Below are 107,230 nucleotides of genomic sequence, written 5' to 3'. Positions count from 1 at the left end.
GAGGAGAGCAAGAGGATGGGACTTCAAAACCTGAAGCTGCAACTGGACAATTAACCCCAATATGTAAATGGACCAAAACTTATAAAAGTGTGAAAACGTGTGACCAGTGGTCCATCTTGGGTCCATCTTGGGTGTAGCCCTGGCCAGGCACTTGTACTGCCCAAGGTGTATCCTAAAGGCCTTTTAATAAATATCCACTTTAACTTTGTCTACCCTCTGTTCTAGGTCAGCCTCTCTAGGCATCACCTCTGGGTATTTTCTTTAGCTTGTTTCTTGTATGGCTACTCACATTCAAGAGCTAGCATCCAATATCTTTGTTTTCTACAAAGAAAATACCTCATTGCTTGTATTTTCCCCCTCTGATTGCTAGTTAATGAAATGGTTCCAGCTGTAACATCACTGCAATGAGCTACAAAGAATCACTTGTCTAGACTGCCTGGGCCAGGCTCATTTCAGCTACAGCTCACAGATGGGACAGTTATCCAGGGACTGGAAGAATGCAGTCAAGAATAGTGCAAAAATGGTTAAAAGCTGATGCCCATCAATCTTTAGTGCTTTTCTATTGTATCCGTATTGTACTCTAGCCTTGTAGCTCCAACGCATGAGCCTATGGAGCTGTTTGGTCACTTTCTGGCATCTTGTTCCTTTGGAAATGTGACTTCAAATTACGAGGTACTTGTGCCAAATGAAGAAATAGTGCAGTACCAGCCTGTGCAGGAGGTGCTGCTAAACAAGGAGTATCTGAGGGATCTGTGGTGTATTTCCTTTCCATCTCACCAGTGTCTCTTCCCTGTGATTTGAAGAAAGGGCCTTTCCTGGACTATTCATGTCACCTATCATCTGCCATGTAACTCAAAGTCTCCAAAGACCCAGTTCAAGAATGCAAACCAGTTTAGCAGCACATCCCTGATAAAGTCAAACCAACAAATGGTAAATGCAGGCTGTAGCTTTATTTGTCTTTCATATTGTGAGAGATTACTCCTTTACTTTTGGAAATGATAATCCAGATATCCTCCATTGTGGCATAATAAACATCTGGGGTTTGTGCTTAAGAGGTGGGCCCAGAGTTCCTGTGGCTGTGGGTATTAAAAGCTCCAACTGTTAAATTGCAAATCTTATTGAATATTTTGGTGGTCCGCTCAGCTTTCTCCTTGGCTACCCTTTCCCACTGAAGCACCTACCACTGAAGCTCTTTTGGTGCTTCGGAGGTAACAATCAGCTTCCTTGTTGCTCGTACTCCTCCAAGTAACATTTTGCAATAATATTAATTATACAGCATGCTTAGATTTCTCATACCATTATTAGCAAATACGTGTTTACTCTAGCTTTCCTTGTTTGAACTGAATCTCTGAACTATATCCCATGTGGTATTTTCGAAACATACTTGGATCTATTCTGTGCAAAGGTGAAGTTCAATATCCTTTTTCATCACTAGGGACAAACTGTTCTACAGGTTTAGGTCTGAGTTTCCAGAGGACAGCAGAACCCATGATCCCCAAGAAGAATTGGACCTGAGCTTTGACAGTAAAGCACTTTATGAAAAGGAGGAAGTATACAAAAAACAATTCCCTTGTTTAAGCAAGAGAAGCAAAATTTATAATTTACTAGGGAGTGCTAAATAGGGAGAAGTAAACTCTGCTGGAAAAATCCAAGTGGAGATCTGTGATGGTAATACAAAAGAGGTCCAAAGGCTGAAGCTCTAAGGAAACCCTGTTGATTTGTCATGTAGAAGGGCTCTTAGGCAGGAGTTTATAAATGTTAAAGCCAGAATGGTTAATGACTTAAAAAAAATGAGAGTTATAAGGAAGAAATGTAAATTCTAGTGAAGTGGAAAGAAAAGGAAGACTAAAAGCATGAAGTGCTTGCCCCCGTGCCCAGTGTGTGTCACTTGGTCTTTAAAGGCACAAAGGGATGATGGCTCCTATTCCTCCTGCACAGGGAGAAATGCTGTGATCAGGAGTGAGGAAGATGACAGCTGCTTGCTGGATGTTAGAACAGCTTTATTTTTTGTAATGGGCTCTACAAGGGGTAAAGGCTTAGCTGGAGAATTAAAGTGACACACCTGTCTCTAGGAGGGTGAACTGAGGGGATGAGAAACTCACAGACAACCTGAGAGCACCTAGTAAGAAGTAATTGGAGGTAGCCCTGTGTTTCCTCTGTCTCTGCCTACAACTGCAATCTCCTTTTTCATCTCTCCTTTCGAAACTGGTGGTGATGATCTAACCAGCACCTGACTAGCCAGACTTTGGTACTATGGGTAGCTGGATCACGTGATGGGGGAGTGGCTGTCACCCTGGCAAATCCCTTCAGAGGATTACCCCAAAATATCTGTAATTTTCCTTTCAGCCTTAAACCACCCACTTCCATCCAATCAACAATGAACAAACTTGAAAGGCCCAGTGTGTTGAGCTGTTGTGCAGAGAGAACAAGAGCTAAAATCTATACTACCAAGAAAACCTGAGGAATTATCCCTTTGGTGCTTGCTGAGGATTACTCTGTCTTCTGACTTCCCTGTGTATTTGCGTAGACTGAATTTATATTGCAGTGCAGGAAGGTCCTTCCCTCCCTCTCCAATCAAAGCAATAGAGCCAAAACAGGCAGCATTGGGTGTTTAAAAAAGATTCACCACACAGTCTCAATTATTTCTCTGAATTCTGCTGTGGCTGATTGCAGTCATCCTCAGGAACAGAAAATACCCTTCTGTAAGCTTGCAATAATAAAGGCTTTCTAGCTTAGGCTAGCTACTGAAAATGCCCTGCACCTTTCTGACCTCTGGTGTAGCCATTTAATAGCTCTTGCAGATTGATTTGGGGACAATAGTGGTCTTTAGACTGGTTTTGGTTTTGTGCTTGGCTTTGCACTGATATGAATACTAGATATACTAAAATTGAGGGTTTGGGGGTTTTAATGTAGATGTGGGGATGCAACTATTTGAGATCTCCAGCATTTCCCTTGAGGTTGATTTTTCCTCTGATAATTTGTTTTGCCAAAACCAGTGCTTTCCTTTCTTGACTTGAATCATCTTGGTTTCATCAAAACTGGTTTTATATAGTGTGTCTCTGAGGCTGAGGAGTAGCTGTGTTGAAAGGCTATTTTTTTTTCTTAGAATAAGAACCTATTTCTGCACCCCTGTCTAGTCTGCTTGAACTAGTTCTGCCCCACACGGATGAAGCAGTTTAGTTGTAGCTACAAAGAACTTGACAAAGAGTGTAAGATCTGCCCAAGAAGCAAGATAAATTGCTTGTGTTCATCTCTGGGCCACCAGTAGGATCAGAAGCAGACAATTAATGTATGTGTGGGCCATGCTCCAGTGCAGATGTGTCTGTCACACACTGGGAAACTGGTACTGACCTCACAATGGGTGTAGCAGAAAACTGCCCAAATCTGGACAACACTGGCCTTTACAAAAATGGTTTGCAAGTACAGCTAACTTCTTACTGCTGTGTGAATGCCAGCTTTGCTCCATTTTTTGTCATGACCAGGACTGATGCTGGATTTCCCTGCTGAAAGAAGGGAAATCCAAATACTGGTCTTTCATGGAGGTGGAGGGACATGAGTTAGTGTGGGAGCTGGCTGTGGAATGAGTGCAGTGGGATGATGTGTACATGCACATGTAAAACAGGAGCTCTACTGCAGCACGAACTACAGCTCGGGGTGCAATGCTATCTTTGGCTGCACGGAATTACATGGCTCAGCAAAGCCTCTGCATTTGTCTGTGTGGCCAGCAAGCATGCTGCAGTTTGTTTGTGTGCATGGAACCATTTCAAAGCCTGCGGGATCATGTTGCTGCTGGAGCAATTTGTCTTCCCTGCTGCATGCACAGCAGCACCTGCAGCCCCTCAGGAGTGTGCTGGGGCTTTGCTCCCCTCCTTTCTTGCTGCTTGGCTAGTTTCCCCTTTCTTTTCTCCCTTCTTTTCCTTACTCTGACAGAGTAGCCTTGTGGGGAAGGCAAAGCAGGGTGTTTCTGAAGCACTGCAATGCAAATAAACCAGCTCCAACTGAACCTTGACTGGGAAAATCTGTGCTGCACGGTGTGGCCATCACAGTATGTGTGAGCTGCAAGGAAAGACTGCCAGACAGGTGAAGAGCCTGAAGGACCTGAAGCACCTCAGTTCTTTGACAGTGACAGTGCTTGTGAGAAACAGATTAAAACTAATTTGTGAATCAGCTCTAAAATTATAATTTTATTCATGCTTGATGGGTGTGAGTACTGTATAAAGTCAACATCAGATACCAGAGTATGTTGTATCTCTCTTCAAAGCCTTGCACAAGTGGTGCTTGTAATGCAGGTGAATGGTGATGTCCACATTTTCCCAGGGGGAAAACAGAAGAGCAGTGCAATGTGCAATGGGACACAGGGGTGATGATCCAGCATGTAACTCCAGAGCTGCTGCCCATCAGACCTGTACTCTGGACCGTTTTTATTAGCTGAAACAAGCAAGTACAAATGCAAAGGTGGCAAGATGTGAGCTTCTAACTGAGAAGCAGAACCACCAAGCAGTTAATTGGGAGGAGGCTAGCTCCAACTTGTACAGCTGTTCTGTCCCAACAGCTTGCCTGATGGTGTAACACATTAAAAACAACAATAATCCTGCTGTCCGGTAACGTGTACAGGCTAGTTACTAGAATCTTAACTGCAGCTGGATGCAGAAATGCAGGAATGAGTATCCCAGGTAAAGCCAACCCAAATCTATAGTGACAAGTCTTTTCAAGGATTGGCCATTAGGATGACAGAGTCTAAGTTACATGGGCTTCCACTGCTTCCCAGACTTCCATTTGCTGCCCATAAGCCAACAAGTTTTATTCCTCATTTTTCCCTATGGCAACATCCATCTACCAAAGTTTCAAATGCTGTTTTATGTATGAAACTTGCTGGGGTGCTAGGCAACACCTCTTTTCTCACATGGAAGAGCGATCTCTTTAATGGAATTAAAGAGAAGACATAATTTCCTGCTTCCATGCCTATAAGTGAGAGAATTTTTAATTGGGTAAGAAATATTAGAGTGCCTTTTGAAAATGCTTTTCTAACATAGGCTAACAACCTCGACTCTATGCCTTGATTTCCATGCTTTGGGGAAAAGAGATGGGAATAGCAATAGAATATTCTGATGCCAAAACAGTGACTGGGCACAAGCAGCAAGGTTACAGGAAAATGGAAACTGCCCAGGCTTTGGGCTCTTCTGACAAGTAATGCCTATGGCATGATGGTCTGAAAATCCATCCTACATTCAGGATTGTCCCTGTGATTCCTATGTCTTCTGTGTATTGCAAGTATTTCCTTACACAGTTTCTAAAAGAAGGGAAGACAAGGCAGAGGTATTCAACAGCCATCCAGAACCAGAGCACTTGGTGCTTAAAGTAATCCTGAAGAATCTTGTGGATCCATGCATGTCATCAAAATTTGTGCAGGATTACCCAACAGAGCTCTTGATTCATAGGACTTGGACTAATGAACACCAGGAAAATAATAGATTGTATTGGGTAATCTGTGTGTTTGGACACCCAATCCCTCAAGCCAAGTCATTCTTGTAGGCCTGGAATATCTTAGAATGAAAAATTCTGCCATTGCTACAGGTCTTCATTAAACCACAGAGCAAAGTCCTCTGCATTCCACCCACTGTGTACTACTGAGAAGAAAACACTGTGAGTAAAAATCTGACTTTAGTCATTAAATTCCTGCCAAACAAAAGTAGATACTTTTTTTCCTTATGGCTGCAGAAACTGGACCTTGGATGAATTTCCTGTCAGCAGTGAGTCTGATCAAGCACTGTGCAGCTGACAGCCAGACTGGCACTGCCTCACCACACACAGAAACTGGGCTCCAAAGGATCTCATGTGCAAGGAGGGCTGAAAGGCATATTAATTTTTAATTAAATGTTTGACTTTCAGGTTTAGAAGGTCTCCTCAAGATGTGTGTCAGTAATATGTACAATGCTATGAATGAGTAGGTAGGTTCTTCCTCACTGAGAATATACATATGTGTGTGTGTGTGTGTACATGTGTGTATATGTATATGAATGTTTGTAAAGCAAGCTGGCCCAGTAACAGCTCTGCAGCTATGAATGCAAACCTCCTGCCTTGCTCTGGTTGCATTCAGTGCTGCAGCAGTTTCACAGTGGTAGCTCTGGAAGCTTGCTCAAGAGGAGTAGTCCCAGACACTGGTGCACAGAGTTTCAATCAGAAAGAAAAATCCTAAAAATAATGTCATAAGCTAGTGCTGACATGTGTGGAAAGAGCTTAGCAGAGTTATGTAAAGGACTGACTGGTGTGGTGTAGATTTCTATGTAGGGAAGGCTGGCTTAGTTGGGGTTTTTTTGGTGAGGAATATCTGAGAAAGAGACAAGAAATGGAGAAGGGCATGAAGAGAGAGATGGAGAGTGTTAATGGTTTGTCCTCTGGAAACTAGAAAATTTATGTTCCCCATGGAAACAATTGCACCTGTTTCACCACATGTTTTTTTTTCAGCTATTTGGCCCTCCTCAGATCATATGAGTATTTTTGAAGTTTGGCAGAAGGTACACAGAGTCAGACTTCGAAGCTACTCTCTTGTTTCTGGATGCTTTCCTACAACTGCGAAGTTGTAGGAAAAGAAGCAACTCTAGGATATCATACCATTTCTTCTCATAGGCAACTGTATCTGTTTTCTTGTTAGTAAGCACTGTATGTCACTCTTTCCACAGCCCAGGACTGCATTTACTGGAACCCAGGTGTGTGTGCTAAACAACACCACTGCTTCTGTATAAGATGTACCAGCTATACACAAAGCTCCAGTAAATGAGTCACATTTAATAAATTCTCCCCCTTTTGGAAATGCATTTATATATATGTGTTCTCTTATCCACGGTGAAGAAGTGTTTGGAATATATTATTAAGGGTAACATTTATATTTGATTAAGGGATGTCTGTTCATTGGGATAAATCCTTTAAGTCAGGGTGGTTCTGAAATGTTAAAGCAGCATTAAATAAATAAATAAATAAACAAACCAACAACTAAAATTTCTTTAAAATATACAAATAAATAAAGCAAGCACATGCCACTCTCCCTGGGTAAAAATCTACAATTAAGTGAATTGCCCTTTTAACTAATCAAAAATTCTTTAGACATATTTCTGCTGTGGCAACTGGCCCAGCATTAGGCTGATTGATGGGGCTTGTGAAATGGCCTTTAGGACTTTCTAATCTGGTCAAAAATCTTCCCAACTCCTAATAGTCTAGCTGGCCCAGGGTTGGAGTGGGGGCTGTCTTCCTAGATCCCGCATTTAAAAATCCTGCAGTCTTCCTTTTGGCAATGTAAGCATATAAAAGTCTTTGGTACTTTTCCAGCCACTCACTTAAATAAGACCATGTACTGAGCACTAAGTGTGAAAGAAATATACATGCCTTTAAAAGTCAACAAGAAAAGTATTTTTGTTTGTTTAATTTAAAAGCTGGCATTGTGCCTCATGCTCTTTACAGCTGCTAATAGCTGACAGCTTCAACCTCTGCCAGGCCCTGAAGGGGGCTGGAGATGCTGGGTGCACAAGAGGACAGGAGTTACACCTTTCCATTTGGCTGACTTTGTCTGATTTGGCAGAAGAAAACTCTTTGACGTTCCTGGTTTTAGGAAGCCTGCAAACTAAGCTGGGTTTGCTGAGCCGTTGCCTGATGTCTAGGAGTTGCTAAACTGTCATAGCATTTTGACAACAAAATGGCTAAAATAGCACAAGTGTTGCTCCTGTTATTTCTAAAACACCTCAGGACTACCCTAAAATTTATTTTCTTCTATTTTCCTGAAAAATCTGGTACTAAAGGCTAGGTTTGTCGTTAACATTCATCCCACATTCACTTCATTAATACACACATTTGTTAAATTCATGTTCTGCTAAGATGCCTGCTTCGCTTAAAAAATAAAATAAAATTGGAAATCTTTGAGGAGGAGAATTTCTGAGGGTCTTTAGCTAAGGTGAACCCAAACCCTTGCAAATTAATTAAGAGCCTTTTTAAAGACAGGTGTATTGATGGGGTTCCCAATAAATCTGCATATATACACTTGTCCTGCATACTGCAGACATCAGAAGTATCCCTTAGAATGGCTTTAAAGGAAAATAGAAGGAAATTTGTGATAATGTTGATCAAAAAATGAAATTTCAGCATTTTGAAAATGCCAGAATATTGGTTTCATTTTGTGTTTTCACATCCTTTTTGGGTTCTTTTTTATCCTACGCTCATGAAACCAATAGAAAGTAATGAAGCATATAACTGGATCTACGTCACCAGTTGCAAAAGGTTTCTGATAATAACATGTGCCTATCCCTAGCCGTTAGAATTTCTCAATTAGAAGAACCAGAAAAGTTGGTGAGAGAGATTATGGTTAAATAATTTGTAGATTATTTTTTTTATTCCTCCACTCCCAGTTACACATTGGAAGGATCCCATTAAACAGAGAAGAAGAAATTTATCACCCAGAAATAACTCTTATTGTCTGTCTTAACATTACTACTAGTATTCTCTCTCCATACTAAACCAGAAGTGTTTTACAGAGTCATATTTTTTTACAGTGATATCGAACTTGCTGTTTGCTCAAATTAAGAAACATCAATGGTATATGCAATAAAAATTGATTTTCAAGAGTGCTATGTGCAACACAGCTCATTTGAGGAATATTGCTTGGCTTATCCTCTATGGGCAGAATCTGCAGACTGTCTGACAGCATTTTAAATTGAAGTAGTGATTTTAGTAATGACATGAATAAAACATCCCCTCGCCATGAAGCTGGAGCCAACTAAGCCTTGAGATCTGGCCACAGCTGATTTCAATCCCTAGAAAGAATTTGGGTCAGAGAGAGACACTAAGAAATGTGGTTGCCAACCTGAGTATCACCTTGAAAAGTGGTCACTGTTTGATCAAATATTTATTTTCTTTTTATCAGCAAAGGAGGCTTGTGTAAAGTGCATCAGTAACAATGAACTTTTCTTGATACATTGTATTTTTATTACAAAAATTTTGTCATGCATCTGATACATCCATCCTAGGAAGGTAGTCTAGTATATAGATTTTTATTCAGGTGTATGTAGCTCTTCATTGTTTTTTCTGTACTTTGTCTTTTAATGTCTTGAGAAACTGCAGCCATTTCCTGGGAATGGGTCTGTGCTACCAACACACCATGCTCTCTCATGAGGACATTATTTATTTAGGTACTTCTCTAGGATCAAGCAAAAAACTCACTGACATCCAAAGTTTATTTTTTACCTTGCGTCCATGTCATGACTGTTCCAAAAGCCAGGCTCAGCACACGTGGGCCACTGGACTCTGCACAAGAGACAGATCTCAGCATACCAAGGTGATCTCATGCATGTTCACACCAGGTTCAATATATCTACTACGTGATCTTTTTCTCACTTGCCTTAGGCCTCCTTTCAGACTATAAAGGCATGGATCATAATCCCATTCCTGAAAGCACATCTTCCTTCCCATCACACCTTTCCTATAACCTGCCTTATCTGCATCATTTGCAAACCTGTTTGCAGAATATTGTCTGTTTTTGTGCTTGTCTAGTGCCAGATAAAAGTACTGTTTGTGGGCTCTCAGATGACAGCGTAGTAAAGATAGAAGCAATAATCTTGTGGTTTAAAGAGGCATCTTGTCTGAATGTACTGTCATGGAATAAAAGCTGTTAAAAGATCATTTCTTGCATTGAACTCAACCTTGTGATTTGAGAGCTTTTTAAGGGCTGAAAGACAGTTGTGTTTTTCACTGATATTTTGTATTTTTTAAGCAGAACTAAAAAAAATGGACAGTTGTACTATGCAACTTGCTTGACTACCTGATGGTCATGTGCCATTACCATTTTGCAAACCCCTTTGACTGCTGAAAGTCTTGCTCTCTGCCTCCAGTTTTGCATTTTCATCACAACCAGGAGTTACCAACAGGACAACTGTGCCAAAAAGGTGTAACCAGGGCAATTAATGCTCACTACTCTGTTTCAGGCAAGTTCTGCTGGGTTAGATCAAACAGCTGCCAAAGGCAGGCTTGACTAACCAGCATGCTTTGTCTCAGGCAGATCAGGAAAACAGCAACGCAATTCCAGTTCATTCCAGGGACAGCCCTGGTTTCTGGAAATGCCCATTCCAGATGCTTGGCATCTTTAGCCTGCAGAACCAGGTCTGGAAGAGGATGTTTACCAGCTGTCTGTAAAATAATGACTGTTTTCTGAGGCTTCAGTCACATGGTCATTGTAGAAATGGCTTTGTGGCACTTGAAGACATCCATCCCCAGCCATAAGCTGAAAATTACCTTCTTCCTGGTACAGCTGAGATGTCAGAATAAATCATCTGGGCACTCATCATGGGTTTTAGTGCAAAGACAGCAGGTTAGTAACTGCTGGTAGGAGTGATGTGTGTTCACCCACCTGACTTTTCTGCTGGAATTTAAACACTGATTTTTTTAGATAGCCTTATATACTCAGGGCTGACTGTACAGCTGCTGCAGAGTGATGACAAACACCTGGATGTTGGTCACATCTTAAACTGGCACAGCTGCTTGGCCACTAAATACCTGATGTGAGACTGAACATTACTCACTTTGCAGCACAAGGTTTGCTGTGGCAGTGTGAAAGACCTGGAAAGGATACCAACTGCACCTGTGTAGAGCCTTCTCCCATGCAGAAGTAACTTTTGGAACAATGTGTACATTTTAGAACAAGAAAACTCCCATGTGGAAAACCTAGACTTTTACCTAGGTTTAGAGAATGTGAAAAGGCCACAAATGTACAGGCATTTTAAGTATGCCAGGCAAGCAATTCTCTGTCACTTAGCAAACAGGAAACGTCAGAATAGTTGAGGCGTGAAAGTCAGTAACAGCCACAAATAAAGTAATCTCTGGTGAGTGTAACCATGAAAAATGTGAAATGTGTTTTCCCTTCAAGCTTCAAAGTAACTTCCTCCAGTCCCATAGAAACTGAATTGGTACAAAGACACTAGATCTCATAAGAAGGAAGATTGTTCAGCTATCTCAGATATTCTTCATCAGCCCTGTCTGTGCCACACACAGCAGTGGGTAAATGCTCCCAAAAGTCTACATTTCACACCTGCATCTGCAGATGATTCTAAGAGCTGCTGCTGCTGCTGTTGCTACTAAAGTGAATAAATCCAGAGGTTCTGGAAGAATGTGGCATTAGTGGCTACTCCTGACAGAACTCACCCCATTTGGACTCTGACTTGGTATTTAGCAGGTTACTAAGCTTCATTTGACAGGTTGAATAATGAGGGATCTGTCACATGTGTAGGTAAATAGTTGTAAGGAATAATTATCTTTGGTGTTGCATTGTTTTTGATCTTGCTTCAGTTTCCAACCAATTTGTTGGGCTCTCTTTTCCTAGCAGATTTAAATGCCAGTACTCTCAGAAACCACCTTCCCAGGTGGGGGCTTTATACACCAAGAAAAAGTTACCTCTAACTTTTTGGTAGGTGTTTGTGTAGTATGATGGTACAGGTGCAGCTTTTTAAATTTTGCTTGGGTTAGTGCACAATATTTTCTTCTGTGGTTTGTAACAGAAAACAGGGGAATTTTTTTCCTAAAAGGTTGCCTTGAGTGTTTTGGAGCATCTGGCTCTTTGAGACTATTTTCTGACACAATATATTCACATCCGTTTACCTCTTAAGAGCAAATTGTTGTGATGTGATAGGGAAAATATCTGAACCTGAACCTGAACCATTTGTCTGACTGCACCACTGCAGCTTTCATCTTGGTTGGAACTCTGCAGCATGGTTTTTTTTCCTAATGTGAGCCGTGCACAAGCGATTTGCTCCAGCTAAAACTCCTGACATACTACTGTTTAAACTCTGCACTTGAGAATGAAGCAGTGGTTTCACAGCTCAAAAATGGGGCTGTAAGCCAGGAGCCTGCCTGTTCCCGATGGGACACCCTCTCCTGCAGCAGCGGTGGCAGCAGTGAGGAGGACACAGACACCCACCCACGGTGCTGCTGCAGTCGCTGTTTGACAGGGACCCGAGCAGGGCGTGAAAGCAGCCGATGGCACAGTCCTCACAGCGATTGCTGCCATCAGAGAAGCTGCAGTGCTGGGGATTTACAGGCCATTGGTTTGCTCGTGTCTTTTGCAGTCACTCTGTGCAAGATCACCGTCAAAGACCTGCATCAGAGATGCGAGTTTGCACTGGAACTGACGCTTGACTTAGCCTGTTAAGGACTTCAGTATTATTCCAACGATCGTGAAGTGGGTCAAGTCCTGAAAGGGAAGCCAGTGGTGTTTGGACAGCATTAATTTTTGTTATGTGCATTGTCTGGTTAGACCTGTTTTTGAAATGTGCCACTACACGATGTGCTCATTACAGCAACCTCATCATCTCCTCCTGCCCGTCCTCGGCACTCTGCTGTAAACAGTCCAGTGCGAGTCGGCCGGCACTGCAGGTGGGTCTTGTGCAACCAGCGCTGCTGGAGCCTGCTCCGGGCGGGCTGATGGCAGGCACAGGGCTCTGAGGGACAGCCTGCCTTCAGCTGTGCCCACCAGCAAGGGTTGTAAGTCACGTCAGGAACTGAGAAAATAGGGTTGAGGCAGTACCTCAACATCTCTTTTTCTTCCTCCTTGCAAAAATATTTGAAAGTAATTTAGTCTGGTTTAATTTTGAAACTGTTGAGCTATTTAGGCTGTCATATTTTAGCATTTACTCTGTTTGTGGTGGCATTTAAATGCAACAAAAATTAAATTTAAACACATCCCAGCCAAATGTTCCAAGCAGCATGTTTCCATGAGTGACCAAGCAAATAACTTTATGCTGCTTGTTTTCCTTCTTGTCTTGCCACTCCACAGCCTTTCACTGCACCTCAGACCTCTCAGCCACCCCTATTGCCCCTACTCTGCCAAAAAAGACCCCAAACAAAACAAAAAATAAAATCCAACTGTGCTCCTTGTTAAAGCAAACAAAATACTTGGTATGTTATTCCACAGAAGGAAGAAATAAGAAAAACAAAACAAAACAAAACAAAAAAACAAATGAGCAAACAAAACCCCACAACTCCTGACTTACAGATCTACCTGAAATGCAAGTAGCTTTATTACTGTGAATTATACCTCTGCCTAAACTCCTCAGAAGTAGTGATTGAGGAAGATAAAAACAAGCTTTTTCTTCATCCAGAACATACAGTAAAGGAAAAAAAAAGTGTCAAAATGGATAGAAATAATGTGAAATGTTATGCCTTGAAATTGTTCTGTTTCTTCAAAGAGAACTGTAATAGTGTCCTGGTAAATCATATTTCTGAATGTTGATCCTGTTTCTACAGGAAGCTATTGTCCCTGTACCCACTGAAATCTAGAAAACCTGTGCACAGATCAGTCAGCTGGTTGTGATTCGCAGGGAAGGAATTAAGGCACTACAAGTATACATTTATATGGTTGTCTTGAGCTTTTTTTTTTTTTTGTTCTTTCTGTGATTTAGAGTAGGATTCTGCTTTTTGGCAGAATTCTCAATATGATCAATTAAAAGCCAGTTTGTGGTTCATTCGTCAGATGCTTGAACTGTCTTATATTTGGTTCCTGTGTCATGTATCAATTATGCAAATCTGAAAGCAATCATCACATGCAAAGTGATGCAGGCACTTACAGAAAAAAGCAGAAAAAACAAAAAAAAAGAATGAGGAGGAGGGGGAGGCCTTCCTCCTGAATCTGGGCTTTGCAGGGAGGGATCTCACTGTTTTTCCCACCACATAAGGATTTCTTTTCTACCTTACAGTGAATTCAAGCCCTGAGAAGCTTGTCCCTGAGTTTGCAGCCAGGCATTTGGGTGCTCTTCAGACCAGGATGTGGTCATTCTGCATCCTTCCGTGATAAAAATACTTTTTTTTTTTCTTTATGCTTTTATATTTCAGTCCCTCACCCCTGTGTAAGGAAGATGTGAAAATACACATGTATGATTCCTTGGAAAGGATGGTTACTTAAAAAAAACAAATCACAGTTCCTGAGTTTGGTGAAGCACAATTAAGCCTTATCAACCAGAAAGTCACCATTTGAAATTAAAAAAAAAAAAATTTGCACAGGTATGTAGTGAATATTTTTCTGGAAGTTAACACAAGCTATGTTCTGCCTAAAGGCCTAAAAAAAAAATTTAAAGTTACATCAATTCCAATGTAATGTGGTCTTTACATTCTTCTAAAATTTCTGGTGCCTTTCACATGATTAAGATTATATGTTAAGATGTAAATCAGATTATAAGCCCAGTATTTAAATAATTAAATATTTGCTGTGACCTTCAAGACACACAGGTCAATGCAAAGGGCAAATCCTTCTGGTGCTGACAGCACGGTGGTGACGTGTTATTCAGGTGGAGATATTCTGTGTGGACTGGTAGGCACCTAAGCAATGTCCCCTGTCATTTAGTGATATCATCAGTATCTAAAATCAGAGGACTGGTAGGACTTCAGGAAAAAATAAAACCCAAACAGTAAATGACTTCTTAGGATAATGCTGAGCTCTCCTCTGCACTAGAGCGACTTATTCTGGGGGTGTTTGTAGCTCTGCATGTTGTTGTGGTTGCTATAAGCTGGGTTTAAGGCTGCTCAGTGCTCAGATGTGAACTTCCCAACAGGGTTGACCCTCCTGTGCACAAGAACCACTCCCTCGTGGCCAGACCACAGAAGGACATGAGATGTTTGGGACACAGCTGGGGTGACCCAGGTAAGCCACAGGGTGCATCACACTTCCTCTGCTAATCTGTCTTCCTCCACCTGCCTGTCTTCCTTCTGGCTTTGACCCACCTGGAATTAACATTATAAGCACTTAACAAACATCTCAGTTAGTTCTCTGTGTAAGCTCCAAGGGTAACTTTTAGTGAAACCTCATTTTGTACATTATGTATGGAAATAGAAAATTTGCACTAAGAAATGGTAATTGTCTCCACCTTGGACAGTCACAGACCAGACCTCAGACATGAAAGGAGGAGCTACAAGGGAATCTGTGTTAGCAGATATGACACACTGGGTCATAAATCTGCACCAAAAGAAGGCTCAGGCTCCAAATTCAGTTTTTAGTGATAAAATTAGAACTATCATTATACTTGTGCTAGCATGTGGTAACTATAAACTCATGTGTAAAAGAAAGCTATTTGACATGAGAATTGAGATTACGTGGTGGGAGCATAATTCTGTTTTTTGTTGAGTGTAATGTGCCAGCCTGAACAGTGCCTGAGGGTGAGTCAGCACTCTTCTACTTTTAGATAAAAAATGTGCATTAAGAGCAACTTAGATTGAGAAGGCAAAGAGGCTGGTTGTCCAGCTGTAAGCATAAGGCCAGTGTCAGGAAGCACAGAAGAAATCGTTAGCCATTTGCAGTAATTGGGACAGTAAAAGTTGTTTTTTTCTTCTTTCTCGAAAGAAGAAACGCCAGTTCCTCAAAAATGCTTTGTGGGGAAAGTTTTGGCTTTGAAAAGTGCACTAAATTTGTTGAAAAGTGTTCTTGCAACGTTTTCAAAATTAAAAAAAAAAATCTGTGTTTTAGTATAAATTTACTTTTACTTTAGCTCTGCAAACTGTTTTTACAAGAGTCAAACATTTTCAAATGATTTTATTCTAACTGATATGGAATGGGAAAAAACCCATATTAACATAAGAGGTTGTCCTCACTTGGCAAAGGAGGACTTAGGAGGAGAAATGACATTGAAATTATATTGAAACAATGTGTAAGCCATATTCTTCATATTAACAACTGGTAATCTTTCCCTTCTCATCTCATCTTTGTTTGATCTGCATCTTGACTTTACTGTAATTTTGAAAAGGACTGGTTCCTATTGCATAGTCATGTTGCAATCATTGTTTATTGTGTTACTCTTATATAACACCTACTCTAGGCGTATATACTTAATTCTGATTAAGAGATTAAAAAAATATGTCGTACACGAACATGCATAGTCCCAAAAGGAAGTGTGTGTAACCAAGTCCAAAAGACAAAACTGGTGAAATCACTGTTACAGAAGGTAAACTAGCTCAGAGAAAGACTGCTGCTTCTGTGAACATGTGCAGTCTACAGGCACCTGTAGGAAAACACTAACGATGGAGGTACGTGGAGCGGGATGTAAAATGTGCATCACACAATGCCCTGGTGTTGGGAGTCCAGTTCAAGAGTCACCTGAAAGAAATTCTCTTCCTGGCTACGCCACCTCCTTCCTTTGGGGGATCTTGAGCAAGACATGTTTTGGTGCACATTTCAACTTCAAAACCCACTCACTTTTCAGTCAGGCCCCTAGCATCTGGGACCTAGATTCCTCCTGGCTGACCAGCCTAACTTCCAGAGGTGCTCCTCTGTTAACTTCCAGAATCTGACATTTTCTAACCATTCTACAGCAACTGCCCTTTGCTGAACGACCTATATTTAACTCCAGGCACATGTAAGCATTGCCTCAGGTGGCACCCTCATTTCCCAAACATGCACTGACTGCAACGCAGACACAGAGCATCGGTGAATACACCTGCCTTGCATCACGGCACTGTGCAGACACAGAGCATCGGTGAATTCACCTGGCACCGTGCAGACACAGAGTATCGGTGAATAACCCGGCACTGTGCAGACACAGAGCATCGGTGAATACACCTGCCTTGCATCATGGCACTGTGCAGACACACACGAGTATCGGTGAATACACCCGGCCCTGTGCAGACACAGAGCATCGCTCAATGAACCCGCCTTGCACCACGGCATTCTGCGGCGGGACCCGCCTGCCGCTGACACCATTCCCAGGGCCAGCACTGGCATCGGGGAGATTTCCAAGGGCAAGGGGCAGTAAAAGGAACGCAGTGCAGGTTGACACCAGGTACCAGGCACGGGCAGGTGCTTCCCGGCCGGGGCCGTGTCCCGTGTGTCCGCGGGGCTGCAGCAGCTGCGAGGCCCACTGGCGTATCCCTGGAGTGGCACCAAGACCTGCACTTTAAACCTAACGAAACAACTGCCACAAGCCCGATAAGTGAGATATGGAGCAACTGGTGGAGTCGCCGTTCCTGGAGGTGTTTAAAAGTCGTTTGGGTCTGGCGCTGGGTGATGCGCTTCAGTGTCTTAGGAGTTACAGGGGCAGCGGGGAGCGGACGGTTGGACTGCATGATCTTAAAGCTCTCTTCCAAGCCCGATGACGCCGCGATTCCCTGAGATGACGCCGCGATTCCCCGATCCTCAGGCACCGGCGGGGCTGGGAACCCCGCAGGACACCCGCGGCCCCGCCGCCCCTCACGGGACGCGCCGCCTGCCCGCCTTGGCCCCGCCCCCCCGCGCGGCGCTGCTTTCCGCCAATCAGCGGAGCCCTCCCCGGCCGCGCGCCTTCCCCGCCCTCCGCTCCCCGCCCACCGCGGCCGTGCCGGCCCGCCGGAGACCGGACTTCTCGCGAGAGCGGCGGAAAGCTCGCGAGAGCGGCGAGGCCCCCCTCCACCCCCGCCCCCGGCCCTCCCGCCGCCCCCGCCCCACCGCGGCCGGATCCGAGTGTGCCGGGCGGTGGGAGGGGAGGGAAGGAAGGGAAGCGGAGCAGGGGAAGGAAGAGAAGGGAAGGAAGGAAAGGGGGGGGGCGCCCGGCCCTGCGCAGTGAGCGATGTTTGTCCGCCATCGCGGCGGAGGCTGAAGGAAGCGCCGCCAGCGGAGCGAGGGGCCCGCGCCGCCGCCTCTCCCGCCCGGCCCGGCCCGGTCGGCCCGGCCCCCGCGCTCTCCGCGCCCCCCGGGGGCCGCGCTCGCAGCGAAGGTCGCCAGCGGCCTCCCCCGGCCCCGTGCCCGGGCCCGCCGCCCCGCCGCGCGTCGCCCGGCTCTGTCGCCCCGCGCCGGAGGCGCCGCCGGGCCCGAAGATGTCGAACCTGAGCAAGGGGACGGGCAGCCGGAAGGACACCAAGATGCGGATCCGCGCCTTCCCCGTGAGTACCGGGCCCGGCCCAGCGGCCTCCGCAGGCCCCGGCGCGCTGCGGGCCGCGGGCAGGGGCGGCCGCGGGAGCGAGCGGGGCGGGGGGAGCTGTCAGCCGGCCCCGGGCACCCCCAGGGCCCGGCCGGGCGGGGGGAGCTGCGGAAGGCGCTCCTCTCCTCAGGGAAGCGGTGCCTCACGGCGAGTGGGAGGCGGAGGAACTGGTCCCCGCGATTATCGCCTCCCTCATCAAACAAATCAATTATGAAAATCCACGTAGGGCAGTGGGGAGGGGGGCAGTGGGGGCTGGTGTCTTTGTTTTCAAGGAAAAGGCCTCAGAGAGGGAGCCGAAGGTTATGCGCCTTCACTAACAAATGTAGTTAGCCCCGGAAGGTGTGTGGGGGGGGGGAATATTTATTTATGTCTTCTGCGGAGTTTCCTCTTGCTGAATTTCTCTCTCCGCTCCGTAGAAGAGGCTCGAAGTCGTACGATTCTAATATTTCGGTGGCACAGTGCCAGCTGTTCCGAAGGTGTTACTACAAACATGTAGGCATAGGTAACTTGCTGCAGGTTCGGCGGAGTCGTGAGCGTGCCTTCACTTGGAGTTCCGGAGGGGAAGGAGCCGGATTATTAATTTGAAGTGCCATAACGCTGCTGTGTTGTGACAGTCGGCTCAATTAAAGCTTACAGCGGAATAACAACTACAGCACGAGTAATGGCGTTGGGGTACGAGAGGATAGGAAAGGTTCAGCCTGCCGGAGGATGAGCAGGAGGCGTGTGTGTGTTCTGCGGGGTGTATGTTAAAAAGAAGATACTTAGTTCAATCTCTGGCTTTTAAGGCTTAGCCTTGGCTTTTAACGTTTAGCGTGAACTTTTCAATGCTCTGTCTGATCCCAGTAGGCAGCGGTGTAGAACTAATGTGCTGTGCCTTCAGAGAGGAACTGGACATACCTGTTTATCTCATTTCACTGGCAGGGCATATATCAATATATTTGCTTCATCCAAACTCTTGCTGATGGAATTAGAAGATTCCTTATAGTCTCAGCAACCAACTTCACAGCAGTCTGAGTTACATTGTTTTACTCTTTTCTCTGCTTTTAATCACCGATAGTTGCATTCAGTGGTAAAAGTAAAAAGCGAAAAGTGGGCTGTGAGATTAGGTATTTTAGCTGATGGTAGGTTTTTCATCTCCATATTTCATTTATTTCTTTAAAAAGCCTTGTCAGTTTTGGATTATAGAAATAAAGGAGAAGACTTGCTGCCATATGACCGCAGTTTTAGTAAAAAAGTAGTAGGAAAACCTGCACAAAAATAAACCATGACAAAAGCAATGTGTATGTTTTTAATCAACTGCACCAAAGATAGCAGTCTTAATTTGATAAACAGATTCATGTATTCCAGCTGTGAATGAGTAGCTATGGGTCAGACAACAAAGGCAGACTTAACAATGGGATAAACTTAAGTTTGTATTTTTCACCTCTTCCATATGTGAAATTTGTTTTGCAGGGGTGAGAAATGCTTTAATGGAGCCCTGTTCTTACATAAAGTTAAACGTTGTCAAGTTTGTTTTTTTTTAACTGTTTTTACTAGCATTGTCTTTCTTTTCAGTTGCTTAAAGAATATCTAGGTTAAAATGTGAAAAACAAAGTGTCTTCTCGCTAAAATAACTCAATAAGTCACAAGGCTGTTTGGGGACATCTGTTGATAGCAACTTTCCAGGTGTCCCCTCTGATATATTTTTTTACTTAAGACAGTCTGTTGACAATTCTGTTGATAAACTGTTTATAGAAAAGAAATTTGTATTTTGTTGAGAGATTTGGTGGGGTTTTCCTTTCTTAACTGCAAAAGCCAGCAACTGTAGTTGATGTAAAAATCTTAACACACATTTTGTATAGATGTAAGTGGTTGTGAAGCTTGGTCCAGGAAATGACTTGGTGCCAGTGACTGCAGTGGGATTATTTGTGTCAATGAGGTGCATTTTTGTGCGGGGTAGAGTCTGTGTTTAGAAAATGTAGTACTCATGCAGCAGCTATGGATCCTCACTCATCTGTCCCAAATGTGGTGGTTCTGCTCTTTGGCTCTCAGTATAAGAGTGCTTCCAGAGGTGGTTTTCTAGGCTGCTTCAATTTGTCTTCTTATTGATCATCCTTCCTCAGGAGGTCTTCCTGGTTTAGATTAGTGGCTTCTTGCATGGAGGTTGCTATTTACTATTGCATTAGGCTAGAAATAGCCAAATTGGAATGGTGCTGTTCCTGGAGCATAGCAATTTTAGCATAACTTCCTCTGTGTGGGTTCTGTTTTTTTAATATTTTACATTTTTATGACATATTTCATACTTCTGTTATTATGATTGATAATAGCTAAAGGAAAGGAGAAATAGTAATTTGCCAAACATTACCTAAGTTTACATTTTCTACCTTAGGAAAAATTTAGTCGAAGTGGACCAAAACATTGGGAAAGCACCAGTCTTCTACCTGGAGATCTTAATACTGAGGAATTAATTTTGTTCTAAATTTGTTTTTTGTTATTCTTGTAATTGGTGCCAGATTATCTATCAGTCCAAGTATCCATTAAGATTTGCTAGCCTTGGTGTGTGCTGTGATGTGCTTTTTCTTACCTCAAGGGCAATGGAGTACACTGTTCACTGAACTGGGTTGTACAGTAATCAAAAGTAACTGAGAAAAACAGTTTTCTGTAGGTTTACTCTTCCAGTTTTTCTTTTCCTCATTTATAAACTGTCTTAGTAAAAAGAACTTCGTGTTCGCTTGTTCATAATGACTTAAAGACAGTGATAATCTTTGCATCACAAGTAAAGCCCAGATGAGGATCCATTCTCTGAGACTTCAGGCTTGAGCATATTTCAAACCTGGGAAGAATAACAGAAATAAATTTCTAAGAAAGGTTGTTGTATGTTCAGGAAAGCAAACTCATGAGGTTAATCTTGTGCAGTTATCCTCATGTACCACCACAGAAGACTTCCAGTGTGCTACTTTCAGTATCCACTTCTGGTGCTTTTAACACCTCTATGAAATGTAGCTGTTCCATATTTATATAAGGTCTATCCAAAAGGCATTCAGGGTGATGTTAAAGCCAGAGATGGAACAGTGCAAGAAGGCTTTTGAGAGACAGGTTCCTTTTTCTTAAGCAGTCTTCAAACTCTGTTGTTTCAAATACATACACACTGTAACCAATATGAATATGGGAGATAAAAATAGCAGAATTTCAGAAATGTCATTTAATTGTCTGGGATGTATGTTTACTGCAGTTAGTAAGTTGGGGATTTTGAATTACTTGGAAGAGTGCTGTGGTCTGCTGGATACATGTGCATTGTTTGAAAATGTAGGTTTGATACAACTACAAAACATGAATTTCTTGCGCCTGTTTTGAAGAAGCATTGGGGGTTGTTTTCTTCCAGGTTTTCAGGTTTAAAGGTGCTCTCAGGGTCTCAGATTGGCTCTCACTCCTTAACTCTCAGTGAGCCCATCACTGCTGGCTACAGGAATACTTACAAGCTCTCAAACAAATTTACAGCAAATCCGATTTTGAGATGATTTAGTTGATCTGTGGACTATGGTGCCAAAATTGGTAGATTTGGCCTAAAAAATTTTGGAGAGATGTGATTTCTGTAAGGGAGATCTAGAATGTATAAACTGCTTTTCCTGCAATATATTTGAGCTGTTTTGCTGTGACTGTTTGGCTAGTGGAAAACTGTAGCCTTAAATGTGTTTTGATGGAAAAGTTGTACATAGTAAAAAAAAAAAATGCACATTTCTTACAGAAATAATCAGAATGTAGGGATTCAGAAAGCATTTGGGGAATTAATTTTCAAAATTTAATCAAGCAACATTAAGCTGTGTTGAATGAACTTTTTTGTAAGAGCTCATTCTTCTCTCAGTGCAGGTGTCACCATAAAATTGCTTGAACAGATCTTTCTGAAAACCAGCATGACCCAGTGGATGTTATTTAGTTTGATCATTAGGGTTGGAGGGTTTTTTAAATGCTTTCAATAAATTTCCTGTCCTGCAGAATGTCTTTCTCTAGAGCAGTGCTACAAAGTTGTGTTTTGCCAGTTCTCAGAAATGTTTTGGTGGATCAGTGCTACATAGTTAAATTTTGAAATCTGTGCAGCTTTTAGAGATTCTACACATGCACTTCCAATAGAACAAGTCTTTAAAAAAACATGTGTGAGCTTCACTGACTAGTTTTATTTGAAATACTTGTGCCCAAGAAAATTCTCATTTTGTTCAATGTTGTGCAGACAGACAGCCTTTCATTTCCTTCAGCTGATGTTACTTCTTGACTGATGTTATTTCTTCCTCGAAGTTACGTAAACTTAGAAGTAAATAACTGCAGCTCTTCCATGAGAAAGGATTAAGATTCATATTTTCATTGCCAGCTCTCCCTTCTCCTCGATCTAACAGCCACTTGTTCTAGGCTTTGTGTAGGCAGAAGGCTTTTTCTTTTTTTTCCAGGGAGCACCAACTGCTTCTGTGGTTTGTTTTGAGTCTTGGGGAATTGATGATGCAAGTAGAGATGAGGTTTGTTAAATTTATGCTTCAACCTATAATGTGTAGATCTATCAATTCCAGAAGCTGGTGTTGATTTGGTCCATCTTGAGCATCTTAAAGCAGATAGCCCCTAGAAAAAAAACCACTGAGGTGTGGTTGAATTTTGAAGCATTCAGGTTATGTAAGAGGTACGTGAGGATCTGCTTTGGCTTTCAACCCTCAGAGCCTGTGTGAGGGAGAGCCTGGAGAGGCAGGGAAGGTGGGAAAGGAGTGGAATTGGGGGGGGGGGGGGATTTACTGCAGGCTTTTTCAGCTCTGAATAAAATCATGTGAACATACCAAGTGCTGCAAGATCACCTGGTTAACTCCATGTTTTACATGCTTAGCTTGTCACTCTTGATTACTTTATATTCTCAAACATATTTATGAGAGCTAGATTATCTTAGCTAACCCATGCAGTGTTCATGGTCTTAAGTTCACATTCACAACTGAAATTTTGGTACACTTAAAGGCTAAGAATAAAACAGACCAAAACACTAAAACATTGATTTTTATTCAAAGAAAGATTATTTTTTTGTGCAAATTAAGAAAAACAAGGAAATACTTGCATTTACTGGACAGCTGATCTTATGAAGTCCTTCCAGTTTTCACGTTTGTTTTTTTTTCTTTAATAAAATGCTGTGAGCAAACTGAATGTCCTAATAATACATTTAGAATTTTTAAGAAGTGGGAGCAGTAATTGCAGGGCAGTCTGAGTAGTTAGTTGTAGGTGGGTTTTTATTAGGTTGGGGTTTTTTTCTGTAACACACTGCATATTATCTTCTAGTTTTTGCCTCACCTAATCTGGGTAGGGTTCTTCAGTTCTGTAGATGTTCAGGTTTCAGTTACCAGTTTTCTTGGTTTTCTTTGTTAACTGGGTCTTAAGTTCTGGGCAATCATCATTTCTGTTGACACCAAGTTTTGAGCCAGTGCCTCGGCGTGGCTCAGGAAGGAGCAGTGCCATTTATGAATCTTGCTGTGTTTGAAATTTGCCTGATTTTGCAGAGGACTACAAGGCTAAAGTGACCCGTTAGGATTTTTATACTGCCTAATTCAATCTGAGCTTTTTCAAGTGGCTTTATTAGGTTTCTCCATCCCTTCACTTGAGTTGTGTAGTAATGCATTATTAAACGGGAATTACTATTTTTCCCTGGTAGTCGTAGGTAAAAGGACTTTATGAGAGTAGTTATAAGATCGATGAATTTTTGATATTCTACGTGAATAATTGTAGTAGTAGTATTTAACATAAAATTAGGCTTTTTTCTGTAAAAAATAGTAAAATTTCTCAAAATTTTCCATTTAATCTGTTCTGGACATGTACACACAGCATAAGTGACCCCATTTTTCAGAATTCCAAGCAGATATTCTGTAGTCTTAGGCTTTGATCTGTAGGGCAGGTAGCCTGAGTGCAGGTGCTTTTAAATTTTCCTCACCACCACTGATATGCAGTGCCAGTGTCTCTGTATGTGGTGAAAACATTGTATGATAGACTGGGACAGATTTTCCTTAAGATAGTTTGATTGAGTCCATTCATAAAACAGAGTGATTGTGTTACAGTCTAAAATAGGTTCTTGACCTTGTACATATGCTCACTGGATCTTATCTTTGATTTCTAGTAGCTGTACAAGTGGAAAAGCAGCTCTTGAGGAGTCGGGTCATGCTTTTCATTCTGAGTCAGGTTATGTGGAAACACAGGAAGGCAACATTGTACAAAACTCCAGCATGGCCAAGCATGCTTCTAATCACATGATTGCTTTATTTTTCTGAAGATCAGTTAAGGCCTGTAGAATTTGTAAATGCCTGATGTTTCTTTTCTGAAGGTGCAAGTACTGGTGTCTCAGCATCAGTAAATACTGTTAGATGGCTTAACTAAAGAACTTCCATATTGACTTCAGCATTTTAGGAATGGCAAAAAGTGCACTTAATACCTGGGTGCTGCAAGGAGGACGAAACCATAGTAAACATTTATGTGTGGATGATGTTTGCAGTGGAGTGGCCTCAACTCTTTAATTAGCTGTGTGTAAAATCAGTGTTTGAGGGCTGAAACTGTCTTGCTTGTAGTTTAAATAAGGTATAATGCTATGCAAAATGTGAGCAGATAACTTACTTTATTGGTTTATAGTTATGAATGAGGTACATTTGTGGAAAAGCCAATTTTTGTTTAATGCTACTGAGAATAAACAAACCAAGGCAATAACTTAAATTATACATGTGAATGATATAAAATTGGACAAGCTAATATAATAAATTCATAATGTTAATTTCTTAGACTGCATGTGGTCTGAGCATAGGCCATGCATGTCTTTTTCTTACATTTTGTATGTGAAGAATCTTCATTGAAATAAACATTTCACTTCTGCACTAGTTTTGTTTTTAAAGTGTTGATAGCATCTGAGTGGACCTGGTTTTTTACATTACATACATGGATTTAATTTTCTGTATAGCTGTGAATTCTTTTCTATTGCAATCATTTCAGTGTTAGTCTTGAGTCTTGCAGGTGCTGCTGATCTGTGCATCTGATGATGGTGTTTGCACTGTGTGGGACAGAAATTCCCCGGAGAGGTTATTGTCAGGACAGAGCAGTATTGATTATCTGTAAATTTGTAAGAGATTGATTAATTGTATTTTCCTTCTCCTACCTGAAGGAAGCTGAGGGAGGAAAAAAGAATCATCCTGTGTTGGCCTCTGTTTACCATGAAATTTTATCTTTCTATTCCTGTGCAAGCTCTTGAATTGTTCTGCTGTTGTTATTATTATGGAGGAGTTCTCATCGAGCCCCCAAACCTCTCAAGCCCCACCATCTCCCTTTCTGCCTTCATCCCCCTCATCATTCATTGTGTTCCTTGTTTTGAAATGACTATAGGAAATGTGTCTGCAATCTCTATAAGCTGGTGTGTATTTCACAGATTTCCTCTTTAGGTAGTGTTGATTTTTGGACAATTGTAAAATACTGAGCTACTTGTAGGTTAATTGAAAAAAAGCCAGAAACAATTCCTATGGGATTTGCCTTCAGTGTTGGGCAGGCGAGGAATGGGCTATTTGTGGTTCAGGGAAGCTTTCTGAATTCAGGTCATCAAAGCTGGAAAGTTAATGAACTAATAGATTTTTTTCACTTGGAGTGATGATACCCCTGAGGAAACTCGGTGCCTTCCACAGAAGGTGTGGATGTGCAGAACAGCACTGCTCTTTCTTTTGACACTTCACTGGGATTGAGGCATGCAGCATCTCTGTGATTTTCTAAGGTGATTGCAATGTTAATATTATAGAAGTCACCAATACAAAAGATTTGCCAAAAAAACCTAATTCATTTAATCTATTATTAAATTTAGACTTTTATTTCTACTTTGTAGTGTTGGTTGGGTGATGGTCTTAAAACTAAATCGACATATAATCACATTCTGATTCAAAATTTTTGTCTGTTCTGACTCGGTTAAAATACTAACAGTATACTGTTAGAAATACTAACTGGTTTTATTAGTTTAGAGTTAGGAATGATCTGAGCAGTCTGGGGTGTAGTGATGTTGCTTCTGCTGACAGTGACCTGTTGTCAGGTCCAGGCACTCAGGATCACCTGCAATGCTGAGCTCCCACTGTTGTAAAAGGAAATGAGGAGAGTCAGGGGTCTCAATCCCATTGAAGTTGGAGATTTCCAGCTATCTTCAGTCTTTGTTAGTAAATCTTGTTAGGTTAAACGTAAGCAAACAACTTCCCTTTCTGCTTTCAAGTCTTTAGTAAATTGGAAGTAACTGCAGTGGAAGAGGAATGAGCCATCTCCTTGCCCTGCAGTGTAAGAGCCTGCACATGGCCCCCGATCCCAAGTAAGCAGCTTGGAGGAAGTTTGCAGGCCAGTGTAATTTGTGTAGTTTGCTCACAGTCACACAGTCCTCAGGTTTTGAAAAGCTTGTCCTTGGCTCTTTAAAGCTTTTATTGCAGTGGAGTGCTAAATGACTTGAATGAAATTTTTAGGATTTGGCCCTGTTTGTAGATGGAACAAGGCATGCCTAGTAATTTATAAAGTTTTGTGCCACTGTTTGCAGTGTCTTGTCATTTCACCTGTGCCAAGAGCCTGGGCTGTACCTTTCCCTCCCCACACCTTACAGACCTCCAGGATGCTGCTGATCTGTGAGAAGGATGATTCACTCCCAGAAATCCAGTTTTCCTTTGTTCCATATTTTGCTGTTCTAATTAGGTTGAAATATTTTCTTTTAACACCAACTTTGTTTAGCATAGAAACAAAGCTATTGTATTTCTTTTGGGAACATATTTCCTCCTGTTAGACAAGCCTTTTTAATTTTTTTTCCCATTGCTTTAATTTGAGGAAAGTTATTTTAGAATTACTACTTCTGAAGTGAGTTGAGGACTCTGAACTTCTCATTAGTCTTTAGAATACTGATAATAATTTTTATTCTTTTGGGTAGGGCAGAGGAAGCAGATATATGTTTGTCATCAAATCCTTGTATTCCTTCCCATTCGTTCAGAATGGGTTTCTCTTGAGCTAAGCAATCCTGTCACAATATGCTCTTTTTTTTTTTTTTCCCCCACGTGTTATTTACACCGTAAGTGACAGTACATCTAACTAAAATAAGTAAAAAACTTACTTCTGGTCTGAAAATGCTTCTGTTAATTTGCAAAGCTGGAAGTGAAAGATCAGACTTTCTGGATGGTGACTTAGATCTGGACTTCAGCTCTGAGTTTCCAGAGAAGTAGAGAGTATAGACAGCATACAATATGAAGTCTGTGGAGAGTGTACATACAGCAGTGTAGGCAGCTCTTCTTTTCCCTTGTTAGTTTGAAGAGCTCTTGGGGAATCAGTTTCATTGCAGGTGTTTTATAGTCCTCCTCCCTTTTTCAGGTGCTGTAGAAATGTCACTGAATGTTTTTGAAAGAGCCTTGGTTAATAATACAGGCAATGTCACTCTTTTGGCTGTTTAAGCATTTCCATTCTATATCAGTGACAACCATCTTTTGAGCTAGAGCTTCCTAGATTTAGCCTCTTAGCAGTTTAGTTCTTCTAGAAGCTTGAACAAAACCAATCATTTGTTTTATTTTAAATACAACTTTTTAAAGAACAAGTTTCATAATGTAATGTCAGGTGGGCAGAAGCTTGCATCGTGGCAGGGGTGATTTGCTCATTCACAGCTAATGCCTTTTGATGTTTGAAAGGCATTTAGATTTGTCTGCACATGCTGGGGAAAAAAGATGTTATTTAAAAACTTGGATTTCTGTATTTTAATTAAATACAATTCTGGTGTCTTCTTTGGGCAAAGCATGCAACTGTAGAATAAAGTCTTTGGTGTAAATAGTAGCACCTTAGAAAGTTCATGTTGAAAATAAGTTAATTTTGGTGTTTTGCTTTTCCTCAGTATCCAGCTCTGCTGGAGGACAACATTCATTAGTTCTTGCTGAATAAAGCATATTATGTTTATTTCAAGCAGTTTGAGCCTTGTGGGAAGTAAGTAGCAAGGCAGGTGAGTGAGGAAGAGACAGAGTTAAGCTTTGTATAAGTGATCACAGATGCTGGCATTACCAACTTTGATTATTCCCTGTTAATTAACCAACTGATAGAGTTTTTAGAGAGAACCTTGAGGACTGGTCAGTGTGAATCCATATTTATACCAGTAAGTGGATGAAAAATGAGGCTGTTGAGCCAGCATTCATTTTTCATTGGCCCACTCAGAGAGGCAATATTCTTCTTTTGTCTGTATTATAAAGTTCTTTTTCATCTGTATTAATAGAGTGACTGAAGGTGCATTTTGTAAGTTGAACATCATACATTGAAAAGTGAACCCAAAGGTTGATTTTTGGGGAGTATAAGTTTGCCCATTAGTATGGGATAGTGTTGGGAAAGTGAGCAAAGGTCTGCAAGAACAACTTTAAGTTGTCTTAAAGTTGTCTATGTTCACAGAATGACCACTGTGTAACTTGGTGTTTCAGTTTTTGTCTGCCTCTTCAGAGTGTTTCTGGGTTTTGTAGTTTTTTAAAGAAATGAAACAAAAATGTTAGTTTTTTCTTATTATCTTTTGCCTTGTGTTTATCTGGTAAGTGATGGCTGCCCAGAATGACATAGTTTGTAGTCTTAGTTCTGATGAAGCAGGTGTTGGGGAGGAGTTGTTTTTCTCAATTTTCTCCCCTTCAGCATTTTGTGTTCCACAGATTTGAAAGACTAAAGATGAGGAAGGGCATTTGGGAAAAACAAAATAAACTGTATTAAATGAAAGTTGAAATCTAGAGTAAGAGATGTGTGTTGGTAGTTCAAGATCAGTCTCGTTCTTCTGAATTGATTCCTAAAATATGACAGATAAATTAGTATCTGATCCTTAATTTTGTTCAGTTGCCTGAATAAGTCAAAACTGTTGCTGCAGCATTACATGTTCTAATAAAGACTTGTTTTAAACTTTTCATATAGGCTGTTAAATTTTCCTGTTGTGTAGTGAAACTCCTGTCAGGCCCAGCTATAATAGAGGCAAGTGCTATATTTTGAGAGAGGAAACTAATCCGGTTTTCTGGGACTTTGAAAAGGAACTTATTGGAGCATATTGCATTTTGCTGTAAAGCTCAAAATCAACCAGCCAACTCATGGTTTTGGTGTGTCACAGTCAACCTGTTGAGGTAACACAGTTGAGGAACTTTGTGGTGGTTTTGATTGTTCAGAGATCAGTTGTTTTTATTTGTGGGAGAGTGTGTACAGCCTGTGCATCCTCCTCCATATATACTCATTGTTACATAGTGAGGAAGACTTAAGAACTCAGAAAAGTGTGGGTATTGAGCTCTGCATTTGACATTAATAGGAGTACATTTTATCTGCTCTATAGTTGAAAAAAAAGTAGTTCCATATTTTATTATGCCATTTTTCAGAGATATTCTTGGAGCAAATGCTAGACGATGTATCTCTGTCATTGTAAATTCTTGCCTTTTAAATTAACAATATTCAAAGGGTTTATAAAAATTCAAATAGTGATTAGGTTCTGAGGCAGGAAATGTGCTGCTCTTGCCCTTTTCTGGATAACCTCAGCCAAACTTCATCCAGAATGAAGGATACAGGCTCAGGATACTGAGTTATTGTGTAACAGACTATTTAATACCGTCTTGATGAATGCTCTGTCTTACATTGGAAGGGAACACTCCTGGTCACAGTCTCCTTTGCCTCAAGGACTGTGCCCCTGCCGTGGCTGTTCTAGGTAACAACAGTCAGACCCTTCTCGTTTTTTCTGCTGGGGGCAGGAAATGGGGAGTGAGAATAGGTGGCAGTTATTAGGTGCAAATGTTACTCCCAGCGCGGCTAACTAACTTTGATAGTTGGTATCCACTCACTTCCTTCAAGGCAGAGAGCATAAACACCTGTACGCTGTAGTTTCAGCTGGTTCTTGTCCCAGTGCTCCGTGGTGTTAGACCCGGGAAGGATGTCAGGGAAAGGAATGAGGCAGGTGCTTTCTTTTTTTGACAACTTTGAGAAGCCTTGTTCTGCAGTAATCACTTCCAGGCTGACGTGTTTCACCTGCTAATGTGTAGGATCATGGTAAACACTCTCCAGCCATGCTGTAAAAAACTGAGTAGTAGTGTTTGTAACAGTTTTGAGAGTAAAAATGTCCTGCAAAGGTGTTGACAGTCTATTAAAACTTCTGAGATTTAACAGGTTTGGTCCGAGATCTTTGTGTGAACTTCCTAGAATTTGTCTAGAAATTTCTTCTGCAGGAAGGATAAGAAGCTGTGTCTGGGCAGTAATCCTGAGAGTACTGGTTGGTGTATCTCCTGTTGCTGCTGGTGGACTTCTGTGGATACTCCTGCTGACACTCTCTAGGATTTCTGTTTACCTCTTCCTCACTTCTTTCTTAACCACCTCTTATAAAGAAGACTAAGTAGCTACTTAAAGCTGGTATAAACTATCAGGATTTCAGCAGGCTCTTAGCAGTTCTGTAATTTTTCTTTACAATTCACAGCATTTCAAGCATGGTTATATAAGAGGAGAGAACTCTGTAGTGTTAAGGGTTAAATGATGACAAGGAAAAAAAAGACAAATACCGAATGAAGGTGCTTTCAGAGGAAACTGCTGTAAAAGTTAAAGTAAATAGAATGGAAATTATACCCCATAACATATATTTCTCTGCAAAGTAACATGAATTTCCAGGAACAGATACGTAGGATGTTTCTGAATCTGGGAATTTTAGTGGTTTTTGACTGTAGTTGGTAGAAGCTAGGGAGCAAACTGCAGGTTCTACTGGTGACCACAAGTATGTTGTTGCTCACCTTTGTTATCATACAATGCATTTCCATTGGGAGAGTGGTACAGGCAGTTTGAAAAGGTCACATTTACACAGGGAGCCCTGTTTTTCTGGCTTCCTGAGCCCACAGCTGTAATGTGTATCACCACATCACCCCGTGGTTACAGTTGGAAGGTACTTGGAGAAGTCGTCTTGCCTCACTTCTCAAGCAGGGTCACCTAGAGCTGGTTGCTCAGGACTGTATCTAGATGGCTTCTGAATGTCGCTCAGGATGGAGACTGCAGCCTCTCTGGGCAGCCTGTGCCAGAACTTGGTCACCCACACAACAAAAATGTTTTCATGATGATCATGAGGAATCTCCTGTGTTTGTGCCCGCTGTATCTGCTCCTGTGGCTGGGCACCACTGCAGAGGCTGCTTCCCTCTTCAGTCCACCCTTCCTTTGGATTTTACATGTACTGGTTTGATCTCTGCAGGGTTTCTATAGGCTGATTCTAGAGGCTGACTCTGTCCTTCCTTTGAGAGATGCTCCAGAGGTTTATTTTTTATTTAATTTTATTTTTATTAGTGGCCCTTCACTAGACTCTCTCCAGTGTGTTTGTGTCTCTTATACTGGAGAGCCCAGAACTAAGCACAGTGCTCTACATGCGGCTTTCCAGTGCTGAGTAAAGCCCTTGGCCTGCTGGCAGCTCTTCCATATGCAGCCTGGAATACCATTAATCTTCCTTGCCTCAAGGGCCCATTGGTTTGTCATCAACTTGATGTCCATCCCCCAAGAGCCTTGGATTCATTTCTGTGCTTTCCAGCCATTTGCCCCAGCAAGCATTAATGCATGGGGTTGTTCCTTCCCCCTGAGGATGGGATGTTGCACTGCCCTTTGAATGACTAGAAAGGGGCTGATGACATTTTGTATGAAGTTCCATGTTAATCAGAAATTAATGAGACTTGAGCTGTTGGCTCATTCTGATTGAATGCTGGTAGGTTACTTTGGAGAGGTGCTGCCTGTAAGTTTCTGGGAGGGAGAGACTGAGAAGTTTCTTCAGGACTGTTGCCAGCTGTACCTGCTTTACAGGTAATAATGGCAATAGATTGCTGACAGTGATTGTCTATTTGACTTGATGATTTTAATTGGGTAGACAAACATTGTTGAAGGCAGGGGCTTAAGAGTATCTGATCCTGCACTGTGAAATAAAGGACCTTTTGAGTCCTTTACAGTCTCTTTTTTGTGAAATGATTGTACTTTCATGTACACTGACATTTTAGTCTAATTTCCTCAAGATGTACTTGTGCTACATCTGAGTTCAGATGTTTGTTCTCGAGTTGCATCTTTGAATCATCAGCATTTGGGCAGCAGCGTGTGGAACTTTTCCAACCAGCGGCTTCTTATAAACAGCTCTCTCTGCTGCCAATGACAGACTTGGTCGCTTTCCCATTCCCCAAGAAAGGTAATGTTCAGATAAGTGCAAGTACATTAACACGTTTCCTCTGCTTGGACACTGCCTTCTCACTGTCTTAGTGCAGCTGGGTGTAGACACTACTGAAATTAACTGGGATTTCACTTCTGAAAGCCTTTCCAAACCTGTGTGGGTTTTTTTTGAAGACCAGCATAAGCAGCAGTCCGGGTTCTGCTTAAATCTGCAAGAATACAAGACACAAGCAAGGCAACTGTGTTCTAGCTGTGGATTTCAGTTCTAAAATATATCCATTAGAAGAAATCTGGGAATGAACACGGGAAAACATTCTGGCTCTGATCCTGTATTTGTGGAAGTGGATCACTTACCGACTTTGTTGCTAGGGATCTAGAGAGTTGCATAAATCTTCATTGTTGGCTCAGACTGGGGGATTAGGACTGCAGTTCTGTTGTCAGAGATGCTTTTGTAGAGAATTCTGAAAAATGCCAGTGTTCTAGTAGCATCAACAACTTACTGGTTATTTGTTGGATTTTAAATCTGCCTACAAGCCTGACTTAAGGAACGGGATGAAAAGAGATGAACCTATGAGTTAAATAATCCAAGAATGGATTTAGTCTTTGCAATTCTCACATACCCTTGAGAATACAGGAAGACTTCTGCTCAAATGCTAAACAACTTTTCAGCAGCAGGGAGGAAATAATACATTTTTGCTCAAACTTTGCGGCAGTGATTTACTGCCAAATAGAATGGAATTATTTAAAGTATTAGGAGTCTTTGCTTTGTTAGAAAACAGTGCTGCAAACAAGTTAGCTATGCTAGATCTTTTTGGAAGACAGTGTTCTTCTAATGTGGTATTCTAGAACTTGAGCAAACCTGTTCCCATAAAACCTCACAGATGTTAATCTGAGTCAGAAGCAGAATAAGAAGGTGCATTGAAAAGCAGAGTTTTTAATGCTTAATCCTAAAAGGTGATAAGATAATTTTATAGTACTTTTTCAAATATTTCTGCATATTTATCTCATGGAGATGTGTACTCCCTGCAATTACCTTCTATGGACCTTTCTTGTGCTTTCAGAGTAGCTCAAGGCGTGTCAATTGTTAAGTGGCAAAAAGCTCTGTGTTCTTGTTTGTATTCAGGGACTTTGGAGCAAATAATGTTGCAATCATTCCTCTTTTTTATAGCATTTGGATTAGAAGTACAAGAATTAAACAGTTTGCTTTTAGCTTTTTGCTGAAGGGATCTGAATTACCAGATGTTTTACCTCTGTATGTAACGTACAGAGATGTTCCCTGTGACCAACCCACAAACAGGAGCACTGTGATACCTCAGCAGACTGGTGCCCAGTGATTTACCTGGTTTATACAGATCATACCTTTGCTTAGAGTACAGTGTGCAATTAAATTGCAGTTGAGATAAAAAGGTTGTGTTGGCTGAGAGTTTTTTAATTAGCAAGGGGAGCCTCTGCTTTGTTTGGAAACAAAACCTCGGGTTTTTGAAAGGAAAGCTGAAAAGCTTTTACTTGGATTGCTGTCTGCAAATCTAAATGGTTGCCTTCATTATCAGTACTTGTAAAATTGCTGGTTCAGGAAGGCTGTAGAAAATAACTTCCCTGAAGGAGCACCAATGTAGCAAATGCAAATTAAAATTACTGACCTTTCAATGCTGTGCATAGCAGAATAAGGAGGAAGTGGGGAAGAGGCTTTTGTCCACAATTACCTGCCTTTCCACCTCCAGAGGCTCTGGAGTTGGATTCAGGGAATTTGCAGTTCTGAAACAAAAAAAACATTAAACTTTTGCTAATTACAGTTTTCATAAATATTTCTTGAAATCTGTACTAGTCTGACAAATACTGTATTTCTTCTAATAAAGTTTGCTAAATTTTGTGGTAATGGAATCAACAAGATGGGGCAGAGCAATTACCTCATATTATCTATATTCCTTCTTTATTTGAAACAATAACGCAATGTTTTATTTTTACAGATGACTATGGATGAGAAATATGTGAACAGCATTTGGGATCTTCTGAAAAACGCAATCCAAGAGATTCAGCGTAAGAACAATAGTGGTCTCAGTTTTGAGGAGCTGTATAGAAATGCTTATACAATGGTGTTGCATAAACATGGTGAAAAACTCTACACTGGACTAAGAGAAGTGGTCACTGAACATCTAATAAACAAGGTTTGTCCATTTGTGAATTAAAATAGAAGTGTCTTATATGAAAGAATTCTGCACAATTATTTCAATGACAGAAAATCTAATTTTATGATGTTAGCTTGTGTTGCAGTTTTGTAGCTTCTCTCAGAAATGATAGTGCAGAGCTAATATCAAGCTCAAATGATTTCATGTTCCAGGTACTGTTTGCTGTAAGTTACTGATGGAAGGCAGACAATAGGAAGCACTTAAAAGTGTTTAACAGGAAACAACTTTTTTTTGAAGGATAACTGTTAAAAGCTGATAATTTTTTTAAAAGGTCAGTGTCATTTTTGGTGGCATTTTGTGACTTTTAGGCCAAATTTTGTGTTGTTTTCCAGTCAGTTTTGTCATCTGTGGAACAAATAAATACCAATGTAAGAAGTTGTTTTCTATAGGCTAATGAACTAATTCACAGCTTAATGAGACAGTTGTGCTGGGATTATGCTCTTTAAAGAGGTGCTCGGCACTGTTAAAAAACAGAAGCTCAGCAATCGCAAACACTCTGCCGTGTCAGCCTTTGCAGAACCATGTAAGCCAGTCAAAATGACATGCAGAAACCTTCTGAAGATGTATCATCTGAGAAAAGGAATCTTCAGGCTTCCTGTTAAACCGTGGAACCACTTCTTTAGTCTTTGAGAGAAGTTTAGAATTGATTAATACATACGTAAGTGGAAAAAGTTAAAACTCACCTTTTAGGAGTTCAGATAATATTTCATGGCAATAGGGTGCTCAGCCTGTGGGAGATGCCTGCCTTACCCCTCATGGTAAAATCCATAGCAGAGAGGTGCATGTCCACTTTCATCCCAGATTTATCTCATATTCTGGCTGTCGGTTCAGATGGAGTATCAGATTTTTGTCCTCTTCTTACAAGATCTGAAAAGGAAAGTCAGAGACCATCTTATGTCTTGGAGGATTACTTCTGGATGAATTACAGAGAAGGGATAGGAAATTTATGGCTAAATAATGCAGGATGCTTGGGGACTTATTTGTGTATTCCAACTGGAGTTACTGCTGTGGCAGAGAAATGTGTTATTTCTTCTCTAAAATCCTAGTTTTCAAAGGTGTGGTCCAGATAAGTATAGTCTAAAACTGCTTTGAATGTGGGGCTTTTTTACTGTTTGCAGCAGAGGAGACATCCTCTCTGAAGTGGCTAAATAATTTGCAGTTCTTTTCTATAATTGTAGCACATCTGTGACTCTCAAAAACTTCTGGTTTCGTTATCTGTGCATTCATAATTTGTACTATTCATATAAAATGTGGCAAATGGCTGAGACTTTTTTTGCCTTGTTCTTGTATATTCCTATGCACTTAATAATCATGACACTAGACTTTTATTATTTCTAGGCTTTAGGTTATCCTGGTTTAATTTGATGGGTGTTTTTTAATCTCTGTTCCTAGGTATTCTGCCACTTATCTTAGTTCCTAGCTATTTTGCATATTAAAAATTATGCATTTGCAGAATTAATTATTCTGAAGTGCTGATTGTGGCAGGCTGACAAAAGAGCAGAAGATTCTGAGTTTGTATTTTCAGTGCAGAGGCTGAGAGGGCTGCACAGGTAGCAGTGCAGAGAAGTGCCTTTCTGCCACTTAATATTCCTGTATCTGGTACTTTAAAAAAAGTCTTCCCTGATGACCAAATATTCTGATCTTTAATATGATTAATCAAATTATATCCATGTGTGTTGGTGACATAAAAATAGATGACCAAAGCTTTTTCAAGTAAAAAGGTTAACTGAGTTTTAGGAGTTAACTGCTGTAACGTTAAGAAAGGCTAAATTATTCTGATGATGCCAGCCTGTAAATAAAATAATCCAAGGAAAAGACTAAAACAATGTGACTTAGGCCAAAAATTTCTGAACAGTAACAAAAACTTACAGAGACTAAAAGCTACTGCTTGTCCCTTTTTTGAATGTTTGCTTAGACACATTATGTTGAGACACATAGATGGAAGTATGGCAAAAAATAGGGCCTTGTTTATCAAGAACAGGATCAGTTCTATAATGACATCTAATATTTGTGCCATTAGTACTTGTTGTAAAATAGATAAAGAAGTTTTGTTTAACCTCACATTTTGTCATAGAAGTTCTAGCAAAATCTTTTATGTTCACTGTCTCTTTCCAAGAGCAGTTCTCTGGAAAATTTTAAGTGGCTAATGAATGATAAATGCACTCATCACAAGTCTTTGTAAAACTTCTATTCAGAGAATCACTGGTGGATGCTAGAATTTAGAAGAGGGGGATTTTGCCAACTGAAATATTGTTCATTAAATTTTGTAACTTTTATAAAAATGGAAATGTTCACAGATGAATAGATTTTACTATACTTAGTTCAGACTGAGAAGCCTACCCCAAATTTGAAATTGCAATAATCATTGAGCCATAACAGTCATTTGCTGCCCATATCTCCAAGTTATCTTTTTAGAAAAAAGCTGCATTCTTGTGGTATTTCAGTCACACTAGTTAATGAAGAATAGATGAAGAGACTAGGTAAAGGGAATGTGTATGTTAAGTTGTTTTTACAAATAGTTTTAAAGCATGGAAAGCACAAGTCTTCATTTTTGGTGCAGCATGGTTAAGTATTTATGATTTATGCTAATTTAATTGCCATGTAGGTTGTGCTTATTCAGCATTTCAGTTAGCAATCAGACACTAATGAGGAAAGTATTTAACTTCTCAACAAGAAAACATAGTACAGTGCACTGTCTTTACAGCTTAATTGTCAATAAAATAATAGGTGCAAATATGATCAATGCAAGGTGCATGCAAGTGAGTTATTATCAAGGATTATTGGTTTTAGACTTCCAGACCCCAATGGTTTGCAGTTCTAAATCACCCTTTTCTGGCTGTGGGATAAAGGCTGTAGTAAGCCAGGTATTCTGCATCACTGAGAGGAGTCAGCTCTCTTGAACTACCTTGTTTTTATTACAGGGTAGGAACATGCTAAAACCTGTCTTAACCTGCACTGAGATGATTACTTAAGTATGGTACATGTAGAGCTATTTTTAAATACTGTTGAATTTTGAAAGTACTGAAACTTTTCATCTTAATTCCAGTATTTAATTCCTGTGCATCTGGTATTTCACTAATATCATAAAATCACTGGGTTGGAAGAGACCTTCAAGATCATTGGGTCCAACCCACCCCTAACACCTCAACTAATCCATGGCACCAAGTGCCACATCCAGTCTTCTTTTAAACACATCCAGGGATGGTGGCTCCAGCACTTCCCTGGGTAGGCCATTCCAGTACTTTTATCACTTTTTCCATAAAAAAATTTCTTCCTAATATTCAACCTGTATTTCCCTTGGTGCCGCTTGAGACTTTGTCCTCTCGTTCTGTCAGTTTGCTACCTGGAGAAAGAGACCAACCCCCACCTGATCACAGCCACCTTTCAGGGAGCTGTAGAGAGTGATAAGGTCACCTCTGAGTCTCCTTTTGTCCGGGCTAAACAACTCCACCTCCCTCAGTCATTCCTCACAGGGTTTGTGTTCCAAGCCCCTGACCAGCCTCATTGCCTACTCTGGACATGCTTAAGTGTCTCAATGTCCTTCCTAAACTGAGGGGCCAGAGCTGGACACAGCACTCAGTGTCCATCCTAAACTGAGGGGCCCAGAACAGGACTCTCAAGGTGTGGCCTCATCAGTGCCAAGTACAGGGGAAGAATGACCTCCCTGCTCCTGCTGGCCACACCATTCCTGATCCAGGCCGGGAGCCATTGGCTGTCGTGACCACCAGGGCACACTGCTGGCTCATGTTCAGCTGCTGTCACCAGAACCCCCAGGTCCCTTTCTGCCTGGGCACTGTCCAGTCACACTGTCCCCAGCCTATAACGTTGCAGGGGTTGTTGTGGCCAAAATGCAGGACTGAGCACTTGAACTTATTAAATGTCATCTTACTGGACTCTGCCCATCCATCCAACTGTTCCAGGTCTCTCTGCAGAGCCCTTCTCCCTTCCAACAGGTCAACACGTGCTCTCAGCTTAGTGTCATCTGCAGATTTACTAATGAAAGACTCAATTCGCTCATCCATGCCATCAATAAAAATATCGAACAGAACAGGCCCAAGCACAGACCCATGAGGAACACCACTCGTTACTGGCTGGATGCAGCACCGTTCACCACCAATTTTCTCCCTTTCTTGCCCATTGACAATCTTGTAGCTTGATGTGGACAGTCTTTCTTCACACTTCCCAAGCCTAGTCTGCTACTACTTCGCACAAATGTTGTGAAGTGTTTTTAAAACACAAAGAGCTTAGTTTACAGCGTTCTAAACAACTTGATGATAAGCAACATCATTTGTGTTACAGTAAAAAAAAAATTGAAGCTAAAAAGTTTGCAGGATAATATTTTTAATGTTCCTTTTATGCATAAATCCGTGGGATCCAATGAGTTGTATCTGAGAGTACTCAGGGAAATTGGCTGATGTAGTTGACAAGTCACTCTCCATGATATTTGAGAAGTCATGGCAATCAGGTGAAGTTCCAGGTGACTGGAAAAGGGGAAACATTGTGCCCATCTTTGAAGTGTAAAAAGGAGGACCCTGGCAACTACAAGCTGTCAGCCTCACCTCTGTGTCTGGGAGGATCATGGAACAGATCCTCCTAGGAGCTATGCTGAGGTACATGGGTGACAGGGACGTGACTTGCCAGCACGTTCACCAAGGGCAAGTCTTGTGTGAAGGAATGAAGACATCAGTGAACAAGGGAAGAGCTGCAGATGTCATTTCTCTGGATGTCTGTAAAGGTTTTGACATAATCCTGGATAACCTTCTGTCTAAATTGGGAAGAGGTGGATTCAATGAGTGGAGTTAAATGGGTAAGAATTTAGTCGTGTGGTCACACCCATTGCTTGTGATCAATGGCTCAGAGTCCCAATGGCCATCAGGGACAAGTGGTGTCCCTCAGGGGTCTGTCCAGCACCTGCTATTTCAGAATAACAGTGTAAGCATGTGAGAGCACCTTTGGTCAGGGGGGCACAGAGCTGCTCATGGTGGCAGTGTTCAGTGCAGAAGGAATGCTGTGGGGTGCTGCTGCAGGTTTAGGCTGAAAGAAGTGTGGCTGCTCTGGGGCGTAGAAAGTTATGTCTGGGATCGTTTGCAATCTTTAAAATTTGTTCTTAGTGTTGCAGAGAAAAGGGAGGGATGAGTAATCTCCGTCAGGGAGTTTGAAATTATTTCCATAACATCAATGAAATAGGAGGAATGACATGAGAAGTTGTGTAGGAGGCAAATTACCTACTGAGCATTAGAGTGTACTGTAAGCCTGACTGACAATGTATGAAGTGTTATCTGCCTTTATATTTTCTTAATGATGTTTTCAGATGATCTTGAGCAAATCTTCTATTATATGGAGGGCAAAAGGATGTGAGGGAATTGCTCGAAAGTACATAACAGTTAAGAATCCCCAGCATTCTTCAGTGTTTGATTTTTCCTTTTAGTAGTAGGATAGCAGCTGCAGGGATGAACAGACATTTCTGGTAGTCAATCCATTAACCTACTTGGGACTCCTAAGATTTTAGAATACTATCTTTTAGACTACTTGGATTTTTTTAAAAGAAACTCTGTAATAAAAGTTCTGAGAGCTTGAGGCCTTGGTTCAGAAAGTGCTGTTCTGTACTGCTGCTCCCCTCAGGATGTTCTGGCTGTCCTTACAGTAGTGGAAATTACATAATTGAACTATTTGTGCTGCTGCATCAGGCCAGGCACTGTAAGATAGAAATAGTAGGCCATAAGTCTTCTTTGTGTACACTTAATTAAGAGATATTTAAAGGTATTGAAAGCTTATGCCAACAAACTACTCTTATTGGGGGGAGGGTTCTGTATTTCCTGAAGACCTGTATCCAGTAGAGAATACAGCTGGGCCTGAAGTTATACACAAAATTTTATCCTTGTAATTATAAGAAGACCTTACATGTATTAGGAAGTTGCTAATCTATTTTCAAGTATGTCTGTATATGGACAGTACTATTTAAGCTGGCTTTCCCTGCAATTTACTTCATGACTGCAAATATTGTCACAGAAATCACCACAAGCTCAGCAAATTGAAAGTAATATTCTGCTGATAAAAATCTTTGAGATTTGAATTTTTCTAAGGCTTTGGCAGAGTAGCAGCTGTGTCACTTCTTTGTTTGAAGAGTGTGAGTTTGCACATTTTTTTACCTCAGATCATTTATTCTACCAAAGTGGTGTGACTTTGCACCTTTGCATGGCTAAGATGTTTTGTGCATTATAGCAGTTTTGCTGTAGTGTTGCTGAATTAATGGCCCACACAAGGAATGTGTTGAACACTTGTTAACTGTAAAGTTGGTGTAAGTGATAATTGGCTTGGCAGTAGTTTGGTTGGCTTTTGTAGCGGCTTTCCAAACCTCTCTGCAGTTTCAAATAAACCTAGAAGAATGTTGTTGGGGGCTTCACAGGGAAACCCTGAAGGTAGCTCCACTGTACAGCACCCACTCCTGAATTTCAAGGCCATTTCCAGAAATCCACGTGGCACACCATATGGAGCAGAGGTGACACTACTGCAGAGCATGCCAGTGTCTGCTTGGAAGCAAGTTGTCACTGCTACCTGGTGGCAAGGATCCACCCCCTTTTGCCTGACTTGGCACTGGCTGGCCCGGCATGGTCAGTGTGATGGATGTGGGATGTGTGCAATTAAAAGGGCACACTGCCTCTCTGTTGTTAAAGTAAAGGGTGTCATAAAATTGATCAATAACTACCCTTGGTTAATTGTGCTTATAATCTAATCATGCTTTGGTAAATTTTATCAGTGTGGATGAGCTACCAAATAATGTTTGTAATGTTTTTACATACTGGCCAAAGTGAAAGCAACCATGTCAAGTTTGTTTATTTTGTTCTGGGAGATTCTGCATATTCTTCACAAGTATGCCTGCTGAAGTTTTTAATGCATATTTATGTTTTGGCTAAAAGCTACCTGGTCTGGCTGACAACAGAGCACACATTTGGGAGGCCAAAGGATAAAGGATGATCGTGATCAGAAAGAATGATGCAGCTAAGCCGTGCTTATAACTGCATATTATGTTTTCCAAAAGCAAGGAGGAGAGGCCTTGCTCAGGAGTGCAGAGTAGGTGTTTGAGGATGTAAGAAAGCTTTGAACAACCTATGCATACCTATATTGCCTAGAGGCAGTAACAAGGTGAATGTTACTGGGATAAGTTGCCCCTCCTTCGTTTTTCCCCTCTCCCTCTTCCTTCCTCCCTCTCCTCCTCCTCCTTCATTCCTCTCCTTTTCTCCTTCCTCCCTCTCCTTGAGACCGCTGTGTTGTGTGATGTGTTGTGCTGTTGTCTCTGGTTTGCTCCTCTGAGTTTGTGAGTGTGTGCAGTAGTGTGGCAGACAGAATTCTGTTACTCTGGTTTGGCCTAATAACTTCATAAGACTGGAATGACAGAATGAAGCCTGTCAGGTGGTTGCATGAGAGGTTGGTGCAGCTTGTGGTTGCTTGGCATGTGTGTTTTGTTTCCCTCTTGGAATCTCTCTACTGAAAATTACACTATCAGCCAGGTATCAGTGCAAATCAATAAATCTGAACATTCTGTTTGGTTACAACAGAGGGTAGAATGTATTTTGCATGTTATGTCAGAAGTCAATTCCCACATTTTATTAACTCTGGAACAGTTTTTTTACATACCCCCAGGTTTCTCTTAGACATTAGTTTCAAGTTTGGACACTGCAGTATATGCCTACTGGAAAAAATCAAAATATGAAACGGGATGAGTTTTTTATTAGTAGGGAGAGTAGTGGCAAAGAGGCATAAAAACTGAAGTTGATGAGACAGATCAACTTGCAGATTGCAAATACACTTGTAAAAAAACAAAGATAACTTCCTTTTTTTTTTCTTTTTTTTTTTTGAAGTCTCGTTGTTGGTATTAATATAAGAGTCTGATCTTTACCAGGCATTTGGTTCCTTTCAGAGCTGTTGTTTGGTGTCTTTATGCTATCTCAGCTTGTCTCTCTAAATGTCATAATGGCAAATTTTCCCCCTGTACTTGTTCCTGTTTGTAGCATTTACTGCTGCTAACCAGTGTTCTGAAATTATTTGTGATAGTAAAATTACCAGCAGTTGAAACACTATTACACAGGAAATGAAAGCTTTGAGGAGTTGTCAAAGACTATTTTTAACATTTGAGATTTCAGGAATTCCTTTGAAGTTTAAAACCCGTGTTTATTTTGTTTCCTTTGTTTTTAGCATAATTTTTCTTACTTATTTTTCCACAGAAGAGAAATATGAGGTAGGGATAGTCAGCACCCAGGAAAAGCAAGAACCTGTTTGCAAAATTCAGGTCCATAGAGGAGCCAGAATTCTTGTGCTGAAGCTAAGTTTAAGATTTAAATGTTTCAGGAGAAACTGAGTTTATGTCAATATATCTTTTTTTTTTTTTTCACTTTAGGTGCGAGATGATGTGTTAAACTCCTTGAATAACAACTTTCTACAAACACTAAACCAAGCGTGGAATGATCATCAAACAGCAATGGTGATGATTAGGGACATTCTGATGTATATGGTGGGTATTCTGCTATTTCACACATTTAACAGTGTAGTAAATTGTCCTCTTACCATGCTTACCAAAGATTGCTCTCTGTCCCTTGCTTTGAATTTTCTGTGTGCATGCAAGACTGCTACAGCTGTTTGACAAATTGTAATTGGATTTATGTTTTAGGTTATCTCATTATCACTTGAAAAATTGATCTAAAAATATTTGAACTTTGCCGTTCTTAAAAAATAAGCTAGTTAAACCCATTCTGGCAGATTTTAGATGTTATTCAGCTAGTAGTGTTTTCTTGCTGTGGAAAGCACTGTGGGTAAAGCCTCCTGAAACTTGCAGCGTAGTTGTTCATGAAACTTCAGGATTTAAAGAGGAGAACTTTGCTTAGGTAGAGTGTGTGTCCTTGAATGTTAAATTTTAGTTGGATTCTTTGCTGTTAATGAAGAACTTGTGTAGAATAAGCAGTGTACATAGAATGTGATTTTTGGTTGCATGCTTGCCATTTCTTACCAAGCCAAGAGTAAAAAAGACTTTTTTTTTTTTTTTTTTTTTTTTTTTTTTTTTAAGAGAGAGGGCCTGCCATTTTTGTGTCTGGATTGTGTTATGCTTTAGGTAATTGTTACATATTAAAATTCCCATAATGTTGGGGATGTTCTAGGATGCAGAAGAGTATTTTTGATTAGCTTCTAGACAAAGGTTTTGACTTCACAAGGAAGTGTTGAGAGGCTTTCTGTGTAAATTTTTTTTTCCCCCTCTGAAGTATCCTAAATATAATTATTGATGCAGTACTTGACGGTGAAGGACAGATAATAATGGACTTTTTTGGTCCAAAAAAGCAGATTACCTGGAATTGTACTCTTATTTGCCAAACAACAGCAGTTAAGATCTTGTCTTGTAGCTGTTAAAGATCTCATGCTTTGACATTGACTGCATTTGTATTAGCTATGAAGTCCTCTTTGGTCAACAAGCTAAAGAATTTGGAGTAATTACAGAATCACAAACAATTCTTTTTAATGGATTTACTGGCCTTCATGTTGGAGGAGTTAGTTTATTTCGGTAGGGAAAATACCACATATCAAAAAATAGAGTGCTGGATAAAATGCCATCAGTGACACTGAATGATTTGTGTGTCTTATCATGCCAAAAGGAAGATGGACAGATTGTTTTGAAGATGTACTGTCTTCGCTGTGAGAGATCCTGGACTCCCTAATCTGTTTGCGAAGGCCAAATACAAATCAATTGCTGCATCTAGGCATACTCAAGAATACTTAATGATTAGATTAATGGACCAAAGGTAGTGGTGAATTTTCAGAAAGGTTAGAAGATGGAATCCAGAGCCTTCTAGGGGAGCAGCTGTTGTGTTTTAGCCAAAAATTATATAGTTATTTCAGCACAGGAGGTGCTGGATGGTCCAAAGTAATGGATAATGCAATCAGCTGCTATTAAAATCAATAAATTTCTGATCTTTCAAACAGTGGCAGAGAAAAATGGCTTATAAGCTTTCTTTGTTTTAGTGGCTGGACCAGTATATTAAAGGTCGAAGCCTCTTCTCTTTGAGGAAGTGTTGCCTGCTTCATTTACCACTCCTGGGGGAACAGGAGAACTGTTTTCTGAGTATTTTTTGTTCTCAGAAGAGCAATGCCTTGACTTTGCTTTGAAGCTTGAGAGTGCTGTTCAAACATCCAGCCAGCCTTCTCTCTTCCAGGAGGATTCCAGGAGAAGGCAATTTGCAGCATTCCTTCAAGTGTAAATTGAGCTTCATTGGCTGTCTTTTAGATTCAGAACATAATAATAAATACCTCTGGGCTAGTAGCCTTCTGTGTACTGTTTGACAGTTCCTAATTATTTCAAGTGGGTGTTCAGTTGAGCCCTGTGCTTGACTAATTGACTCCCACTGATTTTTTTCCTTGTACCACAGAAACAGAAAAAATAGTCCACAATAAAATATATTTATAGTTATTATAGTAAAAATAGAAGAAAATTTTCTTTCAAAATGCTTATAGGAACTTAGGGGCACTGATGTTTGTCTGTTAAACCTCTGTAATGTAATATGGGTTTATAGTTACAATTTTAATTTTTATTAGGTAGAACTATCTAGTGTGAAGATCTAGTACAATGGGCAGGCTCCCTCCTTTGACTTGGAGGGACATGACAAATTGTCAATAATACATGTTTTGATTACAAATTAGAGAATAAGCAATGATTTAAAACAGGACTACTTTGAAAGATTTGCAGTTTCACCTTTGTCACTGGGATGTCCGCTTGAGTCAGACATAATTTTCTTCATTCACAAAAGACTTACGAGTAAAAAAACTTCTAGTCTTGAATATGTGTTGATTCAAAAAGTTTGGAAAAGCTGCCAGTACCACAGAATTATAAAACACCTGTGGAAGATCAGACCTAACTGCTTTTCAAAGAAACCATTTTCAAGAATTTTTTTAACTAAGGAAGGATTTGTACTTACTTTCTGATGTTGACTCTGAATGACATGTATATAATGGCATGTTTATAATGATATGCTTATGTCAGAAATAATCTATACACTCGTATTCAAAGAAAACTGACATTGAAAATACTTTATCTAAAAAAAAGCACCAATCACTGTATAGCCTGAGTCACCAGGCATTGTAAATTAATATGCTTGTGTTCTACCAGGAGAAGTATCTGCAATTATGTTTGTAAGTAAAGCGTGTCCCAATCCTTCTCTTGTTTTGTAGGCCATCTCAATTACACATCAGTTTCAGGAAATGTACCTATTGCCCAACAGGCCACACTGTGACATCAGTGAAAGTAAAATATTTACTACCCTCTTGAGTTCTGGTCTTACTCTCTTGAATTCCTGCTTCAGCCTCATGATTTTACATCTCAAACATCTTAAACTAAATTGTATCTGTTTTAACACCACATTTGTTTTCCAGCTTCCTTTTGCCCATTGGCTGCTGTATGATTTAAGTCAAAACACTTTCAAACCACCTTAATTTCTTTCTTCTATTTAATTTTACCATTTTTAAAATAAAAATCAAATCTTTTTTTAGAAAGGCATGTGTTTTGTACAGTGGAGTTTGTGCTTTGTATTGCTTAATGACTAGACCACTTGCTGTTTGGGGTTATGGCAGGATTTCATTGTTCATGCAGAAATCCTCCACGAGACACTCTCGAGTTTGCCTTACAGTTATGTTTTTAAAAATGTGTATTACCTTCTCTTGTGATTACTCTCTGGTAAAGTCAGTTGCGTTTATTTCTGTTGCCGGTGTAGTATGGGTTTTTGCAACCTTTTGCACTTACTGTGCAAGATTTGCCTTGATTATTTTGAGACATTCCTGACTGAATTTCAAGTTTACGTAGTTCCACTGGATTTTGTAGGATATAGCACGAGCTCTCTTCCTTTTTACATGTTTAGGCTGCAATAATTAGTGCCAGAGTAGATGTAATATATTGTGAATTTTGGCACTGTCTGCAACAACCAGTGAGGCACTGAAGCAGTAAAGTCATGGGCTAAGCAGCATCTTTGCTGAGTCAAGTCAGGTACTAAGACAAGTTGAAGTAGCGAAGTACATTTGGGCATATCTGAAACTCAGCCTCACAGTGGCAGTGCAGGTAAACATACCTACAGTGGGCTTTATTTTGCTGCTCTCTGGAATGGGAGAAATGGAGGTGGAGTTGTTTGGCTTTTCTCCAAGCAATGTGAGTGTGTGTATTCTTAGAACATCAAATGGAAACTGGGTTAAACTGGATTCTGTGGTGTCTTGTCTTTACTACTTGTGCTTGCTAATTTAAAGCAGTTTCAGGTATGTGAGTGCAGCAGTCACACCCCTGGCTGCATTACAGACCTGTGGGTAGTGCCAGTTACACTGTCAGAAATGAACAATTGCTCCTGCAAATACAGCTGTGGATTCAGAGGGCAGAGCATTCCCTTCTCATCTGTGCTGTGCACAAAGCTGGTGTCTTTTTTTAGGCCAGCACTGGCAGGTTGGATACATGAGTTTTGACAAATGACTCTCATTGTCCATGGCTTACACACAAGGTAATAGGGAGAAGTGTTGTTTTTATTTCCAGAGCTAGGATCAAAGACGCTTACTGTATACACTAGGGTGTCTGAAGGCTGCTGCATCATCCAGGTAGTGCATCCATGCAGAGAGGGGTAAAATGTGGCTGCTGGTACCTTACAGCAGGTGACTTCAGTTCAGAATTATTCTGCAGTGTAAGCAGGATTGTAATTCATGAATAATTGCTGTCTGAAACTCCATCCTTGTCTCCTGGAAGTTACTCTTACCTTTAAGCACACACTGCCTCTCCCCGTGGGAAGTGATTTCTGTTCAGTAGTGTGTAGCCTTGTCAGTCAAACCTGTTCCCAAATGGGGCTCTCTGTGATTTTCTCTTTTAGACTGGGGAGAGCTTCCAGCAAATGTGATCTGTTACCAAGGGTGAGCAAATCAGCAGGATCAGAGATGTTAATGTTGCCGCTCTGGTTTGGGTATTGTAGAGAGGTCTGGCTTACTACAGAGGCTGCTGATAAATTGAGAGGAGTTACTCTTTCACAATGGCAGTGTTCAGCCCTGCCACAACAGAAGCTATGCAGATGAGTCATGGCCATGGCTTTAATCCTTTTAGATACCCTGCTGCCTGTGCTTCAGAGGCCTGAATATTTTTTTGAAATAATAATTATATTATTTTCTCTTCAAGTTAAATAGTATTAGACACTACGTTTTAATTTGCTCTTTCATCTCTCTGAAAATGTATTTTAAGCTTGTCTTACTTGAGAATCACATTTACTTGTGTTCTTGATGCAAGTGTGTAAATAAGGAAGTGAAATAAACAACCCCGTTTCTAAAAAAAATCAGAAAAACAAAAGCAATCTATTCCAAAGACCTAGCCCACCACACATCACTGAAGTGACTTTATGAAGAGCAATTAGCAAATGTTGTGCTTTGAGACAGCTGAGCTTGCTTCAGGAGCCACAGAGTAGGCATATCTGACATGTTCCCATCTTGTTTTTTCATTTAAATTAAGGGCTGCCTGTCTGAAGGCAGAGAGTGGGAAATCACACATTAATTGCAGAACCCAGTGTTTTGCTTTCCTCTGGTCAACAAGTGGCAATCTGGCATATAATTAGTATAGGAATAATTTTGCTATGTGAATACAGGTGCTAAATGGTGGGCTGTCTGTTCCTTCTTGTTTTTTGAAATTGCAGAATTTATGTCAACTTGCATATATTTTTTTAAAAAATACATTATATTTTTCCATAGTCTGAAGCATACCATTTGTTCTTTTAATGTTTTCATTTTCCAAGTGTTTGAGGAGCTTTGCTCTTTAATTCTGCATATGATAAAGCACTTGAGCTTCTCCACTGGTTCCATCACTCTCTTATCTTTATACTCAATTTCATAAATTGACCATCATCCTTCAGAGAATTTGATTATTTTTTAGTACTATTGTTTTGTTATAGCTATATACATTCTTAGAAAGCCTCATCCCAGCCAGATTTGTGAGTGGGTACAAAACTCATAGCTTTTTCTAGTGTCATTGTCCTGATGCTTAAATGGTAGCAAAGCAGTGTTTTTAGTAATTGTCCAAACTATGGTATTAGAAGAATGGATTAGGCCCTGACAGAAATTACCAAAAATAATGATTGCTCATCTCAGAAACAGATTGTAAAAACTCACAGTTTTTCTATTCTTAATACTGGTTTAAGTGCTCTGACCCAGTAGTGGCTATTAATCAAATACATGCATTTTCTGTTCGCTAGTGACTTTATTAATAGCCTTCTTTTTTTCAGAGCTGAGTTGGGAGAGAGAAGTAGGAAAGGAGTGACAAATTTTTGGAGAATTTCTTTGGGTCACAGTTAGAGACTCAGGGTCTGCTTAGCACCCTCAGTCAATTCTGTATGATGGATTTTGGGCTATGCAATCTTTAAATGCTGATCCTGAGGATCAGCATTGGTTTTCAAAGGTAGGTTGATAAAAAATGGGTAGTTGAGGAGCTTGATCCTTCCCACAGACAGAGATTATATAGAGAGATAGAATCTAAGTATATGTGGAAATGTAAAAAATAATGTTTCTTCTCTCCCTCTTCTTTTTTTTTTTGGGGGGGGGGAGGGTGGTGTATGGGTGAGATTATGATGAAATATCACAAGGTTTTGAAATATTGCTTAAGTTGAACAAAAATGATTTTGGGGAGGGTGGAGGGAGGGATGTCTACAGAAGTGTTATGTACAATTTTGCAGAACTAATCCATAAAGATTTTGGTTGTAACTCTTCTTGTTTTGGCTCTATACTTGCTGCTCTTTATCTAATGATATTATTTCAGGAAATTTCACTGAATATTTAATATTTTTTGGCTAATAAAAGGAGTGGTAGGAAGATGCATGAAGGGGAGGGGGAAGTTAAATCATTTTTCTTAAAGATCAGAAAAAGATAGAAGGGCTTGAGTAGGTAAGTAAAACCTCTTGCAAATAGTGCTGTGGATTTAGTCAGTAGTTAGAGACTCCTCTGCTCCCAGACTAAGAAGTGGGAAGGCTGGAGATCTGTTCTGGCATGCTTTAGTCATAAATGTTGTGCTTATGCTCCTAAGCCAAATTGAAGTTTTGGGAAATGGGACTGATTTTCAATTTTGAAGGGTATACATAATTTCTTTCTATTAAGAGAAAAGATACATTTGGTCGTATTTCCACTGTAGGAAAGTAATCCATCTCTTGTATGTTCGAATAGCATCGATGCAGTGAATTCACAGTTTTATTGCTGTTTATGCCCTTGTAGGACCGAGTGTATGTGCAACAGAACAACGTGGAGAATGTCTACAACTTGGGCCTGATCATTTTTCGAGATCAAGTTGTACGTTACGGCTGCATCAGGGATCACCTGAGGCTGACTCTGCTGGACATGATTGCAAGAGAGAGAAAAGGAGAAGTTGTAGACAGGTAAGGTGTTTGTAAGTGAAGCCTTTTGTTGTAAATAACAGCTGTCAGTTTTTAAAGAGTGACTCAAGAACATACACAAATAATTCATTATTTAAGACCACATTTGTGATCACAACTAAAATTTCTTCATGTTCCGGAGTAACATATTTCTTTGTGTATTATATTTTAGCATAATGGTAAACAGGGAAGCTTGTTAATGTATGTTTTAATATTTATCTTGTGTTTTTTTATTAAAACTTACATCAAATGTCTCAATTATCATGCTGTGCCAGAGCATTTGATTACAAAGCAGAGTTTTGGCAATTTTCTGCCTCTTCCTAACTTGTATTTCCTCTGTACTCAGAGGTTGTTTAATTTTCTTGTACCTTTTCATTGTTTATTTATGATGTTTCCTCTTTTAATTCCAATTCCTTTTCCTCATGTTCTGATAAATTTGTTTCTCAGCAGTTCAGTTGTATCTCTCTGAGTTTTAAATCTCTTTCTCAGCGTCTTTGGTCAGTTTAATAGAACCACCCACTGCAGATACTGCAGCTGAAGGAACTGCAGATTTGCAAGTTTTCTTGTGCTTCTCCAGTTTCAGAACAGCTGTTGCATGTAGGGATATGTAAACTCCTTGCTACTCTGCCTGCATTTCTGTTACTAAGATTGCCCAACGTGCAATTCAGGAAATGAAAAAGACTCCCCAGCTACAGCTGTGTATTGTCCCCTACTGCCAGAAAGTGGAATATTTTTCTAGATGCAGTTTTTCTTTTTATTAACTTGCTGATGTATTTGAATTTTGGTGGTGTTTATTTTATGTTCATTTGGGGGTTTTTTTCGGTTTTTTTTAGATTTTTGTGTGGTTGGTTTTTTTTTCAAACAGCCAGCCATCCAAAAACCTCAGACTTTACATAGCAACTTCCACATGTGCAGTTGTTTTGAAGTTGCAGCTGCTCAGTTCTAACCTATGTGTGCAGTTTTCTTTGAAGCAGTGTTTTGGGTTAATTTCTTATATATTAGTGTATGTTCTTCATAATTTTATGACTTAGCAGAACTTGAGATGTGTGTCCTTGTCATTGCATTTAAAATACTTAATAACTATTGTCAGCTCTTTAGTTTTGAACAAAAGCCAACAACCTTGCTCGTGTAATATACTTGAAAATGTCACGTTCCAAACAGATTAGAATGGACTTTCCATTACTGCATTTTATTAAAGTTAATATTGTGTTATGAGTTGTTATTCTGCTGTGTACTCTGTCTTACAAACATGTAGATTTCTCAAGTTGTTAACAACTTACTTTTTGGCAGAGGCGCAATAAGAAATGCTTGCCAGATGTTAATGATTCTAGGTCTTGAAGGAAGGTCAGTCTATGAAGAAGACTTCGAGGCTCCATTTTTGGACATGTCTGCAGAATTTTTTCAGGTATAGCAATATTCTAGTACCATATTTGGAATGTTTTTATAACTCTCTGGAACTGTCAGATTTGGCGGCACTTTACATACTTTTTGTTTTTTTGATGAGTATGTCCATCTCCATTAAATGAAATTAAAAAAGCTTTGTGGGAAAAAGTAACACAGATTTACAGAATTAGCATAATTTGAATATAGTTTTGAGCTATGGGCCCCAATGACTTGTACAGTAATCATCATGCTAATCTTGTGCCTGCTTTAGGTTATTTCATGTAGCTTAGTCTACATCTTCTTTTCCCCCTCAAGTCTTTTTGAAATGCCAGAGGCATGAAAGGTTCAAACTGTTTCTGGCTTGGAAACCTGTCAGACTGTCTTTGGGAAACTTTGTTTCCTTCATAGTTTCCACATTTGTGAGTTATTTTTTGTAATAAAGTAAACCAAGTCAAGGAAGTAAGCATATCCAAGTGGCTGTCCAGTTGTTGATCAGCCATCAAATGATACATCCCAAATATTTTTGAGGGGTTTTTTTCGTGAGATACTTGGAGGAGGAAAGCCGTTTAAATACTTGTTGAGTGTAATCATGATCATCTATTGCTGGAAATTGATAGAAGTTTTAAAATCATGTTAGCAATTGTCTAGATAAGGTAATTTGAGTCTTCCATTTCTTATGCAGGATCAACTATCATATGCTCTGGTCTCCAAAGTTCCTTGAAAAGCAGAAGCATATGTTGCACAGCCATTTGACTGTCACTGTGTTCTGTTTTTCATTGGTGCTTATATAAAATTAAGAAAAATAATTACTTTCATTTCAGTTCTGTTATTTAGCTCTGCCTGACAAATAAGACATCTTTTCTCCAAAGACTCTGCTGACCAGTATAGATAAAAACCATTTGACATTAAATAAGGTGCTCAGCATTGTCACTAATGAGAATAAGGAGAACTACCATAAACTGGCATTTAGAAGGAATTTTTGATCCTTCCCTTTCCCCATCTTTGTTTTCTTTGAGCCTGTGGGTAAAACTCTAGTTGGTAGCTGGAAACTAAGTTGGCTTGGGTTGCTTTAGTATGAAAAATACCTTGTTTGTATTGCATGTACACCCTTATGTAAAACATTTAGCATAATAGAACCTTTATTTTGTGTTAAGTGTGTATATTATTCTTGGATGTGTTGGACAAGCTATGTTTGATTTGAACTTGCTTATAAATGCTGATCTGACATGTTTTCTTTTTACCCTTTACAAAAAAGTCTAATGTATTAATTTGTGTTGATCACAGATGGAAAGTCAGAAATTTTTAGCTGAAAACAGTGCTTCTGTATATATAAAGAAAGTAGAAGCTAGAATTAATGAAGAAATAGAGCGGGTGATGCATTGTCTGGATAAATCGACGGAAGAACCAATTGTGAAAGTTGTTGAGAGGGAGCTTATTTCTAAGCACATGAAAACCATAGTGGAAATGGAGAACTCTGGGCTAGTTCATATGCTGAAAAATGGGAAGACAGAAGGTAAGAGTGCATCATTGGTGAGACACGAGTGCTTCTGATACTGCTTATTGTTTTTAAACATGGGATAAATCAAGCTTTACATTTGTGTTCCTGTGTGATTGTGAAAACACTTAGTGACTGTTTCACAAACATTTGAGAATATTCAGTGACTGTTAGATGGCTCTTAAAACAGAACCCATACACTTAACTTGTTTCTGTTTAGCACCAGATACAGATCTTTTTTTTGAAACCAAATATCTCATAAGAAAAGTACAAATCTATTGTAGTGGTTTTTGTTACCAGTTGACCATGAGCCATTTTATTACTTCCATTACTCTAATATGTATTTGTGAAAATACATCACATGTTTTTGGCCCACAGGCAGTTATTTAAAAAGTACTTGTGTAAAAGACTTAAACACAAGCATTGCAGGACCAGTTCTTGGGGAGGGAGCGTTGTTGCAGAAAGGAGTTGGCCATTTCTAAAGGATAAGAAGCAGCTTATTGAAGTGGTTGAAACAGAAGGACTTGACTTGATTTGCTTTTCCCTAATAGAGGTTAATGTGGGACCAGAGTGACTGAATGAAAGTTATTATGGAAATAGAACCTAAGTTTCTAAAGCAGCAAAACAAAGAGAGGGATTGTAGTATCTATATTTTGAAATCAGTGCTCACTCTAAAGCCATGAGAATGAGGAACAGCCTTGCTGCTTAGATTAATGGCCTTTGTTCATTAAAGCAGCTTCACAATTACTAGGTGATAAAGCACATTTCCTAGTTGTAAAAAGGGATTACTGTGTTGAAAAAGAAAGTGATGATACTATACTTAATACTTTCTTCTTTAATATCCAGTTTAGATAACCTTCAGGCTGAGGGTGCAAGGATATTGAAGGGTATTCATAAAATACAGAAATTTGTTTAACTTTTATAGGCCTTGGTTTGATTCAGTTAACTAGTAGAGTGGAAATGCTGCTTTGTGAAGATGAGATTTTTCATAAAGGTATAAGGATGGGTTGTTCTTTTGGACAGCAATGTTTAGCCTAAGCCACTTCTCATTATTTTAGGTGGTTGAAACATAGTAGTGTAAAAGTGTATGACTGGCTTTAAGACAAATATAAATTAAATTCTAAATTTTTTACCAATTTTTTGCTTTTAATACGGAAACAAGCATCTCATTAGTGCTGTCCTGTTTGGTTTAACTTACTTACAAGGAAAAAAAACCACAAAAGCGCAAAAATGTTTGATACAGTGCTTGATTTTGGGAATGATAATCTTGGAAGCTACCTTCTTAAATACCCCTGGAAAGCATAATCTTGCTGAAGGTCTCATAGGTTCACTGTCCTCATCTTTTACTGGCCTGGAGGTAGCAATGACAGGTTTTCTGCTACAGACAACCTTGAAGACAACCTACAGCTCAGGGAAAGAGGAGATCAGAAGAATCTGGTGCCTGAGGTGTTACAGGATGCTTTCTGTGGCTCAAGTGGCTGAACTTCAGCTGTCAGCTGCAGTTCTGAGGTGAATGAGTTACAGAAGTGTAACACACACAGGTGTCCTGCATAATCTCTCATTCTTGTTTGCAGACCTTGCTTGCATGTACAAGTTGTTCAGCCGTGTGCCAAATGGTCTGAAGACAATGTGTGAGTGCATGAGCTCGTACCTGAGAGAGCAAGGCAAAGCACTGGTTTCTGAAGAGGGAGAAGGAAAGAATCCAGTTGACTACATTCAGGTAGTTAAACACTTGAACTTCCTTTTCTTTCCCACTTTAGCAGTTCACCACATTCACAGTTTGTAAGGTATACCTTAGTATTGATTCAAAAGGGGTTGTTATTCATAAGCTTAATTTATAATTGTTTTTAATGTACATCCTCTGAATCTTCAGACATGTTTAGAACTCTTACTTAAGCTGGTTGGAAAGTACATACTGAGTTTTTGTGCTTTTAGTAGTTGATTTTAATAAACAACTTATTCAGCCTAATTATCTAACTGCTGGGAACTTCTTGGATTTCCCTAAATGCTGTGTCTCCAGAGTGAGTTGTACGTCTGCTGACAAATAGCTTTGTAGTGTCCACTTTGTTTAATTTTATGTAACATTAGCTATCAGTGTTTACTGAGGCAAAAATCACATGGCAGTATTTCATGACAAGCTTAGCTGTGACTGAGAGGTGAATGTGTTTATCAGTCATAACAAATTACTCATTCCATTCTCTGTCTCCCCAAGAAGCAGAACAGTTCTGCATGTTAAAAGATATTTGTTCTTTCTTGTTCTCTCTCTCACTAAGTGATCTCAAAATATCACAAAATATTATCAAGATCACAAAATATGCTTCAGAACTATTTGTCATCTTTTCCATTGTCTCTGAGAAGATGGTTTGAAATTTGCATATAAAAAACTTTAAAGTTCATTGAAGCTTAAAGCTGTGTTTCTATAGCTGGCAGATATTTTATATTTAATGTGAAAGTGTGTATTCATTAAACATTGAGATTTTTTAAAAATGTGTGGTTCAAGTCCTTGTGTCTGTTCTTCATGAGAAACATTTAATGTATGTCTGTCAATCTCTGCTGTTTTGTTTGAAAACAATAACTGTGCTAGAACTGGTTACTATTTGAAGAAGCCATTTGAGTACAAAAACATTTTTGATTGGATTATCAATTTCCTGGCAATGCTGAAGCAGACTTCTTACCAGTCTTGAACAAGAATCACCTCTTCAAGGCCTGGTAAAAAGAACAGAGAATGCCCTTGAAAAATTATTAGGTTTGATGATTAAGGACTCTTAAATTTGTGGCGGTGTGATTTTGAAAAAAAAACAAACCATGGGGGTGTACAAGTGATGTGGAAAATAAGTGTCTGGATTACTTTGAAGTAATTTTCACTCCTGATGTGCCTAAAGAGGTATCATAAGAAATTTAACTGAGAAAGATAGATCTAAAAACTTAATTATAAAGGTAGTATCAAGGTTTCCTGTCACAAAGGTGAAGCAAAATGAGGCTGAGGAAGACTTGCCCATGTGCTTTGGCAGAGCACAGCCCGTCAGTATGGACCCCAGCAACTCCTGAAGATGTCCTAGGGCAGGGATTGACATTCAGTTACTGAAAAACCCCCAGAAAGGTTTATCCGCAGCTTCCACCGAGGGGATGGAGGCAGAGAGGAATATCTATGAATTGAGAAACCACCTTGCTCTTCTCATCTCAGCCATGTCCATGTGAATCTGTCAAGGACAATAGCACTAAGGAGACAGACATGAAAGCTGCATTAAACCAACAAGAAAAGAACATCATAGCTCAGCACTGCTTCGACAACATGACATCACCCTGAGCATAATTGGTGAGATGATTGCAAAAGCATTGCCAGGGGATTAGATTTAAAACTTTGTATAGTAGTTTGAAGGGATGTTGAAATGCTTTTGTAATTCAAGGTACTAACAGTTTCTCCTGTTTAACACCAGGTTGTTCAGATGGTGTACTCCTGGAGAGGACACATGAGCTAACCTTGGTAAACAGAGAGATAGTGGGATTTACTTTGAATTTATAATTTCTAATACACATTAATTAGCCTGTGTTAAGATCATTCCTTTGAGTGAGATGGTGAGTTCCTAAGAAACATTACTACTTCTTTGAGTAATTCTTGAATGGCTTCTTTAAGTAACCACATATGAATAATTTCTTAAGAACTTGAAGACGTATCATTAAACATGAAGAGTTTTTGCAGGCAGTGGTTGTCCACAACAAATCTCTCAAGTGAAATTTTCTCCCCCTGCCTGCCAAATGCTGTTTCAGTTAAAACCTGTGTGTATCATATATACTTAGCAAGGTGCTCAGGTGATTTTAAGATGCTTCCCCCTGCTATACTCAGTTGCTTTAACCTTGGGTGAAGATAGTGCAAACTGTAATGATGATGCTGAGAGTCCAGTGGTTTAGTTCAGAGGAAGTGGTTCATTTCACATTCCTGATGCTTGTATCTAACTTTCACATGCTCCCAGTGACTCCTAATGATCAGCAAGACAGAAACACACGACTGCATAATGCAGAACATGTCCCTGGATTAAATTACAGGGCAACACAAACACTGACAAGTTTAGGCCTGTTGTTGCGGTATGTTTTCTCCTCTTGTTCACTAGCTCTAAGGATGCACTTAATGGGTGCTTAGCCTCAGCTTTCCCAAATGCTCTGTCTATGACACTGACTTTGTCCATGTTGTTTGAAATAGAAAAGGCTTAATGAGTGCAACAAATACCTCCTTTAAGTTGCTGATAGAAAAATACAGGAAATCAACCTGTTTAACAAGGGTGTTTAAAAAGCTTTCCTAATCTGAGAAGTGTATTACAACAAACTGCACCAGTGTTTGACACCAATATTTTAGCCAGTTTATGTGAAAGTTGCTTCTGTAAGAGATTCATGGCAGCAATAGAAATTTAAAAATGGAAATGAAATTCCAGGTACTTTCTAACAATTCTGAACAGAGAGTGTTGCAGAACCTCTGACTGTAAATCTGGTCTTCTCTGTGGCCTCATCTATTATTATTGTTTCCCAGCTTACAACTTCACATCAGCGAAAATGGTTTTGTTTTCTTTTCATTTTGAAAGGGTTTACTGGACTTGAAGAGTAGGTTTGATCGCTTCCTTCAAGAATCTTTCAATAACGATCGGCTCTTCAAGCAGACGATTGCGGGTGACTTTGAGTACTTCCTCAACCTCAACTCCAGGTCTCCAGAGTACCTCTCATTATTTATTGATGATAAGCTGAAAAAGGGAGTCAAGGGAGTAAGTATAAATGAACTCAAAATATGCTTTTTGCTCTGTAAACTTGGATGGAATTAAACTAAGCTACTTCTCTACGAATTATTTTTATATGTAGAGAAATGACAATTTTACCTTCAAAAAGGTGTATGTAACACGTCTGAGCTCATAACACTTTAGATGTAAACTTACAGAAGAATCAGGCGTAAGGACATCTGTGTGGCTTGTCACCTACCTCTGAAGCAGCACACCTGAACCACTTATAGCAGATACTGCCTCAAAAAGCAATTAGGTTATGGTGGATTCTGCAGCTCCCTTCTTTTGAAACCTTACACATAATTTTCTTAAGTATATTCATAGTTCAGCAGCTATTCTCATTATCTAATAATTTCTTTTGAAAATTAATTCAGTTAGACAAAAGGGTTTTTTACTGTTTTTACATACCAGACAACTATTACCATATCTATCTTCTAAGTACATCTGTTGCCTTCAATTTTAGCTTCTTTCATTAAATTTTCTGAAGTACAAAACCCAGAACTGGACAGGATGGTTCAGCTGAGGCTTCAGTTACTCTAAATAAAACTTAGTATTAGAGCATACAACTTATGCTTTGGGAATCAAATAGTAAATTCTGGCTTTTTTATAAAACAAATAATTGTTTTATTTGTGTGGCACTAGACAGGCTTTGCAAAACATCTTAACAGTTAAAAGTTTTCATTCTGGACTGACTTTTCTACTCCTAATACTGATTTCCCTCATGCTTTTTTAAACATACCCAGGAACTTTTACTATATTTATCAAGGCATTCTACCCCTTCATTGTTTCCCTTTTCCCTTGCCTCTTGCCTTTCCCTTCATTTTGGATCTATTTCTTACTCCGCTTTATTGAGTTAGTGCGCTGTTTTTTTGGCTGTCAGTCATATATTGGACCAGTTTTGATGGCTACTGTTAGACCATGTGCTGCTGGGAATTACTTTAAGAACTTAGGTTGTGAAGACACTTGTGCTGGAAGATTAAAACCAGCAAATTATTTCTTTTACAGCTAACAGAGCAAGAAGTAGAAACTATATTGGATAAGGCAATGGTTTTATTCAGGTTTATGCAAGAGAAGGATGTTTTTGAACGCTATTACAAGCAGCACTTGGCAAGAAGACTTCTCACAAATAAGAGTGTTTCGGATGACTCTGAGAAAAATATGATCTCCAAATTAAAGGTAAGATAGTGCTTGTATACTTCTTAGCAGTTTTCCTTTCTTTTTTGTTTTTCATAAATATGGTTCTTTCTGTTTTTACATGAGACGTATAGATAATGTTAATCTTGATCGCTGCTAAATACAGTGTTGATTTTGAAAGCCCCGAGAGAAAATACAAAATGCTTTTCAAATATTTTCATGGAAATAAAAGGAAGGAAGTACTGGAAAGTCCCTGTGATGAGAGTGCAATCTAGAAAACAATTTTTTTCTAAGCTTTTAAACAATAGGACAACTGGAGTGACTGAATTTGAAGACTGTGGTTTTTTTCTAGATACAATTTTGTTGTTGCTTGTGTTGGTGTTTTTTAGTTGCCTTCATCAGCAGACTGGTGAGAATGCTCAATTTCTTTTTGACTAAGTGGTTTGAAAAAAAAATCTTCATAGCAATCTCTAGAAACACATTTTCCTTAGCTGGTTAAATACTTAGTAAATAGATTAAAAGATGGAGAAGAAGGTGAAGCCTGAAGTTGAACAGGCCTTAAACAAAGTTCTATTGCAGCTTCTTCTCAAGTAGCATGATAAATGATGAGAGCACTTCTGAAGCAGAGAGATCCTAAAATCAAACTGCGCTGATCTTTTTTTTTTTTTTTTGACCTTCATACTCTGTCAGTAAGCAAAACCTGTTTGAATCAAGGTTCTCCAAATTTCTCAGTATTAATTCATTCTCAATTACCCCTCCACCACTTTGAGCCTGCTGATTCAGAAGGCACAGGGCACACACACATTTGCAAGATGAATCAGTGCACATGAAATGCCTTCTTTTCTTACAGAACTGCAGAGTGGTCAGGATGCTGAAGCTAACAGTCTTCCTTTCCTGTGTATTCACAGTGTGGGTTAAAAACTGGCACAATCCTGCATGTGCACATCTGTCTGTGTGCAGATGTTCCAGAGTCTCACAAGGCCTAGGAATCTCGCTGGGTAATCTGCAGTCAGCCTTCAAAATAAAACACTCCTAGGACAACAGGAGTTTCCTTGCGATATAAATAGGGTTCATTTCCCTTTACAGAATTGTGCTAAAAGCAGGTGAAAGCCTATGTCTTGATTTGATAAGCTTGCACAGTATTTTTATCATGTTATAGAAATATAAGACAAAAGTACAATAATGGAGAAAAGAGACGGAAAGCAAGTTACGATCTTTGTAGGGTTAGATCTTTATATAAGATAGGAAATGTAATCCAAATGGAAATTCCAGTAACCAGTAGTACAGAAATGTAATTCTGGGGAGTTATAAGCTAACTTTAGCCTTGCAGTTTACCTAGCAGAAACTTTGTTTTCATAGTTCTGGTACCACAAATGATTTTGTGTGTTTCAGACTGAATGTGGATGTCAGTTCACATCGAAACTGGAAGGAATGTTCAGGGACATGAGCATCTCAAACACAACGATGGATGAGTTCAGGCAACATCTTCAGGCGACAGGGGTAAGTGCTGGGGGTCTGTTTGTTTGTCCTTTTGCTTCAGAACAAACCCTGAACGTCTCTCCATGCTTGCGGTTCTTCATTTACTGGTAAATGCACATGCTGAGAAGGACTTGGTCAGTTTGTACAGATTGTACCTTATACTGTGCGTCTTACCTTGTAAACTGTGTCAGCATTTCCTGGAATGCCATAGTCGGTTCAGAGCTCGATCCACAGCTCCAGCAGTGCCGGTTTCTTTCCATGAAATCCGTGTGCCCGAAGGCCTGGGCCCTGGGTGCGCGGCTCAGCGGCTGTGCCGGGCGGCACCGCCAGGGGGCGCGCTGTGCCCGGCCCCCGCCCTATCCGGCTGTGTCGCGGCTGCCAGCTCCCATGTGTGTTTCCCCAGCAAAGCCGTCCCATTCCCATTCTTCCAAGTTAATCACCAGTTGTGATGAATATTTTTTGCTAAGAGCAGGAGAAAATACTGCATGCTGCAGGTATGTGCAAAGCACGCCATCTCACGTTGAGCTTTCCTGACACAATTAATGCCTTTGCTAAAAGCAAAACTGCCATTTTATTCAAACTTCAAAATTCAGTTTTTCAAGTTTTCTTACAATTTTTTAAAAATGGATTTAGTTGTTTAATTAGAAAAATTACACCTTCTTGTAAAAGTAGGCCCCTGGAATACTTTAGGGAGACATCATTCTTTTTGAGATATCAGTTTACTTGCTCTTAAACACTCTTTTTCAGTACTGACACTCAGTAGCACTTTAAATAGTGTTTAATAAACAGCCAAGTAGTTCCTTGTATGCAGGTAAGTAGGGTCAGTACATCAAATCTGTTTGAATCAGTTTCAGGAGTCTGAGTGCCAGGAATATTTTCATGAATATACTCTGTCCAATATCCCTGGTTGTGCAAGGTGATATGAAATTTTTGTTGTTTTGAAGCAGTTGGCTGAAGTCCTCATCAGCATTCTGTGACTCATCATGAGTAGGAGAACAGCATGTTCTCTAAGTGGATTCAGAAAAGGATGGAGAGAAAGTGGATAAAGGTGTTGGTGGACAGGCAGCTTTACTCCTGGTTTGTTTGGTTTCTCTGCTTTAGAGGCTAGTCATGTTTTGCTTCTGGAATGCTTGAAATATAAATTTCAATAAAAATTTGTTGGAGCATGTCCCATTTCGACATGTAGGGGAGGAGGGGGTTGTGCTTAAAGGTTTACTTTACGTGACAGTCTTAAAATAAGTGAGTTAATAAATGATATCTCTATCTTCCTTTTACAGCTAAGAAGATGAATTTAAAATGTTATCAGATGTTCTGTTAGGCTTTATTTGAAACTTCATCTTTCTCTTGGCAAAACACCAAGCAGTTCATGTGATGGTTTACTTTTGGTCAGCCTTGGCCTTTTAATGAAATGTCCAGAAATACTACTTAGGAAATACAGGAAGACTTGGGGGTTTTTGTTACTGTTAAATTCTGGTGATACTGTGTTTTATGTGAAATAGTTTGTTCTGCCCCTTTTTAAACAGTTTGGGTACCTTGAATTTGTACAGTGCCTCCTAGAAGAGTCAGACATCTACTTTTCTGTAAATAATCCTACCTGAAAAGTTTCCTTCTGGATCCTCTGTCCTGAGATATAGGCAGTGCCAAGGGCTGTGTAGATGATTGGTTTGCTCTCAGAAAGTGGAAAGCTCAGCACCAGGGAAAGTCCAGGCTGATAGATTGAGAAATTTCTGTAACTGTGATCCTGGAACATTTCTTTGAGTTCTGGAAAGACTGGATTACTTCAGGGCACTTTCCAGTAATTCATACCATTTTTATGCTGAAAAGACATCCTGTAAAATAAAGTGCTTCCAAAAATTTTTGTATTACCAACTGCTTAGTGCTCTTTAGAGAACCTATGATGGGAGGCATTCTAAATTGGTGCTGTGTTCTGGTCTGGCAAAGACCAGAAAATTTTGGGAAATGGTTGCCATCTCAGCTCAAATGCTTCAGTTCTGGATAAATATATTTTCTGTATCCTTCTGTCTGCAATAATGGCCTTTTCCCACACTTTAGCTGGAGGAAGAAAACTGTTGAAGCTTGTTTAGGCTTTTCAGAAGTTTCCTGGGCACAAGTTGGTTGGTAGACACAGGCATTCAGTACACACAATACAAAAAATCTTCTGTAGTACATGGGAATGCTACTGTGCTATTGAATAGTGAAAGTTTCTGAGTTCAGGTGGCAGTTTTTCACCTTGTAAAACATAATCTGCTCTATTTCTGTGTAGTGGAGTTATATAAGTTGAATATTGTATGTTTTGGGGGTTTTGTCCATGATTTGTGTTCTTTGAAGGTACTGGTTCTACCTCCTAAAGCTGAAAGTAGTCAGTTTTAAGCTTAATAATGCTCAGCGTACTTGGGATACCTAGTGAGGATTTTGCATCGCTAGTAGCCAGACCTTTATCATCTGCCAACACATCTTTATAGATCAGCTGGGGAATGTTTCCTCACCAGTGGTGAATATTCGGAGCCATGGCTGTCCTTAGGGAAAGGGGATAGGTGGGCTGTGTAAAAGTGAGTAACTGTTGATATTGCACTCCACAGATAAGCTCCCTATGGTTCAACATCAGATGGTCAGTGTTTCCTCTCTACTTCCAGAGAATACATTTAGGAGGAGTTATTTTGAAACTGACGCCTTTCGTGCAACCCGGTTTTATTGCATGCCATCAAAAAACCTATTTACAAAGATCTGTTGCACATATCATAAGTTCTGTTTATGAGTTCTGTTTAGTTCTTGGTTAAGAATTCCTTTTGTTAAATTTTGTATGCTCTTTGATGCCAGAGGGGAATAATGAAGAGGATTTTTGCTGTACAGTCTACCCTGATAGTGATGAATCAATGTATTTGTCTGGTTTTGTAAAAAGAATGTTTACAGATTCGTCTATTTCTTCTGTAGTTAGACAAAATCCTGAGTATTTTACACTGATACAGACCAAGTGGTGAAACATGGTCTTGTTTTAAAACAGTGTTATGTTTTCTTCCAATTACCCTCAGGTCTCACTAGGAGGTGTTGATCTCACAGTGCGTGTCCTCACAACAGGTTACTGGCCTACCCAGTCAGCCACACCAAAGTGCAACATCCCTCCAGCTCCCAGACATGCTTTTGAAATATTTAGAAGGTATGTATCACTACAGATTTTTAGGTAGAGGTTTTAAGAAGAAACTTTCTAAACTTACCTGTACAAACTTACCTATTTTTTTTTTTAACCAGCTTTACTGTTAAAGATGTGCTGGCAAACTGCTCTTCTTCAGCTCACATGAAAATTGGAGAATGCAATAATTGCATTATGATGCTTGAGGTTTTGGGAGGTCTTAAATAGAATTCTGACAAAAGTTAATGTTTTGAAAAAGCAGAAAGTTATAAATGATTTAAGAATGTCCTCAACAGCTCCAAAAGGCTATGTAACTTTTAAAATTTATTTCCTCTTCAATACAAAATGTGAGCTGTATATTGTTTTCATTTCAATTCTATTACAGATTTTATTTAGCCAAACACAGTGGACGACAGCTGACACTCCAGCATCACATGGGCTCTGCAGATCTCAATGCCACTTTCTATGGGCCTGTTAAAAAGGTAGAGAATCAAGATTATATAAATATTGTATATTTCTTTAAAGTAAGCAAATGCATATTTTTTTGTAACTTCAGAATTTTGTTAAATAAAAGCAAACTCATTGAGAATGTAGGAATAAGAAAAAAGATGCCTTCCGTCAGTCTTATAGTCTGATTCTTTCTTTGCAGCAGTTTTGCTTTGACTTTTTTTTATCCCTCTGAATCTAAAAGATGATGCAAAACTCAGCATCATCTTTTACGTGTAGAAAAGTAGTAAATGGTTTCTTGAAGGGAACCTCAGTCATTTGAGTGGTTTGGGTTTGACTGTCAGTGAAAAGAAACTTGTTAGTTATTTTTGTTAAGCCAAGTTCAGCCTGCTTTTCATATTCAGAGTGCCGTGTAGACAGCATTTTTTCAAAAACAAGACTCTAGCAGTTCATAGAAATACAATGCTTAATTTGTATGTATAAAGAAAGGAATTTTGCAGTGATTCGACCAGTACTAAAATGCTATGCTAGAACTAGTAATGGCATGATGCTTGGGAATGTAGGAGGCAATGCAAAATGAAAGCAAAATTCTTACAACTAAGTATTAATAACATGCACTTGTGAGGATGTTGAAATTGTCTTACTGTCGGATAAATATATTAATAAATTTAAAGATAAGCTTAAGAAAACTGGGGGGGTGGACAAGTAATGAAACAGGGGCCTCAGAGGTGGTGAAGCGTCCATCCTTGGCAATGGTAAGAGTTTGGCTGGTGGCTGTAGATGGCCTGGTCTGGAGTGGTGGCTGGAGCACAGGAGCTCTGTATGGGCCTCCAAGCTCCAACTCCTGGCACTGTAAGGCAGCTGCTGGAGGAACATCCTGGCCATGCCCCAAGTGTTTGCTTTCCTGTCGCTTTGGTAGGCTGATCTCCTAGAGAAATTTTTCATCATGAAACTTTCATCTTATCAGGATAAAACATTTTTCAGTGAAGAATAATCTAACAGTAGTTTTGGAATTTTAAAATAGGAAGATGGCTCAGAAGTCGGTGTAGGAGGTGCCCAAGTAACTGGCTCAAATACACGGAAGCACATATTGCAAGTCTCCACTTTCCAGATGACAATATTAATGCTATTTAACAACAGAGAAAAATACACGTTTGAGGTAAGTGGTGTGGGTTTCTTACCTGATTCTAAATAACTGGTTTGGGCACTGTCTTGTCCTCTTTGAGTTCAGCGTTTGAAGATCGGGTGCCTCTCATTCTATTTGAGTATGGGTCAAGCCAGTTAACAGAGGAAGCAGGTCATTAGCAATGCACCTGGGAAGCAGTTCTAGGAGAGGAAATTATTTGGGAGCAGGTGGTGTCAGAAATGTTTGAGAATTGTGAGTGTGGTTGTTCTAGGCCGTTGAGCTGTAGAAAAACTGAAGCTGAAATGCAGCAGGTGGCTCCATTTCCTCATTTTGTCTTTGAGAAGCTGGATCTAGAGGCCAAAGGGTGGAGAAGGGTTTGGATCCTGGCTTTTTGAATACCGAAGTAAAATCGACAGGCTGGACTGAGGTGGAGGATGAATCAAAGAACTTTCAGCCCTTCTCTGAGCTGATCAGCCAGAAAGGACAGTGAAGAAAGGTCTGGATAGATTCCTAGCAAGGAGACTAGAGGGGTGGTGCTGGGAAAGGTTAAAATGTCAGCTAAGAGATGATGATGATGATGACGATCATCGTGTGCTTTGTTGTGCGAGCATTATATTTTTACAATAAATTAATAGTTTTGTTTTGGACATTAACTTCTGTTTGAGGGAGCATTAGCAGCCTTGAAAAGCAGTATGGGTGCAGTTTGGAACAGTCAGTTTTCAGGTTTTCTCATCTGCTTTCGACTGTGCTATGCATAGTAATCATTGGCCTTTTTGTTTGGATTGTGTTTTCAGCTTATTTGGCATACTTCTAGCCTGTTAATAAAGAAAGTTTCTTTGAAATGGTCTCAGTAGTGATAAAGGAAGGCAGGATTTGATAAGAGACTCTTAATAAACTACTGATAATTTAAAATGTTATTTTAGAACACAAAGTCCTGTGTGTTGTGAAACCCATTGCAGGGGCATTAGAGCTTTGAATATGTTGCAGAATATCTGAGGGAGTGAAGAGGAGGGGGATTTCACAGCTTATTTTTTTCCTTGAAGCTGATTTTGAAATTGGGCTGATGGCTGCCTTATTCCACCAAATTGCAGGCTTAATGAGTTGTAGAGCCTTACCCTTATATGAATAAATAACACTTGGGAGAGCAGTGAAAAATACAGTTTTTAATGCATGCTCTAAATTATACTTTATTTTACCAGACCAGATGATAGAGAAATATATCCATCTGCTTTTAGGTTGTATGTTTTGTTTATTTCTGGTTTGGGAGTTCTAAAGCTCTTACTTTGTGTCCCACTTGAACTAAAACATTGAGGAGGCATATTTGTATTGTTTGGTTTCTTTGGTGAAGTGTGTGGGAGTTGTCTTTAACTCCAGCCAGGAAAGCTTATGAAAACTTCAGAGGAGAATGAATATCTTTGTTCATTGATTATTGGATACCCTCATTAACTGCTGAGCGCTGAGCCACCATTCCTTCTCTGTTGTGTCAGATGAGTGCTTTCAGTGCAGCAGAGCACGTGAGCTGACTTGTGTGTGCCTGTGTATCCTAAAACTGTCCGATACACAAATGTTTCTGCAGATTCACAGCCCAACAGATTCATCTAATGTTGCCTTCACAGCTGAACAGACTTTGCGTTTTATTTTGCATTCAGTGTGATTCTTAATTGCAAACTTGGTAAGATCCTCATAATAGTCCTAATAGCCATTAGGCCATGTGATTGAGATGAAAAATGGGATACTGATAATGCAAAAATTATCCATAAAATACTATGGAAACTTAAAAGATCGTTGCATAGAAAAATTTCTTCACAAAAAATGTACACATTTTTTATATTCCTGTACAGAAACATTTTATTTGTATATGCAGAATAGCTATTGGCCATATAGTGTAGGTTAATGCTGCTAAAGTGGAAGAGGAAGAATCTTCATGCAGGCCTTCAAAGAATGCTAATTTTTTCAATAAGTCCAATTTTTTCTAATCAAGACTTATATAATACTCAACATAATTTTCAGTTGATTTACATTACAGCTCAGTATTTTAAAAGGTGAAATGCTCACCTTTTGTAATGACATCAGAAATAAGTGTGGTTCTTAATATTTAACAAACAAGAAATACAAATGTGACCATAGTAGAAGTTAAGTTGTGGAATCATTCCACAAAAATGAGAGATTAGAACTGTAAACTAGATTACCTGTTCCCTCTCTTGCTGATGTCTGCTTTGGAAGCTACACGAGTTGCATTCTGTAAATAAAACTAAAAATACTTCTTATTATTTCAACAAAATGACAAAATTCTTTCCCTTTGGATTTTCCTGCACATTTTCCTTCTAATAAACTGTTTTCTTGCTTAGAACTGACAGAGTTCCATATGTGGAATGATCTCTTTTGTAGCCCACAGACAGAGCTCTCACTTGGTAATACATTAGCACTGAGATTGTGTAATCAGTACTGCTCCTGTGTACATATCTAATGTGGTCTTTAAAATAAGGCATTTTTGGAGATGGGGAGGAAGTACACATTTCTCACTGCTACATCAGATATCTACATCAAAATTTGTTCAGATAAACGTTATTGTTCAGGCTGAGGGAAGGAGAGCACAGGAACATCTGTTATCCCCATTTACATTCAAAGCTGCATTTTGTTTTATTCAGCTCGAAATTTTTGGCTCCTTCTGAGGCAGCACATTGCAGTGCAATTCTTTGTGGTCTTTAATGCTGGTTTATAAATTCTAAAAGTGAAATGGTTTGAGTGTGTTCATGGCTCAGCTGCAGAGTGAAGTGCAATAGCAAATACACAGTGGTTTATGTAAGGATGGGTAGCATGAAATCCCCTCAAATTCCCTTTTGGCTCTTTGTTTCATTTTTTTTAAAAGCACTTGGTTATACTTTTGTTAAGTGTGTGTATATATATATACATGGCCTTGTAGAACTGATGTAGTTTTGAAATGATTAATTTTAATTGTTGATCAAAAATCAAAGTTTGGGAGCCTGCATGTCACTGGCATTACATCTTTAATAAGCTGGGTCTGGTTTGTAGCTTTTAAGGCTTTTCATTTATCTAAGCTCTAAAATCGGGCCCCTTCCCTTGGTTTGGTAAATTTTCTGCTGATCAGTCCATTTCAGTAAGATTTTTGTTGTGCCATGTAAAGGATTATAGCTTCTTGGGATTTTTTTTTAATGCTACTTTGTGCTGAATCTGAAAAAAATGTGTGAAGGTGACAGTTATGTTTTAAATAAAGCAGCAAAGGAAGAAATAGTAACTTTCTGTGAGCAGCTTCAGAAGAAACATTTTGATACTAGGAAATAGTTAAAATATGTGGATATTCACAACTTACTTCAGATGGTATAAGTATTTCTGAATGCATTATGCTAAGAATACTCTTAGGAACATTATAGTATTTCCAAATCATCTATAAGCAGGAGGTACCAAAACCCATGAATTTTTTTTAATTCTGGATTTGATGATTTTATTCTTTTTACCTCATTCCAGTTTACTTGACCTTATGTCAAAAACAGTTTCATGTGGTTTCACATAAAGTCAACACTCTGTGTAGCATTGGGTCAAGTTGAAAAATACAGAATATTTTATCTGAGCCTTGGCATCACAGAGCTGGTAGTGAGGTGCTGTGCATGAGGTGCAGTCTAGTTCCTTTCATGTTGTCAGTGGTGCCTGATGACAAAAAAGTGGCTGTTTTTTATGGGTTGATTTAAGAAATAACTTGAGTATACTCAAGAAATGTCATTATTTGATAGAAATAGTTTGATTTTTTGGTAACTCTTCAAAGAACTTCTAACAAATTGTTTATAGTCCTTTACAGATCTTAGCATTTTGATCACTTGGAGTTGTTACTGCTGTTTTCAGCCTAAGGTCATCACATGGACTTGTGTGCCATGAGAATCAGGAATTCATGGGGACAGTGTAAGGGCTTTATATAGTGCCCTTGGAACCAAAGCTGGGGAAGCTGAGAAACGGATAGCTCTTGTGGACAGTTGCATGTCTGTGAGGTTTGGTTTTTCTCTTTAGCTGTCACAAGTCCCTCAGGTATGAATGGGAATTTGAGATCAGAAGTGTCTGCAGTTTCCTCAGGCTAGAAATAGGAAGAAAAGAGATGAGGCAAAATGAACATTTACTGAATGGGAGCTCAATAAATACAGTAGATCTGAGAGAGCGGCATAGTTGGCCTTTTCCTAGGGCATATTAAGGCATCATTCTGCATTCATTGTAATTTATTTACTAGCTCATGACCACTGTTGACTTGCCTAACATCCATCTCTCAGCTGACTCTTAAGAGCACTGACAGAGGTGCATCAGGTTATGTTCATGTTTTACAAGCAGTCTTTTTCAAAGTTTGTATGTTTGCTGCACTATAATGGGCTCTTTTTGTACTTCACCTGGAGAAGTCCTAGCCAAAGGTATCTGGGCTGTAAATAAATTGTTTGAGTTATTCAGAAGGGAGGTTTGATGAATCTAGAGTATTTGTATGCTACAGTGAAACCAGACGTTGTTTGCTCCATTTGTAAAGATCTTTTTAACAGTGTGGCTGAGTGCAAAAGCATTTGTGCAGCTCTTGGTCAGGAATGGTCATGAACATCATGGATGTTTTCCATCACTGAGTTAGTCAGAAGGTTTGATTTCATCCTGTGCAATAAACCCTGGGAACAGTTAACAGATCCTTTCAGCCCTCTCAGAAATTGCAGGGAAATGGAACAGCTGGTTATTCATTCTTCTCCTTCCAGTTCATGGTGCCTGTTCATTTGACAGAATTCTCTGTCTGGGTGCTGACCCAGGTGGATCATTTTGCACAATACCCACTGAAACCTTGCTGCTGACTGAGTTCTGACCTTTCAAGTGCCACAACTGTCACAGTATTACTTTTCTTAAGCAATCCCTGATGTTGTTTGCAACACATGATATTTCTGCCACAGCTATAAGCTAACCAAGTGTTCTTCTTTAGGAAATTCAACAAGAAACTGATATCCCTGAAAGAGAACTTGTTAGAGCCCTACAGTCCCTTGCATGTGGCAAACCAACACAACGTGTTCTCACAAAAGAGCCCAAATCAAAAGAAATAGAAAATGGTCATATATTTACAGTGAATGATCAGTTCACATCTAAACTACACAGAGTCAAGATTCAGACGGGTAAGTCAGCTTTTATGTTCTACTCCCTTGCAGTCCCAAATCTGCCTTTAAACTTCAGATTTTTTTTTGCAGGATTGATGTCCACAGAAATGAGAGAATTTTTTTTTCTTGATGATTAGTTGCACTGAAATGAAAATTCAAGTGCCAAGAAAAGTGTGGAAGTCTGTTAAGCCTTTTACTTTACAAAATTTGTAATTACCTCTTACAGGAAATACTGAAAGAAAAATAAAATTCAAATTAAATAATAAAATGAAAAATATGCCACTGATTGATTCAGTGGAAATTAAATAGGAAAATTGCCTCATAAGTTGCTGTACTGCAGTGAAATGAGTGATATTTTAGCCCATGATACAACAGCCATTTTCAAGTACCAGGTAGCTTGTAATGGTTTTGGGCAATGATTTGGGCTTAACAAATAAGGGAAGCTGAGCATATAATAACCATTTCATCAGCTTATAGAAGTGCTAGTGCTTGTGCCTGTAAGAGATTTGAGTACTGTTCAAATTTTAACATAGTACTAATTAAATAACAGTTTGTTATCTTGTCAGTTGCTATCAAAATACGCCAGAAAGTGTTAATATTTCTTGTGGCTGCTTTTCATTTAAAAAAAAAAATCAACTTTGAGAATGTCAAAACTCAGGAAAATATAACTTGATGTCTAGATGAAATAAATAGTGAAGCTAACACACAGTAAAATACATTTGGATTTTGCTAACATAATTTACATTCTCTATTTCCTTTCAGTTGCTGCCAAACAAGGAGAATCTGATCCAGAAAGGAAAGAAACAAGGCAGAAAGTAGATGATGACAGAAAACATGAGATAGAAGCTGCTATAGTTCGGATAATGAAATCTAGAAAGAAGATGCAACACAATGTGCTAGTAGCAGAGGTATGCTTGTACAGAGTTTTGCTTTTGCTCATTAAAGTTACACAGCTTTTACTAACACCATTCTGAAAGGCTGTATTTAACCCATTCTTTCTTTTCTCCATGTCTATCTGAAGACACACCTTAATCCTTACCCTTCACTTTAGGATGTACTCATGGGTGTATCTAATTTTCCTTCCTACTTTTAGTGCTGTTATGATGTTAAATTGCTTGAAAAGCAAACCAGCAAACCAGTGTGCTTAACATTATTTTTGGTTTTGATCTTGTTACTGACTGTTGGGTCCGGGTTTAAGAGATCTGAGCTCTTAGCAGAGAGAAAGTCCTGCTGCTTTTCACTGCCAAGCTCACACAGCTCCAGGACATTTCACATTTTGCACTCCTGAACTCCCTTAGAGCTGTGAAATTGGGAGCATTCTCAGGTTGTGACCATGCCTCTGTAGAGCTTTAAATCATACCCCAGCGTGAGCAGGGCAAGTGGAGGGACTGTCAGAAGCCTTCAGGCTGCTTTTTACGCTTCATAGTAGTCACCATCTGTCTTAATACCTTTTTCTGGTTGTTGTGTTCTCTTAGGGCACTTCAGGATCTTACTTGCACTGTGATCTTACATTGTTGGGTTTTATTTTGTTTTAGGTAACTCAGCAGCTGAAGGCCCGGTTCTTACCAAGTCCAGTTGTTATTAAAAAACGTATTGAAGGACTTATTGAGAGAGAATATTTGGCACGAACACCTGAGGATCGCAAAGTATACACTTACGTAGCATAAAATGCGTTCAGAAAATTTGATTTATTCTTGGACTATACTCTTCGCATGAACTGGGAAGTTCTTTTAAATCATTAATATTAAGATGACCATCTTCTCTATTAAATTACAGTACATGTTCTAGACCATTCAGATCAAGCCTTTTACTCCTTTTGAGAGTTTTTGACATGAATTAATTGAGCTTCAGGCTTTTCAACGTTATCCCTGTAGAGATCCATCCTTACAATTCTTCGGGAAAATGTGAATGTGCCGCGTTTGTTTTCAATACTGTATGAAAACAGAGAAATAAAAATGACTTTAGAAAATACAGCTCATTTAAAAAAATAAATTTGTTGGAATTTCATTTCCCCAGATCTTCAGTGTTGATGTAAATGTGTTTCTGTAGTGTTGCTTAGCACTTCGCGCATTGTATAAGTTGGGTTTAAAAGAAACCACAAGTGGTAAGGCAAAATTCCCACTTACCTTGCTCTGCTTCAAATGTTTATTTAACTAGACATGTTTAATTTAAATACTTGCTAATTTTTTGAAGACCCAAGAAGACAACTTGAGCATGTTTCACTCTTCCTGCTGCACTCACTGTTCCAACAACATGAATTAGGAACTTTTGGGGGCTCAGAAAAGACCGTAATAATTTTGGCTTTCCCTTCTGTAATTTGAGTTCTTCTAAATTAAACTCTATATTGATTAGGTTTTTTCTGGTTTCTTTATAGGAAAAAGGACAAGATTTTAGTGTGTATAAACTGTATAATAATTTTTGCTGTTGTACTCACTGCTGATGGTGGATTGTACAGGGCGATGTTTTTATTTCACTAAATGTAGACAAAATAAATTTAAAATAAATGGATTTAGTGTACACAAACAACTAATTCAAGTGTGTTAGAGTACAGGGTTGACAATCTTTTGGAACTAAATACTGTCCCCTGGGGAAATGTACTGGGATTATATTTTGTTAATAAACATCATAGATGGATCTGTAGCCCCAGGGCTTCCCATCATAAATGCATATTTCAGGAGATTAAAGTGAAGCCAGCGTGCACTATTTGTTTTTAAAAATGCATTTTAAACATGCAATAAAAAATTGTTACTGTAATGAGATTTTTAGTTCTTACCCTGGAACTTTTTTTTATTCCTGACAGTATGCTGCAAAAATAGATTAAAAAGAGCTGTTTGGTGGCATCATTCTTCTCGCAGTTAGAAATTTTTGAGTGTGCATTGTACTGCAGTTTTTATTAAATCGTATTTCTGACCTTCCAATTCACATATTTTGTGCCTTCCCAGCCATAACTATTTTTCTGCTGTAATTCAAAACAGTAATTTTTGTCTTGGTTCACATTACTTTCACCCATTGATCTTGAGAAATATAGTTGGGATGGGCTTTCCAATATGAAGAGCTGGAAATGAAGCAAAAAGAAAAGCCTGGTTGTAGAGCATCTGCCAGAACAGTTCTCGATGGGCTGTGCTAAACAAGTGTGTGGTGCTGGTGCAGTGTTCCAGTGTACCTGGAGAGTGTTTTTCACAACGTGTCCACAATTTTACTCCTCTCCAGCCTGTTAATGTAGAAGTCCTGACTGTTGTTCACAAGTAGAATATTTCTTCTAAGGAGAGGGACTGGAATTAGGGTGATATTTTAGCTTGACTATTTGGAAGCTTTTTTTATGAAGCTTTAAGTTTACTGCACACCCCCAACACACCTACACACACAGTAGTTTTTTAAATCACCAGGAGGAGGTGGTGGCTGAAGAATTTTCTTGCCCTTGTCCATCAGGAATTTAGCCCCAAAAGGAATGAGCTGGGCCATTGGCCCTATTGAAAAGGTGTTTGCTGGCTGTTACTAAAACACCTCTGTCTGCACAGTGTATGCCAGTCTTCAGTGGAGATGTGGTCATTGTTTGGCCAGTACAACAGTACTAAAACCAGGGAGCTGATCTGGGGTTTTGATTTTGATTCATTAGAAACATCTTCCTCAAAATGTAAATCATTCTTCCATGTACCAATATGAAGGTTTTCTTTTATGCATAGCTGACTTTTTATTAGGATCAAGGTTGTGATATTTATTGCATGTTAAGGTTTTCCCATTTGCTTTGCAGGGAGAAACAGGTTCAAGTCCTTTTCCCTGTGTCGTTTACAGAGACATGAGAATTGTGATTTGGGACAGGAGGTCTTTGTCCTGTGCATTGCCTCTGTACTTCTGTTGTGCATCAGCTGAAGTTTCCTACTTCTGGCTTTTGGAAGCGCTGAGGCTGAACGTTGTGTGAATGACTGTACAATTAGGTGTTGAAGAGTGTGTTTTTAAAAGCTGTGTGGGCAAGAGTGTTTGCCAGAAGAATGGCAGGTGGTGATGGCTATCTTCAGTAACAAATATTAAAAGCAGAGTTTCCATTTTAATAGAATTTTGAAGATACTGTTCAGGAAGGGACTTCTGCTGAAATCAGATTTCAAAAATAGGCCCTTTACCATTGAATAGAGAGGTGGAGGATTGAAAAATGGAGAAGGTGAAGGCTCTAGTAAGATGGAACAAGACATCACTAGGACTGTGCTTAAGGTGAATTTGATGTTTACTTGTTTGTATGTTAGTGGGATTTCATTTACAAGCTATAGTAGAATTCTGCTAAGCCTTACTTAATTTAATTTCTTTCTTAATTTCTACTTAAAGCTTCTTTGTAATTTTGTTAAAATTTGATTAGTAGGATTGTAGTTACATGTGTGAATGCAATTATTAGTAGGTTTGGTTCCTTGCATTAATGTGCAGCTAAATGCAGTAGCAAGACTTAATAAACATGGAGGTTAATTCTTTGGAATTTTAAAAATTAAAAGTAGGGTTTGAGTTTTATAGTCGTTTGAAGATGTGTAGGCATGTACTTTCCTTGTACATGAGTTTATTTTAAAGGATTGAGAGTATGCCTCATTTATCATCATAACAAATGTGATAATCCTATGGGTCCCTGGTGGAGTTCTTGCTCTTTTCCGTGTTCACTACCTTTACAGCTTTGATTTCCTTGGAAATTAGTCCATACAATTTCCCCACTGGCTACAGAATAAATTAATGCCAAGTAGACCAAGTCTGAGTCTATAGCTCAATCAAACCCTTTGGCTGTGCTTTGTTCCTCGTGGTGCTTAGAGTCAAGCTGGGCTCGGATCCTGAGCTCCCCCTTCCACGGAGCCCTTTAGAGCCAGGGTTTGACAGCCTAGAACAGAACTCAGTAGTGTGCTCAGCTGGCAGCAGGCATCATCTTGTGTGAGTCTGGGACAAAGCTGAATTTCTGTTGATACTCTCATTCTCATAGCTGGACAGTAAATGTAATAACCATTGTGCTCAATCTGAAGTGTGAGTTTAATGGTTCCTCTGTCCTCTGGAATGTGTCATTTGAAAAGACTGTAAGATGCGGAACTTACATATCTAACTGAAAGCTGGGTAAAGGGGCAGGACAATACTCCTACAATACACCTGCTTTTCTGTCCTTCGCTGTGAAGGAAGCGTTCGTAGATTGTGCCCCCAGACTGCATTTAATATTCTGAATCTTTGGTGTTTGGTGTAACTGCACCAAACGTGGCTGGACCTCTTGCCCCAGGACAGTGCATGTTGTGCTGGCATTACTATGTGTCAACTGCAAAAACAACTTCCCTTCTGCTCCTTCCTTCTCTCCCTTCCTCCCTTCCTCCCTCCCTTCCTCCCTTCCTCCCTCCCTCCCCAAAACTGGACCTTTCACAGGGAGTAAGTCCATGGGAGCTAATGCGTGCAGTCGCTTTGAGGTGAACACAGCTTGTGGATAGGAAAGGAAGTAACATTTGAACATAGAGCAGTGATGTTTTGTTAATCATTCTTTCTCCTGCAGTTTAAAACCTAACTTTTATTCCAGATACAACAGATGCAGAGGAGCCCTCCGATCTTAGAGCTGCTCTCTTCCTTCTCTGTGAACGCTGTCCTGTTGCAGTTCACTTCATTTGTGTGCCATCTCCTTTAAATCCTGTCAGAGCAGTGATGTTTGTTCTGTCAGGAGCTGGAGCAAAGGTGGTGAATGCTCAGGACAGAAATGTTCAGGCAGCAGAGTGAGGTGTCTTTGCTGTCATCGTGCAGGCTGCCATGTGGGGAGGAAGGTGCGTTTCTGGGGGCAGCGACAGAGGGCTGGAGCAAAACGTGTTCTGAGATTATGCTGGATGTTCCGGGACAGAGGGGTGCAAAACGCAGCTTTAGTAACTTGTGTTCACCGTGTCTAAGACGTTAAGCTGTGCTGGGGTATTGCTGGGATGTGGAGTGTGCAGTACAGACCTGCTCTGAACGTCAAAGGTGTGAGCCAGGCCGCGGGAGCCGCAGCAGCCGAGCCGGGCATGCGCTGGGCAGGGAACCTGCCTGCCCGCTGGTCTCTCTCGCAGGGCTTCCCAGTATGCTTTATCCCTTTTCTTTCTCACCCTCTCCTTTCCTTGACTGAAGCTCTGGTAAGCACCCAGTAGTGTCTTTAACAAGCTGCTCCTGAAGTTTGTGTCTCAAAACTTGCAAGAATGTGTTTTGGAATAGCGTGGACTGGAAGGAAAAGCAACTTCCCACGTGCAGGAAATGTTTGAGGTGAATGAGGACTGAAAGTTACGTACACGGTGTCAGGTGATGAAACAAAATGCTGTTAGATCTGTAAATTGAATCTGAAAATCATGACTTTTTAAACTAGTCATGGGACACCTTTTTAAGTTAAAATGCCACATTTTATTTCTTGAATATGTTTCTTAGAAGCTGAAAAACCTTTGAGATTTCCACAGGCCACAGAAGGATGTGGATTAATTGGCAGTGATAAAAATGTTTCTTATTTATTTCTCCCTTACTGTAACCACTTCTTTCGGTAAGTGTGGCACAGCTGGAGCGACTTATGAGACTTAGCATATACTGGGAGTCTTGCACATCCTGAATGTGGAGTGGCTTTCAAGAAATGAATGGAAAAAACCTGAAATCCTGGTGCCTTGAGCTCTGTTCTTCCATCAGTCAGTCTGCAGTTACACAGTATGACAGGACTTGGGCTCACTGGTTATTAACGTTAAAAGGAAACAGATATTGTGGAAATCGGGGCGGGGGGGCGGGGGGGGGGCATTTAGCCCTCCCACAATGAGTATTACCTGAAATCTTGGAAACAGGGTATTTCCTGTGCATGTTTCATGTTCTTTTGGTGATGAGATTCGATAATGAACTCTGATTTTTCACTTGTGTGGAGGTTCCTACTATGAAGTGCTGTACTGGACACAATCACACTGGTACTGCAGATTGCTGCCCAGGTTCCTCAGTGAGCAGCTGGTGACACCCCGGGGGGACTGTGAAAGGAGGGGCAGCAGCGATGCAGCAAGCAATGTTACCCGCTGGATTCTTCAGCAGTGAGCTCTTGGGAGAACCGTGCTCTCCACAGGTGCCTGTGTGCTGCTGACACTGCCCTGCTCTGCTATGTGACCACTGCTGTTGACAGCAGGGTGAGCAGCACCAGTGCTGCTGTTCCATTGGTGACTCAGCCCGAGCTGGGAGACTCACCTGTGACATCTGCAGGAATTCATCCCAAGCCCCAGCCTGCATGATGGGCCCTGGATGCTCCATGAAGAGAGAGCTCAGCTGCTTGTTCCCTTGAAGGAATTGCTACTCATTGCACTCTTGGATGAAGCTGGGAATTGTGCTCCTCCAGGGACACAAATTTCACAAAGAAACAAGTATACATTCTGGTTCTAGGCAGTCATGATTCACGGTCTTCAAGTCATGAAGCTTGGTCTTTTTTGAACTGGAACACAGATGAAGGAGTAATGTCTGATACTGCACCACTCTGCTCTTGTCTGATGGTTGTGATATAGAATGATACCAACACATAATAATACTTATTCTCAATCTGCTCAGGTAGTAATGGCATCATAAAGGAAGAGCATCAGAAAAATGAGCTTTTAAGAATTGGTGAATAATAGAAAAGAGTGAAAATACTATCCCAAAGGATAGGAGGTAGGCTCCAGGTTCTCAAATCACTTTGCTTCTGTACTTTTTAGCATCTTTAGCTTCTTTGGCATCTTCTGCACTTTCCCAGCAGTATCAGGTATGCTCTGAAAAATCCATGGATGGGTCTTATTGCCCAGGAACAATCATGCTTTCTGTTAGGCTGTTAGGATCGTGTTTAGTCTGGTGGTATTTTTCTCCTCTTGTTTTTAATCTTAGTAATTTATCCTCATTGGGTTAGAACTTGAAGCCTCAGTTTTGACCACACTGTATTTATCCGATATGTGCAAAGCCACAGCATTAGTACTTGCTTTAAGGAATTTAGATGTAAATATGATAATGTGAATGTCTCTATTTTTACAACCTTTTTAATTAAGCCAAGTTTTTCAAGGACAGCCCAGCCTTTTTAGGGAAGTACACACGCAGACTGGTAAGTGTAGTATCTCTGCCTCATTCCACTCTAAGGCACTGAGGTTTGTGCTGCTGCTCCTGGTCTTCTTAAACACAATCTGACCTTATTTTTTTTCTTTCACAGGTTTTACCTGCAAAGAAAATCTTGCAGATGTGGTGTGATTGTACCTCACAGCAGTATCTGCCTGGGTCTCCAGCCAGCCTGACAGTCTGCCTGCTCTCAGCAGCTGTTTGTCCGAAAGCAAGAAGCAAATTGCTGCTCAGGAGGGAAAGGCCTGTTTCACCTCCCCCAGTCCTGGAACTGCTGACCTGGACTAGCTGTAGACAGGATAAGGGAGTTGTCTGGACAGCCATGTGCTCCTGTTTGCCTGAGTAAAACTGAGAGGGAGAAAAGGGGGATCCACCAGAAGGTGCAGCTTCCAGCCGCTGTTCATGAATAGCATTCCTTTTAGCAGTCCTGGTCTTTGGGAGGAAATATTCACAATAGGAAGTCCTGAAGTCCTCGAAGCGATTCTTCATTAGAGCTTGGTGCTGCCTTACAATAATGGCTTTTGAGTTTGTGTGCACATTTGCCTTTGCAAAGTTACCAGAACATGCCCCAAATCCCAGTAATGCCTGAGTTTCCCAGACCTCGAGAGCCATTTCTGCTAATATTTGTTGGCTGTTTGGATCTTGCTTCTCTTGAAATTCTATTAAAGATGAGGCTAATAATCTGCAGCTTGTCTGTCACAGCATTTGGTATCGACTTAATTATGCAAATCTGCAATTCCAGCATAATGTGGGATTCAGGCCAATACTTTGTTTTAATTAGAAGTTTGGGTGTATTATCCTGTATCTCAGGAAGGTTGTTTTCAGGAAAGGGAGTAATTAGAAGTCTTCACACTGTGTGGGTCTGACTTGTTCCTTAAGCTGGAGCTTGGCCTTGCTGGTAAGGTCACCACCTCCTGGGGACTCGCTCTTATTAGCACTCGGCAGGGTGCAGTCACGGCCGGCTCTGCTGCTGGCCTTCCAAGAATTCTGCTTTGAGTTGCCGTCAACAATGCTAAATGCGAGCTGATTAAACAAACACTTCACTGGGCCCTGCAAGTCTCGGGTTTGTTTAGATCTGCCTGTTTTCTTTTTCAGGAAGATTTTTAAACTGAGGTGTAATTTATGTAACAATTGCTGGGTTAAATCTTTCAGAAATGAGTCCCTGAGTCTGGGTACCTAAATTTACATCTAGTAGGCTGACTTCCCCCTTGTCCCACTCTGGCCTGTGGAAGTGGATTGACACTGGGGCAGAGGGATCCCAAAGATGCCATCTTGGGTCAGTGCTAAATGTTGGCTCTTGGAAGTCAAGACACCACAGGAAAAGCTGAGAGAGTTGGGCTTGTTCAGTCTCAAGAAGGCTAAGGGGGATCTAATGAAGGGAAGGTGTCAAGAGGATGGAACAGGCTCTGCTTTGTGGTGTGAAGCTATAGGACAAGAGGCAATGGCAGAAACTGATGTCCAGGAAGTTCTACCTGAACATAAGGAAGAACTTCTCCACTGTGCAGTGACCAAGCACTGGATCAGGTTCCCCAGAGAGGCTGTGGAGTCTTCCCTCACTGGAGATCCTCCAGAACTGTCTGGACACAATCCTGTGCCCTGTGCTCTGGGATGATCCTGCCTGAGCAGGGAGCTTGGAGCAGATGCCCCATGGTGATCCCTTCAGACCTGATCCATTCTGTGATCTTTGTTACCAAATACTTGTTTCTGCTGTAACCTCCAATCGGCTCATTATGTTTAGTGGGTCTTGGTTTGAGTGCATGGAGTGTTTTGGGTTTTTTAAAAAAATATTTTAGACAAACTGAAAACTGAGGAAAAAGGGAACTGTCTGCAAGTGCCCTGTAACTGGCTCAGGACACATAACTCGCATTTGGTGAGAGATGAGTATAAAAACCAGGCGAGGCCATGCAGTGCCTTTCTACAACATACTTGTTACTTCTAGGAAGCTCATCTCAGTGTCTCAGTGCTGCTGTCTCAGCCTTGCCCCCAAGCCTGTGTCTCCTGAGGACAACTCTGCTTTACTCTCATTACTGTTCTCACCACGTGCGCAGGGCAGATGTGGTTTAATCCTGGGTGTCCCTCTGGCAGCGTGTGCCATAGCGCCGAGGATCGCTGTTCCCCGGGAGCCGTGGCTCAGAGGAACCTCTGTCACTCCACGGTCACCTCCTGGGAGCCTCGGAGCTGTCCCTTGTGCCAGCACCTCCCGGCAGGAGCCGGAGCCGGCGTGTCCCGGCCCTGGGCGGAGCCGGAGCCGCGGCGGTGTCCGGCCGAGCTGCGGCTGCGGCAGAGCCCCGGGCAGAGCGGTGCCAGGTAGGACAGACTGCAGCCTCAGACAGCTCCCTCTGCTCTGGACAGCTGCTTTCTTCCTTCCTTTTCCTCCCTGTGTGTGTCCGTGCTTGGATCCTGACTCACCGTGTGTGGTGCAGCTCTCTGTATTTTCTACTGGGTTACTACTGGTAGCTGGCTAAAAAAGAAGAAACAAGAATCGTTTGGGAGAGAAGTCTAATTAAATGCAGTAGGTTAGATGGGGTTTTGGCCATTGAGTCTTTAGTTTCCTCTAAAGTGGTGATGAGGAGTCACAGGGTGTGAAGCCAGAGACAACCTCTGAAAAGACTTGTATTCAAGTAAAGCCTTAGTCTTGATTTTTATCTCAGTGCTGTGTATGCTGTATATAATTGTCATCTAGCAAGTTAATTTAGTCGTTTTGTCCTTGTTATAGGCAAGCTTGAGATTGGTGTAAAACAAAAAAAAAAAATGTTTTTAAAAGAAATGAGGAAGCCTGAGTCATGTATTTAATGAGGCCTTCTCCCAAGGCGCTTAGGTAATACATACGCAGTCTCTCTCCAGTTAATTACATTCTAATAATCCTTGTAAAATACCTTCCTTACAGATGTTGCTCTGAACTTATTAAATCCTGTGATGCATCATCAGTTTTGGTGTTGTCAGCTGGAGCAGAGGGCTCTGAGCAGTGCAGAGGACTAGGCACAACTCAGGAATTGATGATGAAAAGAAATTTTTAATTATTGTGCTGTGCCTTCCCAGTGTAGAATTTTAGACTTACAGCAGACAGTACTCTCTGAGGCTTCACACCATAAAGTGTTTATTAGTTGTTTATGTTTGGACTTGAATTTGTGCAGGGCTTACCAGGGTATGCATTAGTGCCAGATACAAATGTTCATATTTGTCCTGCGCTTACACCCAGCTGGAGTGCCCCAGCAGCTTCCTGTACGTTCTGCTGTGTTACCAGTCACTGCCGTGTGGGAGTGGGGCCTCAATTTTTTTGAGTCCCATATCAGAATTGTTCACCCCTCCTCCCCTCAGCCAAGTGACTTTTCACATAAGATTGAACTGCTATTTTTCTAATCTCTGGAAGAAATCTTTCTTGGCGCGTTCAGTAGGTCACTGTGAAAAATGTGCTTTTCCGTTTGGCAGCCAGACTGGAAAGCTGGGGGAAGGGGAAGCAGAGAGGCAGGCAAGTACTCATTCCATTCGGGGACCAGGGTGAAATCAGCACTTTGCTTTTCTGAGCAGATCCAGCAGAAGCCGGCACTCTGTTCTGGTGGCAGCCATCCCTTTTCCCCCTGAGGCCAGCAGTGGGTGAAGGGTCTTAGCTCACCAGGCTGCAGCAGTGAGGGCCATTGCACCCAGGCTTTATCCCAGGGTTGGTGGGGGGGAATAGATTGGAGACAAAGGGAGGGCATGAGGATACCTTTGTCCGAGGCTGAGGAGCCTGGTTTGAGCCCTTCCCCAAGGATATTTAGTTGTCAGAGCAAGTGGAAGAGGAACAGAAGTGTTTGGCTGGGTGGTGGGGCTGCCCTCCTCTGAGGGAGAGGCTCAGGCAGAGGCTGAGGTTCGGCTCATCCTGTGCTCCTGGTAGGAGGATTGGTGGGTTCTCCTGACCTAGAGCTGCTGGAGAGCTGAGAACCAGGCCTAAAACAGTTCTCCAGGCAGCTTCATCAGGTGGAGTTTCTGAGCTGAGATTGTTTGCCTGTCTCACCCCAGCAAGCACAGAGGAAACACATGGTGGAGGGTTCAGGATTTAACCCTTTTTGTGAGTAAGGCTCAGGTTTTTGGCTGCTGTAGAAACAGTAGAGATGCTGCATACCTTCAGCAGCCTCTATGGGAGGCACCTGCCCATCTGGAAAACAATTTGGCTCCCCCTGGAGAGGGCCAAAGTTTCTGCATCATCCCCTAACCAGCCCTTCCTCTCCACAGCTGCTCTGCAAGAATTCACATCCCCAGTCCTCTGTCACCTTCACCACACTGCTGCTGCTGCTGCCCACGAGATTTTATCCAGTAGACTGGAGCAGGGATGGGGCCGAGAGCTGCACAAGCCAGCAGTGCTGGCACTGCAGGAGGGAAACAGCACTTGGCCCCCTTGCCCCCTCCTCACTGCCCTGAGAGCGAGCAGTTTGCAGGTGCAGGGAGAAGGTTGGTGGGGGCAGGCACTGGAGCTGTGGTGGAGTAGCAGCCCAAGGGATCATCTGGGGTGGGAATAGGGGAACCTGCTCATGGGAGCTGCTTCCAGCTACAAACCAAGCCCTGATGAAGTTAGATTCAGTGTTTTCCTGTACAGGCAAATTCCCCTGTTCTTTACAGGCAGGAAGGCAGATGACTGCCTGCCCCTGCCCTGTAGCAAAGAGTTGATGAATCATTTCCTTTTCCATATTTTAGTGAAATTGTGTTGTTCAGAGCTCATCTAGAGAATTTTAATGTTTTGAGCACTTGCACTCTTCACTCTCTTCCTGCAATTGTCTGAAGGCTGGATTTTGTTTTTGTCTCCCTCCCAACAGCAGTTGTTACTTGCTCGAAGTGTTGCAGGTGGGTGCAAAATACTTTTTTCCTCATTTTCTAGACAGTCTTTTTTTATTTTTATTGTACATAGATGTCAGTATAGCTTTTAAAGCATGAATGTGAGTTTCTACCAGTTAGAGGTATCTCCCTAAAGGAAACCAAGACACTGCTGCTTGTACCTTTAGACCTTGGAGATTTTACTTAGTTGAATGTAAAGTTACGGTTGTATTAAAAAGAATAGTTCAGAATTTTGAATAACAGACTTAATTAATGCTGGGATTTCTTAACAGTGAACCACTGCTTTGTGTGCTTGGCTGTTTGAGAGGGAAGTTGGCATGTCAGCAGAGAGAGTTGTGCTGCTCTTAATTAGATGGAGCTGGACAGATCACCAGAGGCCCTAGTTTTGATTTAAATATTGGCTACAGTGGGGGCAGTTCTGTATAGGAAGTGGGTTTGGCTTGACCTGTCTTGTGTTGCTCCTGGGCTGGCAAATAGGGAGATGAAGGGACAGTGTGATTTATGGTCCAGACACTAGAAGAGACCTGGAAAACAGTCTGTTTTCAGCATTCCTATTGTAGCTTATTCAGTAAGCTAAGAACCAATATGTAAACCCAAGGAGCAAGAAAAAACCCCTTGGACTTTAAATAAGGCTGCTGATTCCATGGGTATCTCAGGGGAAAAAAAAAAAAAAAAAAGGATGAAAAAGAAGCAAAGAGGACACTGAAAATGGGAAGCCTGGTACCCAGCTTTAATGGGCTATGTACAGTAACCCAGGACCTGGTTTCCAGTTAGGCAGCAAGCTGCCTTTGTTGTGAAGGGTGTAACTATGAGTCGAGGTTTTTTCCCAAAGCTCTTCTTTCCTGATTTATATCTGCCCTTATTGTTATCTGTTACGTTCACATGGTTGGGTTTTTTTCTTTTGTTATTCTGTTTTCCTTCCTTGTTTTCAAAGAATAGCTTATCTGTGTGGCCCAGAAGGGTGGGACTCACAGAGATCACAGGCTTTTCACAATGAGCCAAAGCCAGCCTGCTGACTACAAGAAATTTTGCTGAGGGTTTCAGCCATGAGTGCCACATGGGCTTTGCAGAAGACAGTGATTGCACTGGTGGGGCTCGGCTGGGTTCGGAGCGGCCACTTCCACTGCCGAGAGACAAGTGAGCATCACCTCATCCTGGGAAATCACTGCTTGTGTTCCCATGCTGTGCATCTCTGCTGTCCTGCATTGTCAATGACGGGAGCAGGAGGACACAGAGCTGTTTGTGGACACTCGGGTCGTGTGTACTCAGTGAGGAGAGCTCCAGAGCTGGGAATGAGCCTTGAGCCGAGCTCCGCTGGGATGTGACCTGGGACCTCTCGCTTAAAGTCTTGTCACTTTGCACCTGCCCCCTCTGCATGTTCCCTGTGCTTACCCACGTGTTTCATCAGGTTACTGCAAAGCCTGCAGGGGTCTGAAGTTATTCTGTTCAAGGCTCAGAGTACACCCTTGTGTTCCTGAGGCAAAGAGTAGAAAGAAGGCATCAATTTGTCTGTTTCAATTTTTTGCCAGGAGTCTTTGCAATGGATGATGGAGCAGAGTCTCTGATGACTGTGCATCTCCTCACCCATTTGGGACACTCATTTCCTCTGCAGCAAACTCTGGATCGGCTTTTGGAGTGGCTCTGCCTGGACATTCGCCTTTTCCTGGTGTCTGAGCGAATTCCTCCACTGAAATACTACGAGAGGTACCGCAAGAGGAGCTGCAGCTTTCCCGGAATATCCGTCGTCCTTTTTCTGCACGAGGACTTGGGAGAGGAACGGATTTTCCAGGTCCATGAGCAATTCCAGCGCCCTCCCTGGCGGTACCAGCGTGCCCAGTTTGCTAATGGGCACGGCCCCCCCTATGCCCCATCCCACCAGGACTTCTATGGCCTGGATGAGCAGCTGCCCGTGTGGGGCGTCAGGCGGGTGCACTGCGGCCCCGAAATCCTGCGGGTCACCCTCTACTGCAGCTTTGATAACTATGAGGACGCAGTGAGGCTCTACGAGATGATCCTCCAGAAAGAAGCCACTGTGCAGAAAAGCACTTTTTGTGTCTTTGTGCTGCACGCCACCCCACACGTGGCCGTGCAGCTGTGCCTGAAGCAGCTGCCCATCGGGGTGGCAGCTGAGCCCAGGGACTCCTCAGCCTTGCAGTTCAAGGTGCAGGAAATTGGGCAGCTGGTGCCCCTCCTGCCCAACCCCTGCGTTCCCATCAGCAGCACCAGGTGGCAAACACAGGACTATGAAGGAAATACAATTCTGCTCAAGGTATGTCTGTGGTGCTCTCGAGAGGAGAGTTTATCTGCTTTTTTCCAAGGAAAGCAGGACTGGTTCAAAATGGAAATTACGATTTTGTTTCATGTTCATGTTTTCTTTTGAATTTTTGAATGCAGTAATTGGTGTCTGCCGGTGCTGTGATGCTGTTGATAAATACAAGCACTGATCCTTGGAATATTTTTATACAGTTAAATTAACATCATTACTGCTTGCCTGAAATGCAGATTATTAATACTTTCTAAGGCATGCTAGCTTAACAGCTTCCCTCCTCTGCCTCAAAAAAAATGATTGTAGCAGCCTAATCTTTTTCTGATAAGTTATTGCTTTCTAAATGTTTTTCAAAGCAGATTTTTGACATCCAAAACCAGAAGTTTTTAAGTGTAATGTTGATACAGCACCCCCTGCAAAGGAGGTTGTGAGATCACAAGTGAGTTGCAGTTGGGCAGAAGTGACGAAGAGATGTGTCCTAGGAAACCTCTGCCTTTTCTGTTGAAGAGTGCAGTCCAGAGGTTATATAAATACAATTTAAAAAAAAAAAAAAAAAAAAGAAAAAAAAAGAAAAAAAGACATAGTCTGTGCTGAGAACATATGTAGTGAGAATTACACACATGAGTAGAATGGCAGTTTGGCTCAGTGTGCTTTCTTTCCATTGCAACAATCCCTCCCACCTCTGGTTATTTTTTTCTTGTAGTTTGGATTTTAAATTATTTGCCCTGGCCTTTTCTTTTTCCTTCCGGAAGTCCTCTGTTACAGGTAAAGTTAATTACTTGGTTCAGCCTATTTTTATGCTGCTCTGAACACTAATCTTAGGGTAGCCCTTGCTGCCTCATTCAATATCAATTTATAAACTGGTTTGCACCCTCTCAGTGGTCCAGGCCCAGGCTATCTTCACACAGCTTTGAAGTTGGTCCTACCTGAAACAGGAGACTGGGCCAGGTGACCTGCAAAGGTCCCTTCCTAAATTACTCTGTGGCTCTTCCTGCTGTAGATACGAAGTCTTTGAGCTGACAGATGTAGATGAATGCACTGGCAGGAAATTTGGAAGCTTTTTTGGGGATGTGACCATGCTGCACTGTGCTCCTCCCAAAGGAAGGTGTAATCCACTTGAACTTGAGGATTCATCTTGTGTCCAAGCTCCAGACAGCAGGCTGACAGCCTAGTGATTTATTCTGCCACTCCTCAGCCCATACTGTAAATCTTTCTTCTAAATACCTGCAATTTACCCCCCAGCCCCGACCTTCTGCCATATTGCAAACTAAATCCAAGGCTCTGCTCACAGACTCCGTATGGATTGTCATTTTCCCCTGAAGCCCTTTGTGGTAACTGGCAGTGGCTCTCCTTTCCAAGTGTTTATCGAGGTTCCCCTGGAATGCATGTGGATTTTTTGTATCCACAACCTCCTTTGGCACAGACTTCCTCAGCTGTATTGACTCAGGCTGCAGGTGACCCCAGCACAGTGAGGCTGGGCAAGAGCATCATCCTTGGTCAAGCTGGAACTGTGTGATAACCGGCTTCTCTCTCATTTTCAACAGGTTCAAAGCAGCTCCAGGACCCTTGAAACAAACATCGGGCTTTCCCAGCACCATCATAATACATGCGGTGGAAAAATCCCGGAGGACTGTATGCCAGCCCCTCCTCCTGTCAAACAGGGTAATCCTGGGCGGAGAAGCCGGGAGGTCAGAGCTCTGAAGGATAAAAGAAAATCTTACCCAGGTGAAGTCCTTGGCTCTGAGCGAGCCAGCAGTGACCTCCAGAGGCACCTGTGCTCTCCTGGCGGTGCGGCAGCGGCAGCGGCCCGGCCGTGCTGGGAAGCGCCATCGCTCCGCAGGCAGGCGGGCAGGAGGCTGCAGCCTCCTCTCCCGGAGAGCCGCCGGCATCGGGCAGCGGAGACCAACGTGGACACCGGGCTGGCCGTGGGGAATCCCGGCAGCGGCCGCTGCCCGCTGAGCCACTTCCCCAGGGCCCTGCGGAGCAGCCTCCTGCAGGCGGCAGCCCCCGGGGCCGGCGCTGCCCTGCCCGCCCGGGACGGGACGCGGCTGCTGCGGGCCGCCGGCAGCCGGAGCAAAGCAGCGGCGCCCGGAGCTCCGGGCTGCCCCCCGCCAACACCGCCGGCCAGCCCGGCACAGCCGGCAGAGGACGAGGAGCAGGAATTCTTTATATGACTGAAACCAAACGTGCCAGATGGACTCATCCTTCCCAAAGGACCGCGGAGCACTTTTGGATGTGCTGTGACTGCTGCTGCTCAGGGTGTACCTCTGTAGCTGTGACATCCCACTACGGGTCACTGAGGCAGACACTGAATTTCCATGGAGAGATGCTAAGGAGGCTGCGGGAAAAACAACACTGTATTTACAGAAAGTTGTTTTGTTTTGTTTTGCCTTTTTTTTTTTTAAATGCACAGTAGGTGAGGGGTATGTTGTGCAATGAATAGGAATAAGCCATATGACTCCCAGAGCTGTTCTAAGATGCTAAAAAATGGACAGTGACACCTTCAGATGGGTTTTGAAGGTGCAGCTTGCCTGAACTGCCCAAGCAGCTGGATGCCCCCAAACGTGGGGACTCACCATCCCTTGCCAGGACACGCTGGAAAAAGGTCATGGCATGGTCGCAGTGGTTATGCTGGTTTTCCTTTGTGTTCCGTCTTGCTTCCCCTGTTGTTGATATTTAAAATATATCGATGTTGTAAATTTTATGCAAGATTTGAAACATGAGAATATTCTTTTAAATATTTCCGAAGAAAAATATTTCTAGCGAGACCCTTTTCCCAGCTCTGCACAGTGCCTGCAAAAACCACAAACTTGAAGAGAAGTGCCAGTAAAACCTGCTGTTACCTATTCACGTGACACTTAAAATAAACACAGCAACAGGCCAGGCTTTGTTCAACCAGTGTGCAATTAGCAGGCGATCCTAGCTGGGTTTTAATTAACAGAAGACAAGAGCAGTTAAGAGTCTTGGAGGGAATTGCTAAATCCTCGAGAGTAAAAAGGACAGGAGAAATGAAGTCATGATTCAGCATCAACAGATCCTGAAATAACTCCCATCTTGATCAGTTTTCTTTCTCAAGTAGGATTAAATAAATCTCTGAGGGAAAGAGATGGGAAGAATATGAAGGAGGAGTGAAATTATTCAAAGAAAAGCCACATCGGATCATACTTACCTCCCAAACAGTCCAACAAAGAGATATTTTCTCCCTTAAATGTATCTGAATTCTGGAGGGGATATAGGGAAGTCCCTGCTCTGGGCCCTCCCAGCTGGTGCTGGCCTGCCAAGCGATGCTCATGAACCCTTCAATTTGGGGACCAAAACCTACAGAACAGGACACTTCATTCACTGGACACTTACAAACATCCCCCAGACATGGTGGACTTTCTAATGAATCCGACTCTGATATATTATATCTACAAGGATCATTATTTAATCTTTCCTAGCACTGGAAACTCAGCAGGGCTTTTCAGAGCTGGAGAAAATGTCTGGTCAACAGGGAGGCAGCCACGAGGAGCTTGCAAGGGCTGGCTCCCTGGGCCTGCTGTGGTGTGTGTGAGGGTGGGCTGGAGGCACAGGGGAGAGGACGGGGCTCACAGCGGGGCAGTGCTCTCTAAACACGAGGTTACAGACCTGCAGTGGGCATGGATGGGATAATCATGAACTTGGGAATAAAGGCACAAGTAGGATTCCTGGGAGAAACAGCTTTAAAGAGAGATTTCATTGCTGCCTCTCTACTCTCTCATGCCAAAGGTACCTGAGTGTGACTATTTAGCATAATCTTATTTTACCTAAAATAAAGAGGCAGAAGGCCAGTATCTAGCCTGGGGGAAATGCTTCATCATTTGGGAAAAAAAAAAAGGGGGGGACAAGTTTCACCTGCCTGCAATGGATCATGGAAAAGTGCTTCTTGTCAAAGGAAAATGGCTCTGAAAATGCTTTTTTAAGCCACTTAAAATGGCTTTTAACACTGGGCGTGTAAAATCTATGTATTTTAAGCACAAGATGTATCTAGTACAAATTCCGTGTTACACAGGCAGATGTGCAAGGTGTGTTGGGTCAGAGGGCACATTTCTCCGTGGACAGATTCAGTAGTGAAAGGCAAAGATTCACATTTCCCAGACTGTTCATATCTCTGCAGCCTCTATTTTATACTTTTTCTTTGCACACTGTGCCATTTCTTTCAGGTTTTTTTTAAAAAGTCTAATAAGGAGCAGGGGTTGGCAGGGTCTGCTGAAGGTCTGTGTCCCAAACACCCTGGGAGCAGCTTCCCGGTAAGCAGCCAGAGAGAATGGATGCATGAGGTGCGGGGGGCTGGCAGGGCTGGCAGCAAGCTCGGCCAGGGCTTCCCATCCCATGCTCTGGTCCCAGAAAACACACTGGGGAAAACAGCCTCGGTGGGAAACTGAACAGGGAGTTTGACAAGTTACACTTAGAGGATCATGGCATCACAACACTGAATGAAGGGAAATGCAGTGGGATTTTTACCTTTGGTGTGTGTCGAGCTTGGTGGAAAGGATTCACTCTGGTGGGAATGGCTCTGACCTGGCTGTGATCATTGGGATAATGGTGCTGTGGATACTGAGCTGCTGATTCCTTTGATGGACAGCAGCCAAGGTGGTCAGCATTGATGGACACCCTCTAACTGAGATGTTAATTTTGAGATGTGCACTTTTTTGGGGGCAGTGGAATTCTGCTTTGTGTCGGGCAGTGCCATGCCCAGGCGTGGGGACATGGCCCTGGGACTCCTGGAGCCACTGGGTGACCCCGTTCCCAGAGGGGCAGAGATGTGTCATGTACTCACAAGGGATGATGATGAACAGAAAGGCTCCAGCTGAACTGAAAGGCTTTTCTCTTGGGTCACTGGCACAGTCTGCATGATGGAGAGGGGAAATCTGTTCCTGCAGGAGCAGAGTGTGTGCTGAGATAAGGAGCTGTGGGCAGTGGGGATCAGAAGAAGCAGAACTTGCTCTGGGGTCACTTTAACACAACCTGAAGGGGTGACTGCTGTTGCTTTTTGTTTTGTTTTGTTTTACCCCTGGCAACAAAAATGGTGTCTTTTGTCTCCTCTGAAGCAAGCACAGTGGTATTTCTGAGGGATGAGTTGCCAGGGAGCACTCCCTGATGCCTGGATACGAGCACAAAGGCAGGGGGTGCTGCCTCGCTCCCCACTCCTGGCGTGGGGCCGTGGTGTGGGCAGGCAGCCAGGAAACCACTGCAGTGGTCACTGAGCTCACAGGCTCGGCCTCTCATGTTAAAAGAAACTGGCAAGCTTGATTCTTTCGGGGAAGGAAATGCTGAAAAGCACTCTTCTTTCCTGAATTCTGGGCCGAATTCAGCTTTGGTGAATGCCTTGGTAAATCCTGAGGCAATCCTATGAGTGCAGCAGAACTTCCCAGATTTACACTGGTGGGACTGGGGTGGGGCTTTTATTCTCTGCACCTGTGTAGGTGCCGTGCCCTGTACCCAGAACACGCAAAGCTTCACAGCCGCCTGGTAGAAGAAAATACATCTTTCAGAAATCTCATGTTTGTAACGGGAACACAAAGCAGAAATTGTCTCCTTCGCCGAAGATGAGCGTGGCAGCTCCAGCCCCTGCGCGGGCTGTGCCAGCGTGTGTAATGGGGACCCACTGGCACCTGTGCAGGGCTGGAGCAGTGATGGCCACATCCTCTATTGTCCCGGCACCTCTCGGTGTTTGCAGATCTTTCCAGATTATTGTTACTTTTTGGTGTTATTATTGTTGTTCTTATTATAGTGACGTTCGTTGGGTTTCTGTTGTCCCCGCGTGTCGCGGCTGCGCTGGGCGGGGTGCGGGGACTGCGGGGCCGGTCCCGCCCGTCCCTGTGCCACCAGCTCCGCCTGCCGCCCGCACTCGGCATCTTTGTCCCCGCGGTGTGTCCCTGTGCCCTGCTCTCCCGGCGGTGTGTCCCTGTCCCCGCTGGGAGCAGCAGCGCAGGGATGGCGGGGCCGCGTATCGGCGGCAGCTGCGCTCCGAGCTCGGGGTCTTCATCCCCCTTTCAGCGTAGTCCCAGCGTCGATCTGTCCCTCGCCTCCTGCCCTGCACAGCTCGAGCAGTGCCCAGGATCCCACCGGGAGGGGGATGCTGCTCCTGGGGCTCCCCTGCCTCAACAAAAGATGCGAGCTGCCTACACCCGGCCCCAGCCAGGGCTCCATCTGCACTCCTCTCCCCAGGCTTTGCCTTTCTTCTCCACCAGATCTCCGAGCCCAGCCGTGGTCCAGCGTGTCCGAGCTCCTCATGGAGCTTCAGTCCCTGTCCCCACCCCTCCAGCAACTGGGGTTTATAGTCCTCACTTTCATTAGCATGAAATTAACCTGATAGATTAGACAGCAATAGAGGTACTAATAGCAAAGAAAGCCCATTTCTCTCTCATTCATTAATTTTCTCTGACAGCAATATAGTCAATTATGGAGATCTGTCATGTAAGTGACAAGGGAAAATAGAGTTCTTCTTAACGTGTTTTTTTGTTTTTTGGCAGCCTCAGTCACTGATGCTGTGCAATGTCATGTACAGTTGTTACTGAGCATCTGCTGTGTGTAAGAAGAGTTGACACAGTACTGACAAGCTTGCTACAAAGATGTTTTACTAAAAAATGCTATGAATTCTCCCTTTTCATTAGTAGTAGAGCACTGAGTGGTCACTGTAGGACAGATGTGATGGAGCAGGGCAGGGAGTGAAGCGAGGAGTGGGACCTTTGCTTTGGCAGGGCAGAGCAGGAGGGGATACAGAGCATTCCAGGTCATGTCTGTCTCTCTCTGTGCCTCGCTTGCAAAGTGAATTATGAAGCTCAAAGGCACTGGGGCTTTGTTTTTCTCTAATCAGGAACAGGAAGCCAAAGTGAAGCCAAAGGAGAGGTGTGGGCTGTGAGAGGGACACAGAGGGCCTGTGGTACCCTGTATGTGGCACACATCTTTCTCTTCCCTCCCATCATACCGTGTAGGTTGGCAGTCAGGAGAATCCTCTGCAGCCCCTTTTGCCCATGGTGCTGGGAGGAAGGCCATTGCAGCCTGGAACTCCCTGCCCCTCCTTCCTGGCACCTCCTGCACACAAACTCGGCTTTGCAGCAGCTCTTTGGGCCTGTGTGGTGAAGATGTAAGGTCTTGCTACTAGATTTTGCTGAGTAAGCCTCCAAATATTAGTCATGCCAGTGTGACAGACCAGCTGGGGTGGGACATGCAGGAGTGGAGCATGCACATGTTAGGGAAGGGGGCTCAGTTGGGATGGAGCTGCCCAACTTGTGCATGCTCCTGTGGCAGCTCTGCTTTCTTCCCTTCTCAAGACAGCATTTTCCTGCAAGTCTTGCCAGCACCTTTCTTTTGTCCTCAGGGAAGTGAAAACTCATTTTTCCTTCAGTCTTCAGGGTAAGTGTGGAAGGCACACCCCTGTCTCAGAGCGCTGCTTGCTTGTGGACATCAGGGAACATGGGGGGAGGCCTTGGCAGCAGAAGCTTCCTGGGGATGGGGTAGGATGCACAGGAATGGCCTGAGTGTCCGCCTTGGGCCTTGGGAAGGAACCTGGAGGATGGTGTGCTTCCATCGGGCCAAGTGCCTGTGGCTGTGGACTGTGTCCCACCCTGCAGTGGCTTGGGGTGCTGGAGGTGCTCTGCTCCTCCGTAACCACTGTGGCCACACACACCATGCAGGGAAACCAAACATGAGAGAACAAAAGTGCCTTTTGCAAAAGCTGTCTCCCAGCTGCAGAGTGCTCCTCAGAGTGATCCCTCAGTCAGGCCCCTCTTCGGCCACGGGCAGGTGTACCTGCAGAGCCTGGGTGTCAGCAGCAAGCTGTGCCCTGGAACTGTGCCTTTCTCAGTGGTAGCTGTTCCCCATCAACTTTGTTTTCAGGAAAAGCTGCTCATTTGCAATGCAATATCCTAAACTGAACACCCCAATTTTAGTACCTCACTGCAGTGTCAGAGATATTCCCTACCCCCCAAACCGTAACAGCAGGAATACAGAATAACAAAATACAGCAAATGTTACAATAAGAGCTTCTTTCCTGTTCCCAGGTGTTCCCAGGTCTTCTTTAGGTGCAGAGGATGCACCTGATCAACGTCTATTAAAAATTCAAGTATCCTATTTTTCAAAGAGAGAAACAGGGATCACACCCAAGTTTGGGAGGATATCTGGAATGAAAAGTGAGTGTGGCAGGAAGCAGTCAGAACAGATATGCTGTCCTGGGCACTGCCAGGAGGCAGTCATATCTTCCATGGAATTTCTCAACCTCCCCTTTCAGCAGACTCCTCCTGACAGCACAACTGCATTGCAGTTTTCTGTGCTGCACTTCTGATGTTTAATTCTCATTATCTGAGAGAGGTTTTGAGAGGTTTTTATCTCCCATTGAGCACTTGTATTAATATTCCAGTTCAGGATCTCAGTTCTGCTACTGATTACAGGCAGGGACAGATCCAATTCCTATTAGGGTGAATTTATATTCTTTAAGAGTCCCAAAAGCTTTCTTCTCCCCTATCACCCTTCTTCAGGCACTGGCAGTCTGGCTATGCTGGGAGGTGATTAGGTTTGTAAATTTGTTCCTGCAGACACTCAGTGACACTGTTCATTTTCTCATCTCCCTCGTGCAGCTGAAATTGTGACAGCCTCACTTCTTTAATTGGGATCATCTCCAGCAGCATCTCAGCATCAGAGGAAGCCTCACAGGGCGCAGGCCTGGGAAGGCACGGAGCGGGCAGGAGCTGCTGGGGCTGTCAGCTGCCACAGCTGGTGGAGATTGATCCTTGCTTCCCAAAACTGGACGAGAGGGTGTGAAATACCCTGACAACTGACTGGAGGTGAAAGATGCTTGCTCTGAAGTAATCTTCCTGTTGGCCTCACTGGGTTTCAGCACCTTGGTGGAGAGAAAGAGGAGAAAGTCCCTCCTTGTACTCTTGCCTCAGGTTTGGCTCAGTGCTGCTCTCTTGGGAGCAGTGTGAGACACGGAGGAATGATGAAGCATCCAGAGCCTTCCAGTCCTTCTAACACTGTCCCTTCTGCCCTTGTGTCACTGTGCTGGGAGCTGGGATTGTCCCTGGTGGGTGTGGTGCTACTTGGTCAGAGGCTGCAGACACAGGAGGGCTGTCATCAGCCTCCAGCTAGATCTGCCATGCTCATGGCCTTCATAGGAGTGCCTGGATTGGGAGCCCAGGCCATCAGTGCTTCATCCCTGATTCTTTCTGAGCTTCCCTCTCCTCCTGGCAAGGCAGCATTGACTTTGTGAGCAATTCACTCACAGGTGTTGGGATCTGAAGCTTCACCAGAGGATGGTTGAAGTGGAAGTGTGGTTTGTGGTTTTGCTTTTGCTTTACCAGAATTGGCTTAAAATGCCCCAGGGATTCTCAATTAAAACAGAAAAAAAAAAAAAAGAAATAAAAGGAGGCTATACTAAAGGAAACTCTCAGGATAACACAAAAGATTTTGAGTGTGCAGTGAGTACAAAGGGAAAGTATTTTGGCCATTCCAGTGGCTGGAAGTTTTATTTCCAGTCTGGCAGCAGAACTAAGCAAGCAGATCTTGGTTGTGTTCCTGTCCCTCCCTTATTTGTTGGCTGTGTTAGATAGAAGCATCCTCTCAGGATGACCACATGTGCTGGGAACTGCACCACCAGCAGCTTCCCTTAGATGCAGTGGTCTGGAAGCTGGTAATGGTCACTGGGCTGGGTGCACATAACTGGGATGAATAAATGGGTGTTATGAAACCTTGTGCTTAGATGAAATGCAGCATTTCATGGCACTGATATTCCGCTTCCCTGTCCACTGGGCAAAGTGGTTGTTGTGTGGCCTGTGTGGCCTCCTGCCAGTCCAGTCAGCTCTTCAAGCTGCTGTACTCTCCAGAAGTGAGTAGTTGGAAGGTGACTGATCATGTTGGTTCTGCTACCACCAGAAGTGTCTTGGTGGAGCAGATGTGCAGTGACACTGTCTGGGCTCCACTGAGGGTCCTACTGGGTCCTACTGGCCTTGGCGGGGTGACTTGGCCACCAGCTGGTTTCACTTGCAGGTTCAGTGGCTTCACACTGAGGAGGGCACTGCTCCCAGCTCTGCAGTCCAGCTCCCCAAAATCAACAAGCCCAGCCTAAGGCTGAGAGGGTTTCCAGGCAGTCTGTGTGAGCTGGGATACCAGAGGAAGGGGTAGGATGAGAGCAGAGTTTCCCTGAGAATTTAACTGTGGTTTTCTCATCTTGTTTTCATTTGGAGCTACTGGGCTTTGTGGAGAGAACAGCTGATCGTAGAAATGCCTCAGGCTGATGTTTACCAGATATTCTTTTTTGATGGGAAAGTCATTCTGTAGCATGAGAAATTTCACAAGTGTTCGCTTTTTTTGCAAGTTGGAGTGAAACCAGATTTCAGGAGGTTTAGACTTCTCACAAACTTGGAAGTTTGGGCACCCTTAGCTGCAGTTCTCTGACACCCGCTCAAGCTGCTCAGCCACCTCATCCCGCAGCGCATGGCACAAAGTGTTAAAGCAGCTGAGACCAGACAGGTACCATGGGAAGTCAAGCACTTTCTGGTAGGGAAGAGCAAATCTTTTACTTCTCAGAGCTGCTTTTATTCAGCAATTGCCTCAGTGGAGACTTCTGTTTTCCAATCTCATTGTTCAGCTCTGGTAATAACCACTGTTGTGTTTACAAGTTCTAAGTGATGACAGCCCAGAAGCCTCCCCAGCATTTAATTCTTCCTGTGTCAGTGTGCTGCCTTTGCTTGCCTTCATCAGCACCCAGGGCTTTCTCTCCCTTGCTCTGCTTGCCATGAGACTGTGCTGTGAACAAACCTGCCCCTGTACTGTCCCTGTGCCTCCCCACACAGGGCACCCCTCAGTCCCTGTTTCCAGGCATCTCTTGTTCTGAGGCTGCATTTGATTTGTAATTTGCTGGCATTGGTGAGGCTGGTACTGTGACATCCTGAAGGACCCTCATGCTCCATCTGTGCCCTGTGTTCTGTTTGGTTCCTAGGTTTAGTTTGGACAATGGGAATTGCTGTCACGGCATCAATGGGAGCAGGAGGTGGGAGCTGGAGGTGTGTGGGTGTCAGAGGTGCAGTACCTTGGCAGGCAGGCTCAGCTGGAGGGGTTGCCAGGAGCAGGGGCGGTGGTGGGAGGACATGCCAGGGGCTGGAGTTGGTCCCTCTCCATGCAGCAGGGCAGGCTGGCCTTGAGGAACAACTCCTGCTGCTCCTTGTTGTCCGCAGGTGCTCTGGCACAGCCTGTCTCCTCTGAGTGTGTCTGGGGGAGTGCAGCACACACAGACCCAGCAGCAGCAGCCAGTGTGACCCGAGAGGCAGCACTCCTGGTGCTGGGAGCAGAGAGCTCCCAGGATTCGGGTTTCAGGGTGGGAGCTGCCAGGTCAGGGCCCCCCCGCAGGACCAGCCTGCTCGCTGGTACAAGCTGGGTCACTGTCACTACCACTCATGGAGATATAGAAAGCTGTGTCCCAGAGAAAACCTTGAGCCTTTAGCCAGAAAACACCAGGGAGGAGAGGAAGGAAGGAAAACCCATAAAACACTTTCTTCCAATGTCTTGCAGATTCATAGCCCTTGCCCCACTTATCTGGCTGCTGGGTTTTATTTTCAGCTGTTTGATTCATGGGAGCGTGTTTTGGAGCCTTTTGAAGTGTGATGACCACTTCCACCCCCCTGGTGACTCAAACCATCCATGGTGAGCCAGCAAGGTGGTGCTTCCATGGCTGTGCTCCCCAGGGAGGGTGGGAGCTGCTGCACCCCAGGCTGCTGCAGCACTGCCTGGCAAGCTCCCCTGGGACTTGCTGCAGCTGGATTGCACACAATTTCTCACAAATAGAGCAGGATGGGATTTTTGTCCAGGTGCAATTTGAGCTTTCCTTGATTCCGGTATAGCTGTGAGATTTGATGGACTCCTGTATTTTCTGTGGTTTGCTGTGCTTTGAACAGGCTTGTCATCAATGCCTGGGTTTGAGTTGTTTGTGAGGGAAGCTGTGCTGACCATGAAAATACTTTGCAAGTATTGCAAAGGTTGAATGGAGATCTCCTCCTCCACACCCACCATGGAGATCCTGGGCCTCTGAGAAGTGGATGAGGATGGCAGTGCTGGCCACCCAGGCCTGTTGGCCACCTAGAGACTTGTCTGCATTTCTCAGTTGTTCTTCTATAGGTAGGACTGGTAAGTTGGTAGGATTTGTCTGCAAGAGAATCTATCATGGTTTTGATTCAACACATGGTTACTGCTTGGAGGGTGATTATTTGAAAGCATTTGTTCTATCTGTGTCTGTTTTATGCTCTGTCTTGCTTGACCTACACCCAGCAATGCACATTGGCAGCCTCAGCCTGTCCATCCATTATCATTAATGCTCCAGCATGTGGTTTTACTTTATGGAGGATTGCACAGGGTTGCTGATGGTAATGGGAAAGGAGATGTTATGAGCATGCAGCAGCCCCTTTTAACATCGACATTTTGGATGGTTTTTGAAAGCAGTCACCCGTTGTATGTTCTAAAAGCTGTTTGCCTGTAATCTTAAACTGTGATAACAATAATAACAATAACCTTGCTGATGCAGAGGTTGTGTGGGAGAAACATTGAAAATTTACTACAAAGCTCTGCCAAGCTTGAAGTGATTTTTCCTTTTGTTTTTTCCCCTTTTCATGACTGAAAGCCATTTCTCGCAGGGGTGGCTGGCAGCTCCAGCTGCGCCGTGTCCCGGCGGAGCACAGGATCAGGCTCTGCAGGCCGCGTGGCTCTGTGCAATGTCCTTTTGCAAAACACCTGGGAGGCAGCGCAGGCATTTCCCCAGAAATGTGGGGACGCAATCGGCCTTCGGTCCAACAAGGAGTCAGAGGAGTGACCACGTCCCCTCCCAACCCAGGTGTGCCCTGTTCCTGCACGTCTGCAGCTCACAGAGCCCAGCTCTGAGCGTGGTTTTTCCTCAGAAACATCTGGTTCATCCAGCATGGAGACTACTTTTGCAACGCACCAGCCTGTGCAAAGAGGCAGGATGACAATCGGTGACCTCTCTGGGGCTCCCAGGTGTGTAGCTTCAGGTCATGCCATGGAAACCATCAGGCCTGTGGGCTGAGGGCAGGAGCTGGCAGGGTGAGGAAGGAGCTGCAGGGCAATGCCATGGAAGCCATCAGGCCCGTGGGCTGAGGGCAGGAGCTGGGAGCTGGCGAGGTGAGGAGGGAGCCCCCGGCTGCAGACGCTGCTGGGACGCGGAGCCGCCGCACAGAATCAATGAGATTGTCACAGGCACAGCCGCCCGGTCACGGCTGAGGAGCTGCTCTCGTCCCCAGCCCCTCTCCCAGGGCTCCCAGCCTCTCCAGAAAATTACCCCGTAGAGTGTCATTTCTCATGCTTATTCTTAGCCTAATCGTGTGTAGTTGGTTTGGGTTTTGGAACTTGGATGAAAGTCAATTCATTTGAGTTTAAAAATTCAGTCAATCAGATGTGGTTGGCCAAGCTGTTTTTTCTTTCACCTCATGCTTCACAGACATTTTGGGGGTCAGCATTGAGAGCATTAGGGATGAAGTTATCCAAACCTCTCCACTGGATAGGAAAATAGTATTATTCTCATTTTATTCAGAAGGAAATGAAAATACAGGGATTTTGTACAGCTTGCCTAACATCACAGGGAGACTCCCTTTAATAAAAAACAGATCTCTCATCTCCTAATCTTACAGATTAAAAGCAACAACATCCTTCTTCCTTAATCCTTCTTTCATACACTTCAAAACTTTGCACTAACAGTTTGTTTTTGTTGGGCATGGCCTTGATAGTGATTTCTTTGAGCAATAGCCAATTCATGGGCCATTGTTCAGTGGTAATGAGCTGGCTTAACATAAATTCAACAGCATGCCAAGACTCTACACCTGAACAGGCATCCAGAGGTTGGAACCCTGTCTGATATTTGAAAAAAAACAAACCCAACCATTATTGTCTAGAAAGAAAAATGAGAACAAGTAGGAAGAGGATGAATGCAGAGGTATGGCATACACAGAAACTGCAGAGATCTCAGGTACTCAGGCTGGATTCTCTGTTTTCTTATGCTGCACCATCACTCCCTGTTTCAGTTTTTAGAATTCCTTTGTCAGGGATGTGTTGAAACAATGACAGTGCCTTTATTTGGAGATGCTGGGGGCTGAGAATGGCTCTGTGGAGGCTGGTCAGTGGTGGGTGGGAGGGAGGGAAGCTTTAGCATCTGTGGGAGGAGAAGGGGCTTTTGGATGGCAGTGAAGACATCATTCTTTCTTGGAGCAAGGGTGAGATATTCAGTGCATCTTTCTTCCATCTGAAGTAGGAGTTGAGAGGCCAGCTAGACTAAAATTGAGGTGCTTCTTGGTGTGCCTGGGCACTCACAGACAACAAGGCATCTTGGAGGGATGTGCATAGTGAGAACAGAAATAATAAATGACTGTTTTTATTTCCATTTTCCTTACATGTTTACATTAATTAAACTACTACTGTCTTTTTTTTTTTCCTCCAGGTCTTTGGAGGTGCTTACTACTACAGGCTTCTGGAAGATCTTGGAGAGAGGATGGTCCCACTTTGCAGGAGCATTGATTGTGCTTGGAAATGAAGTTCTTAACAGCGTTCAGTTTCCACTCTTCCCCTAGTCAAGAAGTGGCTGTTCCACTTTTGTACTGTGCAGTGCCTTGGATTCCAGATCCTGAGGTATCTGTGCTGTGCTGTGTGTTATCTCCTGTGGGTTTAGGTCAGCCAGCCAATGTGTGGTTGGTGCTGCCTTTCAGAAGCCACACCTCTGCAGTAGGTTTGCCTCATCCCTCAGGTGCTCTGGTGCTGAGGAAGCCCCACATCCCCCCATGGGTTCCCTTCTCAGTGTGCGGGAGGGGGATGCTCATTCCCAGGCTCCTGTCAGGGACAGAAAACAGATGCTGGTCAGGCAGCACTGGGTGCTGGAAACACTGAGGCTGGCCCTGCTCACACGGTGCCCTGCAGAGTTGTGTACTGCTGGGTCTGCAAAGCATGACCAGAACTGATTTTGTTTGTTGCTCGCAATAATTTTTTTCCTGGGGTCATAGATTAGGCAGGTTTGGTTTGCTCTTTTCCCGGTTTGGTTTTAATTAGTATTTGACCTCCTCACTGCTGGTTCTCTTCTGCACTTGCTGTATTGTAGTCATTTTGCTCTGGGCTGTTTTCTGAGAAAAACTAGGACATACTCAGTGACTTTTGGTAGATGTTATGCCTGGAAGGTGGCCCAGTGCTGTAAGAAGTGCTCCTGACTGAATAATGGAAGCCAAGAACTGAAAAGTTATGATAGTGTTCCAGTTAAAACATGGGAGTACCTCACACCATTTCAAAGTGTCTTAGCCTGTGTCATCACGGTACCAAAAGAAAGGTGAGTCCAGACAACTGCTGCTCTCAGGAGATGGCTGCTTGTGTAAATAATCACTCACATTAGGAGCTGTCAGTGAGAGCCTGAAGCCACCCTTTCTCTCTTGCCCACGCCTCCTCTGTAGGACTTAGGAGCAAAGGACATCGCTGCAGGCTCTGTGTTCAGGGAGAGACAAGGCATTGCCGGCGTTTTTCTAACGGGGGCGGTTTCAGCTCCAGTGTTCCGCTCTGCTTTGTGTGTCCGTGTTTGTTTAAATCTCTTCCAAGAGTGTTTCCCAGGGTGATAAGATCTCAGTGGCAGAGTCTCGGCAACACGGACTGACTCGAGCCCGTCATCTCTCAGAAGCCTGTGCTGTCAGCAGCAGCCGGCGGGGCGGGGGAGCTCCGGGAGAGCAGCGGGGTCTGCCCCGGGACGGGCCATCCTGCAGGCAGGCGGGCAGCTCACAGCCAGCCGTGGAAATGTGACATCAGATCTCATTTTACATCCTCATCCGGGTCATGTAGAAGGTAAACAAGTGCTGTTTCTCCTAGCCCACGTTCAGAGGGTGCGGGGTCAGTACCTCCAAATCAGATTTTATGGGATATTCAGCAACTTAGGTTAGAGGCAGTGGTGAAGAGGACCTTGGGTGGAGATACCTGGTTTTAGTGGGGTTTGGCAGGGGTGACCTTTTTGCCTAAATCAGCCGAGCCCCAATGTGTTTTTGTCAGTGTGATTTCTTTTGGCAAGAACTGGGTCTTCTGCTATGTTTGTGAAGTTCTGCATTTAATGGGGCGGTGACTTGCTGGTGATATTGCTCTGTGATGGGTGAATACTGGAATTTTAGGGTCTAGTGCTGAACAGGCATAAACTTGCTATTTTGTCAGCATGATTTCCTTTTTATTGTATTTGTGCATTAAATCTAACAAACAATGGAGAGCCTCACACTGTGCTGTGGAAATGCTTCTATTCTCAGTCTTGTGCTCTTTTAAACATTTTGTAGATTGCTTTGTTACCTAGAAGCATAAAAGCTCCCCTGTAAATTGATGCATATCCCAACTTTATAACACTTGGATATGAATTAGTTTGTTATCCATCTGAAGAAAGGATTTCAGAACCCACAAACATGGTCAGAATCATCTTGATCCAGTTTACTCCATAGTTTTGCTTGACCAAGAAGATGTTTTCTGTGTGTTCAGCAGAAGAGGGGTCAAACCCTCTATCTGAGCCTACTATTTCTGGCAAAAACACTGATGTTTTTAATCCTTTTTGAACAGGACCCTTCTGAGAACTTACTTTGATTTATTAACCTGATTGTTTGAACACAGAGAAACAATCTGGAGCTGCGACCTTGATTCAGGAAAGTGTGTGCTCAAGTATTTCTGCTCTGAATCCCTTCAGGCTCAGTACAAAGGGTGTGAAGGAGCCTGACGTGCACAGCAAGGCTCTTCAGGTCAGCTCTGCCTCTCCTCTGAGGGGTTTGGGCTCTTCAGGTCTGTGTGGGGTAGTGGGGCCTGCACCATGCAGTTCCCCCAAGAGGTCTGCTGGAGGCTCTGCTGGGATCTACAGACTCTCCAGAGCTGAGGAATCCAGTGCCATGTGGCAATGGAGCAATGCTGACACAGGCTGAGCTGGCCATGACAGGCCATGACGTTTGCAATGCCCACTGGCAGGGTTGCTCTCTTATTAAGAACAGCTGGGTTTTGGGGATGTCACACCATGCAGCTGCATTAAATAATCTGTCTTTTCCTCTCTCTCAGGACAAGAAGTCTCCTCTTCCTACGTGTATTGGAATGTGTGCTGTCAGAGCATGAGTACAGCTCCCGTTCCTGATTTGGCCCATCGAAGTATTCATGGTGTCCCCAGTGTGGGCACTGCCCAGACATGCCCCAGGGGTGGACACCAAGCCCCCCAGCCCTGCAGGGGAAACGTGCACCTCCAGTGAGTGGCAGGATGAAGAATGCCTTTCCCACTTTCCGTGGAGCCCCGCAGCCTGAGTGAGGAGGCAGCACTCATCTGGTCATGAGACCTCCCTTCCTGGTACTCACAGAGTTCCTGACTAATTCACACATTTCTGGCCAACGATTTTCCAGCGTGACTGCCCCAAAGAAGGCACTTCTGACTAAAATGGCAGCGTTTCAAGGGGTGAGAGGGAGTCCCTGCTGCCAGAGTCAAACATGCAATTGCCAGCCTACATTTTCTTTATAATTGCAAACTCCATAAGTGTTTCACTATGATTGAAACTTTTTAATCCCACAGAGCTGACCTGAGAGTGCTGCAAATAGCCTGGACTGGCCCAGGCTCAGCAGCAGAGGGCTTCCAGCCCGAGGTGGAGCTGTCCCTGCAGGGTGGATGGCAGTGCCACTGCTGCTGACAGAGCCGTGTACGTACTGGGTGTCTGGGGAGGTGTCTGCTGGATGCAATTACTGCTTCTCCTGCAACATGGGTGTAGGGAAAGGAAACCCATGGAAACAGCAACAGGATCCAACAAACAGCCTCGCATATGACAGGCCTGTACGTTGTCCATTTAGTAAGAGATGGCAGCAGTTCAGGGATCACCACCGCCCACCCCGCAGCGCTGCTCTCCCTGCTGATGATGACCAGATGTTCAGGCACATCTGACTAACCCCTGCTTCACCACTTCAGGCTTTTCCTGTGCTGCGGGCCAAACCCAAAGCTCACGCCTGTGATGGAGGGCCTCTGTGGGACACAGGGGCTTTGAGATGTTTTCAAAGCCCCAAGGTTATTTGTATAAACATTGGAAAGCTGTTTCAAACAGCATGCACTGTGTTTTGAATGCTGTTCACTTCTGGGCTTTGAAAATGTGTCAGATGTAGACATTGGTAAAAACCCAGAACTGTGAGTGACACTGGAGTGAAACCTGGGGATGGGGAAGGAGAGAATTAAAACAACTTAGCTCACACTACTTGTCTTACGTCTTGTAAACATTTCTCTCCCTCTCTTTTCCAGAGAAATCTCAGTGGGCACCACTGTGTCTCAGTCATTAGCCAATGATTTTGTGTGCTGACTTAAGGAAAATTAAATTTTGGCCCTTTGTGTTCTTTCCCAAAGCACACACTTCAACTGTATTTTAATTTTGGGATCATTTGCCCTAGTTTTTAATTATCAGTCTCAGCTTATCCTCACCTGGCTTTGTTAGCTCAAGAAAGCCTTTTTCCTCATGAAACCTGTCTCCAAGGCAAGTTCCATGGGTCTGTGGGTGAGGTCCTGAGATGCAGCAGGACTGTCCTTGTCATTTCTAATTGAGAATAGAAGGGCTGTCTGGTCAGTGGCACAGGGACAATTGCCACCTTTGGCTCCCAGTGACAATAAGTTATTACTTAGGTGAGTGTTTCTGGAAATCCTTTTCCACCCAGCAGTGCTCTGGCAGGTGAAGTGGCTCTGAAGGGGGATTCACATCCAGGCTTGGATTCATCTCTCCTCCATTCTGGTCTGTCTAATGGCCAGGACTGGGACAACCTCAGCTGGATGGAGGCTCGAAAGACCTGGGATGGACCCTGCATTTCATGCCTCAGTTGCCCAGTAGTCAGCACACAGCAGCACAACACAATTGGCATGGGTGCAGAGTTTGTCCGGGAGATTTCTCTTCCAATCCATAAATGCAGGGCATCTGTCAGATTTATTCTGTTTTCATGGATCACATGGTGCCCAGTGTGGCCTCTTTGAAGTGATAGTATGGCTCGGTGTCCCTCTGACTGTTGTTCATTGTGCAGGTGCCTTTTGGGTATCTTCACTGAAAACCCAGGATGTTTTAGTACAAAACTTCAATGCCTAAATTTCCCCTGAATTCCCTAAATCACATACTCATATAGAAAATCCTCATATATTTCAACTCTATTCTACCTCCTCCCCTGGCCACTCCATTTTCTTCTTTTGTCCCTATCACAACAAGGCTCATGGGAGTTAGGGAAGTCTTGTCTGTAAGTGTGCCTGAAAACTCTTAGATACTGCCTATGCACTCCAGAACAGTACCATAAATTACTTCCTTTCCTATTAAGCACCAATAGATGGTTTTTTGAGCCTCCACGTGTTTTCTAGAATTGCAGCCTGCATAGCTACAGCTCATTTCCAACATGGGAGAGCCACATCCAGGAGCTCAAACTGTGAAGTGATGAACAGAACTCTCAGCTGCTCCAGCTGTCTCTTTGTAGATGAAGATCAGCACAATGAAGCTGGCTGGTGTCTCCAGGTAAGCTAAGGAAAAGGTTTTAGCAGGTCAATAAGTAGCTGTCTGTTAGACAAACCTGGGGTGGAGATCTTTGTGGTGAAGAATGAATCATGAACTTGTGGACTGCCCAGTGTTCTTGTTTAAGAAAACAAACAATTTGTTGCCAGCCTGGACAAACAGTGACTTTTTGATCAGGACTTGTTCTAAGCCAGTGATGACAGCATGTGTCATCTGGGGTCGTTATAAGAAGTTCTACGTTCAGTTGACCTCTGTTAATAGTCTGCCTACTCATCTGCTAGGAGCAGACATGACAGTAAATGCTTTGTACCATTTCCCCCAGTATTTCACACAGCAGTGCCTGCACTGGTGGCTTGCACAGTGTGTCCCAAGTCCAAACCATAGAAGCAATGTGCTGCTGTTGACAGAGATGCCAGCAGGATTAGAAGGCTGGCTGCTGCTCTCCTGGCAAGCTCTTCTGGGTTCCATGGTCTCTGTACAGCCCTGCCCTGACAGGCCAGTGATGCCTCTGAGACACAAAGTGCTGTACAGGACGGGGGACCCAAGGGGGACCAGAACTGTGGCCTCTGCCACCTTCCTTGGCAACACCTAACCTGTGCCCTGAGCCACACAGGGCAGAGCAAAGCCAGCCTCAGTAGCATTGGGGGCCACTCCTGTTCTCAGGCAGTGATTTCATGTCGACCAAAATACCCACATTGTGCAACACCAAAGCTTGCAGACAGCACAAGGAAAATGAGTTTCCACACACTTTTTCTGTAGATTAATCACTGTTCCTTTGGGATGGATAAAGGTGCATTGTAGGTCTGGCCCAGCCTTGTACCTGCTCCTGGCAGAGGGCAAAGGAGCCATCAGCACCTCTTGGGTTTCCACTGACTTTTGAATTTACCTGTCCTATGGAGAAGGAGCCTTTTGTGCACCTCCAGAGCTGATCACAGTAGGATGAGGCATTAGTTTTGCTCTTTACTCCCAGGCAAAGTTTCTGCATGTGGGCAGAGAGCAGGCAGGTTTGGGGAGTGCTCATCGCTCCTCAGGCCTGTGTGTTGGGATGCTCCTGCAGCCCCGTCACAGCGTGGCGTCACACACAGCTCTCCATCTCTGTCTGCCTGTCTATCCTAAGAAGATTCCCTGTCTTAGTACTGACTGTAAAAACTAGGAAACATTGGGGTTTTACAGCTTGGCAGACATGGAAGCTGGAGCTTGACTGCTGTGCCATGAGGGGACAGCATGTCCTCCCTTTCATTGTTTAAAATAGGTGGATGTGAGCACTATAACAGATTAGGCACTGTGGGTGTTTAAACGTTCAGGATGATTGATCACCTCTCAGAGAGAGGCAGATGGTGTGGTGATGAGTTCCAGATCCTTTCAACTGAGCATCTCCGAGGAAAGTGTTGTGGACCAGGCTGGGGGAAGGCTGCTCTCAAATTTAATTAAAGAAAAAACAAACAAACAAACCCAACAATGTAGGATTTAAAATTAAATCCTCTTAGCTCATAAACAATAACGCTAAAAATTGACTAGGTTTACAATTAACTGCCTGAGCCCTCTAGTATGTGAGCCAGGTGAAAGGGCCTTGGTTCACAGCCCCACGAAGGCTTTGGGAAGAAAGGGCTGGAGCGGGCTGGACTTTGGGCCATGGTCTCACCCAAGAGCTGCTGCAGGGCCCCTGAAGGGAGCCCAGGTCTCCTCCCAGCCACAGGGCCTTGCTCCTGGGCTCTGTCAAAGGCACCTGCATTAAATGCCACTGTTTGGATCACCCTTCTTAGAGACTTTTGATCCCTGGAGTAGAAATGTGCTTTCCAACCCACTTAAAATATTCCAGTGGCTATATTGGAACCATTAGTAACCCCGTAACAGGGCTGATGCTCAGTGAGCTACCACTGATCTTCATTAGTGAAAAGCAATGGGCAACTGAGGAACAAAGCTCAGCAGCTTCCCCAGCATGCCCCAGTTCTCTGCTAACCTCAGTTCTCAGGGGAGGACTGATTAGAAAGAGTCATTTGCCTTCTTGCTTCCTGGCATTATTTTACCACTTCTCAGCATGTGTGCTGTGGAGCAGAGGAACCGTGTCCTCTGCAACAGGTTTCCCCCAAGCATTCCCCAGGGCTCAGTGCAGAAACATTTGCCTGTATGTCCAGGGCTGCATCTCCGTGTTCCTCTTGGTCCCCACCATTTGTTGGGGGGCTGGGAAATCACACATTGGCTTCAGTTCCCAAACCATTTAACTGTACGGGCATTTGAGGAGCCAGTTAGTTTTTCGAAGGCAGTTGCTGGGCTTTAGGGTGATGTAAAGTTTCTCTGTAAGCCAGTTGGCAGCAGTGCCTGGGTAAAAGCCCATGCTGTGTCACTCTTCCTTGAAGTGCTCTCCCAGCTCTGTGCCTGTTTGGGCTGTCTGGCTTGACTTCTGCAATTAGTGAAAGGTTTAAAATGTTGCCTGCTTTGGCAGTATCTGCAGTTCCTTAAGGCAAGGATGCCTGTTTATTGTTATAACACTGCATAAGCACAACACAGAGAAGTCCCTGTAGGAAAGAGTATTTCAGTGAAGTAGATTTTTTTGTTGTTGAAAAAATGAAGTCTTGGCTGGCCTCTCAAACTTAAATGCCATTGGAAACTAATACTAAGTTTATTTTTTTCCCCATAAATCACGTCTCAGGGCTTTTGTTATTCTGCTCTCATCCTGCCCGCTGATAAGGAGCACTTAGCTGCTGTCCCAGATGCCCAGGGGTGAGCAGAGCTCCTGGAGCTGCTGGCAGGATTCCCAGGGCCCGAGTGATGTCCTGCTGCCGGGTGATCCATGGCCACCCCTGCCGTGCCAGCAGCCCGGGGTGCGGGGCCGCTTTGCCAGCGCTGGTGGCTCCACCTCTGCCAGCGCCTTGCATGGCTGTGCTGCCCTGC

At 42.4% G+C, this 107,230-nt stretch overlaps 2 protein-coding genes and 1 long non-coding RNA gene across 5 annotated transcripts; all 3 read left to right on the top strand.

Moving 5' to 3' along the window:
* Window positions 1-17,389: 17,389 nt before the first annotated feature.
* Window positions 17,390-72,465, top strand: CUL3 (cullin 3). Its single transcript, XM_066193177.1, has 16 exons — window positions 17,390-17,868; window positions 34,010-34,207; window positions 42,624-42,737; window positions 49,475-49,635; window positions 50,923-51,037; window positions 52,300-52,528; window positions 54,085-54,230; window positions 57,085-57,261; window positions 58,279-58,449; window positions 59,800-59,907; window positions 62,916-63,040; window positions 63,399-63,495; window positions 64,485-64,619; window positions 69,538-69,724; window positions 70,469-70,614; window positions 71,242-72,465. The coding sequence occupies exons 1-16, from the start codon at window positions 17,803-17,805 to the stop codon at window positions 71,371-71,373; spliced, it is 2,307 nt and encodes a 768-aa protein (XP_066049274.1). The 5' UTR covers window positions 17,390-17,802; the 3' UTR covers window positions 71,374-72,465.
* Window positions 72,466-79,986: 7,521 nt separating this feature from the next.
* On the top strand, window positions 79,987-88,649 carry FAM124B (family with sequence similarity 124 member B). 3 transcript variants are annotated; one of them, XM_066193175.1, is made up of 3 exons: window positions 79,987-80,065; window positions 84,097-84,836; window positions 86,378-88,649. In XM_066193175.1, the coding sequence occupies exons 2-3, from the start codon at window positions 84,108-84,110 to the stop codon at window positions 87,005-87,007; spliced, it is 1,359 nt and encodes a 452-aa protein (XP_066049272.1). In that variant the 5' UTR covers window positions 79,987-80,065; window positions 84,097-84,107; the 3' UTR covers window positions 87,008-88,649. The 3 variants fall into 3 exon arrangements, with proteins under 3 accessions (XP_066049272.1, XP_066049271.1, XP_066049270.1); XM_066193174.1 differs by lacking the exon at window positions 79,987-80,065 and adding an exon at window positions 82,494-82,576; XM_066193173.1 differs by lacking the exon at window positions 79,987-80,065 and adding an exon at window positions 82,499-83,704.
* An 11,539-nt stretch (window positions 88,650-100,188) lies between these two features.
* On the top strand, window positions 100,189-103,086 carry LOC136295003 (uncharacterized). Its single transcript, XR_010722578.1, has 3 exons — window positions 100,189-100,661; window positions 101,409-101,584; window positions 101,892-103,086. It is a non-coding gene; the product is annotated as an uncharacterized lncRNA (long non-coding RNA).
* Window positions 103,087-107,230: the final 4,144 nt, after the last annotated feature.

Source organism: Chamaea fasciata, unplaced genomic scaffold (genome assembly GCF_029207755.1).
Source record: "Chamaea fasciata isolate MVZ Bird 193981 ecotype frontalis unplaced genomic scaffold, bChaFas1.0.hap1 SCAF_11, whole genome shotgun sequence".
Lineage (NCBI taxonomy): Eukaryota > Metazoa > Chordata > Aves > Passeriformes > Sylviidae > Chamaea > Chamaea fasciata.
The sequence above is the reverse complement of the archived record's forward strand: the minus strand, read 5'-3'. Positions and strand labels throughout refer to the sequence as shown.

What these genes read in the sequence shown, in the direction of transcription:
- CUL3 (XM_066193177.1), top strand. Translation starts at nt 17,803, where the DNA reads ATGTCGAACCTGAGCAAGGGGACGGGCAGCCGGAAGGACACCAAGATG. An exon ending in GGGACATTCTGATGTATATG is followed by an intron (nt 42,738 to 49,474) that starts GTGGGTATTCTG and finishes ATGCCCTTGTAG; the next exon opens with GACCGAGTGTATGTGCAACA. An exon ending in ATATGATCTCCAAATTAAAG is followed by an intron (nt 58,450 to 59,799) that starts GTAAGATAGTGC and finishes TGTGTGTTTCAG; the next exon opens with ACTGAATGTGGATGTCAGTT.
- FAM124B (XM_066193173.1), top strand. Translation starts at nt 83,614, where the DNA reads ATGAGTGCCACATGGGCTTTGCAGAAGACAGTGATTGCACTGGTGGGG. An exon ending in CTTCCACTGCCGAGAGACAA is followed by an intron (nt 83,705 to 84,096) that starts GTGAGCATCACC and finishes ATTTTTTGCCAG; the next exon opens with GAGTCTTTGCAATGGATGAT. An exon ending in GAAATACAATTCTGCTCAAG is followed by an intron (nt 84,837 to 86,377) that starts GTATGTCTGTGG and finishes CATTTTCAACAG; the next exon opens with GTTCAAAGCAGCTCCAGGAC.